The sequence below is a fragment of the Rhinolophus ferrumequinum genome, chromosome 21 (genome assembly GCF_004115265.2).
Source record: "Rhinolophus ferrumequinum isolate MPI-CBG mRhiFer1 chromosome 21, mRhiFer1_v1.p, whole genome shotgun sequence".
Taxonomy (NCBI): Eukaryota; Metazoa; Chordata; class Mammalia; order Chiroptera; family Rhinolophidae; genus Rhinolophus; species Rhinolophus ferrumequinum.
This window is the reverse complement of record NC_046304.1, coordinates 33,696,042-33,829,590: the sequence shown is the minus strand read 5'-3', so window position 1 is coordinate 33,829,590 and position 133,549 is coordinate 33,696,042. Positions and strand designations below refer to the sequence as shown.

Below are 133,549 nucleotides of genomic sequence, written 5' to 3'. Positions count from 1 at the left end.
TCAAAGGCAATCCATTGAGAATGTCTGACGTTGACAGGTCAAGGAAGAGAAGTGAATGAAATATTTTTAAATAACAGTATAAAAATTAGAGACAAGAAGACAATCACCATAATATCTAAAACTGGTTCAAAGTTTTTCTGGGGAGCAGGACTCCAGGTGAGACCGGGAGAAGTTTTTCACATTGATCATGTTCTATGCTATTTAATTTTTTTAACATATGCATACATATATTACCTAGTTAAAAATAACAAATGTTTCAATATGTTGTTTTACTTAGAAATTTCAACAGAGGATTTTTTTGAGTTTTAAGGTTTTCTTAATATATTGAGGTATAATTTATTGGGTTGGTGCAAAAGTTAAAAGGTTAAAAATAATTGCAAAAATTGCAATGACTTTTGCACCAACCTAATTCATATAATAAACTGCACAACATAAAGCGTACAAGTTGATCATTTTCACATTGAAACTCTGACTTCCACTTCTCCTCCCTGGGGGCCCCCCAGGCTCTGCTTCAGTCTGTCTCCTCCTGGCACAGTTTGAAATCCCTTGCCAGACAGGAAGCTGGGGAAGTTTAGAGCCCAGCTCCTTGTTTCCTATCTCTCAGGGATTGCTGCCCCTCATCGCCTGATGTCCAGTGCCTTGATACCTTGTTTCACATATTCCGTGTGGTTATTTTTCACTCTTTTGAGAGAGAGGGAAAATGTAGTTCCCGTTATAACAACCTGAGCAGAAACTGCAACTAAAGGATTTTAAAGTCTTTTCCAGCTTTAACTCCTGCAGTTAATGAAGACTTCTGCCTGCTTTCCTTGCCCCACATGTCTCCTCGCTAAGTCTAAGGTGACTCTGCCAGGGCACCGGAAGGCCAGAACGCATGGGCAGAGCCAAGTGTGCAGAGTATGGAGGGGATGACTACAGGACAGGGTATGTTTGGGGACATGTGGACAGAAAATAGAAAAGAAGAAGAAAATGAATTTAGGGGAGAGAAAAATGGCTAGAGGGAGAGAAGAGCAGATCGAAGAGGGGTGGGAACCAGAGAGGCCCAGGGAGTCACCCCACAGCACAAGCCAGGGCTTGGTGTAGCCGAGGCTGAACCCGCTCTGTCTGACCCTGGAGTGCAAACTGTGAACTGCTGGCAAGCCTGCCAAGACGGAGGCTGGAGGGGTGAGCATGGGGCTCAGGCCAAGGGGCACAGCCTGAGGCTCAGCCCCCAGGAGGAGCAGAAGGGAGGGCAGAAGGGATTGCCCTGGGCCCAGAGGGGCTGCTCCCTCCAGGAGGCTACATGGAGCCCCTGTGTTGTGAGAAGCTCAGCCCTGGAAGCCTCACAGGAATCCAGAGCTCCCACAAGGGCCCACGTACTGCTGAGGGCGGGGGGCCAGGAGGCAGCTGGTGGTAGATGCATTACTGCGCACCTGCATATTCTAGGGATGGGGAGTGGGGGGCCCTGTAGTGTCAACCTGGCAACTTGCTGAATGTGCAGTCGCCCAGCCCCCCTTGAGATTCAGATTCAGTAGGGCTGGGCTGGGGATGGGCCTCTGAGCCCCAGGTGATTCTGTTGCTGCAGGTAGTCTGGGATCCCATTTTGATAGGCACTGCTCCATGCAATGGGCATTTCCTCAAATTGTTGCTGTGAAGGTGGAGAGCCTGATAATATCAGTGCTCCAAGAATGTCCCAAGCAGGGCCCGATGGGGAATCAAGGACCGGAGGGAACACTAGCAGACGGGCAGACTAGGAGCCCAGGTAAGCAGGCAGAGGTGAGCGGGGAGGGAGGCTGTCGCCGCCCCTTGAAAGTCTCTTGTCCCCTGGGCTCCCTCCCATCGCAGATCTTATCTTTGGGTGCCCGTCCCTGGACAGCTTTCCCCGGGCACCCCAGGACCCCCAGGCAGGAGGAGGGGGCAGATCAAAGGGCAGGCGCCCCCGACAAGGGAACCTGAGCTGCCTTCTTTGTCTGCACCTGGGGAGGCGCAGCCTGAGACAGGATGGATGGGAGCCCTGGGCCAGAGGCTGGGCTGGGGGTGGGAGTGTCAGTGGAGAAACCAAATCCTGGTGTATTCACTGTGGACAAAAGGAAGGGCTTGGAGAGGGGGTCAGGCTTCTCTCACCAGCTGCTCTGGCTGGAGGCTTCCGGCAAGGTCTTAGGACATGTGGGTCAGGTTCTCTTCGGGGACAGGAAAGACCCAAAGTGGGTGGCAGTTTGCACTCCTATTGGTTGGAGACCCAGGTCCACTCACCACGCTCTACTTTTAGCTGATTCTAAGTTATCCACACCCAGGAGACAGAGGCCTAGGAGCAGAGCTGGTGGGGAGTGTGGAGTAGGAAATGGCTCCCCCGGATTCTCCAGTCCCAGACACCCCTCGACAGCCCCATCTCTCCTGGGAAAGCAGGCTGGCCACTTGGGTGTAACACTATCCCCAGGCTCTGAGCTGCCCACATCTGGAGCCCCAGCTGCCAGCCGTCCATGGAGGCTGTGAACTCTTCGCCTGCAGCCTGCCGGGTCCCAACAACAGGAGAAGAGCCGAGGGGAGCAGCAGCTGTCTGTTCAGGGCTGTCTGGGCCACAGGCGGGCGCCTGGGATCTGGAGGGGCATTGTCAGGGGGCAGAATCCGTGTTTCACCTGCCTCTATGGTAATTTGGGGCCTTACAGTTGGTGTTAGGGTTGGGGCGGGGGGCGGTGTTTGGGATACAGTTATCCCAACTTTGGTCTGAATTCAAGGACACCCAGAGACTACGACCCCCAAACCATGTTCCCCCAAGTCACCCACTGAGACCAGCTGGATTCCACATCGGCTCACCGGCCAAGACCCTGGGCGGCTAGGCCTGGTCTGGAGATGGAGCCGCGCAGGGGCTGGGCAGGGTAAGCCCCCCGGTGTGGTCACAGGAGGCCTGAATGCAGCCTCCTGTTACCCAGGGTCCTCTCACGCCGCATGACCCTCCCCACAGTGTTGCTCTCAAGGCTGGTTGTTCTCAAGTCCGCTCACAACTTGTTGCCCAGTAACAAATTACCATAAATTGAGTCGCTTTAAACAACACGCATTTTTTATCTCATAGTTTCCACGGGTCAGCGTCTGGGTCCAGCTTCACGGCTGGCTTCTGTTCAGGGTCTCACCGGGCTGCGGGAAGTGTCAGCCGGGCTGCATTGCTTCCTGAGTCCAGGGTCCTCTCCTGAGCTCACACACACGTTGACAGTATTGAGCCTGCAGCTACGGGACTGGGCGTCTGGTTTTCTTGCTGGCTGCCAGCGGGGGCTGCGCTCAGCTCCGGGAGGCTGTCCACAGCTCCTTGCCACGTGGCCCGCTCCCCAGCCCTCTCACTACAGGACAGGTTACTTCTCGAGCCCAGTGAGAGGACCTCGCGACCTCAGGAAGGGCCTCAATGCCCCTTTTAAGAGATATTATTTGATTAAGCCAGGCCCCACGGAATCATTTCCCTTTCGGTAAGTCGAAACCAACTGATCTGGAACCTTAATTACATCTGCAAGACCCCTTCACCTCTGTCATATTCCCTTGGCTAGAAGCAAGTCACAGGTTCTGCCCATTCCCGAGGGGAGGAGAGTATACGAGGCTGTGACTCCCTGGGGGCCACCTTCGTGCCTTTGCCACCCCAGCCAAGGCGTGGCTACATCACTGCCTCCGCCCGCAGACTTCAGCCGTCTCTGGACGGTGAAACAGGGAGCCTGCCGGCAGCCCGGGGAAGGGCCAGGGGTGGGCCCTTTCTTTCTTCGACCTCCACTCAAAACAGGGCTGTTGAATGTGCACAAGGCATGCTGGGAATACACGGGTTGGTGAGGCCATGTCCCTGGCCGCTGGGACTCCCGTCCTCAACGGGGAGGCCAACCCTAAAGCAGGTACTTTAGACCTTTCGGGGAATCCAGGAAAGCTCGTCAGAGGAGAGACACTCTGAGCTGGCTAGGCTGGGATTTCAGGAGACAACCAAGGTGGGGATCGGCAGGGGAAAGGGCTGTTCTGGTGATGGGACCGCTTAATGGCAGTGAACTGGGGGCGCGCTATGGCTGTTGACTAGAAAGCAGAGAAGGGAGGGCCGAGGGAGCAGTGAACATGGACTTCTGTGATGATACCCTGTCAGGGACACCTCCTGAGAGCCCCGTCTCCCTCTCTATATTGAGCTCCCACTACAAGCCAGACATTGAGTTTGGCGCTGGAAATGCAATATTGAATCAGCAGAGAGGGGACCTCAGGGATTTTAGAGACAAGTCAGGAACACAGACATTAACCAAATCATCAATTACATCTGGAATATGAGCTAGAAAGAAAAAATAGGGTATTATGGGGCTCTGACCTACTTTGGTGAGTCCACGGAGGCCGAGTGGGGTGGGGGCAGGCCTGGTAGTGGCCGGTGTATCACAGCCCAGAAGTGAAAAGAGAAAGAACAGGGGAGCTCCTTGCCTGCTCTCACAAATACAGATTCAGTCTAAAATCAGTTTCCCTGCCCTTATTCTCGTCCTAATTCAAGCAAGGGCCACACACACGTACTCCTGTGTGCACAGCTCGAATGAGCGCACTCCTCTGCCTTCACACACTGTGAAAGAAAAGCACCTAATCACCGACCTTCCTGCATAGGCACAGAGACCCTCAGCCAGCCAGCCGGGCACAACTGTGTGTCCCCAAGTCCTGAGAGGTCCCTTGGACCTTCACCCCTCTGCACACCCAGGCCCAGATTTTTTAACCGCATCGCCCCAGACACAGCGCCAGACAGTTGCACAGCTGGCCATCCTGCTTGTGGGACAGTGGCCTGCCAATAGCTATGGGAAGGAGGGCAAAGAGGGGACACCTCAGACAAACAGCGGACTCCCTGAGCTAAAGTATACACTGGTCAGAGGCCTGAGCCAGCGGGCTGGCCACGGGGGGGGGGGGGGGGGGGGGGGGGGGGGGGGGGGGGGTGAAGGGGGGGAGGCTTAACCCCTTCTCTCCCAGCATAGCTCCAAGGAGTCTCCCATGTACTTACCCCCGCCATTTCCTTGCCCTCTAGCCAGATGTCCCCCGCTCCTCAACTATCCCAGTAAACTCTTCTGGCTAGACAAGGAGGGTCTTTCCTTGCTCCCCAGGGAATAGGTTCATTCATTCATTCATTCATTGTTGCAGAAATAAGACACAGGTCTTGCCCCCAAGGAGCCAGGGTCTGAAAGTTCTTTCTGTTGTCTGACCTTGTTCCCACTTTCTGACTTGGTCACTGCTGGGCAGCTGCATCGCAGCTGCTGACTGCCCCCCTCTGATCTCCAATTCCCCCTCACCTTCCAAGCAGAGCAACAGGAAATGGGTCTAGGAATGGCAGGAGCAGGAGAAATGGTGGTGGCAAGGTCTGGAGGAGGCTCCACCTTTGTGTCCCACAAGTGTTGCCTTGCTCTGGAGGCCGCACAGCACAGCAGGTGAAGCCTGGGGTCCCATCTCAGCCCCCCACCCACTAACCTTGCATCCCTGGACAAGTGACTGTGAACCTATTTCTAAGATGTCAGCGAGTGTAGGCGCTGCCTCACCCAGGCTCAGAGGAGGGAAGGAGGTAATCCGTGCAAGGACCCCAGACTGGTGTGGGCACACAGGAACTGCTCAGCCACTGCTACCAGCTATCCTGACAGTCGCAGTGCCAAGCAGCTGCAGGTAGAGACAATGTCTGAGCCATCTTGAACTTACCCTCTAGTGGCCCCGGCGGACACTCAACATGTGAGCAATCAGCAAGGGAGATCATCCCAGGCTGTGACAGGTGACAGGAAGGAACTCAGGCGTTGGAGGCAGCGTGGGAAGGGCTGCGCTCTCTTGTCTGTCCTGCTGCGCAGACAGAGACTGAAAGGCGAGCAGGCTCCAGGCCCTGCACCTAAGGCCTCACAGGCTAACAAGTGCTCAGAGACACACAGGGCCCCCAGAGCACAGGCAGCCTTCATCTGCAGGCAGGCAGAGGGGGAAGAGAGACGCGGGGCTACTGAAGAGAATGTCTGAGGCTGCGATGAGTAGGGAAGCCCTGAGAGACCACCTGTAAGAGGAGTTGGGACATGGAGTTGGGACATTCTCCTGGGGTGCTGGGGAGCCACGGAAGCTTGAGGTCCAGAAGTGACTGTTCAGATGTGGGTTTGGGGAGGACCACGCTGTTGCATTGAGGAAAAGAGATGGGAAGCACTGGCCCCAGGGGAGGGGTTGGGAGGCCAGGGTGGAAGCAGGAGCCCGGGCAGGAGCCAAGTCTGTGTTTGGGAGGAAAACCAGCAGCTGCTTGTGACTGACTGGACCTGCAGAGGGGAGAAGAACTGGGTTCTCCTTGGGAGCTGGACTATGAATCTCTCTGCACTGTGCAATTCAACACATCTCCACAGCCGGGGCCAGGCGTTGTGCTGGGTGCGAGAGACAGCTCTGAACAAGCCAGAGAATGGGTCTCACAGAGACGCCAGCCAGAGGGAAAAACAGACATTAAACAAACCACACTGGGAGGGATGGCTTATGAGTTATGGAAGTGGGCCGAGCTATCTGCCTTAGACCTGAGCTCCCTGAGGGCAGGGGCCTGTCTCCCCTTCACGCTGGAGATGCTTGTGGCCAGGGCAATGTTTTCTCCAGGAGGCTGGAGGCTCCCTAAGAGAGGGTTTGTTTCCTGTCCGGCCACCAAGTGCCTGCCTGCTCCCACATTCCTGAGGGGCCAGGAACAAAGGGGAGTGTGTCATCCTGAAATACTCATCAGCCACCCGCCATTTCCTGAACTGAGCCCACTGCTCCTGGGAGCAGCAGGGTCACCTGCGCTTTCTCAGATGCACCTCAGGGGTGTGGCTGGGCCAGGGGAGGACCAGCTCCCACACATGGGCTTTCCTCGCCCTCAGCCCCTGCTGCCACGTCCCGCCCTCCCCCCAGCTCTAGCCCTAATGGCCTGCTCTCCCCCAGCTGTGGGCTCACTCAGCTGCTGGGGTCAGGGGGTGACTGCTGCATGGGGCTAGATGGGCGCTGGGCAGAGGCTGAAGGTCCACACTCATCCTCAGGAGGGGCCTGAAGGAAGGACCGGGTTTGGAAGAAGACCCAGGAGAGGTTGCTAAAACAAGGAAGGTCTGGGAAAAAGAGCTGGGAGAGAGGACTCCTAGCCTCTGCTCTCAATTCCTGGGGGCCGTGGGCAAGCCCCTTCCATTCTACTGGCCTGCTTCCCATGCGGCGATGGGCCTGGGATGGCCTTGCAATCCCTTCTGGCCCTCACCTTTTTCTTTTCATTCCAACAGAGACAATATATCTTGGAAAACTGAAAGGTCGGGTGTTACCTCATGTGAGAGTCCCACGAAGCCAAATGAGAGGAAATGTCACAGCACAAGAGATTCGAGGCTGACACCAAGAAGGACTTCCTGGGAGGAAATGAGCCGTTGGACAGGCCCTATGTCACTGCTTTCCAGGACTCCATCTGACTGGACAGCAGGAGAGACCCGTGGCCAAGGCAGCCTCGGGAGATACCTGTCACTCGTGTAGCCAGCATGGGGACTTCATCCTAGGCAGGCTGCATTTCCCTTCCCGGCACTCATCGGATTTGCAAAGCTGTTGGTCCACTCACCCCACACCCCACACCGCAAGGACTATTGAGAACCTCGTGCTGGCTCGGGGGGTGTGGCAGTATATCTGATGGGGCAGATACAGCCCCTGCCTTCCGGAAGCTCCTGACTGTGGGACAGGAACTGATCACAGAAAGCTCTAAGCCAGGGGTGTCCAAACTTTTTTCAACGGTTTTCACCAAGGGTCATATGCAGTAAAATACACACACAGGCGGGCCACTCACTCGAGGTGAAGTACGTATTGCCTCACCTGGTTTATATAAGTAAACTAAATATATATTTGGAATTTGCTGCAGGGCCAATTAACAATGGATTGCGGACCCAGTTTTGACACCCCTGCTCTAATCTAATAGTGGGCACACAGCTGTGTTCAGGGGCCCTAATAGAATGAAGGAGTCACAGGCCCTGCCTCAGGGAAAAGACCTGTCAGGTGGAGAAATGACCCAGGAGTCAGGCAAACCCCCAACCCCATCTCTGGAGGCAGCTGGAACCCCAACTGCCTGTGAATCTGAAACTGGATCAGGGAAGCAGAGACAGCATGCCCAGCAGTATGTGGGGGGCTTGTGAGAGTAAGGAAATCGTGTATCCCTGCCCCTGGCCTGTCGTAGACAGAAGCACAGGAGTAAGGAAGAGGGGTGGGTGGGTGGAAGCCCTGCTGGAGGCCATATGCACATCTGGACAGTTGTCCTGGTCCGGGTGCCAGGCCTGGGGGATGGGTGTGCCAGGTGCATGGTCCTTGGTGCTGGTGGCACGCTCCACGCTGAGGCTATGCAGAGTCCGCAAGGCTGTGAGGTACAGGTGTGTGCACGCGCGTGCAGCACATGTGCATGAGTCAGGATGCTGACCCCTGCAGAGTGGGGAGCCTGGGCCCCATCTCAGCCCCATGAAGTCATGCTGGGTGCTCAGCCCTCCCTGCACGCAAGGAGGGGGTGGGAGGGCTGTGGGAGGCTTCCCCAGCTCCACCCCATCAGTCTGTGCTCTGAGCGCTGGAGGAAGCCCCAACGGCCCTGCACACCTACCTCCAGGCCTTCTGTCTGCCCTTGATCCCTTGCCTTGGCGCCCGAACAACTGTGCCTGACCAGTGAATGCAGGCCAGGCCAGCTGTCACTGTGACATCCATTCTCCGCGGTGGGTCTGGGAGCTCCCGAACGCAGCTCCCCCAGTTCTCTCACCCTTCTCCCTCCCTACTGTACCCACAGCTGGGAATTAGGCCAGGTGGCTCCTGGAAGCCTCTGTGGCCATGGGGTCTCTCATGGGGTTTGAAGCCCTAAACTGGGAAGGACCAAGGCGTCAAAGAGCTCTGTTCCCAACACTCCCAGAGTCCCACTTTCCTGGGGCCCCCCCGGCCCAAGCCAGGAAGAAGCAGCCTGCTCATTTGCATATCACTTACATCTGATTTGCACATGCCTCCTGGTTGGCCATTTCTAAGCAACCCTGGAATTCTGATCTCACAGGATGCTGAGCCTTTTCCAGGAGCTTGCTTCTTTCCATCCCTCCTTGATCCAGATGCCTCCTAAGGAACAGTCACACACAAACACACACTCAGAGTCCTGGTCCCTACAATCACCTGCACTTGAGCACATGCGAAAGAAAATTACAGTACCAGGACTCTGAATTTTTGCTGGCTGCCGGTGAAGGACTCTAAGCAGCACATCCCACCCAGACCCCAACATGGGCCGGACTGGCAGAGGTCTTCCTCATTTACTCTCTCAGGGCTATTTTTGGTGGCTTTACCACCAGTGGGTTCCTGGGACACAACGGTCAGCGTAGCAGTCTTTTAGTCAGAGCTTGGTCTCCACTGAAATACGGCTCCACCCTGCATTTTCTCTTATCTCAGATGCCTCCCTCCAGGCCTCCTGCTTTTAGTAATTCCCAAACACAGCTTCCTTGGGTGGCCCTGCCTTCTGACTTTATTCACCCTGCTCCCCACCAAGAACATTTCTCTGCCTTCCTCCACTAAAGACACTCACACCTCTTTGCCGTTCATGCCGTTCCTTCTTCCTAAGTGGGCTTCCCTCCCTGTCTGCCCAGCACACTGCTATGCAGACTTCAAGTCCCACCTCAAAGGTCAACTCCAGGCTGAATCCTTGTCTAGTCTTACAGGCAGAAGGAATCGCTCCTCACTCCACACTTCCAGAGGCAGAGCGGCGGGCTGCAAAGGCAGGGTTGGCCCTGAATGTCTAGACGGGATGTATAGGGGGGTTGGAGGCCATGATCATCTATTTATAAGAAGGACCAGGGGACTTTTCTGAAAACTGTAATTATATAGCAAAGCACTTTGGTTTACATTACACGTGTACTTATTTGGGGAGAAGAGCATGGACACTAGAAGCAGACTATGCTGCCTCCACCCTTTTGGCCTTTGGGTGAGTGTTGCAGCCTCTCAGGGCCTCAGTTTCCCTGTCGGTAACATGGTCTCACCACGGGAGGTTATGAGGACCCAATTAGAGCTTGAACATTTATGGCCGGAATTCTCATTTCATTGAACAGTACAGACTAATTTGGCTCAAAGGATTTTTGCTCACTTCTCTGTCTCCCCGCTGGACTGGAAGTTCTTTGAGAACAATGTCTCTGTCTACAAAAGGGGTATAACAATGCAACAGACCTCGTATGCTTATAGTGAGGATTAAACGAATTCATGCACTGTACTTTGAAGAGCTCCTGTCTACTACAGTGTTTGCTATTATAGTTATAACATACTCTATCTTTAATTCTTACAACAACCTTGTGTTGTTGCAGATACTGTTACCCAATTTTACAGGTGGGCAAAGTGAGGCTCTGAACAGTTAGGAGCTTCCGTGCCGAGGTCACACATTGAGCCAATATCAGAACCCAGCTCTGAACCTGGATTTGGCAGACTTTACCCAAGGGTCAGGATGTGACAGCTCTAGGCATATGGATCAAATGTCTGGCCAGGACTTCCTGACATAGGTCGTCTGAGCGTGGCCACACCCCTCACTATGCTTCTGTCGCACATAGGCCTTTGCTCCATCTGGGCTCAGCAATCCACGACAGGGTGGGACACCCTGAAAAGCCAGTGCCTATTGGCCCAATCAATCCTCGCAGCTGACTGAGGTTCATCGGTACCTCCCTGAGAACAGGATTCCACATGGGGAGAGGGAGGCGGGGTGCAGGCCTGGGGAATGGGGTCTTTGTCCACCGTGGCCCAGGACGCTGGTCATTCAGCCGTTCCCCACATATCCATTCAGCATCCCAGCCCAGAGCACCTGGCTGGAGACGCTCTCCCCACTCCACACTCAGACAGTGAGTGCCGGACACTTACTTCTCCCGGGAAGCTTGCCCTGGAATGTGTTTCCCTGCCTCACTGGCCAGGCCTCATGCACACCATCTGCCCACTACATACTCTGGGCCAACAGCCTGATGGGAACCTGTCTTTCTACTGGGGAGAGCCCTGGGGCAGCTGAGGGTCAAGGAGGCAGGGACACATGGGCTTCCCCTGTGACAACTGGGCAATAGCCAGGCCAGAGAGTGATTCCTCCACATCACACAGAAAGTCTGGGCCTGTCCAGCTCCCAGAATTAGTGTGAGCCCTCTTTCCCTGGCCCTGCTATGGGCTTGGCCAACAGGCAGCCAGAGTCCTCAACGTTCTGTTGGGGGCCCGGTCCCACCCATGTGCCCAGTCAGCTCCAGGGAGGGTGGCCTGGATGGCCAAAACCCTAGAAATGACAAACTTAGCATCTGAGAGGCTGCAGAGCTTCCTCTGATCCTGACACCAGACACACCCAAGAGCCTGCCAGGCCTGGGATGGCAGACTCAATGAGGCATGAAATAGGGAAAGAGGAACTTTCTTGGGATGAGATGAAGTGAGACGGGAGTGAGAGGCCTGTGGCTCGGGGCTGATCCTGCCCACAGATGGCGGGGCTGGGCCTGCCGGAGATGGACTGCTGGGAGGGAGAGGGGAGGCAGAGATCAGAGGCAAGGGCACAGAAGGAATGACTTCTTGAGATCCTTTAGGCTCCAGATCCAGCCTGCCCTGTTCAGCCCAGACCCAGAGAAGCGGACACTCGAGTCCTGCGGACACTCTGGAGTGACCGGGCTGCAGAGAGAAGGACCCGGTAGACTGGGACGCAAGCGGTGGACGCCCAGGACCGCCGCTGCGGTGAACCCCTCGTGAATGCGCTGAGCCCCCGGCCTGGTGCGGCGGTGCCGCAACGCCCTCTGTTGGCCGGAGGCGGACTCCACCTGTTCAAAGCTCCATCACCGTTGGAGGGATGGGGCTGCCTGCAGAACTGGCCTGACGCAAGTTCCCTAGGATCGCACAAGTCAGCGCCCATGGAAGCAGTCATCCGAGCTGAGAGAACCTTGGAAACTCCTGGGTCAATCCCTATTTTTATGGCGGGGAAAACTGAAGCCAAGAGAAGGGAGATGACTAGCTCCAAAGCAGCAGGGGCCAGGGATTGGACCAGCGATTGGACTAACTCCCAGCAGTGGAGCCATGGGATGGCCCAGGATTCCCTAGTCACCCCACCAGCTATGCTCCCCATCAACCACCTCAGATCACCCTACATCCAGCCTACTCCAGACAGGTCTCCCAGCTGCACCTCTGCTTTCCACCCCTTCCACCCAGACCCCTCCTATAAGAATTCTAGAACCTCTCTGTCTCCCCACCAACCCCTCTCCCCGCCATACCCAAACCTTTTCAGCACACCCCAATCCACCAGCCTCAGGAGACTACCTGTATTCACACACACACCAATATCCCACATGAAACCTGCTGCTTTTTTCTTTTCTCTAGGAAATGAAAACTTTAATTTCTTTCTTTTCTTTTTTAAATCAACAAACATAGTTCTTTGTAACAGCTTAAACAAACCAGACTTATCTAAAGAAAAAGTTGATAATCTCCTCTCTCCCCTTCCAGCCCCACACCTCTGAAGTAACTAATGTGGCTGAAGGAGTGTTGTTTTTCTTTATATTTCTCGGAGGGAATTCACACAACAGGTAAGAAGTTTTGAGACCTGCCACGTGTCAGGCCCTGTGCTAAGCCTGGTCTACTGGGGCAAATAAGACAACAGCCATGGTGCCAGTTACCCTCATGGGGCTTACATTGTAGTGGGGGAGGGGAGGCAATAGTGAATAAGATTTCAAATAGTGATGAATTTTCTGGGGGGGAAATGATGGGGTGATGGGCTAGGAGTGAGAGGCCTGGGCAAGGACAGCCTGCTTTAGGCGGACTCGCCAAGAAAGGGCTCTCTGATTCGGGACATTTGAGTTGAGGCCCATTTGAGGGCACTTTGGCAACTGTGAGGGGTTTCAAAGTCATTCTAAGGGCACCAGAAAGCTACTGAGAGCAGGGAGTGGTCACACAAGGACCCCTCAGGTGTCCACTGGGTGGAAAATGAGTTAAAGGTGGGCCAGTATGGCTGCTGGGAGACAACTAAAGATGATAGATAGATAGATAGACAGATATAGATCTACCCTTTTATATAAAAATGGGCTCAGACAACACACATTGCTCTGCTCTTGCTCTTTTTCCTTTAGTGCACATGCAGCTCCAACTTGAGAGGCAGCAGTTCACTCTCTGGGCAGCCAGGACCCCACAGCTGCCTCAGCCTTGGTCGTTTATCTTTTAATTTTTCTAATCCAATGGGTAAAGCATACATCACAACAATTTGAGGGACAAAATAAATAAAGTAGATTGGATTATAACCCAAAGCATAAAATAAATATCCATGAGTCCATACTGATTTAAATATGTAAATGACTCAACAAATTAACAGGGAGAGAAGAGACAAATTTCCTGTGCAGAATAAATGATGTAGGCACTTCATCCTAAGGAGAGGACACACAACCCCCTACTCCATAACTACAGGCCTAACTAAAGAGTCCAGTATGGGGCAGACTGGGAGTTGGGGCGGGTAATTTTACAGTGAAGAAACCTGACAAATGCTACTACAGCCCGGTGATCAAAGTCAACATCAACATAATAAATTATGTTGATAGTATGTACCCTTGATATGATGCGATAAAGGTAGAATTTAATCTCTATAGTCATCTTCCCAAAAACTAATGAGAAAAACATTAGACAGTTTCCAGTAGAGGATATTCTATAAAATACCTGACCAATACTCCTCAAAATGTCAAAGTCATCAAAAACAAGACAAGTCTGAGAAAAAGTCACAGCCAAAAGGAGCCTAAAGAGACTAAATGAGGTATCCTATATGGGACCCTGGGATAGAAAAAGGACTTGAGGTAAGAACTAAGAACATCCGAATAAACTATGGACTTTAGTTAACAATAACATATCAATATTGGTTCTCTAATTGTAACAAAAGTACCATACTAATGTAAATTGTTAAGAGTTGGGGAAACTGTGTATGGGGAAGCAGTCTGTGCAAATTCTATGTACTATCTGCTCAATTTTTTCTGTATGTCTAAAGCTGTTCTAAAAATAAAGTCTATTGATTAAAAAAATACACATCTCATTGTTCTTTTAATTTGTATTTCCCTGACTCCTACTGAGGCTGACTCTCTTTTCATAAATAAGTTCTGTCAACTGCTTTCTATACTTCTGCACATTCTTATTTTTGTCTTTTTCTTATTGGCTTATAAATATTTTTTCATAGTAAGGATATTAACCCTTTGTTTATACGTGTAGCAAATATTTTTTTCAGTCTATTGTTGGTCTTTTAATTTTACTTATGGAAACTTACAGCAGTTAAAAATACTATTTTTCAGGTGAGATCCAAGATGGCGGAGTAGATAAATACTGTGTCTGCGTTCTTCCGTGAACACATCAAAATTACAACTACATTACAGAACAATCAACCTGGAGAACCATCTGAAGTCTAGCCAAACAGAAGTCCTATAACTGAAAACATTTAAAAAAAAAAAGCCACGTCGAGGGGCAGAGACATGGAATGGGTCCCGAACCTCCGCATGGCGGCTGAGAATCAGGAGCGGTATCTCAGCCACAGAGGTACCCCCAGAGAAGCGAGGGACCTTAGCCTTGCACCAGACTCCCCAGCCTGGAGTACCAGTGCCAGAAAGAGAAGCCCTCACAATACCTGGCTGTGAAAAACAGGGGGTATTCCGACCAGCCACGTGGGACAGAAGGCTGTGGGAACCGCAGACGTCCTCTTCAACAGCCCGCGCACAGATTCACTCGCTCTCAGGCACTCACCTTGGGCTCCAGCGAAGGGACGGTGACTCACAGTGACTCAGGGGGCGTCAGTGGCATATGGGGGGGCAGACTGAGGTGTGTGGCTTGGAGCGAGTGCTGGAGGACAGTTGTTATTTACCCTGTGAGGCGTCCTTGTCCCATGCAGCTGGCAGGCGGAGGCCATCTTTCCTGTGTTAAGCCCTCCCCCTATGCTTCCGGCCAAATCTGAATCTGATTGACTGATGAATTTCACTGGGACCCCGCCCCACCCGACTCACCCAATGCAGGAGGCACTTTCTCAAAAGCAGCCAGACCCGCCCACATTGCACTTTTTCTTGGGAAACTATCCGAGCCTGGCAGGACCCAAGTGGGTGCCCACTGGCCTCAGTGTGCGCTGAGACTTTTGCTGAGTCATTCCAGGCGCAGCACTGGCTTCAAACCAGAATCTACATTAACCTGGTGAACACAACTCTTCCCACTCCAGTGAATACCTGAGACCGTGCCTCATCCAACTTGTGTACCAAACGAAGCTCTATTTTGTGGCTGAACCTTAAGAGACCTGGCAGGTGGCAGCAGGCCTTGGGGTGTCCTAGCTTTTTGTGGAGCTATCCCAGGCCCGGTTCTGGTGGCAGATGTCCTTGGTTCTCAGCATGGCCTCTCCCACACACCTCCAGGTTTAGCACAGGCAGTGAACACCTGTGGATCACTTTGTAGCTCCTACCAGGTAGCCCCCAGCCAGTTACAGGCAGTGGGGTGGCCTGGGCCTGCACTGGAGCCCATTGCAAGAGGCCCAGAACCAACATACTTGGAGGTTGGCTTCAGAATACAGCAGAGCACCACCCAATTAGCCCCATAAGTGGCATACACAAAGGGTGATCTCAATGGGCACCAGAGCACACTGGGATGAATCCCACTCAGTAGGGCAAGCCCCCTGCACAGCAGCCCATAAGCTGTGGATGTGTCCAAACCCCACAGCCAATCAGCCTGAGTGTCAATACCACCCACTGATGTGCCAACAGCATCAAGTCTCAACTATAACAGGAGGACATCCACAACCCACACAAGGGACACTCCTGGAGCACCTAGAGCAGGTGACCAGGGAAACTGTGCCAGGGCCCCTCAGGGAACCTACTACATAAGGCTACCTGGCCAAGATTGGAAGACATAGCAGATCTACCTCATACGTAGAAACAAACACAGAGAGACAGACAAATTGGGGAAACAAAGAAATGTGTCCCAAATGAAAGAACAGAAGGAAACCCCAGGAAAAGCATTAAAAAAAATGGAAGCAAGCAACCTACCTGATACAGAGTTTAAAACAATGGTTATAAGGATGCTCAAGGAACTTAGTGAGAACTTCAACAAAGAAATAGTAAGCATAAAAAAGGACATAGAAACCATAAAAAAGAACCAGTCAGCAGTGAAGAATACAATAACTGAAATGAAGAGTGCACTAGAAGGAATCATCAGCAGACTAGATGAAACAGAGGATCGAATGCGCAATTTGGAAGACAAGGTAACAGAAAACACCCAACTGGAACAGCAAAAGACAAAAAAATTTTTTTTAATGAGGATAGTTTAAGGAGCCTCTGGGACAACATCAAGCATAACAACATTTGCATCATAGGGGTACAAGAAGGAGAAGAGAGAAAGCAAGGGGTTGAGAACCTATTTGAAGAAATAATGACTGAAAACTTCCCTAACTTGGTGAAGGAAATAGACGTACTAGTCCAGGAAGTGCTGAGAGTCCCAAAAGGATGAACCCGAATAAGCCCACATCAAGACACATTATAATTAAAATGGCAAAGGTTAAAGACAAAGAGAGAATTTTAAAAGTAGCAAGAGAAAGGCAACTAGTAACTTATAAAGGAGCCCCCATAAGACTGTCAGCTGATTTCTCAAAAGAAACCTTGCAGGCCAGAAGAGATTGGCAGAAAATAGTCAACGTGATGAAAAGCAAGAATCTACAACCAAGACTATTATACCCAGCAAGGCTATCATTTAAAATCGAAGGACAGATAAAAAGCTAAAGGAGTTCATCACCACCAAACGAGTATTACAAGGAATGTTAGAGGGACTTCTTTAAGATGGGGAAAAATTCAAAATTATAAATAATAAAGTGGCAATAGCTGCATATCTATCAACAATTACTTTCAATGTAAATGGATTAAATACTCCAATCAAAAGACATAGGAGGGCTGAATGGATAAGAAAACAAAACTCTTACATATGCTGCCTATAAGAGACTCATTTCAGATTGAAAGACACACACAGACAGAAAGTAAAGGGATGGAAAAAGATATTTCATGAAAATGGAAACAACAACAAAAAAGCTGGGGTAGCAACACTTATACCAGACAAAATGGACTTTAAAACAAAGGCTATAATGAGAGACAAAGAAGGACCCAGTAATCCCACTTCTGGGTATTTATCCAAAGAAACCCAAAACACTACTTCGAGGGGACATGTCCACCCATATGTTCACTCCAGCATTGTTTGCAGTGGCCAACATGTGGAGGCAGCCTAGGTGTCCATCGATGGAAAAATGGATAAAGAGGAGGTGGTACATATATACACTGGAATATTGCTTAACCGTAGAAGGGAATGGGCTCTTGCCATCTGCAGCGACATGGATGGACCTGGAAGGTACTAGGCTGAGTGGAGTGTCAGACAGAGAAAGATGCAATGTGATTTCGCTTACATGTATAATCTAAAGAACAAAATAAACAAACAAAACAAACAAATTCATAGATACAGAAAACATTCTGATGAGTGGCAGATGGGAGGGGGGTTTGGGCTGTGGGTAAAAAAAGGGGTTAAGAAGTACAAATTGGTTTTTACAAAGTAGCGATGGGGATGTAGGGTATAGCATCAGGAATATAGTCAATAATATTGTAATAACTATGTAGGTGTCAGATGGGTACTAGATTTGTTAGTGTGCTGCGAGGGGGGTTTGTGGACAGGGTGAAAAAGGTGAAAGGATTAAGAAGTATAAATTGGTAGTTACAATATAGAAATGGGAATGTAAATAAAGCATAGGGAATATAGTCAATGATATGGTAATAACTATAGTGACAGGTGGATACTAGACTAGTCAGGGGATCACTTCTTAAATTATATAAAGGTCTAACACTATGTTGTACACCTGAAATTAATGTAAAATAATGTTAAATGTCAACTGTAATTGAAAATTTAAAGAGGGGAGAAAAGGTGAGGTTCAATTTCTAGGTATAAGACAAATAAGTCATGGTGATGTAATACATAGCATAGGGAACATAATCAATAGTATTGTGATAGCGTGGTACAGTGTCAGATGGTTGCTGGACTTATCATGGTGATAACTTCTTTAGGTATATAAATCTTGAATAACTACAGTGTACCCCTGAAACAAATATGATATTATATGTTAGCTATATTTTTAATAAAAATCTTTTAAAAGATACTTTTTTTTTACCATACCAAATCTTCTTTTTCTCTTTTTTATGGCTTCTGGATTTCCTGTCCCCTCAAGGTTAAAGAATTATTCTTTTAAATTTCCTTCTAATATTTTTAGTTTTTATTTGTCACTTAAAATTTTTTTTTTTTAAGATTTTATTGGGGAAGGGGAACAGGACTTTATTGGGGAACAGTGTGTACTTCCAGGCCTGTTTTCCAAGTCAAGTTGTCCTTTCAATCTTAGTTGTGGAGGCGCAGCTCAGCTCCAGGTCCAGTTGCCGTTGCTAGTTGCAGGGGGCGCAGCCCACCATCCCTTGCGGGAGTTGAACCGGCAACCTTGTGGTTGAGAGGATGCACTCCAACCAACTGAGCCATTCGGGAGCTCAGCGGCAGCTCAGCTACTTCCAGGCCTGTTTTCCAAGTCAAGTTGTCCTTTCAATCTTAGTTGTGGAGGGCGCAGCTCAGCTCCAGGTCCAGTTGCCGTTGCTAGTTGCAGGGGGCGCAGCCCACCATCCCTTGCGGGAGTTGAACCGGCAACCTTGTGGTTGAGAGGATGCACTCCAACCAACTGAGCCATTCGGGAGCTCAGCGGCAGCTCAGCTCAAGGTGCCGTGTTCAATCTTTGTTGCAGGGGGCGGAGCCCACCATCCCTTGAGGGAGTCGAGGAATCGAACTGGCAACCTTGTGGTTGAGAGCCCACTGGCCCATGTGGGAATCGAACCGGCAGCCTTCGGAGTTAGGAGCATGGAACTCTAACCGCCTGAGCCACCGGGCCGGCCCTGTCACTTAAAATTTTTAATCTGTCTGGGATCTGTTTTGTAGGTGGTGTCAAGTAGGAGGGGAGGATTTGGGCTTTATTTTCTTCCAGATGAATCACCAAGATGGCAGCATTATTTACTAAATAAATCGAATTTCCCCTTAAATGGACATTTCCCCTTGACAGAGACTAAATTCCCTGTAGATCCTTGTATCTGCTTCCAGGAGACCATCTTCCCCAGTTCTCCATGCTGTCATCAACATCCAACTCAAAAGTCCTCACCCACCTTCTCCTTGAAGGCTGTAACTGCCCAACCCATTCGTCCCAGCTGGACACGGCCTTCCCCTACCTGCCCCCCCCATGGAATTCATTCATGGCACACACATTTATTGAGCTCCTCCTGAGTATCGGGTGCTGGACCAGAGAAGCCTGTCCCTGTCTTCTAGGGAGAGAAGAGGGGAGAACAAAGTGCAATAATGTTGTGAGGCCAGGTGACTCTGGGGGTCCAACGGTGGGAGAGGTCCATTTCAGAAAAGCATCAAGAAGGAAATGATGCCTGAGCTCGGGGAAGTCACCAATGGCGAGCAGGTGTTTGCCAGACAGCAGAGAAGGAAGGGGAGGTAGGGTGGAGGGTATAGCATGTACAAAGGCACAGAGACAAGGCACAGCCTGGTGTGCCGGGGGAGCCGCAAAGGTTTCAGAGGCCACAGAAAAGGGGTGAGGGTAGGGAAGGGAAAGTGAGAGACAGGTTGGTGACGTAAGCAGGGCCAGAACACCCATAAGCATGCTAAAGACTTTGAACTTTCTCCTGAGAAGCAGTATGTTGCAAGGAGTATGCCAACATTCATTTTTCCATATCCACATTCCACCTGTGCTACCATATACTTAGCTACTTTTTTTCCTGAAATAAATTCAACTTAAAGGGATGCGTATCACTCCCATCAATGAGAAACTAGTATCCCTTGCTATAAATAAAATAGAAAAGCCTTAAACGAAACATGTATCTATGAAAATTTAAATTTTCTGTAATATTAAAAAAGAAAAGAAAAGAATCTCCCAGCCAACACAACAAATCCCTCACTTTAGGACACACTGGTGCAGTGGGTAAAAGCATGGGCTGTGGAAGCCAGGTTTGTGGGTTCCTCTCAGCTCTGAAGAGTATTAGCTGTGGATCCTTGGGGAAGTCACTTTATCTCATGTGTAACATGTGGCAATAATAGAGCCTATCTTGTTGGGTTGTGCGATTAAATGAGAGAATTCAGGTAACATTTAGTGAGTGCTATCAATACGCCTTGGAAAGTTTGGGGCCATGGAATTCTTGCAGGGATTTGGAACAGGAGAGGGCTACCGTCTAGATCGCATTTTAGAAAGTAGTCTCCTTCTGGCTGTAGGGTGAGTAAGGGAAGCTGGAAGAGACGAGGCTGGGGCTGCTGTGATCCCAGTGAGCAAGGATGGAGTCCTGAAGCCTGCAAGCCTGCAGTGGGATGGAGGAGATGCACCTGAGTATTGGGGAGAGAGGCCAGAGGCGAGGCTGGCACCAGGATTCTAATGAGGGGGCGGGGGGCCCTTTGTGAAGTGAAGAACACAGGAGGCCACAGGTCTGTGGGTCAATGTATTGAGTATGATTTTGTATATCCTGAGTTGGCAGCGTCCATAGAATCCCATGTCCAGAGATGGCTGACTTCAGGCCTGGTGTTCAAGAATAAGTAGGTTTATGCCCTTGAGCTGATGTCAGGTCCCCATGAGACCGCAAGGTCCTGGAGCAGGTGGGTGCTTAGTGTGCATGAAGTGGGTGTGGGCAGCCACACTTCCATGGTGGTCCAGGCAGAACAGGGGTCAGAAAAAGACTTCCAGCTGGCGTCCTTCCTGCTACTTCTCCAAGTCTTCTGCTAGGCGCTAGGCCCCTGGTGGCTGCAGCTAACCCCTCCTGGAAGCCTCCAGAACTGAGGAACCCTTTCAGGCTGTGGCCATTCCCAGGCTCCTTTCTCCCCATGTACATCACCCACTGAAATCTTGGGGGCCTGGGCACCAAAGGGGAACAGTGCTGACCCCAAATGGGGTAGAGGGAGAAAAACTAGGGAGATCTTCCTCCTGAACTTCTTGGTGTGTCATCTGGCTACATCTCAACCCTCCCTCTTTCTCAGTGGGCCTTGACTCCCACCCAACCCCCACCCCCCCCCCATCTCTGATCTCATTTGGATGGAAGATCCTAGATTCCATCTCCCTAACAGAAGCCCAGGTCAGGGCTGCTCTGGGAATCCCTTCTCCTGCCCAGATCCCCTGGACAGTGTCTACTCCCGTCCTCACTCCCACGCCCACCCCGTCCCCAGCCAGCGTTGCCCACTGAAAAGAGTTCCGCAGGAAGGAGTTCCTTGTGGAGTGGAGGCCGCGGTTGTCCTTTCCTCCGCCGCCAGGGGTCACTACCAGCCTGGAAATGAAAAGAGCAGCAAGGACGCCGCGACGAGAGCGGAAGCGCTCCGGCAGCCAGCCCTGTGTGGCTGGGCCAAGACGCTCCGGAATGGAAGCCTTGACCTCTGGAGGTGGCTGCTACTTGGTGCTCTGGCCCCAACGTACATCGGGGGTCCAGAGGGGTGCACTTCCCTGAATTCGGGACGGCGTGGCCGGGTTTCACGAGGCAAACCCGAGGGTCAGGGGTGCAGGAGAGCTTGAGGTCCCTGGAGTGCCCACCCTGCACCCCTTCTGTGACAAGAAAGCGAAACTTCCCACTAAAGATGTTAAATTGACCCATTACACAAATAAAAGACCGGAGGCTGCGTTTCCGAGTCCCAATTTGCAGGAACCTCCCCTCCCCCTCCCGGTCGAGGCTATTTGCACTACAGAGCTGCCTCCCTGCAAGCTCCTGGCATTTGAAAATCTGTGGTTGAATGGCTAACTAAATGAGAATATAACAATAGCCAGCATTTACTGAACACTTACTATGTGCCTAACGCTGTTCTCAAAACCTTCTACCGGGATGCTGTTATTATCCCCAAGAAGAAACAGGCTTAGAAGGTGAAATAATTGACTCAAGACACAGTGGCAAATCCAGGATTACGAAGACCCAGGCGATTTGGCTCCAGAGCCATTCGTTGTTTTGAGGAATCTTTATTAAGCGCCTCAGCGCCAGGCGAGCGGAGATGGTCTGAGCGCCAGGAAGCTCTTGGGGACCGTGCGCCGTGGCAGGCTCCGCCTCGCCTTCCTCGCTAGGGCAAAGCACCCACAGGAGGCTCCCCAGGTGCCCACCAGGTGGCGCGCTGACCCCACTCGCCTCAGACGCGCCACGCCCGCGCGCCTCTCCATCCTGCGGGAGTTGGCTTTAACCACAGCGACCTGCGTCCAGCCGACAGGTGGCGGACAGGTGACCTGGTGCCAGGTGTTGGCTCCCTGCCAGGTGTCGGCTCCCCACCAGGTGCCCTGCAGTCTAGAGCCCCAGTGCAGGCCCTGTTTTCTCATTCTTGCTTCTCACCTGCGAAGCAACCTGAGATGTAGCAGGAAGGAGCATGGCCAGACTCCTTTTTTTCAGTGCGTCACTGTTTACAACGCGCTTCCCATCAGCTCAATTCAGACAAAAGATCAGGGGATACTGTGTGCCCAGTAGAGAGCTCGATGCCCTCGCTCAGAACGTCCTCACCCCCAAGAGATGGGCAGTATAATCCCCCTTTACAGACAGGGAAGCTGAGGCCCGAATAAGATGAGAGATTCACCCAAGATGACCCTGAAAGCAGATCTCAGAGCTAGACTCCTAATCCAGGGCTCCTTGCCCTTCCCACTCTAGGAGAGATAGGTGGGAGCCTTTACAGGCAGAAGGTCCATCCTGGCTGGTGTCCTGTGAGAGGTAGGAGCAGAGACAAAATGACCTCTCAAAGCCTGAGGAACGTGCAGTTTGGGGTGTTAGTAGGCAGCTTCCCTGGGCACCTTCAGAGCCAGGGGTCTCACACCGGCTTCCTTGGTTGCCGTGCCCCTCCCCTGCCTGGTGTTCCCTCTCTCCCCTCACCTCTTTCTACATAACTGGCCCTAGCAGCCCCATCTTGCACCTTTGCTCTGCTCTGTCCTTTGCAAGCTCTTCACCTTCTCACCTCTGATGATTCTGGAGGATCATACACCTCCCAGTATTATCCCTCTAGTTGGATCTCCACTCTGCCCCCGGCTATTCAGCTATGTACCTGCACCCTGTACGCTCCACCTGTCCAGGACAGGGTGCTGCGTCTCCCCCTGCAAACCTGCTCTTTGTCCTGTGTCTTCGGGTCAGAAAACTGGAGGTCATCTTTGACTCCTCAACCCCATGTCCTGCAGTCTAACTGTTCCCCATTCTACCCCTCAAACGTCCTTCAAGGCCATTGTCTCCTCCCATCCTGATGGTTTCTGCCCAAGTTCAGGCCTCCATCACCTCCAGCCTCCCGTTTCACCCATCCTCTCAAATCTATCCTCCCCACAGCAATCAGTGATCTTTCCAAGATCCTTCTAAAGTGCAAATCTGACCCGTTTAAAACTTGAAATAAAAAAAAAAAAACACCTTCATCACAGGATGAAACCCCACATCTTAACTAGATCCAGAAAGCCCTAGATCCATCCCCCACCCACCTCTCCGTCTCTGTCTCACTCCCTTGTCCTTCACTGCACTCACTTCCTTCAGCTTCTACAAAGCACGAAACTCTTCATAGTTTCAGGGTCTTAGTGTGTTCCATCTGCCGGGAAGGCCCTCCCCCAGCTCTATGTCTGGCTGAGGCCTCCTTAGCCGCTTCCAGCTGAAGGATCACATCTTGCAGAGTTTTCCCTGACCCCTTCCAGGTAAACTGGGACCCCCTCCTTAGTTTCTCTGGCTCAAAACTTGATGTCCTTCTTTCATACCACTTGCCAACATCTCAGAGCTTGTGTTTTCTTGTGCTTAGCTACTTAATCCCTGCCTCTCCCATAGCCCAAATCCTCCACGCAAATAAGGACTGCAGCCTCTTCATTCACAGCTGCACCCCCACCCCCACCCAGCCCAGGACCTGACATAAAAGTAGACACTCGATAACTATTTGAGGAACAAATGATTCTTTCATCTCGTCTCCATCAGAACCCCATTCCCAGGCTTGCTTTCATCTCTGGCCTTTGCAGGAGTTGCTTCCTCTGCCTGGAAGGTTCTTTTCTTCCCCTCCCACCTGGGGTGATCACATATCACAAGACTAAATTTTCTGGGACTTGTCTGCGGCCCCCTCATTTGAATTAGGGTTTCCCTCTGGACTCTGCTACCCCCCACACACACACAGCACTTTACGATAACACTTTAAAATTGCACATTGCCAGGTAAACGTGAATGGTTAATGATGTTCTCGGCCTCTGCCCCTAGACCTCTCTACTCCAGCTGGCTCAAGGGCATCCCACTCTCTGCCTTTCGAACCATCGGGAACCCCATTTTCCATTCATTTAATAAGCACTGATCAGGTGCCTACTGTGTTGTTTTCTTTCCTGTAGCACTGGAGAGGCAGGGGGGAGGGGAGGGACATAGGCAGGATTCTTCCAAGGGTGAGACAGAAACAGGTGAAAGCATCAGAGACGCTAAGCATCCCACGGCAAGTGGGCGTGGCGAGGCTGGGGGCTCAGGGGTGGTACTAGTGCATTGAGTCCTGCCCCTTCATTGAGCATCTGCTGTGTGCAGGGCGTGGTGGGGGACACAGAGAGTGAAGGCTGAAGGGCAGACATACCTGGGGTTACCTCCAGCACAGCTGGGCAGCCTTTCCACCCTGGGAGCAGCTGCAGGAATCGAGGTTGGGTACGCTCGCTGGGGGCATCTCGGCCAAACACAGGGGTCTCTGTTCCGTCTCTACTGTTCAAGGCTACTCTGCTCTTTTGAGCTGCTGTTCACCCCTTCTTTCCTGACTCTCCCCACATGTCAGAGTTTATCAAAGTGAAGTCCAGAGGCCACCTCCATTGCTTTCATCTGGGATAGAGGCAGGGGCTTATAAAAATACATGGTCCTGGCTCCCATCTACTGCCTAAGGCGCGTGGAGTGGGACCCTAGAATCTGTGAGTACAATAACCCCCCGCTGTTTGGTACACTCAAGTGGGAGAGCCCCACCACTCCTGCTGCTTCAGGATCAGCCATCTTCCCTCCTTGTCTCTCGTTGCCTGTTCCTGCCCGGGGTCATTTTGGGGGCTGTTCGTCCTCTGCCCATCCCTTAAATGCCAGGGTGCCCAGGGCTCCCCCAACCAAGCCCCTTGCTCTTCTTGTACATCCACACCTCCAGCACCCCAGGCTAGACTTTCTTCTGCCCCGGGGGGGCCAAGAGCACCCAGACTTGACATGACCAAAGCTGACCCTACCGCCCTCGCCCCAGAACCCGCCTTCCTCCCCCCACTTGTGGTGCCCACCTCAGCAAGCATCACTCCCATAGCCCCAGACAGAAACTTGAGTATCATGTCGCCTCCCTTCTCCTTCCTCCCTCATCTCAGCAACAACCAGATCCTGATTATTTTGCCTCCTAAAGATGTCTTTAGTCTCTCCTTCTCTCTCATCCAAGATCATTGCATTTATCTCCTAACTGGTTCCCTCCCTCTAGTCTCTCCTCTTTCCAGTGAATTCTCCAAAAGCTTTCCAAAATGCAAATCTGACTACAATTTGCCCCCTAAAACCCTTCAAAGGATCCTCATAAACAGAGGCCCTAACCTTTTGACATGACACATAAGACCCTCCATCAGCTGCTCCCAGTCTTCTGCTCCAGCTTCCTCCCCTCCCCTCTGTGCTCCAGGAACCGCAAACCGGCAAACCGCTTCCGCTTCTAGCCTCCAGACTTTTGACTCCTTAGTGCCCCTGCCAGAAATAGCCGTTGCCTGGCTGACTCTCCTCACAACTGCGGCGTCACCTCCTCCTCGAAGCCATCCCTGACCCCCGCTGCTCCTGTCCCCACCATCCTTGGTGCATCCATAATGCCTGGTACAGGAATCTTTTATTCCACTCACCACACTGAGTTATACTCATTGATTTCCATGTCTCAGTTCCGCACTAGCCAGCGAGATCCTTGAGGGCAGGGATGGTGTCCCATTCATCTCTGTATCCCGGCCCCTGGCCTGGTGCCTGCCACTGAGGACAGGCTCGGTTAGTGGTTGATGGATGAATGCAGAGGGGAAACTTGAAGGAAGTGAGAGCCAGGAATGGCCGAGAGGGTGGTGAGGGTAAGCCTGGCAGGAGACACAGCCAAAGCAAATGTGTGGGAAGTAGAAAGGCGAGAACTTCCCTTTATTGCACTCCCACGGCTGCCTGCCAGCCATTGTGCCTGCGCTTTGTTTATACATTTTGTTTCATTTAGTTCTTGCAACAACAGATCACGAAACTGGCATCAGAGAACCAAAGCAACCTGCCCAAGGTCACACAGCCTGGCCTGGAGTGGAATCCAGGGCTGTCTGGCCTGCAAAACTGTGCTCTTTCTGCTGGGCCACACTGCTCTCCTGGGGCCAGGACCTTCTGGAGATGGACAAGGAGTGAGCCTAGCTATGCCTCTGCCTAGCTGAGTTCCGGAACCAGCTGCCCACGCTCAGGCCGACAGCTTCTTCCTCCCGGCTGGACCAGAGGCTTCAAGGCCAGACAAGCATTTATCTGTTCCTTCCTCCCTTGGGTTTTGGGGTCTTTGACTAGACATGCATGCCCCTGACCACCCCTGGAGAAGGGCTGCTGTACCTGGTATCGCCCAAGGTGCCTGGGGAAGGCAGGGGGCTCTGTGATGCTGTCTGGGTTCTGCGGAAGCTGTCTCCCTCATTGCACTTGGCCCAGGCTGGTATTAAGATTCATCTGCATTCTCCACGCACCCGCCTGGCAGATGGTGGGGGAGGAGGCTGGGTGCCTGCTGGGGGCTGCAGCCAGAGACCAAGCTGGGCCTAGAGGGCCACAGAGCAGAGTATCCACCCCAATGGACCCCATGGGTCGGGCCCAGGCTGGGGCCACTCCCAATGCTGGGATACCTCCTCATCCTCACAGCCTCTACAGGGTGCTAGGACCTGACCTTTGCTTTTTCTAAGGGCTTAAGGGGCCCTAAATTCCAGGAAGCAAAGGTGGAAATTAATGTGTGTGGGGGTTAGGAGTAGGGGATCAGTCCCACTTGGGAAACTTTTATCAGGGTCCTGTTCTTCCTCCTTGCCCTGGAAGTTTGCAGAGACCAGAGATAACCAGGGCCCCTATTGAATAGGAGGAGCCCCACCTCCTAGTCTGACGCCTCCCTCAGTCACAGAATGGGTAAGGAGTGAAGAATGGACGACAGCCTCCACAGGGGCCTTTCCCACCTCACTCCCCACCTTCTCAGGAGGCTTACCCCTGACCTCAGCCCCAGAATCTAGCCTGGCCCTTAGTGGCCTTTTCAGCCCAGGGCTTTAGCCAAAAGTTCCTTGTCACATTGACTGGATTGAGATGTGTGTGTGGCGGGGGAGGTGGGGGAGGGCGGGTAAGAAGACAGTTATCCCAGCCCCTCTGAGTAAAGTAGAAGAGGAGAGGAACTGACATTATGACAAAAGGAGTACAGGCTAGACACCCAGAAGGACTTCCCTCAGCACAAAAGCAAGTCTTGCAGTCTGAAAGTCGAGTTTCCTCTGTGGGCAGAGCCTGCAATAAAGAAGGCGTTCTTTTTTGGCTGTTGGAATGGGTTTGGAAAAAATGACCTTTCCAAATTCCAGGACTCCTGGGGTTGAGGGTAGGGCAGCAGGAGCTAGCGACCTGCCAGAGGGATAGGGAAGATAGGGTTCCTACCTCCGGGCCACCATTCTCTCCCAGCCTCGCCAAGAGTTACTCCACCCCCGCATCCTGCCCCCTTTGTCTTGGGTCCCCGGGCTGCGGGCCGGCAGGGGAGGAGTTAACTCTGGAGGTACCGGTTGGGCTCACCGTACCTGCCACCGCCGCTGCCGCCGCCGCCTGTGGGAGGGATGAGAAAGCGGGAGCCGACTGGACGCCAGGAGCGCTCCAGTCTGGCGGGTGCTGCGCGGGGAGCCGCGGCCGAGCACGGCGCGGCCAGGGGCGTCCGCCAGGGGGCGCGCCGCGACGGGGCGGGAGGGGCCGTCTGGTCTGGGGAATTAGCAGCAGCGACGGGCGCGCGCGCTGGTCCCCAGCACATCTGGGCGAGAGCGGCGCCGCTGTAACCGAGGGGAGCGCTGAGCGCAGATCTGGAGCGGCAGAGCCACCACGCAACTGGGACCCCTCGAGGAGCTCGGGGTGCACATCTGGGACCTCGAGAAAGGGCCGCGCTGCGCGCAGCTGGACCAGGGGAAAGGGGCGGCGGCTGCACAGCTGGACCGAAGGGGGCGGGGTCCGTCCCGGGTGGCTGGCAAAAGCGAGGGCCGCGAGTCGCCGGCGACTGGAGCATGGGACAGCGCGCCTGAAAGAGCAGGGGTGAGGCAGGGGCCTGGGACCCCAAGAGGAAAAGAGGAGAGAAAGGGGCACGAGAGCAAAGGAAGATGCAACTGACTCGCTGCTGTTTCGTGTTCCTAGTGCAGGGAAGCCTCTATCTGGTGAGCGGTCCGCGCGCGGGGAGCTGCTCGGAGGGCGGGGGCTCGGGGGACTGGGGGAGAGCGCGGGAAGCTTCGGAGCCCAGAAACTTTCTCCCTTCCCCCCAACATCCCCGGGATAGGGGGGACGCCTGGAGACTAGGGGAGAGGGCGGGTCCGAGGCCGGAGACAGTAGAGAAAGGGTTAATAGGGGCGGAGAGCCGGTGTTTGGCTGGCCCACCCACTCGGCCGTTGGTGGCTGGAGGTGCGACCAGCACTGGGGAGAAGGCTGGCAGCCAGGTCACGAAGGGTGGACCCCTTCCCAGCTCCCCGGACGCGCGGAGGGGGAGTGGGGGGGAGTGGTTTGTGGAGCTGGTGACCGGCCAGGTCGGGGGCGTGAGGGTGCAGTAAGGAAGACGTTTTCCTGACCTCGGGGACGCAGACGTCCCCGGGCTGCAGGTCCCTCAGCGCTGGGAGCCGGTCCTGGCGGGGGGCGGACCCCGCGTCCCTCGCTCCCGCTCCCTCCGGCGGGCCTCCTCCCCTCCTGTTGTTTTTCTCTCCTCTCCCGGCCGCGCGCAGCCCGAGCCCCACAGGACCTGGGCAGGCGGCTCCCGCCCCGGGCGCTCGCGGCAGCTGAGCCAGGCGCCCAGAGCCCGCTCCCCGTGCCCTCGCTCGCGGCTGCACGCCAGCGCAGGACGCTGGGAACCCCACCCCAGGCCCCAGCCTAGGGCTTAACTCCCCTCCGACCCAGCGCCAGCCGTTCACGGCCCTCCACGCTCATCTTCAGCCCCACATTTGGATCGGCCCCTTTCCTCACAACAATAATCCCCTTTGCCACCTGCCCTTTGCCACTCACTGTGTGAAAGAACGCTTCCCTTCTCATATCCCAGCTGCAGCCCTTCTCCCCATCCTCCAGCCATTCAGCTGTGACCCACAGGGCCAAGTGCACACAGGTCTGCAGCCTTTAGCCCAGCCCCCAGGAGCGGTCCCTCCTGCTGTCCTTCTATCCCACCCCTGGGGCCTGGCAGGCAGGGCCACTGCACACATCCACAGCATGGCCAGGGCCAGAACAGGGGGCAAGACCTTAAACCCCTTTAAAGCTCTCCCAAGCCCGGCCCTCAGGCAGCCCCCATCCTCACCCCAGGCCGCCAGCTAATCTAGATGATGCCCAGCTGTGAGCCAGTGCCCCTGGTTCTGGTATCATAGACAACCAACGGGCGAGTACTCTCATCAAAAGCTGAGCAGACATACACCAGGCGGCTGCCCTTCTGAAACCTTGTCTGCTCCCTGATGCCCTCCAGAGCTGTCCCGTGTTTGAGCTCAGTCAGGCTGTCCTTCTGGCCCTCCCCACAGCGCTGCTAGGAATCCTCCCCAGGTGTCGCTTATTGCCAGAGCTGAGCCAGCAGAGCCTTGGCAATCTTACAGGAGATCCAGGGTGGCAATGGGGCTTGGATAAAACTCCTATAAAAGGACACATCTGGTCTGTGAGGCCGGGAGTGTGCAGTGGAGTGGGAGGGCTGACCCTATGTGACATCCTTGTAGTGACGTAACCTCTGAGTGCTGGTGTCCTCATCTGTGAAATGGGAATAATGAGAACTCCTCCTACCTCAGAGTGCAAGTAATGTCCTGGCATGTCATCCTCAGTGGTCCCTGGGGGGAGTGTTTGGCTTTCTACTCCTTTGGTCATCCTGGGTGTGGAATTCACTCCAAGTCTCCCCCTAGTCCTGCTGCCAAAAACTAAACTGAATTTGTACTTGAGACAGAATGTCACTGGGCTCCATTTTCTTATTCCATTGTCTGTTGGTTCTCATTGCCTCTGAGGTTGAAACTGTCCTAGGGTAGGATAGTGTCTCATCCGGCAGACTGGCAAGTCCCAAAAGACAGAGGCTGTACCTCTCCATCAAACTGGGGGCTTTCACAGCAGAGGGATGGAGCTCCCCTACCTGACTTGGGACTCTTTGAAGGCAGAAACTGTGCTTCCCCTACCAGCCTGGAATTTCAGGGAGGCAGGGACTCTACCTATCTTATGTCTAGGGGCTATATCAGCACAGGGATATGCTTCTGCCATCAGACAGGGGCTTTCTGAGGATCAGGAGCCAGGCCTCCCCCATCAGACTGGGCTCCCTAAGAGCAGGGACCATGTACTCTGGAACCATGGTCCATGAGAGAGAATTCCCGACCATCCTTTTAGACTTTAAATAGTGGCCAGAGGCAAGACAGTGGGTGTGACCTGAGTGTCAGAACATGAGATGGGACCATGACACAAGCCACAGTGTACCCCCAAGGCTCAGCATAATTGGCAGTGTTAGGAGCCCCTCAACCCCTAGTCAGTGGAAGAGTCAGAGAGAGAAATGATGCTGGTGGTGGCAAGTAACGGACCAGAATTCCTGGGTCCTCTGGGGACAGGACTCTCACTCTCCTCCCCACTCCCTCCACAGGTCATCTGTGGTCAGGATGATGGTCCTCCTGGCTCAGAGGACCCTGAGCATGACGACCACGAGAGCCAGCCCCGACCCCGGATGCCTCGGAAGCGGAGCCACATCTCACCCAAGGCCCGCCCCGTGGCCAATTCTACTCTCCTAGGGTTGCTGGCTCCACCTGGAGAGGCATGGGGAGTCCTTGGGCAGCCCCCCAATCGCCCAAACCACAGCCCTCCACCTTCAGCCAAGGTGAAGAAAATCTTTGGCTGGGGCGACTTCTACTCCAACATCAAGACGGTTGCCCTGAACCTGCTTGTCACAGGGAAGATCGTGGACCACGGCAACGGGACCTTCAGCGTCCACTTCCGTCACAATGCCACGGGCCAGGGCAACATCTCCATCAGCCTCGTGCCCCCCAGTAAAGCCGTAGAGTTCCACCAGGAGCAGCAGATCTTTATTGAAGCCAAGGCCTCCAAAATCTTCAACTGCCGAATGGAGTGGGAGAAGGTGGAACGGGGCCGCCGGACCTCGCTGTGCACCCACGACCCAGCCAAGACCTGCTCCCGAGACCACGCTCAGAGCTCAGCCACCTGGAGCTGCTCCCAGCCCTTCAAAGTTGTCTGTGTCTACATTGCCTTCTACAGCACGGACTATAGGCTGGTCCAGAAGGTGTGCCCAGATTACAACTACCACAGCGGTACTCCCTACTACCCCTCCGGCTGACCCGGGCAGGCCACGGAGGCCGGGCTGGGGCTGGAAGGACAGGCCTGCCCACACAGGAGGTCATCTGTCTGGACCCTGGGCAGGCAAGGGGAAGGGCCTCAGGCAGGGAGTCAGGTGGAGAGGAGGTGCCAAGTGGGGCTGGGGCCAAGTCTCCAGTGGTGGGGAAGGGGTCCCGAGTGCTGGCCCCAACCTGCAGTTGTGGAGCAACTAGGACAGGCGCTGGAGGAGTGGGTTCTGTGCAGCCTCACAGGGCGTCCCCACTGAGCGACAGGCAGATGCTGCGTCCCAGGAGGCCCCTGAGGCAGACAGACCAGCGTGGCCCCAATAAAGTCATGGAGAGGAGCCTAAAACCTTGGCTCTCTCCCTGCCATCCTGACAGGACAGCAACAAGGAGGGGCTGTCTGTCTCCTCAGTGCGGACACCAAGTAGGCAACGCCAACAGGTAGCTGAGAAGGGGCCTCCTGACAGCTAGCACTTGGGGGCCAAGGCAGCAGGAACCCTCTAGCCCCGCTCAGTGGACAGCCCTGAGCCCTTTGACATGGACTGTGGACCCAGCTCGGCTTGAGGCTGAAGTGGTGACCTTGGAGTCTTCAATGTCTTGACAAATAGACCATGTGCCCCAGCCAGGCCACCCCTTTCCCAGACTCCCTGTTCTGCCATGGATCCCCCACCCGTCCCCATGCTGATGGGACACCCTTCTTTAAGCTGAGACAGACGGTGATCGTGGTTCTCCCAGCACCAAGGCCAAGGCCATAGGTGGAAGCCCGCCTGTGCGCTGTGTGTCCCTCCTCCACCCCAACCCCTGCTGGCTCCTCTGGGAGCGTCTTTGTCCAGCAAGCCATGCTTCAATAGTCAGTCTTGCCTGTCAGACTGGGGCTCCCCAGATGGAGATGTTGCCTCCCCTCTCGGGCTGTGGGGCTGGGGGAGGCCAGACTATGGAGGGCGTGCTGAACTTGTGCTGTGGTGTCTGTCTGTGGGTTGGGTGGGGGGAGGGAGGTCTTGTGAAATTACTCGATTGTCGACTTCTGTGTGCAGAATCTTGTTCTTGGAGCAAGGAATAAAGCATTCCCGGGGCATTGGATTCTGAGTTGTTGGGAAAAAGGGCCCCAGGCGCCCCGTGGTCCAGCCAGCATTTCACAGATGATGGCTGGATATTTTCTGGAGAGCAGAGCTGCAAGGTTCAAATAGCGGTGGGAGCTCACGCTCAGTGGAGGCGTCAGGTCTCCCTCCCCAACCCCCTTCCCAGCTGTTGGGAAGGCCCGGTGAGCACCCTGCTTGGCACTGCAAAAGCAGCTGCGGGAGGGAGAGCTGGTAGGTAGGATGGGCCATAGAAGGGTGTCTTTTTCCTTATTGACTCCATGGATTGTCATCTGGGTGGGCCCAGCAGGGCTCCTAGCTCTTAGTATTTTGCTCTGTGGCCTCGCCTAAGTCCACTCTCTCTGGGGTTCTTTCCATTCCTACTCTACAAAATGAGGGGCTGGCTCAGCCCAGGGGTTATCGAATGTGAGGGGCCCTCTGAACAACCAAGAGGGTTTGTTAAAACACAGGTTTCTAGGGCCCATCCCAGAGTAGGTCTGGGTGGGGCCTAAGAATTTGCCTTTCTAACCAGGGCCCAGGTAGACGCCGCCGGTGCTCCTGGCTCAGGGACCACACTGTGAGGACCGTTCAGGTGACCTCTAAGTCCTTCCTTGATGAAGCTTAAGGCAAAAGCGAACGGGTGAGGAGACACCTCTGATGCTCTCTCCCACCTGTGAGTTTCATCCATCTGCCTGTCCTGGGGAAGTCCCCTGGGAAGAATCCTTTCCTAGAATCAGGGGTATTGGGCTTTCAATCTGATAACCTGCTAGTAAAGGAACAGGCCAGGGAGGAGTGGAGATAGAAGGGGTCTTGAAAGCAGCCATTCCCACGCCCCAGCCAATAGAACAGATGGCTGTTGGGGGCACCTCGTCTGGGCGTTGCCTGGGCCCTCTGGGGCTCGAGGAGGGGAAAGCTGGGCCTCCTCTGCCAAGATCTTGGTGCCCTGTCTGGAGGTCATTTTAGGTCTGCTGTCTTGGGAAGGCAGCACTGAGGTTCCCTGGGTCCTTTTTGCTGTGTAGCCAAGTGAAGAGAATCCTAGCACGAGGGGAAGATGGTCTCGCCACCTCCAGCCTGTCTTCCCTGCCCACCAGAGCTCAGCCCCCTCACAGTGCAGAGCAGAGCTGGGTGAGGCCTTTGAAGACCCCTTGTTCTATGAAGTGACCCAGAAGCTCACACTCCTTTGCCCAGCTTCCTTCCCCTGCACTATGCTTTCTGGGGCCACCTCTCCTGAGCAGAGCCTTGAGACACTGCCCCACTCTTCCATGCCACTCTCTCCCTTCCCATCCTGGGGACAGTGCTTAGGGTTCAGAGAGGCCCAGGGGTTTGGGCCCTTCTGTGTGGTTTTGGGATTGCTGGAATCTGGTTTTTGTCCCACCTGCAAATGACCACCCACTGGACACCAGCCAGGAGCCGCCCCCAAACACAGCCCTGTGGGCACTGGAGTAAGAGGGGTAGGATGGTGGCCCTGGGCCCCTCCTCCGTCTGGCCTGGCTGAACTATCAGTAGGACCTGGGGACACTCTGACCCGCCCCCTCTGGCTCCTCTCCTCCTGTGGAGAGCCAGATGCTGCTGACAGCTGGAGGGCCGGCCTGCCTGGCACACGGTTCTGCCTGCGCAGGGGGTGGGTTCATTTTAATAACTTCATTTCACCGCACGCACACTCTGCTGCCTCATCCTCCTTTTTTGCCTTCCCCACTACCCGGCTGCTCTTCTCAGCTAGGATCTTGCTCACAGATTTCCTCCCAAATCCCAATTCTTTTGGAATTGCCTCTGGACCCTACTATTTTTGCCATCACGATACTTCCTGCACCCCCTTTGTCCTCACAAGGGTAAGGGGTTCATCCAACTGCCTCTGGCTACAAAGGCGCCAACCTCTACCCCTTGGGGAGCAATGTCTATGCTATCCCTCTGGGAGATGGACCCCCAATCATTGCGAAGTGCTCAGACCTACCCCTCTTGCCATTCAAATACTCACAGAAGAGCAGATTCCTTGGGAAGGAGCTTGTCTTCCCAGAGAGAAGCTCTAGGTCCTGCCCGTACCCCAACTCTTTGGCTGCCCTCAACACTGCCCTTCAGTGACTGGGCTGCTGGGTCCCATGGTCCTGCTCCTCCATTCAACCTAGCTGGGGGCTGCCCCGGGCAAGGCCTCGTCTCCTCCATCTGAGCGGAGCCTCTGGGACAAGCCTACCAGACTGGGGGCTCTTTGAGGGCTTAGCCTGGTTTCTCCCCATCAGACTGGGGAGCCCCTAGGGCCAGGGTCTGTACCTCCATCAGACTGAAGCCAAGGTCTGTGCCTCCCTCATCAGACTGGAGTCTCCCTGAGGGCAAGAACTGCATATGGACACGGGAGGGGGGCTTGTTCTTTTCTGAGCATCAGAACACCTGGAGAGCACGTCTATCCTTCAGTCTCGGCACACACACTGTCTGGCCTCAGCAGTCCCATTCCTAATGGGGTGAATCTTCTCAGCAGTCTGTGAAGCTAGTCAGAAGGAATACGCGTTAGGTCAACTGGCAGCAAGGCTGAGTCTTCCTCTCGATGCAGCTTAAGGCAAAAGCGAATGGTTGTTTAAGTCCCTTCTCCTTCCTCTCTCCTCCCTCCCCCCTCACCCTCCTCCCTCCCCCCTCACCCTCCTCCCTCCCCCTCACCCTCCTCCCTCCCCCCTCACCCTCCTTCCTCCCCCCTCACCCTCCTCCCTCCCCCCTCGTCCTCCTCCCTCCCCCCTCACCCTCCTCCCTCCCCCTCCCCCTCCTCCCTGCCCCCTCATCCTCCTCCCTCCCCCCTCACCCTCCTCCCTCCCCCCTCATTCTCCTCTCCTGGGATGATCAAGTGGGAACTGAGTCACCCCCTTCCCCCTCCTTGGCAGGAATTCTGGTGACCTTGCATGTGGCAGACTCCTGTGGAAAGGCCCATTGCTCAGAGATGCATGAGGTGGTGCATGGGGAGGGAAGCTAGGAGAAGGGGGTGAATGGGGGGTGGAGGCAGCTGAGGGTTGTGGGGTGACCAAGGACCTGGATTATCAAGTAGATATGTGTAGGGGGTTGGGGGAGACACAACGAACCAGTTGCTCTGTGTTGGGAAGGGATCCAGTGTCATGGCTGGGAGTGGGAGAGAGAAATGTTACTTCCGAAGACTCTATGAGTCCTGCGGTACTGCCAGGAGAACTGGGGGCTGGGGTGACAGGCAAGGAGAGACACCACCAGCTCCACCAGGTGGAGTCACAATCGGGCGAGGGTGGCATTTGGTGATTATGCGAGTGGCAGCTGCTGCCATCACCTGGCACTCAGCTGTTGGGGGCTGGCTTCTGGTCCCACAGGGGACTCTCTTTCCTGTTGGCCTGCCAAGCTCAAAGCCTGACCTGATAACAGTCCAAGTGAAGGATGCCTGGTTCAAAGTCTCCCAGTCCATCATCTCAGGGCCACCTGGCTAGATGGTCCCAAAGGACTAGATGACACGTCCTGAACCACAGAGGCTGCCAATGAACTGGCAACATGAGTTGTGGGAAGATATATCTGGGCCCCAATCCTGGGTCTGTAATTTGTTAATTGGGTGGCTTAGACAAATGACATAATGTCCCCAGACCCTCCTTATGTAAAAAAGCAAGGGATCTACCTCCCTTGGAGCATTATTGGGAAAATTAAATGAGCTGCTCAACAAATGTTACTTCCTCCTCTTTGTTTTTGGAGATGGGGTGATGTAAACGTCAGCCTGGCTTTTGGGGTGCTGGGTGAAAGGGCGAGGCTGGACAGAGGAGACCTGGGTTCCTGTCCTGGTTCTGCCCCACAATGCACGTGGCAGAGGATACTCATTGTCCCATAATATCCATTTCCCTTTCCTCCATACACATTTATCTGCCTCCCTTGCACCAAGATGTGGCCCTGTGACTAAGATCTGGCCAGTGACCCGTAAGCCAAAGGGTTATTTAGCCACTTCCAGAAATCTTAAGACAGTTAATATACGTCTTTTGGCCCTTCTTCTTTGTTCCATCTTCCATTCTCCCACCTGCAGTATGTGATTGCTGGCACTCTAGCTGCCCAATCGTAGGCCATGAGTATAAGAACCATAGCCTAGAAGTAGCAGGCAATGACTAGAAGATGTCTTGGTCCCTGAAAAATTTGTGGGATAGAAATATCATACCAGCCCTAGGCTGCATACCTTTAGACTTCTATGTGAGAGAAAAACCAAGTTTCTATCTTATTTGGTCTCCATTTCTAGCAGTGAAATCAGTGGATGTCTTTGAGCACGTCACTTCTGTGGACCTCTGTTTCCTCACCTGCAGAAATGAGACGGTGCTCACTCACATATCTTGCCATACTTCACAGATTTTATAGACTCAGACAGTAATGAACTTGGGAAAGCTCTGGTCCTCTGCCCCCTCTCCGGCATTGACGCACGCAGCCTCCATTTTGGGAGGTGGAACAAGTTGCTGCTGCATGGCAGGGAGCCCCGAGGGGCTGAGGGATACTGTACCCCCATCTGAAAGGCCTCTGGTCCCCACATTCAGCCCCCACATATCTGAGTCCCCATCCGTATTCTGATATTGGTGACACACAATCCTTGTTAAGGGCCTGACTGATCCCAGCCAGATGGGATCCTAATTTAATTAAAACCCTTTAATTACCTGCAACAACACAGCTTTGGAAGTCCAACGCAGAAGGGGGCCTGTGATGGGAGGGGAATGGTTGACAGAGCAGAGTAGTGGCTGCCCTTTCATCACTCAGGGAACCCAGGGTTGTGAGGTGTTTCTCCCACCCAGGTGGGCACAAAGTACACAGAACAGCCAGTGTGGTCCGTGCTTCTGGCTTGGTCGACAACCAAGCAGGGGAGTGGGGCAAACCAGGCCTTTGGGAGCAGAGGACCAGGCTTTGAGCCTGAAGCTGTCAGCGTTGGTTTTGTGCTTACACTGAGACCTGCCCAGACCGCTTAAACTCAGGTCTGAGCTCACCTGAGACCCGGGTCCTGCCCAGGACACTCTGGATAGGAACAGGCATGGTTCTGAGTCCTCCTGAATTAGCCTGGCTTAAGAAGAAGGGTTGCCTCTGCACCCACCAAAGGAAAGCCATGTTCTTGCAAACAGGGTCTTTCCTCAAGGTGTCATCCTCCTGGAGAGCAGGGATGAAAGGAAGTGATTAGGTGGGCTACAGAGGGGCCACATGGTTCCCTGGGGACCAGTATGGACACCCCCCACCCTTTGGTGTTAGGCCCCAACTGGCTCCTCTCCCCCCACTCCGCCTCTGAAGGCAGCAGGAGGAGCCCAGGCCAGGCCCGAGTCTGCCAAGCCTTGGCAGGGCCAGATTTTGAAACCCAGACTCCGTGAGCTGTGCTATTTTTAAGCCTTGTGGACATCATAGGTTAATACCCTTCTGTTCTCCCTTAGTACTTATTCATTCAACAAATATTGTTTAATAAAGCCTCTAGAAGTTCCAGCTGGTCTCCACGGTGCCAGATTTCAGCTCATATTTGAGCCATAGCCTTAAAGGAAATGTACTATTTCCTTTGTGATGGGCCAATGTGATGTCAGTAGCTAGAGTTGAAGCAAGAATCCCCAAGAGGAAGGAGAAACTCAGGGGGAACAGAAGGAACCATTAGGCCCCACCACACCTCCCCCAAAGGTCCTCCCTCGGAAACTGAAGTCAGGAGGCTCTGGAGTCGGCTCTGTTGAACTCGCCCCCCAGTCTCCAGGCCTTTTTGCTCCCCCTTCCCACCCCATCCTCTCCCCCAGCATCCAGCCTTAACTTCTACCCATCTTGCTTCCTCTGCGATCCCCTAATATCCACAGCGCTCTTTAAAGAGCCTGCTTCTATCTCCGACTCAAGTTGAGTCTGGAGTGGTATATACCTGCCAACTTGGGGACTGTCACAGCAGGAAATGTGGATGCCCCCCTTTGACTAACAAGACACTGGACACAGGAGCTGTCTCCCCCTCAGATTGGAGACTCTGTGAGGACAGGGGCTATGTGCCCCAGTGCAGTTGGCCTGGAGGCTCCCCAGAGGCAGGCAGTCCTTCCTGTGAGGTGTACTGAGTGTGCTACCTGAACCCAGGTGTTCTGCATACCACCCTCTCCACCAGGGAGCATTCCCGATAGGCCCCGATGGATGGCATCTTAGATGGCCGCCCTTCCCCCACCTCCTCACATGGTTCCTGTGAGGAGCGAATTGGCTCTGGGAATGGTGGCATCACGTCAGTGTAGGGCTATTGCCATCCAGCAACCACAGCCCTGCTGGGGCTCACGGGCATCCCAGAGCCTCCTGGGAAGAGAGAGGGCTGCTTTCTCTTTCTTCTCAGGGTAGGCTGTGTAGCGAACACGGATGCCGAAGCCAGGTTGCCTGGATTCATATCCTTGCTCTACCACTTCCTAATTCTGATTGGACACCTTTATGTCTCAGTTTCCCCATCTGTAAAACGAGGATGATCTTTAGCTGTCAGAGGGCTCTTGGGAGCTGGAATGTGTAAAGCAGCTGGAGCTGTGTTTGGCACAGAGGCAGTGCTGGAGGCGAGCCGTTCTGAGTACAGTCCCACATCCAGCCCTCCTGGTCCTGGCCATGCCTGGGTGGGCAGGAGGGAGAATGGCCATGGGCACTCATTCCCTGCTGTAGGAAAAAAACCCCATGGGGAAAGTCTGTCATGTCTGCAAAAGATGACACTTCTACAAAGGAATCCACGTTTGTTTTCCTTGATTCTGGCCAAGAAACAGGGTCCTTGGTTGCATTCCTGGGGCCCAGAGTCTCACTTCTGCACTCGGGAGGCCCCTGTGGCACACTGAGAATGTTCACCTGTGGACTCACCCCTGGGACCATTACACATAAATGTAACCCAGGGCTCGGGTAACGCAGGTGGCAAAAGGATCTTTTCGTTAGAAGCACACAGTTAAACAGCCAGACCAGTCAGCCACGCACACTCCCAGGCTGAGGCGGCCTGCCCAAGGCCCCACAGCTCCAGCCCCGACCCACACACTAATTTCTCTCCCTGCCCCACCTTCAGGTCACCTCCCCCTGACAGACCAGTTTCTCTTCAGCCTGGATGGCTGTGGTCCCTTGCTGGCACTCCTGGGAACTGGATGTGTGAAATGTGCTCCGCTTGGACTGTACCCGAGAGCGAGTCCCTGAGGACTGGGCCTTGCGTGACCCATTTCTACCACACTTTGAGGAAGGCCAAGTGCATGGAGCACACACAGGGTCCGGCCAATAATTCTTGACTCACAGATGAACTCTGAATTCAACTTCTATCATGGGCATTTTTCACAGGGACAGGGAGAAAAGGCGAGGCACAGGTAGTTCAACCCTGCCGGGCAGCATCTATAATACACGAGAATGATGCTGCTTTGGGAAAATTGGGGGTACGTGAGGGATACAAGAGAGTGGAAAGGTATCTAAATGCCCCATTTACCAGTCTTGGCAGCTCCCAGGCCTGGGATTGGAGGGGGCCTGCTACCGCTGTCAGGCTCTGCCATCTGCCACCTCAGTGGAGATCAGCACTGGAGGGCTGGTTGTAGGCAGTTGGTTTTTTTTTTTTTTTTTTTTTTAATGCAGCAGGATCCGGCTCAAGATGTCACTCTAGTGAGCGGGACTGGAGATGAGGGAGAAAAATGTCTAGGAAAACAGGGAAGAAATAAATGGAAGTTTCCATGCTCCAGGAGGAGGGAAGGACAGGGGCAGAAAAGGAGAAAAGAAGCTGAAGAAGAAAAATTATGTAGAAAAGACGGGCTTGATTTAGTAGGTATGCATCATCCATTTTTCCCTGGCCCCTCCGAGGGAGCTACAGCTCAAGAAACATGGCTCCTGGGTCCCCAGGTTACTTCCACCCTCTCCTGAGCCCGATTCTCACACCTACAAGTTTCTGCCCTGCCTCTTACCTCTCTCTTTGAACTGCCTGGTGTCAAGCACGCTTAGCCTCCAGGGATGATGACGATGAGAGTGATGACCGTAAATGAACAACGAAAGAGCTGTTCCAGGTGACTAGGAGATTAGGAGCAGACTCACTCTTTCTGAGACCTCTGTGGACGTCCCCTCCTCTGTACGTCACAGCAGGTGAAAGCCTCAGAGCTCACAGGATTCTTTCTCCACAGGTATCCTGCTGCAGAAGATCCCCACATTCCCACAGGTGCCCATTTCAGTATCTCATTGCAGATTTAGATTCCATGCCAGGAAATCCTAAGGAAATGGACTCAAAAGTCTACACATGGCTTAGGTTAGAACCAACCAGAATCAATAGCACTAACAGCAGCAGCTCATCTTTCTGGAGCCCTTGTTCAATGGCAGTCACTGCATTAAGGTCTTGACATGTGCTGTCTCATTAATTTCCCAGGAGAACTCTAGAGACATACCCATTTCACAGGTGAGAAAACGAAGGCCTACACAGGCCAAGTAGTTTGGCCGGGATCATGAGGGCAGCAGGAGTCCAGAGCCAGATGGACTCCAGATGCTGTACTCTGCAAACCCAACTTGGGCTGGACCCTCAGTGCAGCCTGCACTCTTAACAACTCCTCCCAAAAAACAGTTCAGATCACTCCTCCCCCACCCCCGTCCTTTCCAGGACTTCTCAGCCATTGACATTATTTCCTACTTATGTTTTTATACGTCACCAGATGCAAACTTGCTCAACTTCCCACTATCAGACAAACCCTCGTTTCTGCAACTCTCCTCATACCCAGAGAGGGTGTCCCTCCTCTTCCTACGTAGGCCCAGCCTCCCCGTCTCCTCCTAGCACTCTCAGAGCCTCATGGCACAGATTATCGATTCTCTACGGAACCTTGGAGCTTTCACAGCTTCCTTTCTATTGGGCCCTTCCCATCAGCTTTCCATCAGACTCACATCGCTTTCATTCTATGGGAAAAAAAGAAAACACCTCCCTCTACTCATTATTTCCCTGCTCGAGTTACTACCAGAACTTTGTCCTTCCCTTGACAGCCATACCTCAGAGGCGTGCCTGTGACTCCCCGTCTCTGTCCTCACCTCCCACCCATTCCTCACCTTGCCCTGACCTGGGTTTCTTTCCTGAAATGACTCTGGCTAACGTCACGAAGAACTTCCATGTTGCTTGCTCCAATGGGCATTTCAAAATGCTCTTATTCTACAGCATTTGACACTTTTAACAATTTTGTATTGGTTCTCTTCACTTACATATTTTCTTCCTATCTTTGGCTGCCACTTCTGTTTTGTGGCTTATCATCCTTTACCGGCATTTAAATAGAAGAATTCCTTAAGGTTTAGTCCCCGGCCCCCTTCTTTCCTCATTCGACTTCTCCTCAGTGATCCAGCACGGGCCAGGGCTTCACTTACACCTATAAACCAGTACCTCCCTAGGACCTGCTCTCCAGTCTTAACCTCTGCTTTGAGGTCTAGACTCAACAATTCAACAGATCACGTAACACCTCTATTTGGATTTCTCAAGACATATCATCATCAAGAAAAAGAAAAGTAATGACCTAATTTCCCTCAAGCCTGTTTATATTCCTATTGGTCTCCATTTTGGTGAATCCATCCTAGTCACCTCTTCATCCTTACTCTATCCAATCCATCATCAAGTTCTGCCAAATTTGACCCCTAAGTCTCTCAAATATTCTATTCTTCTCCAGCTCTGCCACCTCCACCCCTACTACCAACTTTAACTTTTCTATACTCTAGCCAAAGATTAAAACAAAACTTTTGCCAGCCCTCTCTCGCTTAAAATTCAAGGATTTCCCCACTGTTCTTAGTGTCAGACCTGCTAAGGTCGAAGTGTGACCTGTGAAGGGCCTGCCAGACTGGCTCCTAACTTGATTCGCACCTCTCCACACCCCAGCCACTCAGTCTTCTCTGGGGTCCGAGAACACACCAAGCTCCCTCCTGACTTCCGGGCTTAATGTATGCGATTTCTTCTGTGAGGAATGTGCCTCTCCAACCTTACCAAGTTGACAGCTCCTCATCCTCAGCTCTTACTCCCAAAGCTGCTTTCCTCGGGAAGCCTTTCTGGATCCCCCAGACAAGGTGAATTCCTCACTCCCAGGCTCTCACCGTGCTCTATACGTTTCCTTCAGCGCACTCACCATGGTGTGACATTATGTATTGGTGGTATTACTAAGGACACTCTCTCCCCATTAGACGCCAAGTTCCACAATGAGGGCAGGGAACAGTTCTACTCAGTTTATCCTTAGAAACTAGCTCAGTCCCGGCACATCATATAGCAAATGTATAAATGAATTACTAGCAAAGAAAACAAAGGACTCTAAAAATTCATTCTTAAGAGGCCAAACCAAGGCAGTTATTAAAACTCTGGTGGGCATAGACGACCCTAAGGATTGCCTAGTGGTATGCTAACCACTCTCAAATGCCCCCCACCTTTTTTTCCACTTTAACTTTTGTGAGACGTAATGGAGGCAGGAAGGATCCACTATGGAGACCATAACCCCCAGGAATGACAGAATTATACTGGCTAATGTGTCACAGGATATACCTATTTTTCAATAATGTTTCAATAAAATACACACTTCCAACACTGGTAAGAGATAGAAAAAAATGTTTATTTAACCAGAAAGATTAAAATGTGTAACATGACTATTGGTTCATGTGTCAATGTCAATGTATCTGTAGATTCTACCGTGTTTCCCCGAAAATAAGACCTAGCCAGACCATCAGCTCTAATGCGTCTTTTGGAGAAAAAAATTAATAAAAAATTAATGCTATAGTAAAATAAGACTGGGTCTTATATTAATTTTTGCCCCAAAAACGCATTAGAACTGATTGTCCGGCTAAGTTTTATTTTCGGGAAAACACAGTAAAAAGGCGGTACTTTACTTTCCCATTAAACTAGGTAAGTGCATTTTAAAGTGCTGTGGGATAACAGGAAATAATAAGGCGCACAGATGTTGGAGGAAAAACTTGAAACCACACCAGTGGTGTGCTGGAGCTGATTCACACTGGCTCTTTAGAGCCAACTGTTAAATTTTGGAGAATTTTAAGAGCTGGTTATTGAATGGCCAATTAAAAATTAAATTGTATTAACATACAATTAACAGCAAAGTTAATAAATACTCAAAATTCATCTCTTCCTATTTTACAGTTTCTTGTTATTATCTGTACTCTTGAGGTTATACGCATCTATTCATCTGTATGCTGGAAACACTTGATAATGGTGAGCTGTCCATCCCTTTTCCACTCTGCACTCAGTAAAGTCACCTTGGGAGTTTGAAATGGGCCTCGGTGGAAGTATTTGCACCATGGAAACTGGCAAATGCTACCAATCAGGGCTTACATTTTTGGGAACTGACTGTTATACCTTTAGCAGCACCCCAGTGAACCAAGCCACTGGCTCATGAAAACATTTTAAGGGTTTATAGTAAATGTGAAGCAAACTTCTACTTGGAAGATGGGTAAGTTGAGAAAGTATAGAAACCTGTTTGTCTTTAGGAAATCATTCTTAACATTGTGTGTTGAGGTGATTGTTTTCGTTCTCAATTTAAAGCAGTAATTATTCTACAAACATGACTTTTACTACAAATACCAGTTATGAAACTGTCTGTAATTTTATGGAACAACCTGTACACCGTGACTTCTAGACAAAAATACATGTGTTGACTAAATTGAGACATAACTTCTTAAAAGTGGGTGGGAGAGATTCCCTTCCTCTCTCTCCCCGCCAAACTTCTGGAAAGCAGCTTATACTCAATCTGTTTACTTACCTTCTCGTTGGTTTTGGCTTCTGCCTCCGCCATTTGACAGAAAGTGCTCTAAGGTAACCACTGACCTCCTTACGGCTAAATTCAGTAGCTTCTTTTCCATCCTCAATACCATGCCCCTGCCTCTTCCATTAGTTTAATGAGCAGAAATCCTACCTTCTACCTGGATCCTAGCCTCGCACAATGTTTGGCACCGTCTATTAGGTTGGCACAAAAGTAACTGCGGATTTTGCAATTATGTTTAACCTTTTAAACCGCAATTACTTTTGCACCAACCTAATACGTACTCAGACATTGTTTGTTGCGTCAGTGGCCTGAGTTTTCATCTCTGTAACCTTGAGCATGTCATCTCACTTCTCTGGATGTCTGTTTTCTCAGACAGGAAAGGAAGGTGAACTATGTCGGGCCCCCTTTTTCCTTCACTTTAAGAGCTCACCTTTAAGGGTCTTGGGGGGCTGAAGCTCTCACTTCAGCTGAGCGTTAGGAGCAGGTGTGTCCTCTTTACTGCCAGGCAAACTCTTGGATTTTGGCTTTCTTTTTGGTCCTTGGGCCCAAGCCCCAAGGCTATGCCTTTGCCTTCTGTTGTTTCTTGGCTCAAAGCCAGGTTGAACGACCTTGAAGAAGTTAGATGACAACCTTCCCAAGCTACACAACTGGGATGAATGGGTGCAGCACAAGACAAGCGAGCAAGCGTTCCACACTCCTGTGAGGTCTGTAAACCGTGGGGCCTGCTGCTACATTCCTATGCTGGAGTTACGCACGTTTTATCTTCATTGTTTCTCCCCTCGAGTCGACCCCCTGTAACTCCTTACTCATTTCTGTTGCTTGTATTGAAGTCCCTCGAGTCTAAAACATCTCTTTTGCTTCCTAGAGTGGCAGGAATCCGAATCAAATAGTATTCGAGATGCCACTTCCCACTCCAGCGTGACAGGATTTACGGAGGGGGAGCGGGTAATGGCGGAGCGGCATTAAGATCCCATCAGTCAACAACAGTCAAGTCTCCGCTCTCATCAGGAGGTCAACGCTTCTGCTTCTCGTAGCTCATTATCCCCAATACTGATGGTCCTACATTTGCTTTCTCGCTTACTATCTCCATGAGGTGTCCACCTAGTAGGTCAAAGGCCCAACGCAGCGCAGTCACCTCTGAAATTCAAAGGGGAAAAACACATCCAGCTTGTGCATACACATACATCAAGAGCAGTCCAACGATACTCACCTGAATGTTAGATTAGTCAGCAAAGCATTCGAAATGAATTTAAATGATGCAGGGCAGAGTTCAGTGAAAAGTCATGAGACAAAGGAAACACAGGGGACCCAGGCTGATTAAAAAGATAATTAGTTGTGGAAAATAAGATTGGGCTCCAGCCAATAATTTGTCTTTGACAAAGATAAACCGAAGGATCCAATACGGTCATGTTAGGGGAATTAGTTGTTCTTTTATAGGAGTAGAAGAGCCAGAACAAAGCAACAGTCAGTTTCAACTCCCCCTCTGTTTGTTGTTCTGTCTGTTCATAAACATACAAGCTGTTTCCTTTCATCTGCACAGGCTCACACAATATGGAGAACCCACAATAGGTTTAAACCAGATTTATAAATAAACGCACAGAGTGGTGGTCAAGCCAGAGATCTTTTGGCCTAAGAAAAGATCTTGATGTCCCTGGCTGGAGTTTTTTTTTTTAAAAGATGAATCTCTTTAAAAGACCTAAAAGGTCAGTAGGCTTACCAGCGGTGAGAGGCATCTCTTACCTAAATTGTTAAAACCCGTACAGGTGTTTGAGATGCCTGATAACAACACAGAGAGGTTTAACCTCCACATAGGGAATGGGAAAAATTCTCCATGGATGGCCAAATACAGGGGGGCTGACAATTGGGGAGGAGGAGAGTTGGGGAGTGACACCAGATACTCTATTTGAACCTGAAACAGCAACTCCAAAGATTCTGTGAAACTACTTGCCTGAAATATTGTTTTGATAAATAAGCCATATCCTTGTGGAATTGAAATCTCCAACTGCTCCACTGGCACGGACATCTCTGCAGTGACAGCACATGCTGCAGATTGTGGAGTTAACGTGAATTAAATTTCAGATGTGGGAGAGTTAAGGGAGGGGGTGGCGGCAGTGGGAGGTTTATGAACAGTATGCTGGGGCTCTGATGTTGTCACAACCAGATGGCTTCAACTGTATCATTTAAACAAAAACAAACACGTCCAGAAATAACGACAGAAGCACTGAGTAGCTTCACCTGTACCTGAAATTCTAACAGCTTTGTACCCATAGTAAAGCCCACATTGGAAATTCCATACATACTGGAAAATCCCAGAAGAGATCTTCATCCTGCCAGAAGCTTAGTGCCAGGATTGCTACCCTCCTGAGGACATATTCCCTGAACCCATCAGCCCCTAACCCACAGCTTCCTGTGACTGAGGAAGAAAGCGAATCTGAAGCCTGTTTTGTCCTCCGGGAACCTCTGAAGAGCAAGCCAGAGGCAGCTTTCCAGAGCTTGGCTCTTGCTATTCCCACAGGAAGCAGGCTTTACCTCAGATTTCATACCTAAACATTTCAGAAAAGGAACTTCCTTCAGTTACTGACAAATCTTTTCAGGGTGCTACATTAGAAGAACTGTCACTCAACAGTTATGTGATCCTAGGCATGCCACTTGACTGCTCTGGGTTTGAACTTCTCTCATCTCTTAAATGTGAAGACGCTATTTATCAATTGTCCTGCCAAACTCATCAAATTGTTGGGAAGTTTAAATGAGATACTGTGCATGAAAGGTTCGCTGAAAACCGTACTGCTAAGCAAATACAGTTACTTGAGAGACAACATGGGCAGAGGAGACTCTCTGTAGGCCCTGATCCCTGGAGCTGGGTGCTGATCTAGAAAGTGCGGATGGACAGAAGAGGCACAGGGACAGCAGCCAGAACACGGAGAACTGGGCACTTCCTCACATAGGTGACATTAGGGGAAACTGAGAAGTGCAATGGAGTAGTTTTTAATAAGCAAATCCTGTCTTTGGTTCTATTGATAATAGATCTTTTCTACTCCATTCTAGATAAATGAAAACTGGCAAGCTAAGTGAAAACTGGAATATTTGCAAAGGCTAAAGTCACTGAAGGGAAATACATGGAGTCTCCATTGAAGGTCAAACAACATATACCTTGGCCAGATGGCCAATGCATTTTCCAGTGTGCCCCACTGTCCTGTTCAACACTGTCATGAGGAAGGCACCGGAGCCCCAGGGCATTGTTGTGAGCTCACAGGGAATTCAGACACTACCTTTTCTGAAAACACATCAAGTCAGTGACAGAACCAGTCAGACATAATCATTTCCCTTTATTTAATCTCCAGTTATATCCCCTGGATCTTTTTATATTTCACTAGGAGAAGGGAGATTAAGAGTAGGTCTTAAAATATGTAGAGTGCAGAAAGCCCACTTCCATTATTTGCCTTGGCAGAGGTAGGAGCCTGACCCCTCAGTAGGATGTAGACTGTGAGATACTCCAGGAGGGCAGAGACTGGCAGCTGGTAGCTCACAAAGGAAATTTGAGATTAGGGGGACGCAGTAAATCCCCACCGCTTAGCCATTGCAAACATTATCTCTGCAACCCGCAGGGTTGAACTAGGCCTTCAAAATCCCTTAAGGAACTCTGATCCAAAACACAAGCCAGGTGAACGAAACAAAAGACCAAAGATACCACACAGTACAAAATAGTCATTATTTATATTTTCAAAAAGAAAAAACAAAATTAACATTTGGAAGTTCTCCCCTGTAGGAAGAGGGGCGAATTGGAAGGAACAGGACTGGCTCCTATGCAGGCGGCAAGTCAGGTACGAACAGCTGAGCAATCGGGGCTGGGGTTTTTTTCATACAGCATTAATAATAAAATTTCCTTTCTTTTCTCTTCTTTTTGTTTTGTTTTGTTTTTGTTTTTTTTTTAGAAAAGGGGGGAGGGAGAAGAAATAAAATCAGAGAAAAATGCCAAAAAACATTTTCCACAATATCTAAAAACAGAGAACCATAGTTCTTGTCGAGACGGTATGAATTCTGGGTGAATTATTTTTTTTCCAGTTTTCAACACCAATAAAGATTTTTTGCAAAAGCCATATCAGAATACTCATCTTCCAGATCAAATAACATCCTTCCCTTTTCGCCTTCACTTGTCATTTTTCATAAAGGGATAAAAGGATATATTCTGTTCTTGCAAACATTAAGTGCTAACAACAAGAGAGCTCTTCTGATACTTGTATGGTGGTGAGGAGTTTTCACAAATATCCAAGTTTTAGCACAGTTGATGGACTGAAACTTCTCTCAACATAAATACTACTAGAATCCACAAAACGATTTTTGAGAAATTCTGCAAAAATCCTTTCTTCTTTCCTTTTCCCTTCTCTTAAAACTAAATGTCCTTTTTTTTTTTTTTCCTTTTTGCTCCAGGCACCTGACGATTTGTTCTGCTCAGTCAGATGCAGACAGGTTTCTCCGAAGTACCACTGCTGGGATGTCCTCAGGGCCAGAGCCTAAACTGAATCCCCATAGGATCGAACTCTGCCAGGCCAAAGGGAACACAGTGACGCAGCAACAGGGTTTTCATTAGGTTGAATAGCCCCGAGTCCCCGGCCCTTCCCTCCCCCCAATCCCCCCAAGTTCATTTAGTGCTGTTTTAAAAGTCTGGGCCACAATGCAGTCTTTTCCCCCCACAGCAGAGTAAAAGCTCCACAGATTGCGCTGTCTACCTGGTAGTCAGTGGCAGCCACAGTGGCTGCTGCTTCTGGAAAATAAACGGAGTCTTACGACGGGCAGGATCTTAGGACTGCTTCAGGCGCTTACGTGGGGGTCCCAGAAAAGGGCACTGTGCTGAAGCCAGAGAGCGGTACGCCTCAGCCACCAAGTGGGGATGTGACACCACCATTGACTTCCAGCCCGAGGTCTCCAACACGTCCGAAGCGTGACTAGGAGAAATGCGGAGATGGGTTACCGAAGGAGTGAGTGCAAGATGGATTCAACAGCCACCCAGACAGCCTCATTCCCCAGAGTTTGCTGCACAGGGTGTCAATCTAAGAAACACATGCATGAGAATTCACTGGTTAGACAATGAGCAGACAGGTAAGCAGGCTGTGGCTGCTGTTAGCTCCGATGGCCAGGACTTGGAGCCACTATACTGTCAAGTACTAAAGGTGAAGTGTTCCCCAGGCTCTTCTCTCCACTGTCAATGCTCTTTACAGTCACTGCTTATGCCAAAGAGGAGAGAGCTCTAAGCTTCCAACGGGTTCTGCCACTGACTAGTCCTGTAACCACAGAGCAGAAAATAGCCTGGGGCCTATTTGATTATCAGTAACCACCACACTTCACCGAATGGTTAACATCTAAAAAGCACCCAGCAAGTGTCCAGCACAGAGTGAGCACTCACTAGGACCAACATTTAGTGGTCTCTTCCCTCCTCTTTTGTCTCAATCAGTAACTGCTTTGAAACAATCTTACAGACTGACTTAGAGGACGTCCTTATGTCATTTCCTGTTTGGGGGCATTTTCTGTGTTGAACAATGTTCACGTATCTACCCGGCAAGTTCTTAGGCCATCTCACCCCAGAACTGCTGTTGTGAACGCTTAATAAGGCCTGCTTCTCTTCCCTGGGTTTTTTCCCAACTTTTGCGCCCCATCATGCCCACTGAGAATTATTTCAGAAAGTAACACAGCCAGGTTATTTGCCATTTAGGACGAAGGAGCAGATCTACTAGACTGAACATTTCTTTCTCAAAACAGTGTTTAACAACCTCATCTACTGATGATCTTTTCTCTTTTCCCCATTCCACAATGGACCATTAAATACATTGTACTAACTCATACAAAACGTACTTCTGTTCTCCTAGAGAGCTACATGTCTTTCATAAAGCCAGTGAATGTGAAGTAAAGATGCTATCATTTGGGGAACACAGCTTTTTCAGGCCAGCAAGTTATGATTTTCATTAATTCTGATCAATACAAGGAAGTAAAATACCTCACTCACCAATCAAATTAGACCCATGAAAGCAAAACCATCTTCCACACAGGCAAGCTGACGGGAAAGATGAAAACTCTATACTTACTACTAAAAGGTTAACGAAGCTTCTCGTTTATTTTATTCACTAATTCAAAGTCTTTCTTATTTCTCTAGCTATCCCAACTATCCTGAAAGAACTTTGAAGATGCCAACTCACTAGTTGATGAAATCCACTGCCTGAGTTTTCAGCTGATCTGCGCTGTGGAGGTCTGCCAGGATGAGAATTTCTGCGGCGTTCTCCACGGAGAGGTTACTGCAGAGGGCATCCTCACACATGACCTTTAAACGCTCCAGGGCATACTGTAAAACAGAAGCACCGCTGTCAGAGCTCTGAGCTGGCCGCCACTGAGGCTGTTTTCTGCAGCTGTACCATCACGTAACTGGATACCTGAACAAAACTGCAGAGACCATGAGGCTACTACTGCAATTATAAAACATAACCATACTCCAAAGGCCGAAATGAAGACAGCTGAAGTCACTGGCATAGCTGCCATTCCAGTTCTAAAGTCTACCTTCTAGAAACAGGGCCATTATGGAGCAGCCCACATCCTCCAGTGTACGTTGCCCAACTCTGATTCAAGGGTTTCTTAAACCATCACCACCTCCCCTTACAATGAGGCATTACTCTGCTTCAAGTCACCAGCGACATCCCATTTTACATTTCTGCAATCCTTTCAGCGAGAGCCAGGCGAGGGTGAAGCACAGTCCTTTCTACTTAAGCATTGTCACTAGCCTGGCAGGGTGTCCCGACTGGCCCCTTAGGCTGTGAAAAGGAGTCCTGTGGTGACTTTCACCAGCATCTCTGCCACTAGTTGTTCCTGAATGAGGGTCAACCAAAGGCCTCCTTTTAAATAGAAAAGGATAGATGGAGTCCTATTTTATTGGAGTTGAGGTTAAGACTCGCAGGGTAGATGAACAAAGCAAGAGAGACCCTGGATCCAGTTTCAGTCTAAAAACTTCCTATTTTCCAAGTAAAGGGATAAATGTTCTGGAAATGAAGGTCAAGGTTAATATTGGGCACATTTGATCTAGTTGATTTGTTTTGATGCCACTGTAATCCTTTCTCTCAAATAGGTTATGAACTTACTACTAAGGAACTTCAGGGATAAGGAGGAGGAAGGTATAAAAAGCACAAAATCAAATGTAATTAATCAGTTCACAGGAAAATGGTTAGCTCGGAGGGTATCCACAGCCTCCATATAGGTCCCGTCTTGAGGGCCTCAGAACTCAGTGACATGATACTCCTTCAGGCTGAATCATGGCAATCAAACTAGAAAAATTGTATTTTTATGAATTCTGAGTGAGGAGGCATATCTGCTGGCACTGTGATCTCCTGCAGCAAAAAGAGAGTTTTATTGGTTTTGGTGCAGCTTTAATTTCTTACATTTGAGTAACTGGAAAGCAGTTTCCATGGAAAACAGGAATGACACTAGACAAGCAAGAAATTAGGTTTTTGTTTTAAAAGGCTGGAAAAGGTTGAGTAAATGTTCAGTTTTTATACAGTGCTGCTCACAATATTCCTCTTATCCTTTCTCAATATATTCTTTTAAAAGGACTTCTACTGTGAATAGCTCTGATCCCTACTGCATAATTAGACAAAAGTAGCCATTCTTATCCCTTGGGGGACAAAGTTTTTTTTCTTAATTATGCTTCTGAAAAACCTTCCTAATGGCAGTACTTACCCGAGAGATTGAAACTGTGTCTCCCAGGCCTGGCCAACGTGTTTTGTTTTGTTTTTGGTCTAATTACACATGTCCCCAGGAGACTGGGGAAGCTCAGAAGCTATTTCAGCCTTTTGGGTAAATTCTAGATGTTTAGATCCATCCATGATAGATTTCTTACTCTGTTTTCCTGAAGCTCACAAGGAGGTATAAAGGTAAAAACGTTTTCAAATAAGCTTGGAGCAAAGACTGTCTAATGGGAAATTCTGAATGGAATTTGAAAACACACCCTTCAGTTACTTCTCATTCATAAATTTAAAGCACTGTTATGATTCAATTGCTTTATCTTTTAAAACCACAAATTAACACACTGTACTGAAAATACCACCCCTGGAACGTCAGTGCAGGCTGATCCCCATGTTCTGTGCACTTACCGTAGGTTCCCAGTAGGTTCGGGGACATAACTGAAAACCTAAGGAAACAGATGCCTAACCCTGACTCTGAACATATACCACTCTGAGCCTCAGTATTTCTGTCTAAAAAGTGGGTCTTTCAAGGAGACTACTCATCCTTATGGGAGCTAGAAGATGAGGGGGATAAATGCCTGATGTGTAAAAGTATAAGTGAATGTTTCATTGAAAACCAGAGGGCAGATGAGGCAGAATCATTATAAACTCATGTTTATAAAAAGCAGGCATTAGGCTGTGTCTTCAACTTCCCTAGAGCTCACAGTGTATATTTTCTTACTGTCTCCACTGAGAGCAACTTTCCTCTGGTCAGAACTGAGCTAGACTGGAAGGGTATGGTCTGTTCGCATGCTTAATTGTACTAATGAAGTCTTGAAAGGTGATAAGAAGGATACAGCTAGTATTCAATCCTTTTCATCAGGAGCATTGATTGGGTTTATATGCCTTATCCTCTACAAACACTCCAAAAAGCTGATCAATAAAGATAAAACCTCCACTGTAAACACAGGCACTTTCCTCTGTCCTCAGGGGTGCAAAGGGAGGTGGAAGGAGACTATTCTCAGGAGCCAATCCTGGGAAGGAAGGCTCTAGTGCCCTTAGGTCAGAGCCAGCTCTGCCCTCAGAGGGGTGCTGCAGTATGACATAGGAAGGGAAGGCACTTTCAGCAGAGAACACCTTTCTCACAGGGTCTACTGCTTGCTGGGTTGAAGCCCTTTTAACACCCTTGCCCCAACACCCACCCAACACAACAAAAGCTTCCACAGGATAAACAGTGCCCCCTCCACCCCCTACACACACACACCATTGTGTTTTCTCAGACCACGGGGCCTTGAGGACAGGTCACTGAGCCCTCTCTGATGTATCTACATAATGAAAGTCAGTTTCCCAAAGTGTGTTTTGGGGAATACTAATCCCCCGGGTGATCCTTGAGGAAAAGGATTCCAGGGTTAACTAAACTGGAGAAATCCCATCTTTCATATTCCCTTTTAGAAAACTCACCGTGCACATTAACATTTTAAAGGTTCTGAGAAATCCTGCCATGAAACAACACACAAAAACCCCAATATGACATGGTTAAACTCAATGCTTCATTAACCTTTACCCCAAGCTTATCTTGGGAATCACTGGCCTGTCGTTTTAGGTAATCATCATATCTCCTTGATTCTAAGATCCACATTTTTATTTTCACACTCTAACATTTCTCAAATCAAAATGTATCTTACAATCAAAGTATACATTTACTGTAGTAGTATCTCTTTTTTCCCACAGAAGTATTAATCATCTTATAATGTTGAATATGATTTATTTTGGTAACTACTTAGGGGAAAGTTAAAAATGCTAACCAGGACACCGGGTAAAAGATTATCCTCCTATTGACAAAGTTTAAATAAAAGTTAATGAACTCAAGAACATTTTGTAAATTATAAAGCTAAATTACACGTCCAAACGTTAGTATTATTTGAATCTTTAATGTCACTGTGGTTAAGTTTGAGTTGGGAACAAAAGAGAGGTAAACGGCAAACTTACCCTTCTTTTCCATAGGTAGAGTGACCATATAATTTACCATTCAAGGCATGATACTTCTGAAAATAATACGGTACTGTCAATAATTGTGTCGGAACACAAGTATAAACCAGGACTGTCCTGGCCAAACTAAGATACGCTCACCTTACCTACAATGCAGCATAGAAGCCCAGTCATGAAATTGAAGAGGTCACAAAACTCCTAGTCTTGTGATTATTTTTCTATTCTTATCTCACCTTGTCAGCAGCTGCCAGCAAATCATCAGCCATTTTGTCGAGGTTCGGAGCCTTCCCCGTGTAAATGAAGCACATCATTTCCTTAAAAACTTCAGGCTCTACGTCATTGATTTCAACCCGATTCTATGTCAGAAAAACCAAAAGTGAGAAACATTCCAACAGAACAAAATCCCTAAAAAATTTTAATGATTTTAAGCTCTGGTGAGGAGAGAAGCTTGTATCATTTCAAACCTAACATGAATGGAAAATTTCTCTTTGCCCTATTTGATTACAAATAAATAGCCTTTTCTCCCAACATATGTACCACCTTTGTTTTCTGAAATACAACAGCAAGACAACTATTATCTTTCATTTTGCACCTTTTTTTTCTTGAGTAGAAACACATGTCTAATATCCTCACTCAAAACTTGGGATGATCTGCCTGGGATAGAGTGAGTTTACTTTACCTAGAATCCTTCTGGACCATCTCTTTCTGCTTTCAGAAAGTATCCTTTCGGGGAATTTGCACTCCATTTTAGTAACACAATAAGAAAAAATAATTAGGAAAATAAATCTGCTGCCAAATTGGAAAAATCATCTGAATCTAGTCACCTAGCTAAAAAGACGTATCTTCATTCTGTTACATACCTTCTTGCTCTCCTCCATTTCATGTTCAAACATGGCACTAAAAACTGGAGAACGAGCTACAAAGTGAAAAGGGAAGCAGACAGATGTGGTTATCACATTAAAATATCTTGGTTCTTCTGTTATGAAGAAGAGATCTTTTTCTTTCCTGTCCCACTGGTATAGGAAAGGGTCTTAGCCTCAAATTATACCAGAATTATGAAATTGCTTTCTTCTTATACCAATAAGTGAATAATTGTAATAAATAGAAAATAGAAAAAGAAATAACTTTCAAAATACTTTTTTATTAGCTCCATTTCAACTATTTATATTTCAAGGAAATTACCCAAATTACCTATGTTGGATAACAATGATAACCTCTGGGTAGATTTGGGGGTTCAAATGGAAGGTCCTTCGGGAGCTAAGTAGAATGTCCTAATACCTAGATTTTTCCTGGAACAATGACACCTACTTTCCCCACTTCCAGGGACCACACAGCAAGGAGGTCAAGAACAGGGCTCAATGGCATCCATGGAAGTGCATGTTTGTTTACGGCAGGTTGTCTGTTCCTCCAAGCCATGTATTCTCAATAGAAATGACAATACCCAAGAGGCAAAAAAAATCTTAGATATTACAATCATTTCTGGCCTTTCAAAGCTCAACCCTACCTAACAAAATCTTATTCCTTAGTATTTAATGTCTCTCATTAGAGATAATTTAATTTTTTTCCTTAGGGATGGGGATAATGAAAAAAGGTTGAGAAACAGTGTTGTAAACCATGCCCAATTCTAGTCTAACGAACAATACAAATAATAAGTAAACTTAATTTCAACCATGAAAGTAAAAAAATGGCTAAAGAACTCAAATTTTATCATGTTGCCCAATAATAAATCAGGGATTTTGGTGAAAGTTGAGACTACTAATCTCTACCTAAGAGAGGAAGAACAGACGGAATATATAGTAGGACTCTGAGCTAACAAGCAACTAGAACTTTGACCTGTTTGTCAGAAAGGACCAATTTTAGATCTGCCATTTCTAACCCCATAATCGTGGGCAAATCACTTAACCCTCTGAGCTTCAATATTTTAATCTATTCCAAAGGATATTAATTCTCATTGTTTTTATCTCAGAAGGGTTATGGGCTAAAAGCTACTGAATAGAAGCTGAAGACTAAAAGACTAGTGCTTTTAATAAAGAGGGAAGAGCCCAAAGCAGTGATATGCTTAGCAGGTCTTCAGTGGATAGACAGAGCTGATGCTACGAGAGTAAATAAAGTCACCCAGGGAGAATAAGTAGAGTGAAAAGAGAACTGAGGCAGACCCTTTGGGAACACCAATGTTTAAATGGATAAGTAGAGAGGTAGGCCACACATTACAAGTAGCCAGAGAACCAGCAGACAACCAGGAGAAAGAAGGCAAATAATACATGAATTAAAGAGTCCCTCAAATTTAGGAAATAGCAGGTCATAGAACTTTGGAAAACTGCTTTCACTGCACAGAGGTGAACTGAGGACAAGTGGAAGGAAAGATGTAGAGACAGTGAATGTGCTAACTTAAGAAATTTAGCTGTGAAAAAAAAAGAGAGAGAGTAACTAGAGGGAGAAGCTTGAGTCTGTTTACAGGCTGAGGGTAAATAGGCAATAGGAGAAAGAGTTGAAGATACCAGGTAACAAGGGTGTAACTGGCCGAGTAAGGCTTCTGAGAAGGCAGCACGGGATATGAAACAGAAGTAGAAAGTACAGTCTGCTTTGGACACAGGGAAGAACACCCCCTCCACTGAGAAGGCAGGTAAGGTGAGAGGCAAGAGCTAAAGGAGAAGGGCTTCAATTTTCTCTTGGAAGAAATAGCAAGGTCATCTTTTGGGAGTTGAAGATTAAAGGAGAGTGGTAAGTGTTTGAAGTATCTATTGTTGAGAAAACAAAAGGGAGCTGACTAATTGCTGAAAGAGTTTGTGGAGAGCCCAGCTGAGCATGGAGACCTAACCTAAGAGTTAATGACTTCCTTTAGCAATACTCACTAAAACCTAGTTGAGGGAGGGAACAGGAAGATGGCTAGAGTGAGCCAGACTGAGGTTTTGCCAGGTGTGTATTTTAGAATAACAGAGCTTTGAGGGTCTTGGTAAGAAATTTATTGCCTGAAGGTTCATGCGACTTCCTCTTACGTCTTATGGCCTGAATAGAAGTTTGTGTCCGACTGCTATGCTTTTATGTGAGGTAAAGCCAGTCCTGCTCTGTTACTTCCTCCTCTGTGTCAGTCTTTCTGGTCTTAAAGACAAAGGGCCTATAAGCAGAACAAGACCCGATCCTCCATGTCACTATGTTTGTACGGAAGAGAAGGCTACGACCTCCCAAGGCTGGGGACTTAGCTAGATGGTGGTTTAGTCCTGAGTCCAGAATCTTCTCTGTCACATCTTAAGCCCCTGTCTAGGGACTAATACCTGCTCTTAACCAGTGTTTTGCATTTACTCTCTAGGTGGGAAGGCATTCAATACGTATCATCATCCATTCCTTGAAAACGGTGGCTTAAGTCCACTATAGAGAGGAAAAACAGAAATACCATTTTGATGGAGAGTAGCCTTTTTGGTTATGACAACTAATGTCACCAAAACATAAAAATATATTTGGTTGCAATTTTTTTGCATTAGTTCAAAAGGTTTAAGTTATTCAAAAGGTGATTATGCAGCCACTGTTTTTCTTTATTTCACCAAAACTAACGCTACCCATGAATAAATACCAACCTGCTAAAATAGCTTTGTGAGCCTGGAATTCCTGGCCAGCAACACACAAACAACAGTCTGTGAACCGGGAATTCTCCCACAGTCCTCCTAACTCATCAGCCAACCGGCACTCAGGAACCTTCACCATATTCATGGTATTCTGGCCAGAAATGTTGACGGAATCTTGCACCACACTCACCTGTGAAAGACAAGGAAACATAGTCCAAAGCTTTTGTTTCCAGGAATTTTCTTCCCAGCAGGAAGAGAAATGACTTTTACCTCATTGCTATAGTGCATTCAGATACTGTTAGTCATACTTTCTTGAAACCACCTTCACAAATCAAGGCTTTATCCTCTGGATCAAATAATTGCCAATTTATCACAATCGTAATTACTCTACACCACCTCAGGACAATGGGGTGAGAGCCCCACACATCTTCTCTCCAACTTCTAATAAGCTAAGCTCCACTTCCCCTGCCCTAAACACCTCCTGGCAAAGCCACCAGGAGGAAAAAAACTGACAGAAACAAATGTTAAATCTCAAATATTTACCTTATTCTGCCTTAAGCAAATGGTTAAATACAAAGAACCCCTATAGAAACTACCATTAAACTCTCTAGAGAGAAAAATCTAGTAAGTGGAAGGAAAAAGCACGTCACTTATTTTCGTTAGGTCAGGAACATGAAAATAAAATGCAGCTTCCATAGGGCTTGGTAAGTAATTGGTACTTCCTCCCAAATGTTAATTTAATGAGAGAACTGGACTTGGAAGATCTTTCCGGCAGTGACAACTGGGTGGGTATCCCATGCCATTTACACACTTACTCAGTCATTTGTGACAATGAAATGAAAGCTGGCTGGTTCCAGCCAGACATGCACTTATAGTTTTGGAACCGAATGATGACAGCAGGCTTAAAGACAGATACAGCTTGCCACTATGGCTTCAGCAGCAGCATGTTTAACCAGCTGAATTAACAGTTCAGCCTAGATAAAAACAAGGTAACTTCTAGAGGGTCAGTGAAAGTCAGATAAACTTGTTAGGATACCAAATACAAGGATTTATAAATCATGTAACGTTATAAAATAAATCTAAGTTACCACACTGAAGATAACACTCAGCAGATTAGTCTTCTGCCTACCAACCATTGCTGTGCTTCACCTCCTACATCATCTTAGGTTAGAAATGTTAACATCAAAGCAGAATTCATAAAACTTGAGAATCAGCTCCCTACTCTTGCTATCCCTACAAGGCAGGTGACAAAGACGGCGCAGGAACAATCCTAAATGACCCAAATTTCCTTTAACCTTCACGATGCAAGTCATCCTTTAAATGCAGTCATAACCCTGAGGCAAAGTTAGTGCCCCATCCAAATGACCCGTAGTCCCTTCTGTGCAGGAGTGAATGAGATATTTACTATCAGGTCAAGGAATTTATTCATTTGTTTGAAACAAGCCGTTATGGTCTTGGGCAACGCAGCAGCCGAGTTAATCAATCATGAATGTGCTGAGCACTGGCCGCACGTTTATCAGGGCCGGATTATAACGTTCTTTTAATAGCCCGAGACCAGGACAAACCACCCCCGAGAGCCTCTCTTGTCCTGCGTTAAGACCTCCAATTTTGTTCACTCACTCACTCACATTAACACCCTCACTTCTTTGATATATTAATACCAAAAGTAGAAGTTGCCTGTTTCCAGTTATAGCTTCAAAATATAGCTGATTGAATTAAACTACATCCCCCCCCCCCAAAAAAAAGGGTAAAGACCAATTAAATCCAACTTCCTCCTAGAGAAAGGAATCTCTTGGGATGGCCAGAGAACCGAATGGAGAATGTTTTTGGCACTGGGTTCCTAAGCTGGAATTAAACCAGGCTGACAAGAGCCCAAAGTCATTAACACTTGATAACAATTTATACACTGGGTAAAATGAATTGGCAAGAAATAAGGTGAATTTCAAACTATGGTTACCAGTAGACCCTCTGCTGGTTAGATACACGCTCGGTAATGAGTGGGGCCCAAAGACCGTGCCTACTCTCGCTGGGACAATTCCTCTCTCTAGACACAGAGAGGAACAGAGCAGGAAGGAGAATGTACCTTTACTGTCAGAGCCAGACTTGTTCTGTAGATATACGGATGCCTGGAGTCTCTAGAGCTCTGAATGTCTGGCACCTCTTACCAACATTAAATACACTTAATTAAAAATAAATTTTAAATGGCATTCACAAATGAGTCTACAGAGCCCAAACTTTTAACTTAGAAAGGAATTGTTTTCCTCTGCAAATGATGATGCTAAAATGAAACCATTCTGCAAAAAACTAAAGATTTTTTTTTTAATGCCTATAAAATTGACTACGGAGACTTATTCAGAATTACAGCTGCAAAGATGACGTGACTGTGACATTTATGTCATCTGTCTTATAAATGACTGCATGAAAATGTCTCAGGAAGGCTGTATAACCCTCTAAATTTCAAGTTGTAAAAGGGCCTCATTCTTAAAGTCAATTCCTTTTCTTAAAAAAGAACATTTCATAAAAGACTAAAGATTGTGCCAATTGTACATTTTATCTAAATATAAAAAGTCAAAATAAAACCAATGGAAATATACTTCTTAACTTCTATATAATTAAAACAATTGAGAAAAAAGAACAGACTGCATATAGATTGTTTATATAGCTGCAGCCCTATTTCTAATAAAAAACTAGCAATAATCTAAATGTCCTTCAATAGAGAATGAATAAACTGTTGTATATTCCTATAACAGACTATTATACAACACTAAAAATGAATGAACTATAGTTACATTCACAATATAAATTTTAGAAACATAATGTGAAAAGAGCCAGTTCTAGATGACTACATACATTCTGACAGCGTTTTTATAAAGCTTGAAATGAACCAAACCTAACAATATATTGTTCAGGCATACAACTAAACAAGGGAATGATCCATATAATTCAAAATAGCTATTTATAATATCTCCCGAGTGGGGAGACAATGAGTCTAAAGGATATGTGGGTTACCTGCAAGGTACGGGTGAAGTTGTGGGGTTGGGGTGTAGGTTTTTACTACAGTATCATGTTTTATAACCTATAATAATAAGTTTACATATTACATCACCATTTTTATAGGTCAAGAACAATCAAATATTGGCATTTTCATACAGTTCAATCAATATATCCAAATAATCCACTAATAAAATGATGAAAAGAAAAAAAAATGAATGGACTTACATACTTAAAATTTGGTAAAAATCGTATTCCCAGGCTTTGAAAGGATATTCTATGTTTGAAAGGAAAGGAATGTTTTAAGAGTTAACTAGTGCCTAGATATTCCATACTTCCTACCTATGGCATTTCATGTTTCAACTTTAAATGCAACATTTAAAAAGAAGCGCTGGTCTCTTCTATATGCCAAAGGCATACAATGAAGGTGGGATATACACATCGTTATTGCTAACAGCTACTTGTTTTCAATATAAATAAATGGAGAGAAGGGTCAACAGAAACTGAAACTTTTCATGTAGATTTTCTGTGGTCCAAATTATTAAAGAGAAAATTAAAAGTGTAAAGCTTTCATGATTCTCTGTTTCAGTATCAAAATATAATAAATACTGTTCGTTAAGAAAACCTGGTAGAGCCCATGTTTCCCTGGGTGAATGGCATTCAGCCCCACTGAGTGCAGTACAGCAGACTAGAGATGGAAAATAGCTGACATGGCCCGGACACTAACTTGCTGCACAATGTTAGGAAAAAAATTACCTGACCTCCCTAGGTACAGCTTCTCTACCCAGTAACATGAAATGAAGATAACAGAACTAACCTAACTCGAAGGATTGTGATAACAGACAATTCAGGGAATGCTTTGCAAATGCTTCCAAATACATTAACTAAGCAATATCAACTTGGAAGAATTGCCAGATTGCCTAATAGACAAAAATATCTCTGAGAATTGAAAGTGAACCCAGTGTGGCACATTACAAACAAGACCACCCATTTGGCATTTTCAGAGTTTGCAATCTAATTATCATTTAAATATTCATTAACAGTAATACCACCGAAATAAAGCCCAAACACACAAATGTGTGATTCTCAGTTTTACACCTTAGGATTCCCTTTTGTGGCCTCTGGGAACATCCAAAAAAAATATTCATGAAGTAACTATACTTATTACATCACAGAAGTGTCTGGGCCAAAGGCTGAGTGAGGAATGGAGCAGTGGAGTATTCATAATCTATATTTGTATGTGGAAATCAACTTCACAGAAGCCTCTGAATGAAAAAACAACAACAAAAGAAACTAACTAAACCAATAATAAATAAAATACAAATATGAACTAAATAAACTTGTTTAGAAATATTCCATTGATAAAAGGGAACAAAATGTCAAAGGAATAGAATTTGCACCAAAGAATGATCTAGCTTCGTAAAGCACTAAGAACTTAGATGAGCTGCAGACATTTTTAAAACCCACACATCCAACACACACTCCCACGCAACCGTCTTGCAATGCTGAACACTACTAAGTCCACCGAGGGCTTTGGAATAGAAACGAGTCTCACTAGGCACAAGCCCAAGGATGAGAAGCAACACTCAGCACCTGTGGCCAACAGAGAAGTGTGAGAGGAACAGATGGCATACCTGGTCCGATGGTAAGAAACCGATGGCATCAGCAGAACCCAGCAGACGTTTCCCTGTTCAACATCTCCTCATTTCCAAAGCGTCATCTCACTTCCCTTCTAAGTCAGTAAGGCAAATCTAAACTTAACCACAGGATTTCTCCTAAGAGAATTTCACACGGGGAAGCAAAGCGGGAGAGAGTGCCTTGGACTTAACCGCAGGATGAGAGATTGCCAAGTGAGGGCGGAACAATTGGTTTCCAAATCAAGAATGTCAATTCAGGGGTTGGAGCAGATCGGGGGAGAGGGGGAAGCATATGAGAAAAGGCTGGGTCCACTGTGGACTTGAAAATTGCTGCAATAAAGGTTATGGCATTGCCTAAAACACCAGATGCAATATTTAGAGGAGATACCTCTTTCTTCCTAGAACAGTTCAAAGATTGGCTTCCACTTCCAACAGAAATTAGAATTGCCACTATTTTTAAATTTTTCTGAAATTTAGGTTTTTAAGTTCGGTAAAGATTAAACTGATGGGCTGTTTAGGTAACACCTAACCTCAAACAAAACCACCTAACTGTTTTCATTTCTTCACTTGGGCAACTGAGTATGTAACTAGCTGAATTTATATGGAATTCAAATTTCAAGTTCATAAGACAAAAAACAGCTGCACAAATTTATGTATTTATATAGATGTCAGTCACCACGTTAGTCTGTCCTTCTTTTACTTATCAATTAAAAAGGAGAGAAGGTAGCTATTATGCAAACTGCATTTTATGTATTCAGTGTGGTATTTTAATAAACTGTACCTCCAGAACTTCCTAACCACCAGGCACTATTCTGTGGGAATATTCAATGAGTTGTGACTTAGAAAAGAAGCCAGCTACTGCTGGCCAGGCCTTTTCTACAAAAGGGCAAGATTCCTAAGGGACACCCTTCCTGGACGCACAGGTGCTGACATGCCGTTGGAACTGTCATTAACTCACAGTGTGAGCCTATGTGACGGCGCACTGGTAGTCAGGGAATGTGCCTGCACCCTACCTTCCTCATGAAAACAGTGGTCATTCTCATCAAGTGGTGCTGCTCAGGAAATGCTTCCTTGACCGCACAATGTATGGGAAACACATCTCAGTTGACTGGAAGATTTATTCAATTATTACACTGTGAACTGATGAGTATTTATAAATGTATTGATAATAGCATGAAACGATTTATTGGTATATACTCATTAAAAAAACCACTTTCCAACTCACTTTGGATTTGGAAATTTTACTTCAAGGCTTGTCCTGTAAACCGGAGAAAGGCTCTTAGGTTGCTGGTGAGCGGACTCCCCTAATTGACTACAGATAACTCTCAGCTAAATATGAGTTAGAGAGCTTTACATACCTCCGCTCAAGAAAAAAGGGTTCTCGTCTTCCTATTTCACAATTCATTTAGCAAGACAAACAAACCAGAGACATTCAACTCCTGGTAAGTCATCTATTAGGTTGGTGCAAAAGTTATTGCAGTTTAAAAGGTTAAAAATAATTGCAAAAACCGCAATTACATTTACACCAACCTAATAGTTCAAAGAGCAAGGAGAAATAAGTGATTGATTTTCAAACATATGTGGACTTTATACTCAAGAAGAAGCCAGAAAGTTTAAGGAATAAATATATGTATCTAGTTGCTAGCCATTTTCTTCAGCTTGAAGTGACAGTCCTTCAGTGGCAAATGCTATCTGAAAAAACCCCGCAATGAAAAAAAAGCCAGAATCCTAACCCAAGCAACTCAAAAATCATACATACCAACACAGCGCATAATCGTTGTTTTTAAGAACAGTCGCCAGTGGAAAGCTGACATGCCCAACAATCTTGAAACCATGGCACCGTTTTCAGTCAGTCACATCAACAACGTTTGTGCAGCACCACTCCACTGGGGTTTTTCTCCCTCTCCATCCCTGATCCAATACGCGTAAGTCCAGCACTACCCATCAGGCCTGGGAAGTGCTCGCCTCATAGCGGGGTAGAAGGACTCACCTCACAGAAGAGCGTAAGCTTGTCATCGGGGAGAAGCCCGTTGGCCTCATCCAGGAGAAAATCTCTGCGGATGAACTTTTTGAATCCCCAGTCTTTGCCTTGCACAAACCTATATGCCCGCTGACTCTCTGGGAGAAAAACAAAGCCATATTTAGGGTTACTCAAGAAACCAGATCAGATCCACAGCTTGTCAGTGTGTGAAGTTGCAGGATATGCAAATGAAGACTCGAACGAAGAAGAGAACATTTACCCATAGCTTTGGTTTCTTCTCCCTTGGCATTCAGGATGGAGAATTTGAATTTTGCCCGAACTTCACTCTTTGGACAGCTGACCAGTAACAGGTAAAGTGACAGGTAATCTTTGCTTTCTTCATCTAGCCCTTTTGGGTTTACTCGCAAACACCTGCCCAAAACACATAGGAAAAAACAAATACGTAGAAAGCATCCATGTTTATAGGCTCGAGAAGTAATAGAAGGGAACTAGAACATCAGAATCAAGAGTGAGAGATGTTTAAAAAACAAACAAACCCAGGCCCTATACCAAGAGATTCTGATTCAGTAGAATAAGTACTTGGCAATCACTTTTCTAGAGCAGCCAGAGTCACCTTTTAAAAAGTAAATAAGAAAAACAAAGAAGCATTTTAGAGTCTGGCAACATATCCCTTATATCTCTGCCTTTTTTCTCATAATCTCCCAAATCACTCTTTTTTCCCCCTAAAATCATTTTAAAAGTCAGCCTAGTTGTCTATTCTAATCCTCAATTTCAGGAAAGGCAGACCCTAATTTTGTGGGGACTCTGGCGAAACCATGAAAAAAAATGTCAGTGAGTTCTTTAATATCATCTTGGGAGAGAAGAAGTATTCTAGAGAAATATGTAAATAGTTCTATTCTTTTACAGATATTTTATTAATCTGGCAATAATATTCTAAGATTAAAATAAAGGAGGTAGTATAGAGGAAGCATAGATAAATGGGTAACTCCCATTACCCAGGGTAGAACTCCAGGCTAGGCTTCTGAATAGTCAGAAATGCCAATCTGTTACCAATGAACCAAAACAAAATTCAGACTGAATAGGTTCAACTGAGTTAAGTTGTAAATGTCATTAGTTGAACTGCATGTGGTTCAGACATTGCTTCTACCATATACGATACATAGGCCATATGTATCCTTAGGCCTTGCCAGTGTTATGGCACCTCTCTCAAACAGGTGGCCCAATCCAGTGCCTCTCTAGGGAGCGCATATGCCACTTACATCACTATATATTGTGCTAAAGATGTGGATTTAAATACAATGCCTAAGAATAGGCATCCTCTCAGCACCTAGTAGTGTGATGCCTAATGCACATAGCCAACAAATACTAAATGGAAACTGTTTAACTCTTCAGGGGGTTATCAGAAGTCAAAACTGGTAGTTCACAGACGTGTGTTCTGGTCTCTGCAGTGAGCACATGGTTGTATCCTTAGCTGCCTGCTCCTCCTCAGAGCTCATGGTTTGCATGGGACTGACCCCCACTCCCAGATCGTACTCCCCTTGCCACAGGGATTAACTGAGGAAACCCAGACCCTAACCAGTCAGCAAACGTAAGCATGTCTCCCCAAAAATAAGACCTAGCTGAACCATCAGCTCTAATGCGTCTTTTGGAGCAAAAATTAATACAAGACCCGGTATTATATTACATTCTATAATATTAATTATATTTATTATGTTATATTATATAAGATCCAGACTTATAGTAATATAAGACCGGGTCTTATATTAATTTTTGCTCCAAAAGATGCATTAGATCTGATGGTCCGGCTAGGTCTTATTTTCGGGGAAACATGGTAACATATTCTTGGCCACACAGTTAGTTCAGAGCAAGCTCAAAGACTTCTGCTGGGTGGTAGTGGGTTCCCCATCACCAGTGCCAATCATCCTTCAACCACAAGAGGCATTAGATTTCAGGTGTCCAACAGTGTGGAGAACAGGGCAGAGCAGAGAGATGGAGTCCTTAATCTAACCACTGGGCTGCTGGGTCAAACTAAGCTTGAAAACCATCCTACATCCTGGGCATTCCAGTTACACAAGCAAAGAAATCTTTACTGTTTAAAAACAGGCAATTTGAAAGTCAAGAGATTGTATGTTAAAATCTAGATTTCTTGCTTTTTTGAACAATCAGAAGATCTGGCAATGGTCAGCCCTTATTCACACACAGCTATAGTCAGCTAGAGCTGAGGAGAAAGACACTCACTAGTTTGCCAAGAGGTCAGCACGTACACCAGACGTAGATATCATTTACAACACTGGCCCTCTTTACTCATTTACATCTGAGTTTATGGGCCCTGGTATACTCGTTAAGTTAATTCAACAAATACACAGTGAGCACCTATATGTGCCAGGCACTGGGGAATACATTAAAAATAAAGCAAAGTCCCTGACTCCAAGGATCTTACATTCCAGGCAATCTCCCATAAAACCAAGCAAAACAGGCGACTTTTAGAAAAATTTTTATATCTAGATGTATTCTTCCTCACCATTTCAGTTTATCATTGGCTCCTGATGAAAAGGTTGAACTTTTAATGACTTCACCCATTTCCTCCCGGCAAAAGCTAAAGTTATTGATGGTCCACATGTAGGAGAATTTCACTACCTTGATCTGTTGATAGAAAACCAGGAAGTAATTACAAAGGACGAGGGCAACCTGAAAAATAGGCTGAAGTTCAGATCATCGTTTCCCCTCCCTCTCTCTACATGACCCCCTCCCCTCCAAGGAAGACAGCACCATTTGGCCAGCGTGGAGGCTCAGCTTTTTCTTGCCTTTGGTCCTTCATCACATTTAAGAAATATCACAGAGACCAACTGCTTTCATACCTTTTCTCAGCTTCTGAGAAACACTGAATGGAAAGTGAGAAAAACATGGACAGGGTAGGGAAAGCAGATGATAAAGCCATACCTAAAATGAGTGGCTCAGAGCTATGTTTGACAATGGAGATGCTGACGCCACGACCTGGGGTAGTGAATCTCAAACCTAGTTTCCCTTTGAGTTGCTCAACAGAGGAACCCATTTCCATCAAGAAGGATGTATGCAGATCTACTTTCAAAGATTTCCCCTTTTCAACCTCAAGAGAAAAACACCGACCTAGGGTGTTCAGATTCCACTTGGAGAACCAAGGAATGGAAAACTGACAAGTACCTTATCTATTTGCTATTTGGTAGTTACGATCCAGAAAAAGCAGGAAACCCAATGTAGAAAGAAATCTTATTCCTTTCACCCACCAAATCCTGTCAAGATGCAAGCTTTACAGGGTACAAACATGAACTTACCTGTGTGTAGCACCAGCTCTCAGCTACAGGGCCACTCGACATTTCTGCCGGAGGTGGAGGACTTGGAACCCTTGACATCGCCAGTTTGAAGGTTACACGAGATTTCCAAAGTCAGGGGACAAAGACTTCTGTTCTCTCTTCACCCTGGTTGATCCAAGAAGCAAGAGTGTGTTTCAGATTAATTGTCAGATTTATGGCATACCATCCTATTTCTGTTTGACCTTCCAGAGACTAGAAATTTTGTCTCCTGCCTAGAATTCTCTACCTGTATCATTCAAACGGCTCCTCAGCATTCCAATCCCAAATTTATATGTTAACCTCAGAGAGGATCACCTAATCTAATCTAGTCTCCTACTCATAATTATATCACCCTATTTTAATCCTCTGCACAATATTTAACATTACCTTACCAAATGAATGTACTCAAAGGGCATGTAAAGTACATCCAGGAAAAGGCTGCCTAAAGAGACACGGTATAAGTGAATGCCACACACAACTTTGCCACTGGCTCCTTCACTTGGGGCACAAATACTCTCCTCCTGAAGGAAAATCACCTTGTTACTTCTCTAACTACTGTCTCATCTTCTACACTAGTGCAAACTAATGAAGAGTAGGCTTCTATTCCTCAACCAATTATTAGCTGCTCTCTTGAAGGGCAACATTTACCCCTTTCTTGGATGTGTTCCTTTCTCTGCAGCAGTAGAGATCTCTCCATCGCTATTCAGTTTTCCAGAATCTTCTCTTTGCTCTTGCCCTGTTTCCTGATCATTCTTTAATCACTTTTTGTTGGATTCTCTTCCTCCACTGTTTTTCCCCTCATTTTTTTTCAATCTACATTCTCTTTCATGGCAGTTTTATCCATCCCAACAGTGTCAAATTTCTGCCTTTATACAAATATTTCCCAAATCTAACTTTGACCTCTCTCTTAAGGCTCAGACCATTTTCAAATAGCTGCTATACATCTCAGCAGGTGATGCAGTAGCAAATCAAATCCAACTCAAAATTCTCCCCTCCAAGGCCTTTCTAAACACAAAAGCCATTCAAAAAATTGGTGAATTTGGTCACAATTTTTAAGTACCATAAACAAAGCCAAAAGACAAACTGAAAAAAAAAAAAAAGCTTGCAACACATGTCAAAGGAATAATTTTATTAATATATGTATTGATATATAAATTGTTTCTACAAAATCAAAAAGGCCAACTACCCCATAAAAATATTGTTTACAAAAAAGAAAATAAAATTGCTCTAAAACATCTTACACCTAACAGACCAGCAAGAAAAAAAATGAACCAAACCATGTATGAGGATATGGCAACTCTCATACATTGCTGGTGAAGCTGTAAATTTATACTAATTTACAGTCTCAGTTAGTAAAAAGTATATTTTGGATAGGAATTTGGCCATATCTAGTGAAGTTGAATATCTGTGTACACTAAGATTTAGTAATTCTACTTTTAACTATAGTATTGTGCTAGCTAGTGGTTGTCAGACTTGAGAGACACCTGAGAAACAGATTGCTGGGCCCCACTCTCAGAGTTTCTGATTGGGAGGTTTGGAATGGGCCTGAGAGTTTGCATTTCTAACAAGTTCCCAGGTGATCCTGATAAGCGGGTCCTGGAACCACATTTTGAGAACCTGTGTCCTAGAGAAACTGCATGTGGTGTTCACAATGTGGCACTGTTTATAATAGTGAAAAACTAGGAACAAACCGAATATCTGTTAGGAGGAGAATGTAACTAAACTGGGTTATTTCCATATCATGAAAAACTGTATTTCAGGATTTAAAATTAATAAACTATATCTATAGCACCATGCAAATGAGATCAAACACAATGCTAATGCAAAAAAGCAAGTTTTGGGATGTCATGTGTAGTACTTTATGCAAATTTAAAATTATATAATATTTACAGACATATGCATGCATAAGTAAAAAAGAACACTGACAAGCTATGCATCAGATTCAAGATGGGAGAGGAAGGGAGAAGAATGAGACTGGGAAAAGAATATAAGACGTTTCAAGTTGATCTCCCATATTTCTTTTAAAATAAGGATGATCTGAGGCAAATATGACAATACAAACGTCTGTTAGTTTGGGATGATAATTACTTGAGTGTATATTACTCTTTGTATAGTTCTGCTTTATTTTTTAAAATATATTAATTGTAGGAAAAATGTAAGGATATGTTCCATTATATCACACATTGTCTGATTTATAATTTCCAAGGGAGAAATTTCTTTTCCTGCATACCTGGTTTGTTTTCAGCTATGGACAGACAATATGAATCTTATCATATTGCCCTGTTTGCTTGGCTACTAGGAAGCCCTGAGACAAATTTGTGATCCATCTCTTGAAACTATAGCCTTATATGCTTATTCTATATAGGTACATATGCTCTTTCTATAATAGCTTTATTACTTAATGTTGTTATTCCCTTTGCTATAATTCCCTCAACTGATTACTCTTTTATATGTTAAGCAGTTTTAGAAATTGCCTCAAATCATTTTAGAAAGAGGTACAAATATTAAAAAAAAAAATCACTCAACTTGCACACATTCACAGACTACGTAAGTAATAATCATGCAGGGGGATTAATAAGATATAGTTGCACCTTCACAGAGCAATAATACCACTGGTATTATTAGAGTCCCCATTGGTTTCAAACACTATTCTACAGACATTTACAACTAAAGCATCCCTTGTAATCACAGATGGAGTTAACACATGATGTGCTATTTCACTTAGCTAGCAAACGAAGCACTACAGTGGCATTTGAGCCTCCCTGGTTCATGCAATTCATGATTCCATAACATCAAGAAGAGAGACCAAACGTTACACTTGATCACCTATGATCAAAGGAGGCTTACATTTGATGGAAAACACATACTCACAGAACCGTTTATTTGTCTAGTAATGAATAAACGCACCTCAGACAGTTTTACAAATCCCAGTTACCACAGGGGCCAGAATGAAATTTCAAAATTCCTACTTTATGGGCAGGTTGGCAAAGAAGATGTGAATTTTACACGTTAGCTAAGAACATAAAATTTGGCTCTGGAGGTGTGGGGTACAGGCTCAGCTCTACACTTAACAATCATAAAATACTGATTTGAATTTATTTTGCAGTTAAAAAAATACTTCAAATTTATTTAACAATTAACAATTTAAGAATTCTCTAAGTCTAAGAAAAAGACAAATTAAAAAAAAAAGTTTATTTTAATGGCTTCATTGTTGCTACTGAACCCATGGTCCATTATTACAACCAGGAAAAAAAAAATACTACTTTGGTCTTGGCCATCTTTTTTCTTTTTCGCTTCTCACTTATTTTTTAGCCAAGTCCTTTTTTTTTTTCCCTTTAAATAATATCACCTTTCTTGCATTTTTTTTTTTTTTAAATGTACAACCCAGCAGCTAGGAGAACTGGAGAATAAGCCTTAAACTCTGAGGCGCTCTAACCATACAACCTGCTGAGCGGGAAATTGACTAGGATAGCACAAGTCTAATTAATTTCACTCATAGCAGGTACCATGGACAAAGTGTTCATCAGCAAAGTAGCCTGGTGTTACGTGAACTCTTCAGCGCTTCATGTCAACTGCTGCAGATACCCAGCAGGAAAACAATGTCAGAAAAGACGTCTATTTGAGAATCTGAAACGTCACGGTTTGAGAATCTTTATAGGAGACAACTAGCACCAAACCGTATTGTTCCTGGCTTCAAACAAGTTAAGACAAGACTGTTCAAGTTCTCTAACGAGCAATTTATTCTCCAAAGCTTAGCAAACTTCCAAGTATGCTGACAACTCTGAGGCTGAACATATCTGTCATATGCCACCATTTATTTTCCTGTTCACTCTATTAAATCCTGACCTGTGAGGTTACATCTCTTCTGAGTCACACCAAGAAATTGTACTTTAAAATACCTCTGTTGATTGTAATACTGCTCAAATTCCAATGAAGGTAACATCAGTTAGCAGCTAACAACTATCTCTAACAGAATGTTTCCTAGCAGGTATTATGATGCACATATAATGCTTTCGATCAAACCTACACAGTGCATTTCTTTTCTACCTTCTTTTACACTTATGGACACTTCTGTTCCTTAAAAGGAACTTGCAACTTCTCTACTTTGTATCCCCTGTACCACCTAGCTACAGCCTGCCTGGAACAAAGCATTGGGCAAAAATACTTTGATGACTGAAACATTTATCCAGCTACATTCAAGTTTATTAACTTTTTGGTTTGTTTCTTTCACATATTTCTAAAGGAGCCCTTTGAACAGTGCTGAGTATATTAGATTTGCAATGTAATGAAATCATTAATTTGTTCTTTTGGATGAATATACACAAAGCCAAAAACTCCTAGCGTGGCACTCTCAAGTATCAGCCCTAGTAAAAGTAAGTTTTTCTACCAGTATCAAGTATATCTTCATTCAACATGGGGAGAAAGACTGGTTATAATTTCTTCCATTTTGAGAACACAAATCAGTAATTTGAACTAAACTCTTACATACTCAGAATTCTTTCAGGATAGAAGATGAATTTCCTGTACAACACAGGGAAATGTTGCAAAAGTTTAACCTGCAGTAGATGCAGAGCTAGACTAGAACATTCTGAAAAGTACTACACCAATAGTTTGTAGAGTTATTTTTTATCTTTCTTTTATTCTCTATAAGCATTCTTCCATTTCAATCTAATTCAGTCATCCAGAGAATTTTGTAAAAAAAACAACAAGTAACACAGACATATCACATATGAGTTAACCTGATATCCACCAGCCTTAACATTACAGGAATAAACATCGTGGAGATAACAGATTGAATGATGTAATTGTTCTGTAGGCCAAAAGCAGTCGAATATCGGCAATTTCATGAGGTTCAATACAATACACAAAACATGCACAAACTAGATAGCTAGGAACATAGCTTTTTGCCAAAGGACGGTTTGCTAGGGACTTTTTAAAAGCCTATCACTTTTTACTTCTTTTGGTTTAAAGCCTTGTACAGTTTCCAAGTAATAAAAAAATCTCAATGTCATAACTATTTTAAACCTGAGAGACGTTTGCATTTTCCAAAACGGAAGATGCCAAAAAGATTGCTGACAATTAAGAGAGGTTGGGGAAGAAACTATAGAAATACTTAGGAATACTCATTTTTAAGAAACTGATGTGACCTAAAAAGAGCGTTTGCGTTTCTTCTGTTACAGTGACCTCAATCACAGACAGCCCAGGAGGTCATAACTTCTTTCTAATTACCCCAGATTATTATACTACAGATTATTATAGGTCATACTGACTTACTCTGGTGCAAAGTTTGAATGACTTGAATATTTGTTATGGATAAACTTTTTGCAGTACAATCTAGTCTAACAAAATACTAAATGCACTTTTTTAAAATTTAGAAATATTTCTGAAAATGAAACTAAGAACAATCAAAGAGAGACCTCAATCAGCAAAGGAAAGATTGAGTTTTTCTTCTGTCTTTTATCAGGTTCATGCTTTATAAAATTTACAATTTAAAGACGACTGCTTTTTTTAAATTGAGATATAATTTGTCATACAACATTGTATTTGTTTTTTTTAATTCTTTAAGAGGATTTAGTATTAAGTGATTCTAAAGATCAAGAAGGAAAAAGTCAACAGCCTAACAGAAAAATGGGCAATGAACAGCCAACAGTTTACAGAAATGTAAATACCAATGGTTCCTAAATATATGAAAATACGTTCAATTTTCATTTATAATAAGATAAATGCAAATTAAACTGTACATTGATTCACTCAGTGAATTGGCAAAGATCAAAATGTTTGATAATACTTACCCAGGGTAAGAAGAACATTTCTGATCAGAGTATAAATTGTTACAATCTCCATGAAGGGAAATGTATATCAGAATGAATAAGAAATGCATGTACCCTTTGTTCAGCAATTCCACTTCTAGAAATTTACCCAGCTGATATATTTAATATGACAAATATAAAAGGTTTCTCACTATGACATTATTTGTAATCACAAAAGAATGGAAATAATCCAAAAGTCCATCAAGAGATTGATTAAATAAATTATAATACAGATAGATAATGTAATAAGCGTCTGTTAAAAAAAATGAAGACGCTCTAAAGTGGCAAAAATACTTGTTTCAAAATCTGTCTATCTAATCTATCTTATCTATCTATCTTATCTATGTATCTATCTATTTATCTGAAAAACTATACGAGACTCTAGGGACAGTGGTTACTTCCAAGGAAAAAAACTGGGTACTTGGTCTGGAAGAATTTCCATTGTATTCCCTTTTGTACTTTCTGAATTTTGAACTATGTAACTATATTACCTTTTCAAACAATAAATTCAAAAATTTTAAAAGGAATTAGTAGCATTTACAATTAATTTTTCGAAGTTATGAGATGGCTTGTAAATCAGACCCTTATGAGAAATGACAGGAACTCTTCAGTGGCTTCCAGTGCTACCCAAATAAAATCCAGTTCCTGTCACGCCCGCCAAGGCCCCAGTGCACCTCCCTGACCTCATCTAACACTTACCCTTTTCAACCACCATGCTCAGTCACTCAGGCCTTTACTTCTATTTGGTGAACACACCAGGCTCTTTCCTCCACCTGGAAAGCTCTCTCTTCCCTCAAATCTTTTCATAGCTGGCTCCTTCTCGTCATTTAGATGTCCTGTCAAACGTAATATCCTCAGAGAGGCCTCTTCTCTGACCACCCGATCTGAAGCAGCCTCAAATTCTAGCCTGTCCTTTTCACCACAGTACCCTATTTTTTTTTCTTATTACCATCATCTGAAATTATCTTGCTTTGATTTTACTTGTCTATTGTCTTCCCCACTGGAAGCTAAGCTCAATAAGAGAAGAGCATCCCCCTGTGCCTAATGGTACAGCAGGCACTCAATAAATATTTGTTCAATGAAATTGTTGCTGAATAACTAGACTCACTGTCGTATTTTTCCTTAATGAGCTCTAGTTAAAATGTTAAAGTTTGGGAGTTACTGAATGAACAACGGCTCTAGGAACCTAGGCATACTTTTAAAACAATAGGTTGAAAAACAGACACCAAACAATCAACTGACTCACTCACTACAATCATCTCACTACAATTTTAAAGAATTCATTCAATACATTCCAAAACTACACTCTTCGTTGATTAAAAAAAAAAAAAATCCAAGAAAATTTGAGAGAAAAGGGAAGCCTACAGGGCTAAATGGAAAGGTCCTGAACCCACAGACAACAGTAATATAAGCACAGTTTTCAGAATAAGTCAAGCCTAGGTATAGAAAGTACCATTAGAGCAGCTGTCAGGAACTCAGAGTAGTCCTCTAAGTTATTTCAAGTTAAATTTTATGTAATAAAATATATTGATAAAATGAGGCAGATCCATAGCATTTACTTAGGTTTGACCTACAATTTTCATATCTGACACAGGGTTTGATTCCCTTAAAATTAACATGTAGAAAAAAGGTAAATAACATTAAATATACACATGTATACACATGTGTATGTATATATATGTGCGTGTGTGTGTGTGTATACATTTGAGAATACACACACACCTTTAAAATCTGTCTAGATACATAACTAAGTTTTTTGTATACCAGGCTAAGATGTAGAATTTATTTTCTGCCACAGCCAAATATTTATCTAATTAAGAGCTGAACTGTTCTTACAACTGTAATATACAGGACAACTCAGAAATGAGTAGAGTATTATGTATGCATGTCAATACCTTTAAGATTTTTCCCGTTTACAGATACCTCCTAGGCAAGCATGGACTCTGAAATGATGGTGAGGATTAGCTATGCTTTCTTTCCTACATACAAATAGCTATTTTTCCTTCTTCTCCTCAAAGTGTTGTAAGATAGGTTTATAGACTAGCTTAGCTAGTAAGGCTCATCCAGACAAAGCCAAGATGAAGATGAGCAAGAAGGTACATGAAAGAATCTCAAGTCACAGAAAGCAGTGGGATAACCAACAAACTGCTCCTGACTCTGACTGTTTGCTGGCTGTTTACCGCCTTACTGCCCTTTTCTACAGATTATAAATAACTACAAAGTGTCCTTGTCCCCAAGGAGACCTTAGCAGCCAGCTCAAAAATATAGAATAATTCTCACTTTGGATGTACAACTTTTCCAGGTAGAAGACATCAAAGAGCAAAAATATTTATTGCCAATTTAAGTTAAGGGCTGGGCAATCATTCCCTTCCATTGAAAACTATCCATTATGTAAGAGTCGTTGACATAGACATATTAGCGTAATTCCCTACCCAAAAAATATGTCCAGGGAGAATGTCATGGATGCTCTGCTCCAAATGCAGAGGCCTATCCTGGAAAGGGGCAGATGCCACTCAACAGCCTTGTAGGATTGCACCTCCTTAGACCATAAAAGAACTTTGAGTTTTGGTTTTGCATTTTAATTTAGGCACAAATGACTACTGAGCTAAACACATGTACAAAACAACATCAGAGGAAAAAATCCGCCTCCACTTGGATGGAGGCTATAGCAGAATAAACCACGGTTGCAAAAAGCACAGGTTGCACAAGGCCTGGGTCAACACCATCAAGGGATGTGCTGCTCTTGTTAATTATAGAACACCTGCTAGGGAAAAGAAAACTCCTCCAACTGCTTTAAAAACAATGAGAAGAAAAGGCACATAGGGTTCATCAGATTAAGCTTCTCCACACATCACTTTCAAAATCCATCATTTGGGAGATGTCTGAAATGGAGCCACATGAATCCAAATAAGCAAACAAAGCTGATTACAAAGGGGTTATTTCACTTCAAAGTAGATCTCAGTTCCAAAGGAAAAACACCTTTAGAGATGAACTTAGATAGGCAGAACCAAACAATCAGCAACTGCTCTCTTCACAAATTATAATAATGTATTGATTCCACTGAAAGGCATAGCCCCAAATCTCTAAGGCCACAAAGAGCAAACTTAAAAAAGATGAAGATTTTAACACATCCCACGTGTTATCAAAGATTTCTCTTAGGTTAAAAAATTTTATTGTAAAACAAGAGCTGGAACAGAATTTTAAAAAAGAAAAAGGAGAAGGAAAAGAGGGGGAGGAGGGGGAGAAAAGAAGTGAGAGGAGGGAAAGACTAACTTATGGCCAAGAAGATGCTATTTATATATAATTATGTTCCCAAAGCTGTTTGAGAGGTTATAGTTTTTCACCCTGTCCCTTCCACTACAACTATGAAGAACCTTATAAAATCTGAATAGTAAACAGATGAAAGGCTTGGCCCTAATACAATTTAAGCGTGTCCAATCTGCAAGGAATTGAAAAACAGAACAGTCATTTTAGGAAACAAATAGGGAGAGGTTGCATAACCCCACAGGGTCCTCTGGCCTGAACAGAAGCCAAATTCAACACGCAGTTCTCTTTGGTCAGCTATACTTTAGTCAAGGCATTTAAAAATATTTCTTGCTAACACAATTTGGCTACAAAAAGGGCCCAAGGAATACATATCAAAGAAGAAAGTCTAAATTGGTCTTAAGGTATACAATGTGGAATAAGTTCATTAACTTTTAGAAGCTGAAAAGGACCACCTGCTCCAGAGAACTTGGTATTCTACATAGGCAACCAATTCTCTGCAGCATTAACTACTGTAATACTGTCTAGCCTAAAAAAAAGTTTTTGAAATACAGAATTCAGTATTTTCAGGAGACACTTTTAAGAGACACCTAGACCTCTCTCTAACTATGAGATCGAGGTATACGTAAGTTTAATCTTCTCCTTTATAGTCTTAACTGAAGAAATCTGATGACTGTTTACATGGACCCATGCTTCTTGCCTAGCAAATATTTGTAGAAAATAAATTTTCTTCTAAAGTTATTAAAAATAAGCCAATTTCTATAATATGTTAATGTTAACGTTCTAACTAATCTAAATGGAACAAAGGATGGGCAGGAAGTTCTGTTTTAAATGTTCACTCCAAAATTCATGATGCAAGGAAAAAGTAAAACCACACAGGCAGACAAAACAGGGGAAATTTAGACAGAATGTCTTAACAGAATTTCCTGGCTCCCAATGATTTGTCAGAATTTATAAGATTAAAATGCAATAACACCTATTTTACCCAATAAAACACTGTAAAAACACACATACGCATTTGAGGCAAGAATCTCATACCACAAAGTAAAAGTTTTAAGGCACTAGCCAGAATCGTAGAAAGTTTTTAAGTTACCCCTAGCAAGATGGGCTCTAAGCTACATACACAAAGGCAATCTGTTCAAAATCAAACTCCTTTTATAGAGTAAAATGAAGCCCATGAATTGCTTTAAGGTGTCTCCTTGTATAAACTTGTTGTATAAGCAATTTGAAATTCCCTGAAGATCTTTTCTAGGGAGAAAAATAACCTTACTCGAAGGTCTCAAAATCATATATTATCAACTGTTGATTAAAAATTTCAATCTGAACATCTTTTCTCCCCTCCATCATCAGTGTAAAGCCTAATCCTATATACAGCAGTCACCAGAGGAGATCTGAATAAGTAACTCTGGTTTACTCCAAGGAAGAATATTGAGAATGAAACTTTTGAAGGAACTTACGAAATATGTTTCTTTCATACTGTTTGTAATGCTCATTATTTAAAATTAAAAAACCACTTTTACATGCTTACCTTACATGACTTTCAACTTTACATACCATTTGCACTGAAATGAAACAGTAGATTGCACTCAAGATGTGCATTTTTAAAGTCATGGTAAATAGTTCTATGCATTTCATTCTGCCTTTTCCCTCATTATCTTAAACTATGTTTAAAATAAAACTATGTAAAAACTCACCAAGTCAAGTCAGTAGGAAGGCTCTAATTTGTCTTGTCTAACAGGAAATCTCTGTTGGAAATAGAGATGAAGAATCAGACTTAACTAGATTCTGAATCTCATACATTGGCTATTCTGAAAAGGTGAAATCTTACAAAAGCAGGTGATACATTTGCTAGGATTTACAAGTCAAAATTACCATTCTTATACTGCAGGTCTTGAATGCTTTATTTTTTTAGTCATCCTCAAAAAGATAATATTTAGAAATTAAAGTCAGAAAAATTCAAACTAATTTGCCTATGAGTGCAGCAAAAATGAAGTAAGTGGCTTACCCCATGTCAACAAGAGGGGAATGATCACTTTTGCCAGTTACCTCCCAAAACGTTGAATGAATTACTATGAAGTTTTTATGCAAAAATACCCTTTTTAAAAAGTGCTCTGTGGGTCAGTTACACCAAAGCAATGCATCCAAACAAAGCCATGTTTCCTATGGTTTTGACAGCTGCCACACTGAGGTTCCTGTTGAAGCCTGGTGAGATATCTAGGTAAACACCACCACCACCATCATCCTAATAATCTACTACCATATCCTACAAAGTGACTCAAACCAGAAACAGGGATAAGAGGGGGTGCAAGGCTGCTAGGAGTCTAACACAGGCGAAAATTCTGGTGTTATCTGTCCATTTGTGGGAAAATGAAGTACTGTATACATCCTGGGTAATTGTTTAAAAAACAGAATCTTTTCCTGAACATGTAAACACTATTTTTAATGGGTACACTAGGACAAATATGCTCCTCTTAGTTTGGTAAATGAAGTCTGGTTACTACCATGTTTCCCCGAAAATAAGACCTAGCCGGACAATCAGCTCTAATGCGTCTTTTGGAGCAAAAATTAATATAAGACCTGGTATTATATTATATTATATTATATTATATTATATTATATTATGACCAGGTCTTATAGTAAAATAAGACCGGTCTTATATTAATTTTTGCTCCAAAAGACGCATTAGAGCTGATTGTCTGGCTAGGTCTCATTTTCGGGGAAACACGGTATCAGTAATGGAATGAGCCCTCACCAAAAACTGTCCTAAAGTACTGACATTAAAACCGGACAGTTTTCATCAGATTTAAGTCAGGTTGAATTTGTTTAACAAACATTTACTGAACACCAACTGTGCAAGGCATTCTTTGAGACATAGTTAAAAAAAACAAACAACAAACAAAAAAAAACCAGACAGGGTTCCTGGACCCTCTAAGGGTAGAGACAGATAAATGCCTTTAAGACTTCATAAGTAACCACTCCTGTGGCAGAAGATATCAAAGAACTCTAACAAATGAAAATGCTCTGAAAACTGTAATTCTTAAAGCAGAAACCAATACCTATAGTCCTTTAATCTCTAATGTTGTTTTTCAAATCTCAGTTAATTTGCTAGAATGAACATTTTTAGGGCCAAAGGATTAGGAAAATTTCAAGAGTCTGACAATACTGGGAAGGGCTGGGAGGAACAGGGATATTCTCATGCTTTTGGTAGGAGGACAAATGAGTACAACCCCTTTGGAAAAACAGTTTATTATCTCATAAAACTAAAGACCCAGTAATTCCACTCCCCAGTGTGGCTCAGAGAAACTCCTCCTGCACATTTCCATCCACACACATAAAAATGTTCATAGCAGCATTGTTCATCAACAGCCAAAAACATCATCAATAGCAGAATGGCTATCTGAATTGCGGTATATTCATATAATGGGATGCTATACGGCCATGAAATTAAACTACAGTTCTACATAAGGTCATGGATGAAAATTACAAACATACTGTTACGTTCTGAAAGAAGACACAAAAGAATACATACAGTATTATTCCATTTATATAAAGTTCAAAAACAGACAAAATTAAACTATAATGGTTTGCAATGAATCCTAGGTGGTAAAATCACAAAGAAAGCCAAGGTAATGACTGTCACAAATGTCAGACTAGACAGCTTCTTCTGGGTGTTAGAAATGATATATTTCTAGGTCTTATTGGAGGTTATATAGGTACTTGTTTTTTATAATTAGTCTTTATATAGTTATGTTTTGTGTCTTTCTCTGTTACATTTCATAGTGAAAATGTTCAAACATACGTTAAAATCATCAAATAGTGTTGACCTTTGAACAACACAGGTTTGAACTGCATGGGTCCACTTATACGTGGATTTTTTTCAATAAATACTGTAAGTGTATTTTATGATTTTCTTAATAACATTTTCTTTTCTCTAGCTATATAATTTTACAATTTATTGTAAAAATACAGTATGTAATACATATAACGTACAAAATGTTAATCAACTGTTTATGTTATCGGTAAGACTTCTGGTCAACAGTAGGCTATTAAGTTTTGAGGGAGTCAAAAATTATAGGCATATTTTCAACTGCATAGGGGGTCAGTGCCCCTAAACCTCGTGTTGTTCAAGAGTCGACTATGTGTGTGTGTATAAATTGTATACACAATGAATGTTTAAAACTTACTGAATATTTATTATAAATAATACATATTTATTTCCTCCAATGTCTAAGAGTAAATACAATGTCTTGCACAGAATACACCCTCGATTATTTTTTTTCCCCAAGAGAATTCAGGATGAAAACTTGGTTAATAGAGCAGGGCCACTCAGGAATGAATACCTACAGACAATCTTTCCTACTATATTTCCTTTTGAATTTATATGCAATACCTAAAATCTGTATGTCAGGAAAATTTTCTACTGACACAAACGTTTAAGTCTATGTATGACTATTCACCAGGATCCATTAGCTAATAGTACCTGAATTATTACAAGAAATAAACAGAAGCTTCTGAAAAGGCAAAGCCAGGATACAAGTACTTTTTGGTATTATCGTTCTCGTTTTGGAGCCTCTGAGGACTTCCCATCTCAACTCTGTATAGAAACCGAAGTCCTTACAGTGGCTGAACAGGCCCTGCACAATCTGGACCTCATTACCTCTCCCGCCTCATCTCCAATTACATCCTCCTGAGCTCACTATGTTCCAGCCACACTGTCCTTCTTTGCTGTTGTTCCTCAGACAGAATAGACTTGTTCCTGCCTCAGGGCTCTGTACTTGCCCTTTTCTCTACCTGGACAACTCTTCCCTGAGATATTCTCTTGGGCACACTCCCTCACTATTGTTTGGTCTTTCTGTAACAGTCACTATCTCTGTGAGGTCTTCCCTGACACCCTTCAAAATGACCTCCCCTCCCTCCCTCTACAGCCCCAGTTATTCTCCTTCTCCACTATTTTTTTCTATAGCACATAAAGTCACCTACCATACCGTGCGTATCTGGATGTAAGAAGGCAGACTCTGTTCTGTTGCTGTATCCAGTGTCTGGCACATGGAAGGCCAGAAATAAATATTTAATAAATGATTAAATTAATTTGTTTCTTTTGGACTTCCATCCTTGAAAGATTAGACAGTAACGCCATACATTCAAAAAACAGTATTTCCCCTCTGTATATATGTCCAATTTATTAACAAAGTTTGTTTTACTAACAAGTTTCAGGTTTATGTTCTTATTAACATTAATGAGTCACAGGTAGGACTTAAAGTTGATACAAACTAAATTCTCTTTTCCCTGACAGAACATGCAGTGCCTGTTTTAATACCAACGCTGGCAGCGCCAGAGACAAGCAGTCTCCTGTCCTGCTGCTCGAGCGCACACTGGCGGGACCACTCTGGGAACTACTTGACAAGACGGAGCACGAAGACTGAGCGATGGCTTCCTTTAGCTATACTTTTCGTTATTTTTAAGTTTTTTAAAAATGAACATGTTTTATTTTTATAGTCAGAAAAAAAGGTGTTCTAAAGAAAGAATTACGCAAACAAAATATAATTTCAAGAAGAAACTTCTTTACATTGTATTGTTCCCACAGAAACAATTAAGGCTTCTGTTATGTATCCAGATAAAATAGCCCAAGAAGGTAACTAGAGTTAGAAAAAAATAATTTTTGACTTAGGAACTAAAAATTTTTATAGCAGTTTCCCGAGTTCAAGGGAAAACAAAACCCCACTGCGTTAGTGTTCCACATAAAAAACAATTGTATTCCAAAAAAAGATTTAAAATAGGAATATTTCTCCACAGCATAAAATGTGGGACTGATGTGATAAAGTGCTGGCAATGAACCCTCTTCAAACTTAGTGATTACAACAGCAGAAGGAAGACAGTTCACTAACCAAAGCTACCAGGTGACATGAGAGACTTCTGAGCACAGAGCCAGAACACACTTTTGACAGACTACTTCACCCAAGCTAACGTCAGGGTAAGCCTAGATCCAAAGCTTTCCCACCACAACACTTATAACCTGAACTATATCCTAAGATATAATAAATCTGAAAGAAAATACACAGCCATCTGATTTTCTACAGTTATATTCATTACTAAGATTTTCATTTTAAGGTCTTATCAATTGTTTTTTAAAATACGTAACACATAAATTCTTCTCAAATTTTTAAGATAGTTGATATATTCATAAGGTGAATAGGTCATGAATATATATTCATATATAAGGTAGCTGCCCAAACTAGTTAAGGAATTCCTACTTAAATACTTGCAGCAGGCAGAGTGTATTATTAGAGAAGAGTAACAGTTTTCACTTTTAACACTTCAGCATTCCAAGTGCTAAAAGCTCTGAATAGGACCCACGTTTACAGAGGAAAAAAACATGGAATATGAAAATTTTAAATATACTCAGATTCATGATAATGACTAAAAGTATAGTGGATTAAGGACTCTAGAAGAAAATTATAAATGAAAACCACTGATCATTAAAACATATGGTCCCTGAACAAAATTTGTAATAATTGTATTCTAAAGTGAAGACTTATATTTTTGAAATGCTTAATTTGGCTAAGAACGCTCCAAGAAACTCTTTCATAAATATCAGCTATGTTTGGATTATGCTGAACTTATAAGGTAACACAAGAATTGCACGAACTGGAGATCACTAAATAGGCCTTCATTTAGCGGGCAGGGAGTATTCTAGGAGTTTAAAAGTAGTAAAAGAAAACTTAGAAGAGAGAAGGGGAAAAGGTGAGTAGATACTGACATTTATGAAAAACAGCTATTGGATATGAGACAATAAAAACACAAAATATTAAAATGCTAAGGCTGCCAAATTTATCAGATTCCAAAGATAATCCATAGGAAAAGAAATTTTCAGAGATTCTGGCTCTAGCAAAAGGCTGGCATTCCAAGTTATGGAAGATTTTCCTCAACCCTTCCCCTCCCTCGAATGGTAACTGTGAATACCGAAGTGGTGGACCAAGTGGGAGAATTCAAGTAAGGTATTTAGAACAAAATCAAACCTCCAAAGCAACAAAAAGGAGGAGGAGGAAGGAGAAAACCACAGGGAGATATATGTATGAGGTTTTTGTTCACTAGAGTTTTCTCTGTAATGGCAAAAAAATGAAAACAGTTTACATATCCATCAAAGGGTTTGGCAAAACTGTAAAACAGCGAAATAAAAATAAAACAGCTAAAAAGAGGGACCTAGATCTATATGTATCCAGATGAACAGATGTTGAAAAATAGAATAAATGAAAAAAGTGACTCCCACAGAATTTATTTATGTATTTATACACACACATTTATACATTTCACACACGCTGCACTGAAAGAATGCACACTAAATTCATGGTAATAGGTTGTCTCTGGGGCGTGAGGGAGAAAGAAAGAACTGAAAAAGTCAATAAAGATCTCTAATTTCTCTAATTTGTTTGGCTTTTTCTTTTTTTTAACTTTTCAAAAACAGTGAATTGAGAGGTAAAATTAAATTAGAAAAGCTTTTTTAAAAATTGGCATCAGAGCAATTTTGTAAATAGACAATAATGTAATCTGAATCAACCGTTCCCCCAGCGCCCACCGCAGCCAATGAATTCAGTCCCGATCTTCTCAATAATGGAATACCTAGCATTTATTGGTAAAATATTTTTCCCAGTTGATGGGAGTTACAGAGCACTGGGGTTACTCGAAAAGGCAGGGAGTACATAGACTGACTTCATATACTTCAGTAAGAAAGTATTATTTTAAATAAAAATAATACTCATAGTAATCCAGCAGATCTTCAAAAAGAACTGTGAATATTCATAAGGAACCATGTTTCCACAGAGCACGTTCTCTATCCTTTCTAACCTGCTAACCTCTACAGAACCTCTGTTCTGTTCTACCTTCTAACCTGAAGACTCGTCCTCCATCTTTCCCTCATCTTACTCATTCCCCTCTCAGACCAATCCCTCCTTCTTTAATCACCTCAAATTTTAGTATCTCAAAATTTAGTACTTTTTTTTAAAAAGAAAAACTTGAGACTTTTTGAAATGATTTAATAAGCTTTTTCTCTTTCAAATATGTTTTTCCCTCCCTCTTCCTTTACTTATTCCATCCGGTTTTTTCCTTCCATTCTCTTGCTAACCCAACAGTTGCTTTTCAACTGTTAGCAAGCCTCTGGCATGTTTATACTTTTCACTGCTTAAGGAAAAGATATTTCCAAGTAAACCAAACAAAATCCCACTCCACAGACCAAAGGTCAAATAAGGGGAAGAAAAATAAAGTAAAACATACTAACCATATTTTGTTGCCTTTCATCTTGGCAGTATGGCTAGGGACAAAGTTCTAACTACCAAATGAGAGAACAAAACCAAACTTGCTTGTACATTTTATCCTCTTTATAGCATTTAAATGTATCTGGAGTCTTGTCACAAGGCACTTGGGTTAAGAATAATAAGGCCATTTAGAATAGGTCTGTATATTTGAGAACTACAACCTACTAGAACCATAACCTCAAGATTCACGGTAGAGGTACAACCCATGCACCCTCACTCCCATCCTCCTGGTCTTCTTTAAAAAAATTTCCAAGTCCTTTGTGTTAAGTGCTTTATGCTATAGAAGCATTCTCTCACAGTAGCAGTATCAAGTGCTTCAGTCTTCAAAGTACTTCGACATTCACGTTCTTATTGAGGATTTTTAACAGCTCCTCATGTGACGCATGCAGGGCAAATATTTTACAAATAAGGGAACAGAAGCTCAGAGGTTGCGATCTGTCATGGTCACAGGCTATTAAGGGGTTTGAATTCTGAACTCAAGTCTTCCAACTCCTAATCCACTACTTTATAATTCTTTTTTTTTTTTTTTAAAGATTTTATTGGGGAAGGGGAACAGGACTTTATTGGGGAACAGTGTGTACTTCCAGGCCTGTTTTCCAAGTCAAGTTGCTGTCCTTTCAATCTTAGTTGTGGAGGGTGTTGTTCAGCTTCAAGTTGTTGTCCTTTCAGTCTTAGTTGTGTCGGGCGCAGCTCAGCTCCAGGTCCAGTTGCCGTTGCTAGTTGCAGGGGGCACAGCCCACCATCCCTTGCGGGAGTTGAACTGGCAACCTTGTGGTTGAGAGGATGCACTCCAACCAACTGAGCCATCTGGGAGCTCAGCGGCAGCTCAGCTCAAGGTGCCGTGTTCAATCTTAGTTGCAGGGGGCGGAGACCACCATCCCTTGAGGGAGTCAAGGAATCGAACTGGCAACCTTGTGGTTGAGAGGACGCACTCCAACCAACTGAACCATCCGGGAGCTCAGCGGCAGCTCAGCTCAAGGTGCCGTGTTCAATCTTAGTTGCAGGGGGCGCTGCTCACCATCCCTTGCGGGACTCGAGGAATTGAACTGGCAGCCTTGTGGTTGAGAGCCCACTGGCCCATGTGGGAATCGAACAGGCAGCCTTCGGAGTTAGGAGCATCTAACCGCCTGAGCCACCGTGCCGGCCCCTACTTTATAATTCTTGTGATTAGGTGATTCTTAGATCAGGTATGGTCTTTTATTGAACATGTAAAAATTGGGAAAATATTCAATAAAAGACACATTCATGTCCTTAGCTTTCAGTTCCGATTTCATTTTCAAGTGGCAACTCTGCTGAAAAGTACGCTCTTTTGTTCTAACAAATTCTGAGCGCCATTATTAATGCAGACCTGGGCGCATCGTTGATAGGCTTGTCTACTTTTAAGACTGGACCTTGGGAACAAATCGTATGTCCTAATACTTTTAGAATGACTTTCCATGCTTTGGTACCTAATCATCATTAATTTTTTTAAATAAAATGTCTACTGTTCTAACATGCCCGAGTAATTTTTTAGTCTGAGTTCCTGAGAAACCAGTGTCTTTTCCTCTAGAGATCTCTATCTCCCATTAGCCACAAGATTACAGAATTAAAAAGCACAATTTCTATCATTTCTTAATTATATTCATTTGAAATGTCTAACATGACTAAAATACTAAATGGCACCATCTTCTACCCAGTTGCTCAACCCTGAAACCTATCTTCATATCCCATCTATCAGCAAGCCCAGGCAGCTATCCTGCTTCCTAATATAGTCCACATTTACCCATTTCTGTCTAATTTTATCCTTTCTGTGCAGTTTTCTCACCCAAACCAGTGTTAACTGGCTTCTAATTGATCTCTCAGCTTCCTCTATAGCACGATCTATTCTCCACGTAGTAGCCACAAGGAACTTTTAAAAAGTAATCAGATTGTGTCACTCTTCCACTTAACCACACTTAGGATAAAATTCAGTGTCTTTACCTGACCTTATAGGCTGGGCCATTATACCAAATTCATCACCTACCTCTATTCCGCATCACCAACTTCACTCCAAACACACTGGTCTTCTCTCTATTATATAAATAAATCACACCTGCTTTCATCTCAGGGCCTTTGACCGTCTCCCCTTAGCCTGAAAGATCCTGCTAGATATTCACATTGCTTGCTTCTTGTTATTTAGGTCTTAGCTCAAACGTCACCTCTTTTTCAAATAAAGCCTTTTCAAAGTCAAAAGTAGTAGTCCCACCCCACCGTCTATGTATTTGTTTTATGTGAATTAATCCTCCCCTGTCTATAATCTGTGGCCTGATCATCTTCTGAGTGCACTGATAACACCGCCATTCTGGTCCTGCTAAGCTGAAAACCAGCACCTCATCGGTGGGGGACTCTGCTGGTACATGATGCCCAATTCAAAGTCAGAAGTAGCCCCCGGTCTTTTTCTTTTTAGCATCCAACAGAAACTCTCTTCAACTTTCTGTTTTCTTTTGAGTATAAAATTTTTAAACAAAGCCATCATTAATCTTTGAAAATTTTCCTATTATATCCACGTAGGCTTCTTTTTAAAAATTATGATATCAAGTTTCTAGACTCTGTTATTACTTTTTATTTGCCTTAAAGAAATCACTACTTTTTCTGACCACTAAAGCCTTTCTCTAGAGTACAGTTTACTTTCTATCAATTAAACAATTGATCATCATGGGACTGGGGATCTGGGCTCTGTTTTCTGAGACGGGATGTGGGCTTACAAACAGAAAAAGAAAAGGTAGAGATTAAGAGCATTTTGGAGATGGAAATAATAATAATACCAACAATTTTAACAAATGTTCTATAGGGTGATAAAAATCAAGAAAACTTGCTAATACTACTTAATTCTTCAGGAGTAAAAGACTTCAGTGATCTGAATAAAGGGAGTTCTTTGCTACTAGCCGACTACTCTGAGGGCAAGGGGCTTGCCAGGAGCATCCTGTATTTTGTCCGGCACCCAGGGGTGCTTCATAAACATCTGGGGAATACAGAAATTAGCAAAATAATTCCAGAGATGTAAAAGGCCTTAATGAACACCCAGTCAAACGACTGTGTTTTATAGACCAGGAAATTGAACCCTAGAGCAGCACAGTGGTTTGTCCAACGTGACACAGTACACAGGAGGCCAGGAGCAGAGCTAAGACCAGAACGCAAGCTATTCTACTGTCTCCCTATATTTACGTTGGGAAAAGCAGATGCTGGGCTCAAGAATTTCAATATGCGTAAATGAAAGATAATGCATTGGTGAAAAACAATCAAACTGTAATTAAGGGAATTGCATTCAATAATGATTTGGAATGCAGAAAAGGACCTCGAGGAGGCACTATGGTTACCCATTATGTAGTGTCCAAATGGACCAACCAAATTCTTCTCTCCGTTATCAGAAAAGATACTAGAAACAAGTAAGAAAAGACATGCAACACTGACGTCCTCCACCCTAGCTTTCTGGTCTTACCTCATGTAACTTCAAATGAAGTCAACTTTCAGACTACCCAATTCCATTGCTCAGCCTACATTCACAGTAGAATTCAAGTAGCTATACAAACTGGATTCCTCCCTAAGGGTGTGGGGTTACAAAAATAAATTTGCAACTCTATTTGTTCTTGGACCTCTATAACCTTTTCTCCCGTTCAATTCAACCATATTTTTATTGATTAAAACTTCACAGACATGACTTACCTCTGATCCTCAAGATGTGAAAAGGCTCTTTTATTTCCTGAAAACCCTTTCCTTCAAAAAGCAAAGATTCATCTTATCAGCCTTATCAAATCATTATCAAGTAAGTGCCCGTTTTGAGAAAGGCCTATGGATTATTTAAATTTTGGAAGACTAGTATTCCCCACCTATACAAGTAGTAGAATCACAAGCAAAGATAGATTTTTATCCTAAGTCCAACAACTAATCTTAACATTAATAAATGTGTTTCTATTGCATGAGCCCTAAAGTCAATCATCCATAAAAAATATTCACTGAATGCAATTCAGATGTCCGGTCCCATGTTAACTACCAGCCTTACAACTACCAATTTCACTGCCTAGTTTGAAAAAAGAGAAAATGTTGCCATCCTTGAAGATCCAGGAAAAGATTCAACGTACAGTTTAAAAAAAGGACTGTTTATATTTTCAAGAACTGACAGAGTCTCCTCAATATATAAATTTTCTTCCTTAAAACAATTTTTCTACCATCTTTGCCTTTAAATAGTAAGCCACTTAGAAGTCACAAAAATTATTTCTCCATCTCTTCACCCCTGGATATTAGATGGACAAAAACTCAGCAAAATCAATGTAAAAAATCTAGAATAGTCAGGTATTTAAATCAAAAAGGGAAGCTTTGGACTCTAGATACAAACTCACTTCAAATACTAAATACTTACAGAACTCACAAATAAATTCATTTTCAGGGGATTGAGTCTCCAAAGTTACAAAATGTGGGTAAGAGTTAGCACGACCACCTTATCTTTACTGCCAGAGGTAGTGACTTTAAAAACTGTCTTGAAGGTCATTTTATTGGGTGTTCCAAAATCAATTCTTCACAAGGAGAAAAGGATATCAGTTAAATAAACTGTTAGAATAAGAATAGAACAAGTCAATATATTCATAAGCTTTTGCTGTCCTTGGGCCCTGAATTCTAGTTCAGGCTTTGCAGATACTTTTCTAAATCTGAGTTATCTTTAAATTGAGGGCAACTGTCCAAGAATCTCTAAGGTCCCGTCTAGAGCTAAAGTTCTATGCCCCTTTGGAAATATTGTTAAAATTATACCTGCTTCTCTTTTTAAAAACTAAAAGCAATACACCTACAGCATAAATAATTCAAAAGTTACAGAAGCTATAATTGAAAACTGCAAGTTTCCTTCCAGATACCCAAATCCCTCTTTTAAAGACAACCACTGTTTTCTTCTGTAGCCTCAGAAACAAAAAAATGGGGCATATACCAGCAAATAAATTCATTCATATTCTCTCTCTCTCTCTCTCTCTCTCTCTCTCTCATATTCCCTGGAGGGACACATATACATCATTCTTTCTAAAGGCTGCAAAGAATTCTATTGTACCCTGATGTGTATTTTGCTACTGCAAACGAGCAAATAGGTATATTTGAACATAGGTGAAAACAAGCCCAAGAGCCTTGTGCATTGTTTATTTTGACAGATATTGCCAAATTGTCCTACAAAGTGTTGTACCAACGATATATAATATTTATTCCCTGCATGATTCCCTGGTTCCCCACACCTTTGAATATCTCTACCTTCTCAATATACTATTCATCCACGATGGCCAGAGACAGAGAGACATAAACAAACCTTTAAGAACTGCCAGTGAGACTTAGACCAAAAAAAAAAAAAAAGAGGCCAGAAATGTCTTTTATGAATTAAGTGGACAAACTCCAGCCAAAAAATGGTATGTGGTACTTGTTTGTTTATAAGATTTAAGTGTTGCTGTTTCCTTCAGATGTTTGTAAATGAAGATACCGACAGAAAATAAATTTGGGGGGTTTGGAGGGCAAGCACAGAGAGAGTAGGTGAATAACTTGCATTAATATTACGGATTCTATAATCCCAAGGAGACCCAATTCTGTCGTAGATCAGGATGTGGATTTAATAATGTGTATGGCTCAATTCTTCCACATATAATCTGGCCAATTTACTCAGAGATGATTATCAGCACAGTAAAAAGTCAATTAAGTTCCTTATCTTTATCACTGGCAAGGGGTCCCTATTAATTCAGCTTTTTACCCCAAAATTAATTGGGATAATGCATGATTCCACAGGTCATAACAGTGTTAATAAAGCACACAGGAAGCAACTCTTACTGTATTTTAAAAGTGTCTTTTATTAAATAATTGGTATAATGCCTACCATGTAGTATTAGGGTGGTACCAAAGTAATTGCGGTTTAAAAGGTTAAAAAATTGCAAAAACCACAATTACTTTTTGCACCTAACAGATACTCAGTTAAGTACCTTAATTAAGTTTATACACACCATCCACTTCGAGGTGTGTGTGTGGGGGGGGTGAGCACGTAAGTTTCTGAAAACAACATATAGATAAAAGTTCTCATTTTACTACCCTATAATTTGCTATTACAGCTGGCCCTTGAACAGCATGGTTTTGAACTGCATGGGTCCTCTTATAAGCAGATGTTTTTCAATAAATATACAGTCGGCCCTCTGTATCCGCAGGTTTCACATCCGCAGGTTCCATGGACGCAGAGAGCCAAATGTATGCATTGTTCCACACCATTTTATATAAGCAACCTGAGCATTTGCGTATTTTGGTATCTGCCCATGGGTTTCTGGAACCAATCTTCCGCAGGTACTAAGGGATGACTGCAGGTAAGTACACGTGGATTTTCAACTGCAAGGTCAGTGTCCTCAACTCCCGTGTTGTTGAAGATCAACTGTGTAAGTATTTATTACTATGTCTTCAGTGGCAATATGCTATCATATTTTGGGGGGAAAAAGGAAAAACTATACTTTGGTCTTACACTAAACAATGAAAAAAATTTTTTTTTCATTTAGAATCAGGGAAATGCAGTATATCTAATGCAGTATGTTTGTTTTCAGCAGAAACTCCCTCTGATTTTATAAATAAAGCAGGAAAATACAACTTAGGAACACCCACTATGAGATTATTTCCAACATATTCTTTCTTCTCCTCACCCAAATACACCAACGACACGTAACACTAAATCCCTTAACAATACTGTCCCGAGTTTCTTCTATTACCAGGGGATCACACACAAAACAAACAAACAAACAAACAGAAAACAAAAACCCTCACAATTTTAAACATCAGTTGGAAGCACTCAGAATCGAGGCCAACCTTATAAACACCTCCAATGAAACTAACCAAGCACAGCAAGTCCTTTGCTGATGGCCAGAAGCAGCTCTTTCAAAATGAGGGCGGTCTTCTCAGCCCTTGTTCTGACTACACCACAAGTGACCAGTGGTGCTCCACACCAGCCACTGGACTCAGAGGACGTAGTTCCAGGTATCTAACAAGGCATCAACTAGAAAGGGAGGGGGAAGTTGAACCACTAGGACACAAAGTCAAATAAATGGGTTACTTGGCAAGGGTCCTGCCCATGATATTATCAAAATATCATGTGGGAGGTCCCCAAATTGTAACACTAAAAAAGAAACTCTTACCTGTAGGCATATGATTTGGATAGGCCCTTTAAGATTGACTGCAGCTGAAGAAAAATTAAAGTCTTCTAGTTGCTGGCAAATTCTACCGAATGAAGTTCAATGGCCCATCTACCAGACTGAATTCCACACATTTGTAGACAAAAATTTTACATTATTTATAATTTTCAAATAAAAATTATAAATCAAAGAAAAATATTCCAATCATAATTAAAGAAGCAGGCCTCACAGTGAGATGAAATAATTATATCCTTCAACACAATCCACTGTTTCCAAGACACACAAGAGTCTGTTTCTTGGACTTGGTATTAAGCGGGAATGGATCAAGGAGAGAAAATATATGATTACTTGAAACTAATCCAAAAATCAAATCTAAAGACATTTAACACTGAGCTTGCAGAAACTATCAAGAACAAACTAAACCAATATTTGGTTGGGTTGCTGTGTTAAATGGCCAGCTACTATGACATAGAAGAAAATAATGGTTCATGATTGGCCGTAGACAGTCTGGTAACCAAAGTGCGTACTGATTGGTTCCTGCCCATACTTGCCACAAAGTTAATCCAATAAAATCATGTAATGCAAATAACTTCCAAAAGTAAGTAGTGTTTGTTCATTGAATGAGTCTTTCATGAGTATGTACTCTATACAAAGCAAGTAGTCCAGGAGAATGGAGGTGTCTTAGTTTTCTACTGCTGCATAAAGATTACCAAACACTTATGTCCAATGTCCTTGAGACTGACACATTATTTATAATTAGCCCAATCACCCATTAATATCGCATGTCTAGAAACTTTGACTTTCACAACTGATGTTAATTTAGCTAATTCAAAATATCTTTATAGTTGGCAATAAAGATACTGTTATCCTCACTATTCCAGAAAGAAATTATGAATTTTATTTTAATTCCTACCATAATTGAAGGAAATGACAACTTATTTAAAAAGAAATTTTTAAAAATTAAAAAAAAATACTGTAGATAATCTGTAGTGAAATCAATCACAATTTACTGGTGAAAAAAAGACTGGAGCCAGTACAGCGCTCATTATCCAGTTTGTAGACTCTTCAGATCCTTTGTTGACTCTGTCTTCAAATAGTGATAACTGAGTAGGAGGAGAATATAAATTTAAATCCACCAATTTTGTCATTTGTGAGTTTGGTCAAAGAATTGGTGAGAAAGTTAAGAGAAATTTGTTAAAAGGAGGTTTTGACATTATAAAAAGTTCTAACCAGATCCTATTAAAAGAGTACAAGAGAAAAAGCACCCACAGAACTCTGGGATAAATCCTAAATACATTTCTTTTTCTTTTAACAATTTTTATGTACAGTAAAATTTACCTTTTGCATATAGTTATACAGTCTGTGAATTTTGATAAAATTCACATATAACCATCACCACATTCAAAATACAAAATAGTTTATGTGTGAATTTTAGGATAACCACCATAAGTAAGTTATCTAAAGCACTTACTTCAAAAGATTTCTACCAAGTGAAAACAGATAAAACAGGACGTAAAAATTTAAATAAGGATTTAATGAAAATAGAGGAATACTGGCTCCTCTCTACTTTTACTCCTGCCTTCTAACCAATCCAAACTACAATCGCTCACATTTCTTTAATTCCCATGGCATCAGTCACCATGTTCAAGCGTTATCTCTTTCATGCCGATAACCAACTTCCTGCTATGAGAAACCAACTTCTTGCTATGAGACATCTCGTGGCAATCTCATAGGCATCTCAAACTCAGCAAGTCCAAAAATGGAAGCCCATCTTCCCCCGAAAACCTTTTTTCCAGTGACCCTACCATTCATCCAAGTGCTCAAACTAGAAACCCAGGTGTTAGCCTTAACTCCCCACCCTCCCTCGCTATCCCAACACCAGTTTAATCCATCACCATGTCATGTCAATTATACCACAGAAATACATCCCCAAACCATCTATTTCTCTTGATCCCCACAACCAACACCCTGCTTAATTCGTTCAGGACATTAGTAAACTGCAATATCACCTTAACTAATGTACTACTTTCTTAACTCATTCCTGCAGAGTACTCTGTTATCGTGCCATGGCATCTTTGAATATAATGTTTCCTCTACCCAGAATGCCTTTCCTTCATCTTTGTAAAACATCTATTCCAATCTCTCCAAGTAGAATTAAACGCTTCCTCCTCCTCACTCTTAGTGCATACACCTGTTGCTGTTGTAATTATGTCTTTCCCACTGGACTGAAAGTCTCAGGAGAGCACTTCACTGTGTTATATTCACCTTGGTAAGCTGGGTGTCTAGGCAGTGCCCAGCAAATAGTAAGTGCTTAACAAATGTTTTAAAAACGAATGAGTGAATACATCATGATCCAGATTAAAGGATCTCAAGGATTTTTACTTCCCTTTGCTAAGATTCTATGTTTCCCAAGTGATCTCCTGCTTAGTCCATCCAACACAGTAGTTACTAGTTGTATGATTTCAGGGCAAGTTATTAAAAAGCTTCTCTGTGCCTCAGACTCCTCACCTGTAAAACACAGATAAGAATACCTCCTTCATAAGGTTATTGTGAAGATTAAATTAGTTAAATACATGTAATGCTTAGAGCAGTACCTGACACATAGTAAGTGTTCAGTAAACGTTAGCTATTGTCATTAGTTTTTTAATAATACCCTGATGTTCGGAAGGGAATGGACTGAGCAGGCACATGTTTTCTAGGTCATGAAAAACACTACCCCTCAATGTACATTAATGAAGCGGCATTCTGCTTTCTCCGCCGGCACCTTGTTACTTGGTTAGCCACTTTTCCATGAGACGAATCAACCCTGACAACAATGAAGAAACGGAGTTTACTTGCAAAACTGAGGAACGTATCCTGAATCTTGAAGATCCCATCAAGTTAGCAGCGTCCTGAGAGGGCTTGTAAGTAGAGCTAGTTGGTCACCTTATGACAACTTACAGTCTCTCTATAAAGCAACATTTTGGTCAAAGATAGTATAGCGAGAAGAATGTGAGGCCAGGCGGGAGATACTTAGAGTACGCCACTAACCAGCTTTCAATATGACTGTGTACTTCAAAGGGAAAGTCTGCGTTTAACATAAAGTACTAGTCAGCTCTCAATTATCCACAGTACAGGAGGTGAAAAGTGGTATAAATAATTCAAAACAGATAGTAAAAAAGAAATCCTTAACATTTTTTACTTAGTAATGTATTATGTAATTTCTCCTTCAGATTTATATCCAAAATTGTATCTGGGCTAAACTAATAATAAATGTATTTACACAGCCTGGCCATACATTAAAGACATCATGGGAGTGAATTAAAAATAAAAGGAAGCCAGCATGAGATGAATTCACACAGATAATTTACATAAGGATAATTTAAAACTGACTATTATTATATAATAATTCCTCTCAACCTCACAGTATCCTCTTGAGGCTCAATCTTAGCCATAAAATTCTTTCAAAAGAAAATCTCCAAATGTCACTTAAAAATAAAAGATGAGAACAACTGAGTTTCTAATGGTGAATCAATTTAGACTTCGGAAGCCATGAGAGAATCATCCAATTGAGGATCTTCACTGCACAGACCGGCAGGTGCGTTACTGTGCCTGGAGAGCTAGAAGTGGGTATCAGCCTGACTGCAGACCAATTTACTGCAAACAATCAAGGTATCCTTGAAACGTTATGTAACAATCTCAGTGCCAGAAAGTACACTTCAGTGACTATCTTGTCTAAACCCTTTGATTTTATAGAAGAAACTGATACCCACAAAAGTTGCAAAATGTCTGTCAAACTACATAATAGAATAAACATTTAAGTATTTGGAAGTTTATTAAAATTTTGAGATACATTTGACATATAACACTATTAGTTTTAGGTGTACAACGTAACGATTTAATGTATGTATATATTGCAAAATGATTACCATAGTAACTTTAGTTAACATCCATCACCACACATAGTTACAAAATCTTGTGAAGAGAACTTGTAAGAACCACAGGAAGTTCATCATTTAAATAATTCACTTATATAAATAACTTCCTACATTTCTTATAAAAAGAAACTTTACTACATTTAGTTTGCTTAAATTAGGCCTTATCTAGGTATCTGCTTTATCTTATACGTAGATCCATGATCCATACTGTACAACTTCAAGTGTACTAAAAATAAAATCAGTCCTGGGATATAACTTTACTCCCCTACGAACCTGTCCACTATGCCACAACATCAGTGTTTCTCTCCCATTAGTCTAGCAGCTGGACTCTATATCTGTCAGCTTATACATACAACCATGTGCCTTCCCCAAATTTGTTCAGAAAGCCAGGAATGTTCTCCTACTTCTTATCTGAATATTACCCTCTGGATCCAGGTCAAATTCCACCTTGCCTCAAAGTTTTGCCTAGCCACCCAGTTCACTCTGCATTCCTATCATACAGAGCGTGCCAAAAAAATGTATTCACATTTTAAGAAAGGAAAAAAACTGTATTAATATTGTAATAATATATACTGATAACAAAAGATGGATACAAGTCACGCATGACTTCTGCAATTACACATTGCTACCATAATTCAATTCAACTTCAAAAAGTAATACATACATAACATCGCTTCAAATGTGTATACATCTTTTTGGCAATCCCAGTATTTATTGTCACTCTCGATAGTTAACAAGTGTTACTCAGAATCCATTACCTGATAATTACCACAGGATGCCCAGAATTGTAACTGTTCTGTGTATATGTCTGTCCCTACCCCAAAATTCTTTTGGTAGGTCTAGTGACACCTAGAACTAGGTACTTAAAAAACAAAACAGCTGGTAGGAGAATAAAATTTATTTTTTTCCCTTTATGAAAATGTCCTTTAATGCTGTTTCCATTTCTTTTCAACTATAAAAATATTTAAAGAGTAATTAGGAAGAAATTAGAACACTGCATATCCTTTACAACAATTCCACTTCAGGAATCCATCCTATGGAATCAGTGTGATCAGTACATAAAAACTTATGTACGAGGATGTTCAGCACAGCATCATTTACAAGCAAAAACTGGAGAAAAAGGAAGTTCATTCGTAGGGAATTGGCCAAATAAAATACGATGCACCTATACCACAGAATTCTACGTAGTTACCTTAAAAGATTATTTTTAAGTAACATGAAATTTTTAACTTTTTCTTTTTTCTTTTTTTTCTGTTTTTCCATCTTTTTATTACAGAAAAATCAAATCTTTTGACTGAAAAAAAATACTGTGTAGATTTTGAAATCACACACAACTCTTTTTAAGGATTTGTGTGTATAGTGCATTACATTTACTACCATCACCAGCACTTCAGGAGTAACACCCTAGCTCATGAAGAGAAGCAGTCCCTAATAACTGTGTTTCCCCGAAAGTAAGACCTAGCCGGACCATCAGCTCTAATGCGTCTTTTGGAGCAAAAATTAATATCAGACCTGGTCTTATTTTGCTATAAGACCCGGTCTTTATAATATAATGTAATATAATATAAGACTGGGTCTTATATTAATTTTTGCTCCAAAAGACACATTAGAGCTGATGGTCCGGCTAGGTCTTACTTTTGGGGAAACACAGAATGTGTCAAAGTCCATATGTAATTAACTTCCCTGTTTTCATGTTGTTTCTTCAAGCAAGAAGTTTCTGAAACAACTGACTAATAGCTTTCACTGAAGTAAGTTTCTCACCTATTCAGAGTAGGTTTCCAAAGTGGTGACAAGATGGCAATGAGTCAAATCATCATCAAGACAAGTTATATTCCAAAGATCGACCATCACCATCACTACCATCCCATCATCAGACCACTGGACCACCAGGTGGACAAACAAGTTGGTGGAAAAGTGTGCGGGTTTTTTTTTGCAATTATTTTTAACCTTTTAAACTGCAATTTCTCTGGTACCAACTTAATACCACTAGTCGACTTAGCATCTCCGGTCAACAGATTTGAGCACTGGGGTGTATACTAAGACCACCATGGGACTCCATGTCTTTGTGTTGACAGGATTTCAACCTCAATGGCTCCCACAGCCATTCCACTTCAGATGCTCTTCCACACTCTCACGCCTTAGCAAGGATCTCTTGGAATTTTCTCTACTTTCCAAATACCAACTTCTGAACTTTTCTCTCTGAATTCCTATTCCATCTTCCAAGAGGAAGGGAAGAGTCAAGATGAGAAAACAAAGTGCAAAAGCCCTGAAGGAGGACCTAGCTGGGTATACTGGAAGAGAACGAAAGCTGGTATAGCTTGAACATGGTGAACAATGGAAAACACTGTACAAGAAAAAAGTAGAGACCATATATATCTCAGAGGGCCTACCAGGTCATGGAAAGACTTTGGATGTTGTTATTTTCATAAATTTTGTCACTCCCATGGTGAATCAATTTTATATAAATGAAACCTAGATCTATGTTTCAAACCTCATCTCCTCTTCCAAAACCCAGTGAAATACTAGATTCAACTGCCTGCCTGCTAGGCAGCCTCTCCTAAATGTCAATACATGCAAAGCCAAACACTATCTTTTTCCCCAAACCAGTTCCTCCTATTTTATACCTGCTAAGAGAAGATCATTCATCCAGGCTTGGTATCTCAAAGCTATCTTTCATTCCTTGCCTACTGTCCACTGCCAATACAGGCTCCACAGGTTCTCAAATCTCCAACCTACTCTTTCTTTTCTAGTCCCACTGCCACTATCCTGGTTCACACTAGCACCAATTCTTGTTCAGATTAGCGAAATAGGCTAACCAGTTCTTTCCCCATCAAATTTACCCTGTATGATGTCACTAGATACTTTTAAGACCACCAATATGCACAGATAATACACAAATTTATTACCTCAAGTTCTGACTTCAAGCTCCACTCATATCTGCCTACTTAACATATTTATACTTAGCTTCATTCACATCTCAAATTTAACATGTCTAAAATTGAACGCCTGATTTCTGATCTTCCCTCCAAATCCCACACCTACTCCTGCCATTCCTCTCTATCTCCCATGTTAGTAAATGGCACCTCTACCCATCCAATTGCTTGAGCCAAAAACCTTGGAGTCATCCTTGACACTTTTTCTCTCTTAACTCCCACATTCAATCTATAATTAAATGGATTCTTTAACATACTTCTCAAATCCATCTACTTCTCTCCATTGCCTCTGCCACCGAGTTCCACCTGCAAAGATTCTTATTTGAGTGGTATGAGGTGCAGCCCAGGCATTAGGGTTTTTAAAAGCTCCCAGGTGATTATAACACGCAGCTAAGGGGGAGAATCATTGCTCTACAGGTACTGGACTCCCATTAACCCCTCCGACCTCATTTCTATTCATACGACTTTCTTCCTTGCTCACTGAACTCCAGCTATGCTGCCCTCCTTGCTGCTTCCTTGAACTTGCCAGGCACGTCCATTCCTCATCACTTTTGCCCTTGCTATGCCCTCTGTCTGGAATTCTGGTTCACTCCTTCACCTTCTACAGAGATTTACTCAAATGTTACCTTTGTAATATTTAGTGAGATGTTCCCTGGTCATTCTACTTGAAATTTCAATATCCACACCCACCCCAATACTCCCTACCTCTTTCTCCAGCTTTATTTTTCTCCTGGGGACTTAACACCTTTTAACATACAATATTTGTCTTGTTTATACACTTCACTTCACGAGAGCAGGGATTTTTGTCTGTTTTGGCCCTAGCTACATCCCTAGCACCTAGCATACTAACAACTAGCAACTAGCACCTAGCAACTAACATAAGGTAGAAAATTAATATTTAATTCCACAGCAAGCAAGGCCTTCCCAGATTCCCCCTACTAAATTTAATTTCTCTCTTATTCCCCTAATAGTAATTTATTCCTTTCCTTCGTAACATTTATAGTAATTCATAATTACATTTGTGTTTATTTGTTGAAGCTCTTTTCCTAGACTGTAAATTCTATGAGAATAGGATTATTCTGCTTGGTTCACCATTATATACACCATTCCTCTTGCTGAAGTGGCACAGAGTAACTATTTAAAAAATAGTCAATGAATGAATTAATAAATGAATGAGACCAAATACATTTTCTGAAAGCACACTGTGCTCATGTTATTTTTTCAATTAGAAACTTTCAAAGTCTCTCCACCACTCACCACATTAAACCCTAACTACCTGCCCTTGGTAGAAAATCTTCCATGTTCTGGACCAATTTACTTTCCTGTCTCATCTCCCATTATCCCATGCATCTTTTGCTCCAGCTTTTTGCACTGTTCATTATTTCTGGTCCACACCCAATACTAACAAACACTGCATTTCCCCACCTCCACATTTTTGCTCATAACATTCCTTCTGCATGAATTCCCTTCCCATCTCTGCCAATCAAAGTCCCAGCCTTCAAAATACCTACCGTTCAAAACCCAGCTCAAAAGTAACCTTCACAAAGACAGTTCTGACTCCCACCCCAACTTCCCCAACTGAATGATCTCTTTCTCTTTTAAATACCAAAATATGCAATACTGGTTTAATTCCCCACTCGTTTTAGAACATAGCCCTCCCCCAATTTTTACAAAACCTTTTGTTTATATTCACTCAATAGAGATTGGTTGAAATGAAGTCAGTTAACTCCGTTACTCCTTTCTTTGTCATAAAACATTTAAATTGGGAGGGGGGGTTCTCTTTAGAAAGACACTTGAACGACTAAAAGATAAAAAAGCTGGAATGGCCTTCCCTTCTATGCCTTTTCTGAAAAGGCAAGATCTTCCCAAATGCAATTTTTGGAGCTCTGATTCTTAAATGTATTCAACTGCTTGAAAAAAAATGTTAAGCTGCAATGTGCTACTATGATGACATAAATTCTATAAGCTACATTAAAATGGGTTACCCCAAGATTATCACATACTTGAAAGATTATCTGGCTGAAAATCTGAATACCTTAAACTCTGTTGTCTGAAAATAATTACTAGAAAAACATTCTGTTCAACAAGAAATCTGAAACTTTTATGATCTTCTGAAGTATCCCATTCATTTCTACATCATGTTAAGTGATGTTAAATAACAGCCTAGCAACCCAGTAAAATTCTACCATGAAACACTTGTTGTACCTCACGTAATAGACCTCTGTTTCCTTACCCACACCCTCTCATAAGGTTGTGGTTCCCATGTAGTTCATGGATTCCTGGAGGTCCCTTTCAAGGAGTCCATGAAGTTGAAACTATTTCTATAATACTAAGAAATTGTTTGCCTTTTTCATTGTGTTAACATTTGCACTGGTGGTACAAAATCAATAATGGGTAAAAGTGCTGATGCCTTAGCATAAATCCAGGTAATGGCATCAAACTGTACTAGAGTCATATGTCTCTCACCACCATGTACTGGTGATTTTAAAAAGTCAATTTCACTTAAGTATGTTCTTGATGAAGCAATAAAAATTATTGATTTTATAAATCTAAACCCTTGAGTATGGGTCTTTTAAATATTCTGTGTGATGAAATGGGAAGTATGCACAAAGCACTTCTGCAGGCTACTCAAGTACAAAGGTTGTCTCCAGGAAAAGCACTTATGACTATTTGAGTGGCGAGTTGAACTGCTTTTTTCACAGAACGCTACTTTTACTTGGAACAAAGAACAAACTGCGGTTATTCATACATGAATATTTAGCTGACATTTTCTTGAAAATGAAGTGAGTCTGTCACTTCAAGAAAAACAACTGGCAGTATTTGTTGCCAGTGATAAAATCCGAGCTTCTAATCAAAAATTAGACTTTTAGAAATCTTATGACTGCCTGACAGATTCCCAGTACTCACAGACTTTTCTCATGAGATGGCTGGTGATATTAACTAACGTGGTTTTCTTGATATTGCATTATGAAATGTGTCATTTGGAAGATCTGCTTAACTCAATGAACCAATATTTCCCAAACAACCCATGCACGATATTATAAAATCATGTATGGGTAAAAGATCCATTCAAAGTGCAAGACAGACCAATGTATTAATTTAACAGTTACATCAACATGATTTCAGATTCCACACCACAACTTAACTTATAAGAAACTACCAATTATCAAGTTTTGGTATAGCACCAAAAAGAATATACACAATTGTCTGAAAATACTCCTCCCTTTTCCAAATACATATCTTTTGAGGCCGTATTTTCTTCAAAGACTTCCATTAAAACAATCTATCATATCAGATTCAATATAGAAGCAGATATGAGAATCTAGCTGTCTTCTATTAAGCCAGATATTTAAGATATTTGCAAAACTTTAAAAAATGCCACTCCTGGGGCGGCCGGATGACTCAGTTGGTTAGAGCGCGAGCTCTGAACACCAGGGTTGCCGGTTCGATTCCCACATAGTCAGTGAGCTGCACCCCCTGCAACTAAAGATTGAAAACGGTGACTGGACTTGGAGCTGAGCTGCGCCCTCCACAACTAGGTTGAAGTACTATGACTTGGAGCTGATGGGCCCTGGAGAAACACACCATTCCCCAATATTCCCCAATAAAATAAAATTTTTAAAAAAATCAAAGTCATAAGAAAAATCTTCTTAAAAAAACCTACTTAAAAAAAAAGCCACTCTTTTCACTGGTTTTAGAAGTTCTTTTTCATAAAAATATATTAGTTGTGTTAACGTGATAGATTTTTTTTAATACTTAAAAAATGTATTTCTAAAAACGTTTTGTTTTAATTTCTAATTTGATCAATATCAAGATATAAATCACATATACAAAAGCTCTTTGGGGTCCTCAATAACTTTTAAGGGTATAAAGAGTCCTGAGACCAAACAGTTTGAGAACCACTGCTCCTGTGCCACCCACCACCCCAACACTGCTGTTTGTACCAAATCTCCGTTCCCTCATCTTCAACCACAGTTGAACCTGGGACAGATATTTGGCCCAAGGGAAATCAAGCCTAAACTGCCCAAATCAGATATCACTCAGGAATCTGAATTAAGCCTCACTGATACTGAGGTCTATTTATGTAGGAACCCTAGAGTCCATTAACTCTTATTGCTGAAGTCCTTGGAATTGTTTTGGTTCCAGCCCTTTCTGAGGCTTGGTTGTTCAGCCTTTCTTTGGATTCTATGACAGCTTTTTCCTTTCGATAAATCTTTTATATGAGCTATTTTAAATAGGTTTCTTTTCCTTATGATCAAGAAAGAAAGCCTTAACACCATAGAACCTCAATGCCGTTACCAAAAGTATTTTACTTTGTGTCCTTATCTAAGATAAAAAATAATAATGTTACCCTCCATTTGAAAGGTCATATCCCTATATAAAAATGAAAATCACTCAAAAAAACCTAAAAACTGAATGGAAATTGTAGGCTCATTAAGAACAAGAGACAAACTTAATGATCAGCTACTAGATGAGGCTCGATTTTTTCTTTTTTGGAGAAGGCCATTCTATATATTGTTATCAGGACAGGACAACAAATGGTTTCATTAACATATACCAATCTGACAGGGTTTTTCAGGGAGGTTGATAAACAGAAAAAGAACAAGGTTAGTGAGACTTGTCCTACCAGATATGAACAATTATTACAAAGCTATGATAATTAAGACAGCACAGTAGCACAAGATATAAAAACAGATTAATGGTACAGGATAGAGAATACAGATACAAACCTTCATATATTTGAAAACATAAAAGTGGCATTATAAAGTCGCAGCGGGTAGACATGCCTACTAAGTAAATGATGCTGAAGTACCGGCTAAACCTTATGGAAAGAATATTAAATCCCGACTTCAGGTTTACCCTTATGGAAAAAAAATAAATTAGATCCCTACTTCACGCCAAATATCAAAATAAATTCTAGGTGAGTAAGAGACCTAAATGTGAAGAGCAAAACTTTAAAGCTTTTAGAAGAAAATATAGGACGTAACCATTACTTCAGTATAGGAGAAATCCTTCATTAAGACAAAAAAAAACATACACCACAAAGGAAAAACATAGTAAATCTGACTCTGTTCAAGTTTAAAACTTTGTTTCAATAAAAGATAAAATAAACCTGAAAAACAAAATAAAACACACCCATTAGGATGGCTATTATTAAAAAAACAACAACAGAAAATAGCAAGTATTGGGGAGGACATAGAGAAACTGGGATCCTGTGTACTGCTGGTAGAAATGTAAAATGGTGCAGCCATTATGGGAAATAGGATGGCAGTTCCTCAAAAAAATTAAAAACAGTATTACCATATGATTCAGCAATTCCACTTCTGGATATATAGCCAAAAGAACTGAAAGCAGGGTCTCAAAGAGATATCTATGTTTACCCCCATGTTCATAGCAGCATTATTCACAATAGCCAAAATGTGGAAGCAACCCAAGTGTCCACTAATAGATGAATAAAAAAAATGTGGTATAGACATACAATGAAATATTCTTTTGCTTTAAAAAGGAAGACAATTATGACACATGCTATAACATGGATGAACGTCAAAGACATTATACTATGTGAAAAATGCCTGACACAAAAGGACAAATACCGCGTGGCTCCACTCACATGAAGTATCTAAGTAGTCAAAATCATAGAAACAGAAAGTAGTACTTATTTCTAAATACCAAGAATTATGTAAATCTCAAATTAAGGAGATGAATTGTTACATATACACTTTTTCCTACAAATAAATAAATACAGACATATAGATAGCAGGAATTAGAGGCTTTCAGAGTACTGCAAGCCCTTCTTTGTTTGATGTAGCTGGTGCCACAGCAGGAAGATTTATGTCAATAGCTTCTTAGAAAGAAACAGTCAGGAATAAAGGTCTTCATCGTCAAATAAGAGTTACTGTCCGAATGTTTAATTCCCACTCTGAGGTCTGCATCTCCCAAAGTGGCTTGACCAGCTTTGCCACACAGAGCAGCTAGGCAACACCTACCAATTCTATTAAAACGTGACCATAATTGTAAGAATGAAGGCCCAAGCGTTTCCTAAAGAGTCTATACTTTAGAATCTTTTTTCGTATAATGGGAGCTTGCCAAAAACAAAAGTAAAGCTACTGGATCTTAGTAGCAAATGTGTCAGCATAGTCTTTCAAAGTGATTCACCATGCCTGGAAAAAAACATGAGAAACAGGTGTGCTTCCCTGAATACACAACCAGAATTTAATATAGGGCCAGTATTGTTTTATGAAACCAGGTTGACACTAGCCTTATAAAGTCTGGAATTAAGAGTGACAATATGGTAAAAAAAAAAAAAAAAAAGATTTCAGATAAATATCAGAATACTGTTATTCTCAGGCTTCGAGTAACTTGAAATCAGGGAGATTACTCAAAATACCACTACATCGTGAGAGTCTAACAAAACATTTTCTGCTAAGACAGGAATTAGTCCAGCCACTAAAACCAGCTTACAGTGCAGGTCCCCTGTATCTTTCATTTGCATTAACCTTCATTAGTGTGGTGGAGTTTCAGAAAACACGGATGCACCGACATTTCTCCTGAGTCTACAGTACAAGACAGAAATCCACAGGATTCAGCACTGTTCCAGACCCTGAGTTAAGACAGCTAGATACTAGAGTTAATGGCCTATCTAAAATGTTTCCCTAATTAAGAACAATTTGTCTCACTCCTTTTTTATTATGAAAATCTAGTGATAATGAAAAAAATATGCTATTACAGCATAATATTACATAACACTCCAACTGTGTGGAGAAATGCATGTAAACAAGGAAAATCGAGGAAAGACAAAGACATACTTGTGCATATACACACAAATATGTTTTTATATAACAATCAAAACCCCACATCTCCCAGAAAGCTTATAAACAATTTCAGTCTCTAAATTTCATTTTGTGTACCTTTCATCTCATAAAAACAGCACAGTTGCTCATGAGAGAAGAAAATTCCCCGATCTCTTCTACAGCTAACCTTATATTAAGGGGGGCCGGGGGGCAGGGAAGCAATGCTCTCTTCAGAGATACTACCTGTCTTTCACAAAGAGTATTCAGGACAAGGAATCTGTGAGGTGTAAGACCCAGAATCCAGCAATGCCAAGTGGCACAGAAGTGAGTCAAACACTAGATGCATTGTATTAAAATAAAGGCACCTTTAGTTTTTAGAATTGGTTCCAGAAGCTTCATAGGGAGATGAACAACATAATTGAAAAAGAAAAAAATGTGACACTAATACACACACACACACACACACACAGGAGAGGGTTCCACATCCAAGACAGGAAAATAGTGAGTCAGGAACTCCTTGGACTAGAAGGCAAGGAAGTGCTCATACACCAAACTTAAAGGGCTCCCACAGGCCAAATATGAGACATTTTGAGCATTAAAAAAAAGTCTGTAATTGTTGGTAAAACACAGAATAAATGAAAATCCTTGAGTTTATAATGATACTAAAACAAAGAGAGTGAAAAAAGAAACAATTCATTTGCCACCATTAGAGTTGATTTTTTTTTTTTAACTTTCATTTATTTTAAGTGTGTTTTTCCAGGACGCATCAGTTCCAAGTCAATAAGTTGTTTCAATCTATAGTTGTGGAGGGCGCAGCTCACATGCGGGGAATGAACCCTGGTGTTATGAGCATTGAGTTCTAACCACCTGAGCTAACCAGCCACCTGAGTTGATTCTTATACCATCCATCTCCTTTACTCAGAAAATTGTTAAAGGGAAAAATTAAGAATTTACCTGAACTTTCTGGTAGAAATTATAATTTATTCCTAACTGATGAGGGAAACTTTTACAGAATATTGGGGGAATGGCAGGATTAGAAAACTACCATTTTGCAACAAGCAAATAACTGATTCAGGCAAGGATCATTAGATGAAAGGTTGCTGGAGAAGCGTTAACAGTGTGGTGCCAAAGTATCACCACTCTGCAGATTACTTGCTACCGTGTTTCCCCAAAAATAAGACCTCACCGGAAAATAAGTCCTAGCATGATTTTTCAGGATGACATCCCTTGAACTCAAGCCCTAATGCATCTTTTGCAGCAAAAATTAATATAAGACCCAGTCTTATTTTTGGGGAAACACAGTCATTACAAAGAGAAAAACAAGTCTTCACCATGGAGAGATCTGGTATTTATCATCTTAAAAAAATGATCAAACTCAGCATCATTAATAGTGGGACAGGATGTTTCTCTTATTGTGACATAGTATGAAATACAGAACACCACCTATGAAGTATTCTTATCAAAAAATATTTAACCTGAATCTAATCAAGCCTTTAAACTTCACTGCCAGTTTATAGGAAATACAGGGATAAAGGAACAAACTACATGCAACTGTGAGGAAACAATCAGAAAATTCCAGACGTGGCATATTCTGTAAGATAAATGGCCCAGTCTCTTCAAAAAGTCAATATCATGTGGCTTCTAAATTAATTGTTCTAGATTTAAAAAGAGACTAGAGAGACATCTTTGGAGAAAAAAATACCAATAGCTAAAAGGTGTCTCCTTAGAGACAACTGGGAAAATCTGAACATGAACTGGACATTAGATGGTATTAGGAAATTACTGGTAATTGCTTTAACTTGACAATATATTTTAAGAACAATTAAGTAAAACAATATCTTTATTTTAAGAAGATGTGTCTAACGCATTTAAGGTATTAAGGTGTCATGAGGTCTGTAATATATTAATAAAAATTTAGATATTATATATATAAACACACATGCACATTGATAAAGCAAATACAGCAAAATGTGAACAACTGTTGAATCTACGGGATAACTGATATAAAAGTGATTAACTGTACTAGTCTTTCAATTTTTCTGTGCGTTTAAAATTTTTCACTTAAACAATTGTAAAAAAAAAAAAAAGGAGGGGGAGGGGACGCAAAATGCACTTCCTCCAGGAAGGCATCCCAAATGAACTCTCCAAACCTTAATCACTAACGTGTTTCCCAAAAAATAAGACCTAGCCGGACAATCAGCTCTAATGCGTCTTTTGGAGCAAAAATTAATATAAGACCTAGTCTTATATTATAATATATATTATAGTAAAATAATTACTGATATTATAGTAAAATAAAACCAGGTCTAGTCTTATATTATAATATATATTATAGTAAAATAATTACTGATATTATAGTAAAATAAAACCAGGTCTTATATTAATTTTTGCTCCAAAAGACGCATTAGAGCTGACTGTCCGGCTAGGTCTTATTTTCGGGGAAACACGTAGTAGTTTACAAAGTCCTCTCTGCGTAGAGACACAGTGTATTTCTGTTATCATTCTGTTGTCTAACTGTTCTCTGATTATTTCGTATATTGAGTAGATGTGGTTTTCCAACAAGACTGTAGGCTCCTTCAGGCACAGACATCTTTTAATTCTTTTCTATTCCCTTACAGCTCATAGTGAAGTATTCTACTATTGGTAGACGTTTAAAAAGTACTAGTAAAAACATTTTGTGTAGGTACTCGGTGAAGTACCTTAACTGAGTTAGTTTTTTAATTACTCAACAGAATGGCAGTTCACTTTTATAAACAATTTTGAGTCATAGCTATCAAATGAGATCATAAAACATCACTTATGGGCTTAAAGAATTTCACACAGAAAAACTAGCTCTAATAGTTAAAGAAAGAAATTAGAATATAAGTTTTACATGTCTTCCTAGCATTGTCATGCATTTGCTGTGTTATCCAGGCATCTGACTTTATTCTCATGACATTATTCTTCAGGCGACTAATATCTTCCACCACCACTCCCATCTGCAAAACAGCGACGGTAACTCCTGGGTGTAATGAAGCTTAACAAGCTACATAATGAAGTTTAAAATCTTACATAAAAGACTGCACAAAAGTTTTTGACAATACAGTGTTGGTTGAGGAAAGAGGTAGTCTCATACTCTGCTGGCAGGAATATAAATTCATACAACCTCTGTGGAAAGCAATTTAACAATATCTAACAATATTAAAAATGCATATATCCTCTAAACACTTCCACTATGAATTTGCCCAACAGACACCCACATACATTAAAAAGTGCATACAAGGAATTACTTGCAGCTCTGGAAACAACTTAAGTATCCAATAATAAAAGTTGGATGAATGATGGTACATCTATGCAATGGAATACCTGCCATCTTTCAAAAAGAGGTACTCTATGTACTGTATGAAATGATGGCCAAGATACAGTAAGTGAAAAAAGAAAATTGCAGAATAATGGATATAAGTTTACATCATTTGTGTAAAACAACAAATAAAAACACAACCATCAAAGAATATATAGTTGTATATACTTGTAAAAGCGCTGACTGGAAGGGTAAACAAGATACAGGTAACAAAAATTCCCTTTGGGGAGGGTAACTAGATGGATAGGGAGGGCAGTACAATAAAGATTTTTCATTCTCTTTGTGTATCTATGTACTTTTTGAATTGTGTTTCTTATGTATGTACGTCTTAACCACTTTAAAAAGTTATTTTTAAAAAAACACAGCTCTGCACCAGTAAGAATTATTTAATGAAATTCATCTTAATCCTAAAAGCATTTCATGCGTTGGTACCATAAAAATTTTAAATGAGGTTTCAGTAGCTTCAACCAGACAAAATGTTTCCAGATAAAAACAAAGCATCCTAGATGATGGAAGCCTACTGAGAAAGCAAATGGACATTTATTACCTCAACAGCGTTAATTCCAAGATTTTACCAGAACCTGATGAAAGTCTGGACATAGGCAACATTAAACATCTTCAAGTACCAAACTAACTACTATAAAGAACTCTAAAAAGAGAAGTCACCCAAGTACCAAATAGACACCAATCACCCTCACCCTCTAAGTGTGGGCCTGTCTCAGGAACTTATACTCCCCAGTGTTCACACAAGGGAAAAAAAAAGATGAGTCTCCAGCTCTTTCCCAGGACACAGGATGAGATATGCCCCCCAAATTCCTAGCTTCCCGTGTCATCTCTTAGCTCCACTGTAACCATGGCAACAGAAAACCACAAAAGACAGCTGAACCATGCAAAGGCTAGTTAAATGGGGAAGTGAAAAAAAATACATATATACTTTAAGGCCCAAGAACATAAGGTCCTTGAGTTAAAAACGGCAACCCAAAAAGCCTTGAGAGAATACCAAAGAAAGGACACAAAGGAAAGAGAATAGAAAATAAGGCCTACTAATGTATCCCATTCCCAATTATCCAGACAGGAGACAGGATTAGCCAAGACAAGAGAAAAACACACAAAATGCCCCCCTCTCCCGAAATTTAGCTATTCATTTCAACGCTACTCAGCATACCTTCTGTTTCTAAGAGTTTATCATTTTCTTACCCTGTTCTGATGGCAGAGGTAAGAAGCAGCAAAGTATGCAAAAGCGTGGCAACACGGAAGCAAATTAAAGGGCCATGAATAATCTGCCAACTGAACACCCAGGGCCTAGATCCCTGAAATATTACTGTACTTCAAAGTTCCGTGTTTTAAATTGCTGTTCACTACTTGCAAATGTGAAAGAAACTTACTTAAAAGTTAAAACCTCCACTGGGTAAGTCATCGTCCACCAGTAGTTTCAGATTGCTTTTGTTTGCCTGGGATGTTCAGAGCATCAATAATGTACAGCTAAAACAAAAGCGCTAAGGAAGATCTTTTACAATGCAAGAGGCAAATAGGTCACACGAAGAGGGCTGGAAACTACAGAACCTTGATGTCTTGATTTACAGCTACTACTCTAAGCCTTATATTGTGTGCTCTTTATCTCTACCTTATCTAGTTGGGTGAAGATAATTAAGAATTTTGCTAAAAAGAAAACCCGCTCTTACTTTCTTTTTTATGACTTAGTCCTCCTCCGAGAATCGACCAAAATCCCCTGCCAGAGTAACTGAGCAGGTTGGAGTGCCTACTCCTAAATTTAGGGGATGTTTGCATTAAAGGTACAGCATGACGATGAGAGTAAAGAAAAGTAATGCTAGAACTAGAAGCTGCTGTGGCAGTTTCAAACGAAGGGTCAGCGTGGGGCACGTTAGCTCTGGGAGGAGTTTGTAGCCTGGGAATCTCTAAGGTAACACCAGATGCGAACAGTGCGTTGTCAATAAATCCCTCAAATAACTTCAATTCTCCCTGTTGGGTAGGAGCAACAGGCTCACTATCTGGCAGCAACTCTAGCCCACTGCCTGGGAGGAAGGCGGACGCGTGGTCAAGGGGCTCTTTATCCCGCAGGTCCCTGCAACACAGCGATGCGCATGCGCCCCGAGGGCAGCGAACACGCACCCCCAGCTCGTTCACACTCGCGCATGCGCAGTCACCCATCTCGCCGCAGGCGACAGCTCACTATTTGGCAAGGGGGATGGGGCTGGTAAAATGATGGGGGGGGCTGAAGGCAGGGGGCGCGTTTGTGTCTCCTGAATGCTTGGGATTGGAAGAAAGAACGGTTGATGAGGCTCTGGCATTAACAAGCCACGTAACCCAGGATGTGGGAAATGGGGCAGAAAAGAGTATATGTGTGGCTGGTGGGGGGGGCACAGGAGTCGTGGGGGGGGTCAGTCACCTCTTAAGGGAGGCGTCCCCCCCCCCGACAAGACAACCCTCTCCCTCGACTCTCCTCCCCCCACTCACCTGAGAGCGGCGGCGACAGCTGCTGGTTCCCGTCCCCCTGCGCTCGCCTCATACTGTCCGCAACATCCGGGACCTGCGGGACCGCCGATACCCAAATACACACACACTCGGAGCGCGCACACTCACACACACACATACACACCGACACACACCGGCCGAGGCGTCATGGCGTCAGCACGTCGACGCAGAGAGCGCGTACCCGCCGGGCCCCACCCCGCGCGGCCTCCGCCTACTCTACCCCCCTCCCCTCCCCTCCCTGAGTTCTCCTGCCCCTCCTCCTTCTTTCTCAAGACTCCGCCTACTTTTCCTACCGCGCATGCGTCCCAAGGGGTCTCACGGGGCCCGGGGATTTGAGGGGAAGGAGGGGCCTTAGAAGAAAGAGGCGGGAACGCGGAGGGGATCGCGTGCAGAGCGCCACAGGCTGCTGGGAGGTGCGAGGACCAAACAGGGGCACGCCGAGGGAAGGGTCGGGGCGGGCAGCGTAACAATACCCGCATGTAACAACAGCAACTCATGTATGCAAGGAGTTTACGGATTACCAACGACTTTTGCGTGTATTACCTCGTGTTTTCTAACCAACTGTTAGTAAAAGGTTTTCTGGACTTTATGATAATGCTAGAGATTCTTTTAAGTAACTTTTAAAATTTAGCATTTGGAAACAAAAATAACAAGTACTATGTTGGGGGCGGGAGGTGAGCATAAGTGACACCTAAAAGGAAGCTGATTCAGTGATAATTTGTGGCCTTGGACACCTGAGTCCCCAGTTGGCCTCACATCCTAGTTCCCAAGGGCCATTAGTAATTCCTGAGTTTAGTCAAAAAAAATAATAATAAGTCTCAGAGCATCTTGGCCCTGTGAGAAAAAAGAGTCATCTCCCGCTATAATGTCAATGATAGAATATTTATTATTGCTACAATTCTTTTCTTTAACGTAAACTTTAACAATTATTCTTATTGAATCAAGCCAAATAATCTGGAACAGGCATAATCTCTTGACACACGCACACAAATGCCTGAGGAGGTATTCTACCCCAAAGAGGAACCTGTGGGTCATGGGGTGACAAAGTGTGGGCTCTGCCTTGGGAACAGCTTCCGGAAGCCCTGCTGCTGTGGGACTGTCTCCAGGAGACGGTGCTCACTGTCTCTGGCCACATGCATGCTGGCGCCAGGTGGCTGGTGAGTGTTCAGCAAGGAAGGTTGGGAGCCCCTGGGCAAAGCCACAGGGGTTTGGAAATAAACCCCTGACAGCACCAGGCTGTCTTCCAGTTTCAAAAACACAAGCAGACCCTATAATCCGACAGCTTAAAATATCCTAGGAATCATGGACAAAATCTTCCAAACTCCTAGAGCTTGCCCAACCAGAATTTCAGTAAAAATGATCTAGAAATGGAGATCCTAAATTCGACAATGATGTGGTTACCGTTTCTGCCCTGCTTGAAACAGAAAGATCTTTTGTCACCTATTAGCCTGATGCTTGAAACTTTCCAATTAGATTTCACTCAACATCATCATCACCAAACATTCATTCCTTAGCTGAAGCCAGCAAGGTTTTCAGTCCTTGTGAAAATTCAGAGTGTCCCACAGGTAACCCAGAAACCAGTTACTAGTAACTGACTCGTGATGTCAGGAGGCTATTTAATTCCTATTGTCTTGACTTCAGATTTCACAGGTCAGCAGAGACGAAAGAAAAGGAGTGCTCCGTGGAGATTGGAGCACGGAGGTAGGGAAAGGGTGCAGGAGGAGGAAAGTGGATGCATGGACAACATAACTTTAGCTACCTCACAGCTAGGGCTAATCATTACAGTTTACTCAGATTCTGCCTGGGACTTGGGAGGGGGACTCCTCAAGGCTAATGAGTCTGTGCTCACAGCTTGTCCAGGCTGGCCCTGAATCCCCAGAGATCTAGAAGGACATGAGTCCAATCCCCATCTGTAGCCTGGTGCGATGAAGCTCCGTTCTAGTGAGAACCATACCGCCCACCTGAGATGTGATCCCATCAGCCTCTGTACAAAGGACTTTGATTTGGTGTGGATCTGATTAAATGACTGTCGATGTCCTTGGAAACACTGTGTGGAAGAATTTTAAACAGCTTCTCCTTTTTAATATGCACTTCCTCTTAGGTTTTAATTATTTTGTTCCTACATTTTCCCTTTCAATTTACTAAAATCTAGAAATGTAATTAGAGCAGAGGCTGGGCTCAGAGAAAGCTGCCAGGATTTCTACAACATGATTAAATATACTAGGCATCCCTTTAGTGTGGGACTGAAAAACAGGATTCTCATTATTATCTTTGCTTATCCAGGGAAGAATCGGCACCACATACAGAAACAGATTTATTGAAAATGCAGCACTAATTAAAAACTCACCCAGCCTCTTCAGGAGATTTGGGGGGGGGGGGAGTGCAGTTATTTAATTATTCCCTCCATTTACTGTTGTAACCACGACAAGCAAGAAGACCCCCTTGCTCTGTCCTCAGAATAAAATTTTTCTCTCCTCAGGAGGGGCTTAATGAGGCTTTTATCTATGCAGCAACAATCAAGCTTACAATGGCACTGTTCCTTGTGATGGTAGGAAACATGCAGAACTTGTTTTCTTCATTCCAAAACACAAGTGACAAAGTGTTCATTGGCCATCAGGAGCCCGGTCTGGACAAGGGCTCTGTCCCAGATGAGACCCTGAGATGCCTGGTATTTATTCTGCCAATGAAGATCTTTGGCTCCATTTTACAGTCTAGTCAGCAAAGCCATGTTTTCCCCGGAAGCAGTAGGGGAGGTGGAGGCAGGCAGGATGGAACAGAAGATGAGTACAAACTCCCATATTGGTTGTAAGCACTGTTGGAAGATGAAGTCCTTTTCTCCTCTCTATACGGTTATTTAGTTGGCCACTCAATTAACGCCCCGCCCAGTGACCTCTCATGGTGGAGGCTTGAATGGACATCAGAGATGGATATGCAGGACGATCCTTGGTAGGAACATGGTCCTGTACTCTGCAGGTCTCCAGTCTAAAGAAACAGAGACAGAGGACACGCCCTGAGACACAGGTGTAAGAGGCACACAAGGAGGCACACCAACAAGAATATACATTGATGCGGTTATGCTGGGGCCGCGATGGGGTTACTAGAAAATCGGCAGTGGAAAAATATTTATTGATTAAATTTCAGGGAGGCAGCTGTGGCTTAATGAATGTGATCCAGCCTCGTGGTCTGGAGACTCAAATTCAAACCCAGCACTAACACTTGCTATAATACAAACTTGGACAAACCTCTCCAAGCCTCAGTTTTTCTAACTGAACAGTAGAGAAAATGCCCACTGTATCACACTGTTGTGAGGATTAACTGAAATAATATTGGAACATAACACAGTCCCTGGTTAAGAGTAAACCCCACTTATTTATGGATATGTTACTGAATGTGGATTTTTAGGGTAAGTGTTCATATACCTGCTGGTCTTCAGGCGCCACTCCAATCTGTGCACCATGCTCACTCCTTTTCTCTATGCCCTTCTTTAGAATTCTTTGGGCAGCATAAAATCAAGGAAACAGCACAGACTTCTCAGCCAGAACATTGCCACTTGCTAGCTGGGGTCCCTCAACAAGCTCTCTAATTGAGGAGTCTGTTTCCTCACAGACTGGTCAGGGTTCCTGGTTGCAACTCAAATAGAAGTTGCAAAAACTGCACCAACTCTGGCTGTATCAACCAAAACTAGAATTTACTGAAGGAATATTTCTGGCTGCCAGAATTGACAAGAGCTGAAGAATCACACTTGGAAATTCGGCTGAAAACCAAAAGCTAGTGGAGGAAGAACAATCTTCTTTAGCAGGACATTCTGGCCCGGAAGTCCAACTGCTGGGCACTGACACAAAGTGCCACCACCAGACACATGGCCACAGCTACTGCCACTGGAAAGGAACTCCAATTTTCCTTCCATCTCTGTGTGCCCCGTGCTGCAAATCCAAACCCAGGCAACAGCACCCTGTGGGCCGTTCCTAGGCTACATCCTGAGCCCCAACTTCCATGGTGGGCAACAAAGAAAGGTCCTGCTGCCACGGTGTCTATGGTGTAATAGTCGGTACTTCTTCTCACTGACACTATCCACAGCCAGCGACTCACCCCAAATAGGAAGCAGATCACCCCAACCCTCCCACCTCATTTGTGAAATGAGGCATTCATCAAAAGGTAATAAGCAGCATTGAGTGACATGACAATTGTTCCAAAGTGCTTGGCATATAAAAGACATTCTGCTACTTTACTTGCCTCTTTAATTGAAAACAAAAGGTTTGGAATGGTGTGGGTATCTGAGGATTTAATCAATGTGCTTATAGATATTGAAGTTTTGAGTTTTCAACCTGGAAAAATGGCTAGGAAACATGATACCTGAAGAGAGCAGTGGCCAGCGAAGAAGCAACAGTGGGAAAAAGAGGAGAGGAAATGGTAAGTTTGAGTCTGGCTTTTGTGTTTTTTTTTAAAGATTTTTTTTTTTTTTAATTGGGGAAGGGGAACAGGACTTTATTGGGGAACAGTGTGTACTTCCAGGCCTTTTTTTCCAAGTCAAGTTGTTGTCCTTTCAATCTTAGTTGTGGAGGGCGCAGCTCAGCTCCAGGTCCAGTTGCCGTTGCTAGTTGCAGGGGGCACAGCCCACCATCCCTTGCGGGTGTCGAACCGGCAACCTTGTGGTTGAGAGGACACGCTCCAACCAACTGAGCCATCTGGGAGGCAGCTCAGCTCAAGGTGCCGTGTTCAATCTTAGTTGCAGGGGGCGGAGCCCACCATCCCTTGCGGGACTCCAGGAATCGAACTGGCAACCTTGTGGTTGAGAGCCCAGTGGCCCATGTGGGAATCAAACCAGCATCCTTCGGAGTTAGGAGCATGGAGCTCCAACCGCCTGAGCCACCGGGCCGGCCCGAGTCTGGCTTTTCTTTGATTTTTGTCTTGACAAAAGATGGACTGACAACACAGCTCCATCTCCATTTCACTCATCTTTATAACAGGTCTAAAAGTTGCCTGAAGTCATTGCCTCAGAGTAAGTTTTAGAGGATTAATATTTGTTTTCAATAAAGAATATATTACTGGGGCTGGCCGGGTGGCTCAGGCAGTTGGAGCTCTGTGCTCCTAACGCTGTGGGCTGCTGGTTCGATTCCCACATGGGCCAGTGCCAGATGGCTCAGTTGATTGGAGCGCGGGCTCTCAACCACAAGGTTGCCGGTTCGACTCCTGCAAGGGATGGTGGGCTGCGCCCCCTGCAACTAACAACGGCAACTGGACCTGGAGCTGAACTGCGCCCTGCGTAACTAAGACTGAAAGGACAACAATTTGACTTGGAAAAACTCCAGAAGTACACACTATTCCCCAATAAAGTCATGTTCCCCTTCCCCAATAAAATCTCTAAAAAAGAAAGAAAGAACATATTACTAATATAGATTATAGTCACTGTTATGAATTATTTTCAGTGATATTTTTGGTTCTATACTGAATGGGATTGATCCACCACCTGTTGGCATTTGCCCTAAAATAACACTTACCTAAATGTAGATAATTAGTTTAGCATAAACACATTTTTTTCTCTGCCTCAACTCAAATACTAGAAATTACTTTGGATTTTACAATTTTAAATTACCTTTGTCATAGTTCTACTTTATCAAGGTGAATTGATTTCAATTGAAAGTTTACTCTACATTAGAATCCTATTTGAAAAAGGGAATTTAATCTAAAATTCAATTACAGAAGGTCTCTGCCAAAGTGAACAGTCAACTAGCACTTACTGAATGCTCCCTGGGTACAGAGCTCTACCAAGGTAACTACAGGAGAAATCAAAAGAAATAGAAATATTGTCCCCATTCACAGAGAGCTTTCAGTTTTGAATAAAAAATAAAATTCAAGCCTGGAAGGAACCATAAAGATTCTTCTACCCACTGGTTTTCAAACGGTACTTGCTTTTCAAGCTCTGGGCTTCTGAAGATTTGCCACAGGGGTTCCAAGGCAGGGGGCCAAAGGGGGCTGGAGGAGATCAAGCCAAGCCACCCTGGTTCTCTTTCTACTCATTCAGTCCAGAAATTAGGCATCATCCTTGCCTCCTCTTTTCCCGATACCTCACATCTAATCCCTCAGGAATTCCCATTAAGTTCTAGTTTCAAAGTGTCCCTTGAATCCACCCACTTTCTCCCGCTCCCCAGTCCCATTCAAGTTTTAGCCACTGTCCTCTTTTGCCTGAACCATAATGAGAGGGTCCTAATTAGTCTTCCTAATTCTTTGCTTGGCCCTCAATTCCATCTGCACTCAGCACCCAGAGCAATCTAATTAAAACTTAAGTCACAATCACGCTGCCCCTACTTAAGATGTTTGAATGGCGTCTCCCTGTACCAAGAATAAAATCCAAACTTCGTATCACTGCCTACAAGAGTCTCATATTCAACCACGTCTCATGTCACTTTCTTCCATCTTCAGTTTAGCTGTGCTAGCCATCTTATCAACTTCTAGAACTGATGAAACCCATCAGTCTCTTTTCTTCCACAGGCCTTTGTATTCGCTGTTCCCTCTGCCTGGAACACTTTTCCCCTAGCTCTTCACATGGCTGGTTCTGCCTCTTCTTTCAGATTCTCTGACCAGCCACCTTCTGTTATTTTCTATCATGGTACTCTGCTTACTTCCTTTAAGCCCTAACAACAATTTTTAATTGTTTTGGGTATTTACTTGTTCATTATCAGTCTCCCCTACTCAACTGACAGCTCCATACGGGCCTGTTGTTTCGCCCTCCATAATGTCCCAGCGTTCAGCACAAAGCACAGTGCTGACACATGGACAGAAGGTGTTTAGTATTGGATGGATGGATGGATGAATAACAGAAAGCCCTGGTCTTGTCTGGAATGTCAGAGAAGGCTTGAGCAGAGGTTGGAAGCCTGAGTGGAAGGTTAACAGACAAAGAGTGTGGAGAAGGGCGATGAGGAAGGAAAGCAGTCCAGAGAGGTAAAGATCCTAAGGCCAGAGAGCGTGGAGTGTTTGAGAAACTCATGGAAAATTAGTGCGGCTGGAGTACAGAGAGTAAGTGGGAGGCTGTGGGAGGTGGGTCAGGAGGGCCAGGCAGAGCCAGCCAGCATCTCTCCCCTAGATTCCAAACCGCAGGATTGAGAACAGGGCCGAGAAGTGAATTCCCCAAAGGAAGGTCTGCGAGCTCTTGGCAGGAGAAGGGGAAAATGAATGCTGGAGGCCAACAACTGAAGACCGTTGCTCCTGGTTTTCCTTCTGCCTCTTTGGCTGCTTCCTTCAGCCATCCTATGGATATCGGCTTTCCTTAACTTCTTTTCAGTTCCTCTCCTCTTCACACTGTCCTCCCTTGCCTTGAGATTGCTCATGGACTCTCATGGCTCCACTGCCGGCCATCTGCTAAAGAATATTCCAAATCTACCTTGAACCAGGTCTTTCTCTTGAGCTCTAGACTTATATACCCAACTACCAAACTGATATCTTTGGTTGGACATCCCATTGGCACTAATAGTCAGCAGATCTAAAACTTGCTTCTCCTCCAGTGTTCTCTGTCTCACCAAGTAACTCCAGCCTGAGAACTGGGAATTATTCCTGATTCCTCAAGCCCACTTCTAATTCAACACCACGTTCAGACGATTCTATCTCATAGTTAGCTCCCAGTTCTGCCTACTTCCTTCCATTTTTCCTAACTCTTCCCCAGTTCTTCCCTGGATCACAGAGGCCTCCTCACTTGCCTCCCAACCTCTGGTCTTCCCCCTTCCAGTTCATTCTGCTCTGCAGCCAGAGTCAGCTTTCTAAAATGCTAGTCTGCTCAAGTTATTTCTTTGCACACAGTCTTTCAATGGCTCTCCATGGACCTCAAGGGGAGGTCCACACTCTTTAACGGGGGGTGAAAGGCTCTTTTGTGCCTTTGTCTCTAGGGCTCTCTTACTTTCCCCAGGCCGCTTAGCAATATGGTTTCCAATCCTACACAGAACTACTGTCAGTTCCCTGAGTAAATCAAGTTCTCTTCTTTTGTCCATGCTGTTACCTCGTCCCAGGACAGTGTTCTCCATACCTTCCCCTGCCCCCACCCCCACGTTCCCCAGGTTAATTCTCTACTGCTTCTTCAGGTGTACCCATCTGTTCCTTCCAGAAGCTGTGCGTGTCCCCTAACCCTGACCTATGTCTCCCCGTATTTCTTCTTCCACTGCACTATCCCCTGTATCTTGCTTGCCTGCTTTCCTCTGTGTCCCTCACTGGATGGTAAGCTCCTTGGGGGCAAGGATTTGCTTTTTCTTTTCCTCTGTCGTGTTTCCAGCACCAAGCAGCATTCCTAGAACGTAATAAGTATTCAGAGAAATGCTTGTGGGATGAATACATGGATGAATGAGTGAAATAAACATTCCTTCCAGGAACTTGGTTGCTGTCGTTTAGGCACAGAAGCCTCCAGTAGCTTCTTCTTCCTGCATCCACTGTTTGGCCACAGGCTAGTCAGCAGCCTGTGAGAACTCTGAACACTCCCTCAAGAGGCTCCTTGACTCACACCCTCTGCTGGAAGCCGAGTCTGCCCTTAAAAAGCCACCTTATCGGAAAGTGCCTATGATGGAGTTTATAAGCTCTATTTTAATCTGTGTTGGAAAAGTCTCAAAGTTAATTCCCAAACCAAAGACATTAAAGTCAGGAACGTGGATGCGTCAGGAAGCATCTACGTGATGCCTTTGAGTGACAGCTTAGTTTTTTCCCCCAAGGGCAAGAGCCTCCATTCCTTCCCGTCACTGGGCCCTTGTTTTTAAGGACTGGCTGACTCTAAAAAGCTTTTGATCCCACGTTCATTAAAACTAGATCCTCCTGCCCTGAATGGTCTATGAAATGGTGTTCCTCTTCCCTCAGATTCTCTCGACTCTGCTGGGGCCCTCAGAGCAGAACACAGAACGGATTGCCAAACATCTCACAGTTTGTTTCAACCAGCTTTCACTCCCATCCCCAAATACATATGAATCGTGGCTAACAGCATTGCTAGCAGCAGGAAGGAAGGAGGCAGGGTGGCCAAAGGAGAGGGCTCCCAATGAGCCTGGCCAAAGAAATAATTGGACAGAAGCTACAGAAATGAGGAGAGTAACCCAGCAGGGCTGGCGAGCAAGTCGAGGGCCTGTGCCAGGGAAAGGATTCACCATCAGAACTGGAGGGAGGGAGAGTGTGAAGAGAGGAAAATGCCAGCAAAGCCTCCAAGGAAGGAAAGGCCGGCAGGAGGGAAGCAGGAAGCAGCCGCAGAGATAGAAGGAATCAGGCAGTTTGTGGAGAAAGTGAAGAGGAGAGAGGGAGCACGAATTCCCTTCAATCCAAGTGGGGTAATTTGGGGAAAGAGGATGTTGGAGAGTCAGGTAGAGGCCCCAGAGTGATGGTCAGTCACCCCCACGCAGCAGATTAGAAATGAGAGCCAGGGAATATACCAAAGAATGTTCTCACTCCAGATTCAAGGTACTGACTTTGCCACCATCCCTCCTCTGGGAATTTGGAAAAAACAGATTTTGTCCACGGGTGCTGGAACCCGGAGGATTCAGGACACTATTGAGTCTCCTCGCCTTTGCTTTAGCAAAAGCCTAAACCATTCAGGGTCCAGCCCCACTGTCTTCGTGCCCCTACCCCCCATTCCTCCCTCCCAGGAGCCCAGCGTCACAACCCCCTCTGTACCTCTGGCTCTGCTGGCGACTCTGGGACAGGGACCAAGCTTAGAGCTTGGAGTCTGGGTTGAGTCAGCACTGCCTGTAGGAGAGATTGCTTCCTGGAAAGCCTTGCTTCAAAGCTTCTGGCTGGCCAAGCACTGATAGGAAGCAAGAGGCACCCTGGAGGCTGGAGGTAGCTTTGGCTTTCAAGACACCTCTCAGCAGCGAGAGAATCATGGGATAGAAATTTCCATAGTCCAACTTATCGAGTGACTCCAATGAACTTCAGGCTGCCCGATACCCTCTACCCTCTCCGATTCAAAAAACCGTATTTTCCAGGCCTCACAAGAGATTTCAGGGCCTGAAAGATGGAGGCTCTGATTCCTAAATGATCTAGCTACCTCTCCTAAAAATTACACAAAATATCCTTCCTAAGCCTCAGATGTCTGTTTTCCAAAGACATGTCCTTATTCGTTGGGGCAGCAAGAATGCACGTGGGATGCTCCGTGTCAACACAAGGCAGCGTCGTCTCTTGATAAAAAGGACAGCGTCCCATTAGCAGAGGTCAGCAGACTGCTCCAGCGGTCAAGGTCCTGCTCTGTCTCTGGGGGGGCCCTGAGGGGCAGTCTAAGCCACCCTTCCCCATCCTCTTTAACTTGGGAGTTTTGATCCTCAGTGCAGGGTGAATAGTCATTTTGATGATCTCACTTTGGACAAGTGAGAAGAGAAAGCATTTTACTTTGACCCCCACGACTGCTTGCTATGCAGTGGGCACTCTTGCGGGTAGGCGGTGGGCGGCAGCAGCTGCCAGACACCTTCCCCTGAGGATGTATCAGTTTGGTGCCAAAAGCCTATATAAGCCCTTTCTGATCTCTTTGCCAGTGACTACAGGTCCTGGAAGGGAGCCAGGAGTCCACCATGAACGCTGCATTCTTCTCCTCCCCCTCATCTGCCAAGAATGGGGAGGGGTGGCTTGGGAGCCCACCAAAAAAGGAGCTGGTGGTTCTTAGACACATGTTCCAGCTGTCACACCTGCTCACATGGGAACTCACACTCATGCACACACACACACACACACACACACACACACACACACACACACGCTCAGAAATAAATTGTTCCAGTCTTTCTTGTTCCATCTGTCCCACGCCCAAAGCAATAGAATAAGAACTTCCACCAATAAATTATTGTTCCCAGTTTGTCTCATTCCTCCTTCCCTTCATTTACTGATGTTTAACTGGCACCTACCATGTACCAGTCACCATGTGCTAAAGACACAAGGACACAGTCTTGGGGGAGAAAAAGATATATATATATACACATATATATATATATAAAACTACTAATCAGATGCAAGACAGTGATGTTGTTGCATCATAATAGGAGGCAGGCTGGTGGCCATAGGCCAAATTTGACCTGTAGGCCTGTTTAGTGCAGCTGGCAACGAATTTTTAAAAATTGGGACAGTTCACGTAAAAATCAACATTTCTATCTTTTTTTTGAAATAACAGATCTGGCCAACAATTGGAAGGAGGTGAAAAGTCACTGTCCCCTTTAGATGGGACACACACTCCCAGTTTGTCACAGGCCACACATCCCATCTCTTCACCCTATTAACTTCAACTGGCTCACTTTATTCATCCACGTGCCCGCAATGATTGTGCAGGTGTTGGAATTTGGGGCCCTTAACATGAAAAGCCATGAGAGGACCCAAAGCAGGCCGGTAACTCTGCTCCAGGAAGTCAGATGAGTTAACCCTTGAACTAAGTCCAAGTACCTCGTTGACTTGATTCCTTATTTTTTTTCCCATCTCCCCATCGCGAGATGCGTAAGGGAAGGACTGCAGCCGGCCACCTTCTCCACGGTATCTCCAGCGAGCAGCACAGAGCCTGGTGCACCATTGGTCTCAATACGTACTTGTGAGATGTGTTGAATGGAGTTGCTAGAAGCACCAGGCGGAAAAGGGAATTCCAAGTAGAGGAAACTGTGGGCACAAAGTCCTGACAGTAATGGTGTCAGGAAACTGCTAATCGTCCATAGTGAATGGGGGTGCAGGAAGTGTGAGGTGGGTGAGCTCGCATAGGGTGCACGCAGCAGCAGTTGAGCAGGGAAAAGAGACTCCAGTGGGATCCCGAAGCACTTTTGATGCTGAATTACAAAGGTCCCCAGGGAACCTTGGAAGTGATTGAAGGAATGAAGTGACAGGATCAGGTTCTTGTCTCACAGAGATGAGTCTGGCAGGGGGATGGGTGGGGAGAAATGAGCTCCAGACAAAAGAAGCAACAAATAGAATTGAATTCAACGCTCCCCTTCTCCTTTCTGAGGCCCCTGAAACTCCACTGGGGATCTATTTTAAGAAAATGGTGCCCCCTGCTGACTAAGTCTGGGCTTGCGCCTGCCTTAGGCCAAGAGGGAAATAAATGATAAAATGTTTGGCCCTGCAGAAAAATACCTGCAAGCCCTATGCGCAGAATTGCAAGCAGTGATGTATCTGAGAGGGCTTTCCTTTTCCTAGGAAAAGAGCGGCCCATGAGAACATGTGTGACTAATGCCACAAACAGTGTGGCCAGATAAACACAGAACGCTGGCTACATTTGAATTTCAGATAAACAACATGCAATTGTTTGGTATATCTCAAATATGACATGAATAATTTTTAGTATAAGCATGCCTAAAAATTCTGTGTTGTTTATCTGAAATTCTAATTTAGCTGGGCATGCTATATTTTTATTTGCTAAATCTGACAGTCTTGGATAGTGTATGGAGGCCTGGGAGACAAGCAGAAATGAAATCGCGTGCGTTAGTCTCCTTGGGTGTTCTGCAACCTCAACCCCACCTTACACCTAAGCAGGGCTGGAGGAGATGCTTTTTCATATTTTGCAGTGGTGCTCAGTTATACAACTCTATTTGGAAAAATCACTTTTAATTAAATGAGCCCCATGAATATGGTGGATTCTGTATGTGGACCCCTCTGAAAATCTGAAGAGAGCTGTGGACTCTTTTTCTACGGAAAAATCAATCTATCAGCTTGACATTTGTGTGAGCATTTGGGTCATTACACATATATACATACATACACACACACTTTTACATAAAATTTCAGGGAGTTCCCAGCCTTCATGTAGGAGAGACACATTCCTTCTAGGGATGTGGTCTAATGTGGCAGTTCCAGATCCTGGGTAGGAAAAATCTGTGTCCAGTCAGAACCTCAGCTGAAACATGGTGCTTCTGCTAGCTCTGCCCACCCACATACCATGACAAGACACAGTGGGCAGGAAGAAACACTCTGTCCCTCCCCTTGATAAATGCTTTGAACATCTTCCCTCTTCCACCTCTCCCAGAACTAACAGGGAGTCAGGCATATTCAGATGGAAAACACACTAGCCCTTGTGGACTTGTGCCTCAGCCGAAGGTGCTGACTGAAATCACCCTTCATTCCAAGACCCTCTTGGTTCCCTTCCCACCCTTCTTGCCATGGCAGGCGTAGCCCACTGGTTCCCAGTTTGAGAACTGTGCCTATCAGAATTGGCTTTCACCAGTAGGTGAAAACTTTCCAAAATCAATTCTGGACACTATGAGCTGGGTGATCAAAACCAGGGTCTGGACATTCTGGGAGTAGATCTTGGAACAGGGGTGCTGAGTCTCCCTCCTGCAGCCCTTACTGGAAAAGCCCCCCATCCTGACAGCCTGTTCTGGCCCTACAGAGGGAAGGCAGAAGTGGCCCAAATCAGGGGGATGTTGTTTTCACGTTCTTGGACTGTTTTGAATGGAAAACTCCATTGCAGGTTCTTTCCATCTTGTCAACACGCGTATGGGACATTCCAGCTCCCGTGGAAAACAGCCCCCAAACTGACCAAGTTGTAGCAAACAAACAATCATGATACAGCCAACCATGTGTTAACATAGGATGTTTTATGTTGGACGTTTTCTGCAATTAAAAATTAGTTATCTCATTATCTATATGGTGGCATCATTTCCAACTATAATTTCCTTGGAAGAAGGGTCCTTTATTCTGAAAAGGATAGCTTCTAAAATTTTTAGAGTTAAAATGGCCTTTTATGAGCCATAACTGATATTAGATTTTTTTTTTAATGTCCTTACTTGGGAAAAAAGGAAAAAAGCCAGCATACCCGTTAGCCCTTCGTATTATTTGCAAATTCTCCTGGACCAGGAAATCCAAACAGCTGGGAACCGCTGGCTTAGCGCGCTGACCTGACATGTGGTAAGCGGAGACTCGCTTTGGGGTTGTGCCCTCCCAGAGCGGTGTGACCTTCGGCTGCTGCACTTTGCTGGGGTTCAGGCTCCCTATTCCAAATATGGGGAGACTTGTTTCTGGCCCAAAATCTCCCCAGGAGTGTTGTAAGGATGAAATGTCATGGACTAAATAGCTTTGCGAAAGGAGGAGTTCGATGAATATGTGAGATTGCTGCTCCTGAAGACAGCTGGTGTGTTCTCAGTGGGAAGGGCTGAATGATCCCGCAGAGACCCAGGACCATTTCTCTGCCAGGGCATCTGGGGAAGTGACCGGCACCCCTCATAAAATGTGCAAACTGTTCCACTGACAAGTGGGGCCAGACAGCACAGGCAATGGGCCTCCTGAGGAGCTTTGCTTCTCTCCCTCAGAGGACACGACTCCAAAAGGCAGCTAGAACACAGGGAACCTCAAGTTCCAGCTAATCTCTCACGGATATACCCAGGGATCTCCCTCAGGTCACCCAACCTTCCGTTTTTTCATTTCTAAAAGGTGCAGATGCTTGCTCAGTCCTCTTCACAAGGGCATTACAGGGCCTTGAGAATACGTATCATCCATTCCTAATATCTTAAAGGTTAGCCACAGTGAGTGTTTAATTCCTGCCCCTTTAAGTCCTTAGAAAAATAATGGATACTTTTTCTTTCTTCTAATGTTTAATTCCAGAATAACTTCCCCATGCTTTTACCCCAAATTACATTTGTGGGTCACTTCTCTTACCCCAGGGTAAGAGATGTACAGGACATGGAAAAATCGCTTTACCACGAGCCTGAGCACAAACAGCTAAGGAGGTGGACCTGATGATTTGACCAAAATAGACATAAGTACAATACGCCCTGAACTAAAAACAGTATTTGGGGAAATATGTGCTGGTTCCCTCCCTTCCACACATAGCTGAGAATTAACTGCACATGAAAGTCCTTTTGATCTTGAGAAACCCAAGGCATTAGGCCGCCCAGGGTTAGGGATCAACAATACTTTTGTTGGAACTTGTCTGGTATTTCACATTTATCAGCTCTATTATAACCTAAGAGTGTTACTGACTTGAATCTAACTTGGTGCTCTCAGTTCCTGTGACCCTAAGAGGTTAGTATGCCACCCCGGACAAACTGGCCGCTACACAATATTTTCAATTATCTTCCAATTCAGCTAAAAGATCTCACTGCAGAGCCCGTCATCTGCCCCTGAGCTTCCACTGATTGGAGGCAGGAGCATGGGGAGAAGCCAGGCAGTTTCAACCCCGTTCTTCACTTGGCAGTGGAGCCAAAGCTCACTTCCTCCTTCTTTCATCTTCCCACACTCTCTCCAGCTCAAGCCTCACCTTGCCCAGACACCTTCCTTTGTTGCGATGCCTGCATGTCTGAGATGCAATGATTTGGTTATCCGTCAGTCTCCCTACTAGACTATGAATGCCCTAGAGGGTAAGTACCGGTCCTGCTCAACTTTGACCTCCCAGCATATTTGCAGTAAGTGGCGCACAGAAGCAAGTGTTAGGTGAATGGACAGAGGACTGAATGAATGTATCAGAACGGGGCTCCCAGCATACCACTGGTACGACATGCTTGCTCTACTATCACCTGAAAGCCACGCTGAGCTGTGGAAAATTCTGTCTTGCTCTTGGTGACTAGTATTAGGCACGGCTGAGACTGCTAGTTCGGAAAGGCAGGGGGTGGAGGGAGGGGATTGGTCCCATAGCTGGGAAAATGGCTCTTATTAAAACAGGCCCAGATGTGGATTGCTTGTAGGCCCCTAGCCCTGGTAACATGCTCTAACCATCTGACCAATCTACAGAACAGAGTTTGGAAGAACTATCAGTCCAATGGGGGAAGGAGCTAATTGATGCAACCTTCAGGATGAAAAAAACAGACTGGGGAAAAGGGTGGAGAAAAGAAGTTCAGCCAGATGTACATAAAACCTCTTCTCTCAAGGAGGAGTTTCAAACGAGAGGGGGCCTTTAGGGGCAGAGCTGCAGCGACATCTGGGCCCCTAGAGCGGCGAGCGAAGCAGAGCTTGAAAGGCTGGGCGGGGGGTGGCAAGGCAGAGGCTCAGGAAGGAGGCTGGGCACCCATCTGGAGCGCTGAGGGGCTGGGGCTGCTGAACAGATGGAGTGAAAGTTGCAGCTGGTGGAAATACACTTTCATGTGTCAAGTGTGCTCCCTGGAGGATTGCGATTTCCAACTCTGAAGGCAGCAGTGGGCAGGTGGCTCTGCTCCATGCTCCGCCTTGTCCCCCCCATTGCCACCCAGAAAACTTGACAGCAGCTTTGAGCCAGACTCAGCCACCATGTCTTCTGCCAGCATCCCTTTCAACAGGCAGAAGCTGCCACGGTGACACCTTGGCACAGCCAGGATGGCAGAGGACCGCAATGCTTTAGCAGGTAAAAGGGGAAGGGGAATAGGAAGGATTAATCCAGCCTCCCCAGGAGGGGACCAGGTGGATTGAGAATAGACACAGAGATGGAGAGGGAGTCAGGCCTTCCAAAGCTGTTCCTGACATACACATCGATCGGGTCTCCGCTTTTGCTTGAGCTTTGGCTGAAGGAGAGGCAATGAGGAAATGTGAAAACACAGGCTCTGGGGTCATTTTACCCCAACCTCAAGAGAAGTTTCTTGACAGAATATATCTGTAGTTTTTTTAGAAATATTTGCCCACCAGGGCTTTACGAGAGTGATTTTTACATTCTATGGCTCTAACACCGCCACCTATCCTGGCATATTTAGATCCTCACCTGTGGCAACAGCGGCCGCAAACACAACTATTCAATCTATTAAAGTTCCTCCCTATAATGCTTAGGCTCTTGAAGCAATGAGCCACCCCGCCACAGGTTAACCACACCCGAGAGGAAGCAGCTTGGGCAATGAGTATCAAGCTCTGTCACTTCCCTCTCCTTCTCTCTGTATCTGTGTCAGGCTGTGCTCCAGGTCATCAAGAACAGAAACTGCCAACTCTGTCTTGTTAAAAATCCAAGTACTTTTTTTTAGAATATGTGATTTTACTTCCTTTTAAAAAAACAAAAAAGGAACAGACTGGAACCCAGTCCTTCACCCCTACTGAATTCATGTTTCCCAAGAGATGCCGCTATACGAGATAATAATTTAAATATTCTTGGAGTAGAGGTAGTTCCTTTCTTCCTAGTGGGATGTCTTCTTGGCTCCTTTCCCAAACTTGGCATCAAGACCGAGACCTACATGGAAAGGGAGAAAACGGGCATAGCTTTATGGGGAGAAATGAAACCTGTCAATGATTTGCGGGTCGGGGGGAAGGTCAGCCTCTCGGTTCTCTAAAATTGGGGCTTTAAATAAAACCAGTTCCCAAACATGGTTTCATAAAACTTCCTCAGAGAAAAGAGAATGGCATCACATGAAACAAGTCACCAAGATACTGGTAATTACATACACAGCAAGACTGAAAGAAACTTGAGAGTCACAAGTGCTAAGCTAGTACTGTCAGGGCACCCATGGCAGCATGAATAGGATATAAGCATCATCATTTTACCCTGCTCAGTGTCTGGGGAGACCTGCGTCACTGGAAGGACATCACTAAAATGAGATGCCCCTTAGGAAGGCTGGATTAGAGATGACGCTTCCTTTTCTTTTAAAAAAAAGTTTCCTCATAACCCAGCAATTTCACTTCTGGGTATTTATCCAAAGAAAATGAAAACACTAATTCAAAAAGATATATGCACCCCTATGTTCACTGCAAGAGTATTTACAAAAGCAAAGATATGGAAGCAACCTATGTGTCCATCGGTAGGTGAATAAAGATGTGGTACGTGGTGGGTGGGTGTGGGTGTGTGGGTGTACACAGTGGAATATTACTCAGTAATGAAAAAGAATGAAATCTTGACATTTCCAACAACATGGATGGACTTAGAGGGTATTATGCTAAGGGAAATAGGTCAGACAGAGAAAGACAAATACTGTATGATTTCACTGATATGGAGAATCTAAAAAAACACAAAAAACAAAACAAACAAAATAAAACAAAAACAAACTCACAGAACCAGAGAATAAACTGATGGCTGGTAGAGGGGAGAGAGGATAGGTAGGGGGGTAGGTGAAAATGGTGAAGGGGAATAAGAGGTACAAACTTCCAATTATAAAATAAATAAGCCACTGAGATGTAGTAAACAGCACAGGGAATATAGTCAATAATATTGTTAACAACTTGGCATGGGGACAGATGTCACTAGACTTATTGTGGTGATCACATCATTAGTATGAAAATGCTGAACACCTGAAACAAATGTGTACACCTGAAACAAATATGCTATTGCATACTAACTATACTTTAAAAATACGTTTTTTTAAATTTTCTCTAAAATAACTAAATAAATTCCATAAATATACAAGCAAATGTTAGGGGGAAAAATAAAGCTCTTTGTAGCTGAGATGCCTGTCCTTGATGGAACTTACCCAAGAACACAAGCACAGTGCCCACCCACTGCATGGAGCTGATGGGGTTGGCGAAGAGGATCACAGAGGCCAAAATGGTGAAGAACTTGCGAGTTGTGGTGATGATAGAGCAGGTCAGGGGACCGAAATACACAACTGTCATGAAGATGAAGGTCTAGAGACACAGAATAAGGCAGGGTCAGGCTGGTTCTTGGGTCTGTGCCGCAAGGTCTATAGTCCGTAACAGGACACCAGGGCTAACCTTGCCACCCCTCTTCTCCCAGCCAGGCCAGTCTCTCTTGGGGAAGCCAAGCCATCCCCCGTCAAGGCACTCACCTGACCCAGGGCACTGGTCAGGCCAAAGAGCAGGATATTATAGATGATGGCAGGGTACCTTTCAGCAAAGCTCAAGAACTCCCAGAGCTCCCCGGTGAACAGGATTCCTAGGAAGAAATGTCAAAAGATGAAAGAAAGACTCTCCCAAGAAAGACTTGGAAGTTAATTAGTTCCTTCCGCCACAAGTGATTACAAGCAGAGCTTCTCAGAGGCTGTGGAGGTACTGATGCTCACATCCGTAGCTCACAGCAGCCCAAGCACTGGTCACCTCCGGCCATCGGCAGCCTCTTCCGTTAACACCAGTGCGCTACACAAAAAACACTTCCTATCTGTGCCCAGGTTTGGAAACGCTTAGGAAGCACTGATCTAAAAGCAAGTGCATTCACTTTCAAACTATATTCAGTATACACCACACATCAATGTCTCACCTCCCTCAGAAGAGGGTGAGTTCCCAAGGTACCCCTGTGTTCCACGTCTGTGTCCTCCCATGATACCTGGCATAGTCTACTCCTGATTGTGCCAGGAACGAGGAGCAAGCAGAGCCTGACGGTCAAGATTCTCCAAGAAGATTCTCAGGGGCTTGGACATAAAGGCATCTTAGAGCCGAAGTAGGCCGTTGGCCGGGGCAAGGTTAACAACTGGCATCTGAGCTAGGAATCACCTGGATGAGAGCAGTCTGCCCTCCGGTGATACATGGAAAGAACAGCAGAACTGCTCCTTACCAGCTCCCAGCAGCAAGGTCGACCAAAGGTTAATGTTCAACATCATGTGGTTGGAACCTGTTTGGTAATGAGCCCGCATGTGGTCCTGGGAAACGCCCGTCAGTCCATCCAGGGTCAGAGACAATAACTGGGAAGAAAGGGTGCAGCCTGCAGTGAGAAGGCCAACAGTGCCCCTCCCTAACCCAGGACAGAGGACTCTCACCTTTGTGATTACCTCAGAAAGCCACTGCCTTAAGACAGAGTCCTCAGAACAAAATGCTGCCAGGTCATGGAGGATGAGGAGAGACCATGCAAACTCCCTCCTCCCCCCAGGCATTAGAACGACAGGCTCTCTGAGCCACATAATTGTAATATAATCAGAACAGGGCAAGAAGCCTACCACTTCCTAACACAGCGAGCGCCGTGAAGCCCAGAACAGGTTGTGGTGAGCCACACATTCTTCCATTAAAACTGGGGAAAAGAAATGTCCTCCCTGCACGCTGGCCTCCTGGCTTGGAAGAAAGTGCTCCAGAAACTGGATTCCATGCTCACGCTCCTCGATGAGAATCCTGCGCAAAGTCAGCACCTAACTCTGCCACTTAATAGCCATGTGACCACGGGCAAGTGACTTAACCTCCCTTTGTTTCAGTTTCTTCATTTGAAAACGGAGATACTACTAGCTACATTATGAGGTTGTTGTACAAATCAATCAGCACAGAAAGCACTCGGCATAGTGCCTAAATACACAGGAAACAATAGCTACTATAGCAGTATTTTGACGCTGGCTTCTAGGTTTCTCAGAAAACCACACGCTTTGCTCTCAGGTGTCTGTGACCTCACATCAGCATTTGGACACAGGCCTCACTCATTCTTTCCTCAGGAGAGCTGAGCTGTAGTTAAATATCTCAGGCTTCCCACTATAGCCATAGCAGAGCCAGAGCCATGTTACGAGAGACAAAGACCAGAAATGGGGGGCGTGGAGCACCACAACCTCCCTCCAGATAGATCACTGGCCTTTTGCCTGCGTAGGTAGGGTTGTTCCTTGGTTAAGATTACTGGACGAGGCTGCCTTGCCCACCAGGATCACATACCAGGAGCAGCTCTCCATAGCCAACTGTGTGTTCTTCCATCCCAACTACTTTCTTGGGTTTGTACATGAAAAGGGCCACTCCAGCCACAATTAGCAACACACACAGGTACTTGGCCATTGGATACTTCTTCTTCAAGAGGGTCACTCCAAGGAGCATGACTACAGGGAAGAAACAGAGTGGAAAAGTCAGGCACCCACAGGCACTGATGAACCCAACACTCTCCTCCTAGGAGCCAAGAAAAGATTCATGAGAGAAAAGAATGTCTGAGAAGGAAGGCCTATAAGGATAAGAGGAGGACGCAAAGCTGGCACCTCGATAGAGACAACTGAGCAACAGAGTAGAACAGAGTATGAGGTAGGGAAAAGCTAGAGAACCACAGTGAAAGGTCCAGGAAGGAATCGGCCAATGGTGGGGACAGTGGGGAAGACTAAAAGGTTGAGGGAAAGAAACTGACAATCAAAATGGGACATAGAGTGTCTAATGACAATGTAAACACATGGGACACCACAATGACTGACCCCGTAAAGCAGACTAGCTCAGCCTTTAGCTCCCAGCTTATACACACCAACACCACAGGAAATGATACAGATGACAAGATGGCTGGGGGAATGGATGGAGGGAAGTCCTTGGAGATAGCTATGTCAAAGCCTGGAGGGATACAGAGCTCTAGCAGAGAAGGAGAGGGCTTACTACAGGAAGAGTGAAGATGGAAGATGGGAGACCATCTTCTTCTGCTTACCTGGGATTGGCTTGCAGGATTTACCAAGGACCTGAAATTAAATTCGGCAAATAATTTCTGAGCATCTGTGATATGCCAGGTACCATGCTAGATGCTGTGTTAGGATGAGTAAGTGTGGGGCCTGCACCAGACCCCGCAGCCTCAGAAAGCAGCCCTGTCGTGGTCAACCCACCACTGCTGAACTTCAGACCTATGGTTCTTCTCACTCTGAATTTCTCACACACATTCCCTTTTTATTTAAGTCACAGACCTGAGGGAAGAATCCCTAGTCCTTTTTAAACAACTTCTGAGCCCACCCTCATCCCATCCTGAGATTTCACCTGAGTTGGGTAGTTGACAAACTGTAGTGCTGAGTTGCTGGAGACCATGGCACCCAGATAGGAAATAGAACAGGCAGCATAGAGCCAGCTCCGAGTACGATCCACCCTGGCAGTGTCAAAAAACTGGATTACTGAGAGAAGACAAAAAAACAAAAACAAAAACAAAAAACATAAGAGAAACCTGGTGGGCCTAAGATGGAGCAAAACTTGAAGCCACATGAAAGGAACTTGTCTATCAAATAAGATGAGAAACATGAGCTGTTTCTGGTCCTCTTAGACTGGGAAATTTGTAGATTTTTCAACTTTCTAATCCCACCTAAACCTAACACAAGACCACATGCAGGGTAGGGATGGGGGACTTATTCAGTTCAAGGGACCAGTCAGCCCTGCTGCTAGCCCCCCAGGAAACAGAGAGAAAACTCAAAACATGCTTGACACTGACACATAAAGGAAAATCTAAGGGACAAAGAAAAAAAATTAAGTATTCTCAATGGGGATCTGGAATATAGAAGACCCACTCTTTGCACATTTCTGATTCAAAAGTTGGTCTAATTTGGGGCGGCCGGATGGCTCAGTTGGTTAGACCGTGAGCTCTTAACAACAGGGTTGCCGGTTCGATTCCCACATGGGTCAGTGAGCTGCACCCTCCACAACTAGACTGAAGGACAACGACTTGACTTGGAGCTGATGGGTCCTGGAAAAACACACTGTTCCTCAATATTACCCAATTAAAAAAAAATTGGTCTAATTTAAGGAAATAAAGTTTTACCCTGTTCTAAAG

At 44.4% G+C, this 133,549-nt stretch overlaps 3 protein-coding genes across 6 annotated transcripts in view; 1 reads left to right on the top strand and 2 right to left on the bottom strand.

The window, feature by feature from the left end:
• Window positions 1–27,858: 27,858 nt before the first annotated feature.
• NXPH3 (neurexophilin 3) lies at window positions 27,859–32,864 on the top strand. Of its 2 annotated transcripts, XM_033089112.1 has the most exons (3): window positions 27,859–28,300; window positions 30,715–30,984; window positions 31,090–32,864. In XM_033089112.1, exons 1-3 carry the CDS (start codon window positions 28,247–28,249, stop codon window positions 31,417–31,419), a joined length of 654 nt encoding a protein of 217 aa, XP_032945003.1. In that variant the 5' UTR covers window positions 27,859–28,246; the 3' UTR covers window positions 31,420–32,864. The 2 variants fall into 2 exon arrangements, with proteins under 2 accessions (XP_032945003.1, XP_032945002.1); XM_033089111.1 differs by having other exon boundaries at window positions 30,715–32,858.
• Window positions 32,865–47,461: 14,597 nt separating this feature from the next.
• On the bottom strand, window positions 47,462–111,548 carry SPOP (speckle type BTB/POZ protein). Of its 2 annotated transcripts, XM_033090723.1 has the most exons (11): window positions 111,319–111,548; window positions 78,106–78,156; window positions 67,320–67,463; window positions 66,530–66,651; window positions 64,268–64,419; window positions 64,018–64,145; window positions 57,412–57,589; window positions 54,700–54,755; window positions 54,073–54,195; window positions 50,342–50,484; window positions 47,462–49,096 (listed from the first exon to the last, which is right to left on the bottom strand). In XM_033090723.1, exons 3-11 carry the CDS (start codon window positions 67,395–67,397, stop codon window positions 48,952–48,954), a joined length of 1,125 nt encoding a protein of 374 aa, XP_032946614.1. In that variant the 5' UTR covers window positions 67,398–67,463; window positions 78,106–78,156; window positions 111,319–111,548; the 3' UTR covers window positions 47,462–48,951. The 2 variants fall into 2 exon arrangements, with proteins under 2 accessions (XP_032946614.1, XP_032946615.1); XM_033090724.1 differs by lacking the exon at window positions 78,106–78,156 and having other exon boundaries at window positions 47,849–49,096; window positions 111,319–111,483.
• Window positions 111,549–127,188: 15,640 nt separating this feature from the next.
• SLC35B1 (solute carrier family 35 member B1) overlaps window positions 127,189–133,549 on the bottom strand; it is a 7,561-nt gene continuing 1,200 nt past the window's right edge. Inside the window, exons 3-9 of one of the 2 annotated variants that reach the window (XM_033091032.1) lie at window positions 132,769–132,874; window positions 132,449–132,479; window positions 131,710–131,867; window positions 130,640–130,766; window positions 129,918–130,024; window positions 129,603–129,756; window positions 127,189–128,371 (exon numbers count right to left, since the gene is read on the bottom strand). In XM_033091032.1, coding sequence (XP_032946923.1) covers window positions 128,319–128,371; window positions 129,603–129,756; window positions 129,918–130,024; window positions 130,640–130,766; window positions 131,710–131,867; window positions 132,449–132,479; window positions 132,769–132,874 — 736 coding nt within the window. In that variant the 3' untranslated portion in view covers window positions 127,189–128,318. Of the gene's footprint in view, window positions 128,372–129,602; window positions 129,757–129,917; window positions 130,025–130,639; window positions 130,767–131,709; window positions 131,868–132,448; window positions 132,480–132,768; window positions 132,900–133,549 lie in introns of both variants that reach the window. The other variant, XM_033091031.1, reaches the window with a different exon arrangement.

Bases quoted from the DNA above. Each gene is read 5' to 3' on its own strand.
- NXPH3 (XM_033089111.1), top strand. From the start codon at position 28,247: ATGCAACTGACTCGCTGCTGTTTCGTGTTCCTAGTGCAGGGAAGCCTC. The intron at 28,301-30,714 runs GTGAGCGGTCCG...CTCCCTCCACAG, and splicing joins TGCAGGGAAGCCTCTATCTG to GTCATCTGTGGTCAGGATGA.
- SPOP (XM_033090723.1), bottom strand. From the start codon at position 67,397: ATGTCAAGGGTTCCAAGTCCTCCACCTCCGGCAGAAATGTCGAGTGGC. The intron at 64,420-66,529 runs GTGAGGAAGAAT...TGTTTTGGGCAG, and splicing joins GCCAATGATAAACTGAAATG to GTGTTTGCGAGTAAACCCAA. The intron at 50,485-54,072 runs GTGAGATAAGAA...TCTGTTTTACAG, and splicing joins TGCTGGCAGCTGCTGACAAG to TATGCCCTGGAGCGTTTAAA.